Raw genomic sequence first — 111,702 nt, 5'->3', positions numbered from 1 at the left:
AGTCAGCATTATACTCATTTTGAAATAAAAATAACTACTCAAAAATTTTACCCACTTTATTCTGGTAGTAAGACACCAAACAGTTAGATTCCATTTCAAATTTGGAAGTTATTCTAACAAAGTGTAAAAAAAAGATACACAAATAATGATCAGAAAGATTTTATACAAGTACTGTAAAAGATGCTCAGAACATGCAAGTTTACTTCTGACCTTACATTGTAGTGTTGAAACAGCATAAACATTTTTTATTTTCCATAAAATTCCAAAAGTATCCTATTCACCGTTTCCACTTTGCACTGGAAATTAGAGAACACACTGAATTTTTTCTGGTTCTTTTCTTTTCTCATTTATGATGCAACTGCACCAATACCTCCTGATCATTAGAACCTCTGGTGGTACACTGCAAAGCATTCCTGATTTGCATTCAAGCTCAGAAAAACATTGCATTTCTGACATTTCCATCTTGACACACCCTTTGGACAATAACTGCATCGGACTCGCTTGTCACAGTGAAGTGGCCAATGCCCACAGCGGTCGTATCGCACATCTGGTTGTGGTTGTGAGGGTTTTGTGATGTGGCGTTTCTTCGATGGGGGTGGAGAGCTGGATGATGGTCGGCCAACTTTGCAGGGTTTCCCTTACATAGGCGTAGCCGTGGCGGGTCGCCACGGCTGAAATCCCACCGCCACGCCTACAAGATCCCAAGTTTTTTTGTTTTTGTTGGCGCTGTTTCTCGAAACAGCGGGAACTACTATGTTGTTGCTTGTGATCACAGCCGGCGGGCAGCAAGGAGCAGGCAGGGCAAGGTGAAGTTACAGCATAAGTTACTGAGTTTAAAATTAGAAAGGTAGCAGTGGATATAATGCCTTTTGGTTTACATGTTTCAATAGCATGAAGATAAACGAGTGTTGACGATCTTGACAGGTTTTCCTCCAGTGCTTACTAGGCCACATTTTACTCCCCCCACCAGGCTAAGCATCACTTATTCATATAAAATTTATTTTTTCATGTCTGACTTTAACCGCATCTAATACTGTATTACGGCATGAGCGCAACAGCGACAACTTAAGATCGATGCGTGAGCAGCCTGAGAGGTTGGGTGCTTTCATCTGAACCCTTAAAACCTCCAGCAGGCTACGTTGCACTATTGACGTGTTAGTGCGCGGCGCTAACAACTTAGCGACGTGACATGTCTCGGAGAAAGCGTAAAAACACGTTGGACGCTTCTTCTGAAGTGGGAAAATAACACCGCTTCTTAAGCAGAGCACGACGTCGCCTCTGCCGACTGCATGTACAGTCTATGGCCGAGCCGGACTGAGCTCGATAACATTGACCCAGCACAGCCACTAGGACGTTGGAGCTGCCCGTGACTGTCTGATAGAAAACCAGCAGGTTTCATCAGACTCGTAAAGTTTCTTGTTTTTGCTGGGGACCCCCTGTATTTTACCGCTCCCTCCTGCAGTCTTCCCCTATTAACATTTAAAATGATTCTGTAAACTCTGTGTATCAATAGAAAAAATCTCTGTCTCTGCCAGCTGCAGTAAATGTAGTCTCCAAATAATAAATAAGAGGTGCATTCATCTGTGTATGTCCCTTGATCCGCATTAGTGATATTCTCAGCACCAGAACAGTGAAGCAAAGAAAGATTCCTGAGTTTGTTAGTAATTTTATTTATTAGGTGCATCTATAACCTGTTATATTTTTCTCTGAAACGAGATCAAATCAGTGCTTCTATGGGTTGTCTCCTCTCTTGCACTAGAAAATTTTACTTTATTTAGAGACGTGTCATATCCTGGTACAGGGCTGTGCAGTGGCGCAGTGGTTAGAGCTGTTGCCTTGCAGCAAGAAGGTCTTGGGTTCACTCCCCAGCTTGGGATCTTTCTGCATGGAGTTTGCATGTTCTCCCTGTGCATGTGTGAGTTCTCTCTGGGTACTCCGGCTTCTTCCCACAGTCCAAAAACATGATTGTTAGGTTAATTGGTCTGTATAAAATGTCTGTGTGTGTGTGTGATCGTTTGTCTTGTGTGTCTCTGTGTTGCCCTGCGATGGACTGGCTCTCTGTCCAGTGTGTACCCCGCCTGATTGCCCATTGACCGCTGGAGATAGGCACCAGCCCCCCCGCAACCCTACGTGGGACAAAGCGGTTTCAGACAATGGATGGATGGATAAATTATCCTGGTACACAATAACATCAATGCAATTCTCCGTGTGTGTTCAATATTTGTGCAATACCAGATTAACATTGTATGTCTGTGTCCCGTACAGTATGATGCATAGTTCTGGAACCCAAGTTTTTTCTTTTTGTTTGTGGTTTTTTGTAGTTGAAGGTTACATTAGTAGATTACTCCTTATGCACCTGTTATTTTTCTTCAAAGTACTTTCATAAGTGTCTGTGCTGCTGTAACAAGTGAATTTTCCCACTGACATCAATAGTCTGTTCTATTTTTTGCATCACTGGATAGTAACGAGAAAATTCACTTATGTCTAAAATATTTAATAAAAATACAGATTTATTGTCTTTGAAAATTTTTGGTGAACACGTTCAGAAAGCAGGAAAGCCAAAAGGACAGATGAGATGAATGTAAATAAGTTAAAGTTTGGCCTTTTTAACATAAATTCGTGTGAATTTAAAAACCTTTTTGCTCACCGATAACAAAGAGTTTCTCTGTAACGGGAGAACAGCATCAGTCAGCTGGCTGAGCATTCATCACTATAAAACAGGTCAAGAAAAACTTATTGAACGTGAAAAAAATCACATATTTTATTCGTAATAATTTATGCACGGAAGTATTTTTCATTACAAAAAGGCATTTTTAAACACAAACATTTGTTCACACATACAGAACAGCTCTTACTTTTATTTCTCTTTTTACTTTAACACTTCAACAAACATTTAAAATGTGCAAAAGAACCAGAAAGTTCTGTTCAGGTTGTAAAACGGATGAGACCAGGAGGCGGTCCAGCTGGGAGCTGGGTTTTGGACTCTACTGGTCTCGGGTCCGGTTCAGGTCTTTGGGCTTTTAGACTCCTGTCTCAGGTTTGGTTCTGGTACCAGCTGCTCAGGTGGGACAATCGGCCACTACCACCAGAGAGCCGGCTGACGTGTGAGTATTCATCAGCTGAAAGCAGATCTCAGAGCACATGAGATCTCTCCTTAAAGAGGGTTAACACAACAAACTAGTAGGTTAAACCAAACAGAGGTTAGTTAAACTCGACTACCTGTTTATAAAAAACCTTAAACTGAAACCAACATTTGTTAAAAAGCAACCTGATGGAACCGAACAGCCTCTTCTGAACTCAACTGACTGAGTTCACTGACCGGGTCACCACTGAGGAAGCGGTTAGTGTGTCAGGCGCTAGCTAGGCTAGTCGTTCATAAATAGTGTGTGTAAACAACGAGCTGGAGGAATCAGCCCGTCAGAAACAACGCTGCCTCGTGTGTCTGGACCAGACCCCGTCCGGTTCTCTCTGAGGGCGTTTTCTGGGTTTTAACCTGGTTTGAATGATGTCCCAGCATGCCTCAGTAACCATAGTAAATAGGAGGTCAGGACCGCCTGTGTACCCGATGGCTGTGCTTAGCGTCTCCGTGGTGATGGATCCAAACATTCACCCTCGGTCTCTGATTGGCTGCTTCTGATCTGTCAGTGGTTCGCAGGACTCTGCCATGTTCCTTCCCATGATCCTCTTCTGTGCTGAACTTGCACAGGTGAATGTACCTCAGACCAGCGAGAGGATCCCATCAGGGGTCAGGAAGGTCGGACGTATCCACGGTGACCTGCCCATCACAGAAATAATCAATCAGCTGTTTAACAGACAGGTCCACTATACAGCTGTGTGTGTGTGTGTGTGTGTGTGTTTGTGTGTGTGTGTGTTGACCTTGATGAAGATGGTATCATCCTTGATGTAGCTGCCTGTGTCCAGGACGCTCTGAGACACGAAGAGGGGACAGCCAGAGGCGATGTTCATCTCAGCTAAGGGTCGCCTGAAGCTGCTGCTGTTTGGATCTGGTTTGAAGGCATCACCCAGGTGTTTCCTAGAGGGACCCTGGTCCATCAGCATCAGGGTCACCTGGTATAAACACACACAGGTAGGTCAGGTTTACTCCTTAAATCCTGGATAAAGGCAGTCGGTGTGCATTAGAAACCTACATTTATCGAATCTCCAAAAATTAGTAAATGTTTATTTTGCAGATATTTTCTTCTGATCTAAAGTTTTCAGAGCTTATTTGTGTTATGACATCACAAACAGCTACAACAGGAAACCAGCTGGTTCTGTAATCAGCTGCTCAGTTATGGAAAACACCTAATCATTTATGAAACACACTGATTTATTTCTGCTTTTCAGAATAAAGACCAATAAAACTGTGATGTAGTTCGCCATAATAAGAGACAGACCTATGTTCTTTTAATAAGTTAACATTCTCATAAACTTGGATATTTCTAATGAATTAATCATCTTTAATCACCAACAGGATTTTTAAATTTAAATAACAAAGAAGTATTTTGCTTTGTGTCATATGCTGTGGTGTCTTTAGGCCTTTAGGACGCACGAGTGTAGTCTTAAGGTAGGGAGGACGCGCTCGTCCTTTAGCACAGACACAGAGAGGAATGGGACCAAATCATCTGGCTTTGTTCGATTGTGTCGTCTTTCGAATTATTTTGAGTTAAAAATTAAGTAACAATAAGATTAAAAACACAGACATGAACTTTTTTAAACGTTTGGGACATTTCATTAAAATAATCTTTATACTAGCTAAGAATGAAAAATAAATATCTTAACTCATCCACATTTTGGACAATAATGAAATCGAGTCTGATTGCACACAGACAACAAACTCAGGAAACTCCTAATATTTAATGAAGTCACACCTGATGACATCACCAGCAAACATCTTGTTCTGAGTGTCTTCAGAAATTTCAGGTTTTTCATTAAATTAAAATCAAAGCAGAAGAGTCCCTTAGACGAGACCCTGTGGAACGCCATTTTAACTTTCTACCACTGCTTCTTATTTATCTAATAAACAATTGCAGGTTTTGTGGTTAAATTACCAAGTTGAGGTAATTAAGCATGTCTGAGATTATGACTCTACCTTCTGTTTAAAAGGCCAGGGCAGCAGGGCGTCATACTCCCCCCTCATCACCACGAAGAACAGGGACAGGTGCGTCCCCTTCCCCATTCCGTCTCCGTTTAAATAAACTCGAGCGCACATCTTGTACCCAAAGTATCCGGTGTAGAACGGCTGCGAGTACAGCGACAGCGTCTTGCCCGCCACCGCTTCCTGTTTCCTTCTCTTGTAATCTCGGATCTTCCAGATTAGAGTCCCATTGTAGCTCGATGTCTCCAGAACCTGAAAACGCAGGTCCATGTCAGCCAACCGGATCTCGTGAACGCTCAGCATGTCATCGTGGCGGCTCAGCTGGGTCTCCAGGGACGCTGCAGGGAGTCAAATACTCAGCTGTGATTTCCTGATAACCAGGTTTAAGTTCTTCCACCAGTTCTCGGTTTTAACTAACCCAAAGTATGAGTTGATCCAGCTCCACACCGGCCCCCTTGCTCCAGAGCACTGAGCCTGGTTCGAACATTTTCCAGCGTTCCTCGTAGGTTCTCCATCTCTTCTCTAAGCAGACGGAGAGAACGCAGCTCCAGCTCCAGCTCCAGCAGCTTCTCTGAGTGGGAGCTCATTAGTTTCTGTAAAAACACGCAGAGGTTCGGCTGTTAGTGAGAAACGGAGGAACCGATTCGCTAAAACAAGCAGGTCGCACCGCAGGTGGATGCTGGAGAATGTGCAGGACAAATCATGGAATCACATAGTGTCAGTGTGGTGAGACCTGGTGTCCTCGTCAGGACACGTCATGCCCGCGCGTGTGTGTGTGTGTGTGTGTGTGTGTGAACGCGGCCTCGCCTACGACACACACGCACCTCAGCAGCTGTCTTGCTGGGGAAGTTCTTATAAAGGATATTTTAAAGCTACAATACAAACTTTGCTAAAAATGATTTTTTCATGTCTCTTAAAACATTCTAACATAGTAACTATATTATTATTGTTTATTAAATATTTAAACAAAATAAAAAAATAAAGACTTGGTTCTCTGTGGGGACGGGAACCCGGGGCTCTTTTTTCGCTCTCAAACGGCTCCTCTCATTTTTTGTTTTCTAAATTAATTTATCACCAGAAATTATGCAAACAGTGTAAGCTGAATTATAATCTATCCATTTTACCAAATGTTTATAATTTAAATAACTTATTTTACTCAGCATGAAGTACAAAAGCAGATTTTAAATGACAGAAACAAACTAAGTAAAACATTTATCTGCTCTAAACCATTAAAGCCACATGCTGGATATTAGGGCTGGGCAACATGGCCTAAAATCAATATCACGATATATTGAGGATTTCGCCTCGATAACGGTAAATGGACGATAACTACAGGTATGCGCAAAAACAAAAGTTGACCACTAGATGGGGCTGTCACATGTATTACATGGACTCATATTTTGGAGAGGGTGCTTGCTGCAGAACCACAAAGGCGGAGCTGCACCAGAGTCAGCCCCGCCCATCAAGCAAACTCAGCCTAGCCCACTGACTTCCGTTTTTGTTTTTCTACTTTATCGCAAACTGACCTGACCCACATGAATTACGGCTGTTACTAGTTTACAGTCGTTAATGCTATGTTCTATGCTCCAATTAAACAAGATAAATATAACTTGCTACATGACAAAGTCTGAATATATCTCGAAATGAAAAGGTTTCTTTTAGCGAATATCTGCCCATAGCCGCTCCAACAAAAGTGGTATAACAGCATGTGAGACTATTGAATGGGTTCTGGTAGTCCAGTGGTAAGACCGTCTGAATTAAGTTTTGCTTTCCCCTCAGCTGATGTTGGTTCAATTCTCGGTGGGGTCTGCAACAATCTATTTAGCCAGCTGAAACATTTAATTTGTTTATATTTTAGTTGTAATGTTCATTTTCAGCAAAATATTTATGTCTCAAAAAGTTCTTTGAATTTGGTCGTTCCTAAACAGCATTTTAGTTGAAACTCTGCTCACAAATGGACTCACACTGGCTAAATAAATGAATAAATAAATAAATAAACACATTAGTTATTATATGTTAAACGGTATACCAGTAAATTGTTGTAAACTGGCAAGTGTAGCTAGAAATGAAGAAAATGGGTTGTAAACTACCTAATCCTTCTGCTACTGGGAGGCGAACCTGCGCAAAACTACATGTCAACCTGACTCCATAACCACTACACCACCACATCTGATAAACATAAAGTGGCGTTACATGTAATTGTGCTATTCAGTGTGTCTTTGTAGATGGGATGTATGATTTTTCTGGCGGTGTCTCAGTAGAAGTCATTTCAGAAATAATTTGTCAGAAAATTCACAGAATATCCAGATTTGAGAACCAAGACCAGACCCGCTTCGGGGGAGGAGACCAAATTGAAGCTGAGATGGGAGGACTATGCATGAATGAGGCCAAAAATGGCTTTGGTGTGTTTCTTATGAGGAAATGACAATATAACATGATTAAAAGTTCCAAAAGTTAGATTTTTAATTATATGGAACCTTTACAAAAACTGTTCAATTCACTTCTCAACTCCGTCCTCAATCTCGCATTTTTTATCTATAACACCCTCTTTGGTTCCAGAATGCTATCAAGTCTGACAACTGGAAGGAATTGGACTGACTCTGATGGAATGGGCGGGGCTGACTCTGGTGCAGCTCCGCCTTTGTGGTTCTGCAGCGAGCACCACTTGCATTTTGACGTGACTCAAACTGGTACAGCTTCTTAAAGGGACATGAAGTTGCCAACCCACACACATTTTTTTATTGTCAAATTTATTGACATGGGAAAAATTACCACGATAAGAGTCAGAAATTTCGATAACGATAAATTTTCGATTTAGCACCGAGCCCTACGGGATACCATGTTTTCCCTCTGCACATCCCTGTCCTGGTCTCATGCCTCCATCTTTCTGTAGCGCCGTTTGTTTTTCTTTCCGTCTCTTCTACAGATTTGTCCCCACCAGTATTCACAGGTCCCATCACGATGATGTAATAACTGTCCCAGGCATTTTGCACGTGCCACGCCCTCCCTGTCCTCACAGTGATCGGAGGTACGTGTTGTTTTGCAGATTTGCTATTGCAGCTTTAAAAAAAACGACACTTCACACACATAAATCAGACTTCGATAACACACGCGTGTCCAGTGGACGATGAAAACGTGTTATTGCTAAAGGCCGGAGGACACCATCAGCACTAGAACGCCCAATCAGAAAGGACAGCCTTTGATTGACTGACTTGGCATTGTGAAGTTTCTACAATCAGAAGAATCCTGCAGACACACTGATGCGAGGCACTGATGTTTAAAACTGAACGATTAAACCCGGTGATGTGGCGCCTTTTGGGCCTTCTCCGCCTAGCTGATAAAACTCATCATCCCACTCAGGAGCGTAGTTCGTAGGATTAGTACCTGCATGGTGGCTAGTTTCTGCTCCAGCTGCCGGTTCTTCTCACGGAGCTCTTCATTCTGGGTCTCTAGTTCAGACAGGCGGCTGCTGAGAGCAGGAAGCACCTTGTACCGCTCCATCAGCTCCTCTTTCACATCCTCCACCTACAAACAAACATCATTCAGATAAACTCTGAACCCTGCTGTTGGAACCTAATCCCATTCCCTAACATGGCCTGCTGGGACTATCATCCCTTTGCTTCAACAATCACTGGAAGGCTGCATCACAACCCTCTGAATCATAATCTAATCTAATCCAATCTAATGATAAAGAGCCCTGAAGACTACAACCCCTTCCTGGTCTGTTTGACATGGGTACCGCTGTCGGGTTTGTTGCCATGGTTACCTTGTTCTCAAACAAGCAGTTCCTTTTGACCATCATCCGTAGATGCTCTGCTGCAAAGGTGGAGTCGTGCTGTCTGACGTCCTGGTTCAAACCCTACAACACACGAGATAAACAGCCGTACGTCCTGTATTAGAGGAGCAACAGAAGATTCAGGGCCAGACGAATCAGGAATGAAGAGGTGATGAGGAGTGACCTTGAAGGTGCAGCCGTAGTGCTGAAACAAACAGCTGACCTGAGCCTTGGGGCAGTCGTGCTGGTGGCTGGTCAGCTGGAACAGAGCAAAAAAAAACCTGCTGGTGAACAGGGTCGGTTCAGACCGGATTACCGAAGGACGGATCTGGGGGGAAGGGAGGGGTGCAGTACCTCGCTTCGAGGCAGGGATGTGAAGGAGCAGTGGTTGGGACAGGACACCGGGAACGCTGGACACACAGTCTCCTTGTGTTTCTGAAGACAGGTTCAAACGTTAAAACTCATGATCAGGTCTCTCAGAGTCTGGGATCAGGTCTCTCAGAGTCTGGGATCAGGTCTCACAGAGTCTGGGATCGGGTCTCTCTGAGTCTATGATCAGGTCTCTGAGTCTATGATCAGGTCTCTGAGTCTATGATCAGGTCTCTGGGATCAGGTCTCTCAGAGTCTGGGATCAGGTCTCTCAGAGTCTGGGATCAGGTCTCACAGAGTCTGGGATCGGGTCTCTCTGAGTCTATGATCAGGTCTCTGAGTCTATGATCAGGTCTCAGAGTCTACGATCAGGTCTCTGGGATCGGGTCTCTCAGAGTCTATGATCAGGTCTCTGGGATCAGGTCTCTCAGAGTCTATGATCAGGTCTCTGAGTCTATGATCAGGTCTCTGGGATCAGGTCTCTCAGAGTCTGGGATCAGGTCTCTCAGAGTCTACGATCAGGTCTCTGAGTCTATGATCAGGTCTCTGGGATCAGGTCTCTCAGAGTCTGGGATCAGGTCTCTCAGAGTCTACGATCAGGTCTCTGGGATCAGGTCTCTCAGAGTCTATGATCAGGTCTCTCAGAGTCTATGATCAGGTCTCTGGGATCAGGTCTCTCAGAGTCTATGATCAGGTCTCTCAGAGTCTATGATCAGGTCTCTGGGATCAGGTCTCTCAAAGTCTATGATCAGGTCTCTGGGATCAGGTCTCTCAGAGTCTATGATCAGGTCTCTGGGATCAGGTCTCTCAGAGTCTATGATCAGGTCTCTCAGAGTCTATGATCAGGTCTCTGGGATCAGGTCTCTCAGAGTCTATGATCAGGTCTCTGGGATCAGGTCTCTCAGAGTCTATGATCAGGTCTCTGGGATCAGGTCTCTCAGAGTCTGGGATCAGGTCTCTCAGAGTCTACGATCAGGTCTCTGGGATCAGGTCTCTCAGAGTCTATGATCAGGTCTCTGGGATCAGGTCTCTCAGAGTCTATGATCAGGTCTCTGGGATCAGGTCTCTCAGAGTCTGGGATCAGGTCTCTCAGAGTCTACGATCAGGTCTCTGGGATCAGGTCTCTCAGAGTCTATGATCAGGTCTCTGGGATCAGGTCTCTCAGAGTCTATGATCAGGTCTCTGAGTCTATGATCAGGTCTCTGGGATCAGGTCTCTCAGAGTCTGGGATCAGGTCTCTCAGAGTCTACGATCAGGTCTCTGGGATCAGGTCTCTCAGAGTCTATGATCAGGTCTCTCAGAGTCTATGATCAGGTCTCTGGGATCAGGTCTCTCAGAGTCTATGATCAGGTCTCTCAGAGTCTATGATCAGGTCTCTGGGATCAGGTCTCTCAAAGTCTATGATCAGGTCTCTGGGATCAGGTCTCTCAGAGTCTATGATCAGGTCTCTGGGATCAGGTCTCTCAGAGTCTATGATCAGGTCTCTCAGAGTCTATGATCAGGTCTCTGGGATCAGGTCTCTCAGAGTCTATGATCAGGTCTCTGGGATCAGGTCTCTCAGAGTCTATGATCAGGTCTCTGGGATCAGGTCTCTCAGAGTCTGGGATCAGGTCTCTCAGAGTCTACGATCAGGTCTCTGGGATCAGGTCTCTCAGAGTCTATGATCAGGTCTCTGGGATCAGGTCTCTCAGAGTCTATGATCAGGTCTCTGGGATCAGGTCTCTCAGAGTCTGGGATCAGGTCTCTCAGAGTCTACGATCAGGTCTCTGGGATCAGGTCTCTCAGAGTCTATGATCAGGTCTCTGGGATCAGGTCTCTCAGAGTCTATGATCAGGTCTCTCAGAGTCTATGATCAGGTCTCTCAGAGTCTATGATCAGGTCTCTGGGATCAGGTCTCTCAGAGTCTAGGATCAAGTCTCTCAGAGTCTAGGATCAGGTCTCAAGAGTCTATGATCAGGTCTCTAGGATCAGGTCTCAAGAGTCTATGATAAGGTCTCTGGGATCGGGTCTCTCAGAGTCTTGGTAAGCAGCTCTCTCAGGGCGGCGTTTCCTACCTGCAGGTCGGTCAGAGGCATCTTGCTCATGCAGAATTCACAAGTGGACTCTCTGTGTTTACATTTCCAGGTCAGGTGATCGGGGATCTCCTTCCTCATCATTCGCTCTTTACATTTACCCAGAGGACAGGGAACCTCGAAGAACGGACAGACATTCAGGTGATCCTGAGGAGAGACAGAAGGTCACATCTATGGGTCAAACAGAACCTCAGATCCACCTGGGCAGTGGGTCTGAACCGTTTGCGCTCACAGGGATCTGCTGCAGACTCATCTGCTCCTGACAACCGTTAGCTTCGCTCCGACAGAACACCTTCAGCGCCATGATCTCCCGATGGCAGCAGACATCTTTGAAGATCTGACGTGAAAACAAACAGAGCTCAGTGACCGAGCCCTAGACGAGACGGAACAGGTTCTGGGGAACTCTGACCCACCTTGTCTTTGAACAAAGGCTCCATGTCTGCTGGACACACGGGGTTCTGAAGACTGCAGGAGACAGAAGACAGAAACGTTTCACATCACGATCAGGATCTGCTGAGGCCACAAGTGGTCGTGATCCTGTTACAGGACTCTGTTTAGGATGCATGGCTTCACCCTGGGCAACACAAGTGGGCGGAACCTAGTCTACCTGAGGATGTCGTTGATGCAGCTCTGACAGAAGCGGTGTCCACATTCAGTCTGGCGGGGCTGACACAGGACCAGCCTGCAGGCCTCGCAGCAGTATTTGGCTTCTGGCGTCTCTAAGAAGTGGTCTCTGAATCCTCCATGGAGGGGCAGGAACCCTGCAGCAGCACCAGAGCGGGACACCCGTTAGCCCGGGGACTGAGAGGCAGAAGCTGACAAGGCATTAGAGGAGGTTACCTTGTTGGGTGGAGAACTCACACAGAGTCCATGGGTTAACAGAGCGGTGGGAGGGCGGGGCGATGGCAAGGGCAGAGGACAGGGGGGGGACGAGGGAAGGCGCCGACTGCTGGAGGGGGATCTGGACTTCCCTCCCATCAGCACTTCTCCCCGATGACATGACCCGAGGAGGCTGGTGGGACAGCAGGAGTCATAACATTATGACCATTTAGAACAAAAGCTGATTAAGCTGCTAGGAAACCTCATCTGGTTATCTGCTCACTAGAGTAGAGACAGCACCCATGACCGGTGACCGCGCGCGCGCACACACACACACACACACACACACACACCTCACTTCCTGTAAGAACTGAACTCTGGGAATGCTAGGGGCTTTTCCATTGACTGCATTGTTCACTCACACACACACACACACACACACACACACACACACACACACACACACACACACACACACACACACACACACACACACACGCACACGCACACGCACACGCACACACACACACGTTAACAAACAAAAAGGAAGAAAAAACGCAGTAAAAGTGGGGATAACTGATATATTTCTATAAATAGCAGCAGCTTATTTAATAAGACCCAATAAATATAACCAGTTCTCTGAAGCCTACCATGAAACAACATTAACCTGTGGGTTTAATCCAATCACACCAGATGGGACAGAATCCTGTAATCTGTGACATGGGGGTTTGTCACTTCAAGGAAAGCAGGTGACTTAAATCGTGACTATGCAGTTTTAGAAAGAGAAACTGTCCTGGTTCCACACAGGGGTTTTCCTGCAGCCAGACCAGCTGCAGCAGCGCTCTGAACCAGAACCCCATAAGCAGGTTTTAAATGCATGAACACCGGCTGAGCGGGAACATCTCACCTCCGCAATATGAGAGTCTACAGGTGCTCTGAATAAGAAGAGGGTCTGATTCGGGTCTGTGTTTCTGTCTTCAGCGGCTCTTACTCGCAGCTTTGCTCCACATGTCTACAAAACATGCAGAAGTTTGCAGACGGAACCTGTGAGCAGCAGCATGACAGCTTACATCTGCTTAGTCGCTGAACGTCAGGCAGAGATGTTGGGAGTTTAGCTGGTCAGAGCCTGGTTCAACCCAAATTTGTTGTCTATAATAAAAAACATTTATTCTGAATATGAAATAAAATCATAAAATTAAACCAAAGATAAACGTTTGATTCCTGATGATCCTAAACACCTCTATGACGCCCCCAACACACACACACACACACACACACACACACACACACACACACGTATTTATGACCGGACCAGACTGCCTGATCTGAAGAGGCTCTATGGAACAGCTAGAGCGGTAGTTGGAACCCTATAGACTCAGTCCGGTGACCACACAGCAACAGCTTTACATAATCAGTCATAATACAACTATGACGACATAATGCGTAACTGTGACGTCCTCAGACTCTTATCTTTATTCAAAAATCTAAAGCAGTGAGTGGTAAAAGCACCCATCAGCTACTACCGACCGTCACCCTCCGGTTCCCGCCGGACGGCAGCTAGACGGGTTGGGTTCGTTCACGTTTATCAGGTTATCGATCATCAGATTATTGATCCGCTCGACTCTTTGATCAGGGAGCGGATGCAAACACACGCTATACAACCATGCTAGCAGACAGTTAGCTTGGGTTTTCTGCTTCGGTCATCTCTTCTAATGGTTTAAATATTTTTGTTGATATTTTCACACATGATAGAACAAGGAGTGTAGCAGTAGCACGCTCTTCAGCGCCTCCATTGATAAAAACAGTAAAGATTCCCCTGACCTGCTGGTGTAGCAGGCTAATGTGTGTGTTGAGAGTAAAGTGAGTGTTTAATGCATGTTGACTCACATGAGTATCCTCCGCAGGCCACAGCTCGACGGATCAGCAGCTCCTCACTCAGCTCGGTACGCTCTCTGCGGATTCAAATGGTTACGTGCTGCTAACGCAGCCGTGGAGCCTCCAGGTTTTTGGCGGACTCCTCATAGTCCGGTGTCGGTCAGGAGTTCTCCGGTCTCTGTCCCCACTGAAAGTTTAGGAGAGAGAAGCCACTGAGACCTAAGTCGGGGAGCCAGCGGGGAGGACTGGGCTTATTACACTGGAAACCCCCTCCTTTACTTCCGCTCAGGAAATCCCCCAGCTGCTATGATGATTCACCGTTAGGGGGCGCCAAATCCCGCAGACTTCGGAACACTGCCAAGCCACTAGGGGGCGCGAAGGTTAGCCTAAATTCACTTTGAAGGGTTAAACTTTATTGACAAACAAGTTTTGCAGTGGAGGCTTTTGTTCATGAATGTACAATTCAATATAAAAGCTTCATTTAATCCTGAGCAGATTGTTTTAGCACTAATATCCAGAAAGCTCTGAAAACGGCTATATTATGAAACAAAGGGAACTTTGTTACATTTTTATTTATCCTAATTTTTTACAGCACAAACGAGCATTACCAGTGACTGCTCATCTTGTTAACCATTCAGTTTAGCCATTAATGCTGCTGTTGAGCCTCTGACTCAGTGATATGGTTCTATCTTTATTTTTACATTTCTTGCAGTACTAGAAAAAAATTTAATAGATTTTAGGTCCTTCCAAAAGTCAAATTAAACAATTTTTATCAAGGAATAAGACTTTTCAATTATGAGTCCTAATATTTTCAGGTGAGATGCCACAAAGTTTGATACAAACATAAAAGATGAGTTGAGAGACACGTTGTTTTCTTATGAATTTACCAGGAATTAGTCATTTACAGTGTAGTAATAAATAAACCACTACATATACAGTATAACACAATATCACAGTAATAATTACATTAACAGACTTACTTCATGTGGTCACAGTAAAAATAAATGAAATGGAAAGAAGCATTTGTTTATGTTGAGTCTTTACATATTTTTACAGGGTGAACTTGATGCAAAAGCTTTAAAAACTTCCAAGCCAAACCGATGGAACAGCGAGCTCTTATCTGTGATCCAGTTAGAACTTTCCAACCAGACGTGTCATTCCTGAGACAGTCGTGTTTCGAAAATGATCCCAATCTCACCTCAAGTACAAAAACAGACACACACGTCAACAAAGAAAAACTGGAAAGATTTCTTCCGTCTGACCCGATCCACTCCTCCTAAGGTTCTGAAGGAGTTCTGGTCCATTGTCTCTGCTCAGCCTTTCATTCTGGACTTTGGACCACTGCAGCTCTTTGACTCTGTTTTAGATCTACTGCTGTGTTTAGGATTATTGTTCTGTTGCATGACTCGGTCCGGACCAAGTTTCAGACAGAAGACCCAGAACACTCTGGTACAAACTCGAGCTCATGGTGGACTCACCTAGTCTGTTCCTGTATGATAGTGTAGCCATGGCCTTGTTATGCTACAATAACCAACAACATGGGGAATCTACTGGGGGGTTTTCCACACCGGAGGTTAGATCAGAACCTTTTAGAACCTGGGGAAGACCAGATCAGATTTCTCAGTCTCTGCTGAGTAGAATCATGTAAATAAACAGTGTGTATTTTTTATCTCATGTTGGTAAGTTGGTGTTATAATTAGTAAATATGCAGAACAACATCATGAGGGGACCTTTAACCTTATTACTGAAAAAGCAAACACAAAACTACATTTTTGGCTGATGAGGGATCGTTTTATTTGGTAGTCTTACTACCTAGAGCAGAAATAATTCTATAACATATATATTTGTTTTGAGAAACAGAAATTATATGATACACAGGAGCAACGGGGAACCAAATCTGACAGCAGTTAGAAGGTGTTTGTAAAATCAGACGGTAATCCCAGAACTCTGAGCTAAAATTTAAAATGACCCTGATTCTGGTTCTGCAACACACAACAACAGTAACTTGTTGGTCAAACCCATCAGTTACCACAGAGAAACACCTGCAAGGGTTTCCATAGCAACTGTCACCTATGAGGAGGATGTAAACCCAGTTCAGACCGTCAGAACCCACCGCAGGGAATCAGGGAGATTAATCAGGTTTCAGGTGAAATTGATGAAAACTGCCAGAGACTACAGGATCAGCACCAACTTCCTGTACAACGTTCTGCTGTTCTGAGTCCAGTGGGTCAGACTGGCTGGACCAGAAAGTGCATTTCTGAGTCTGTGATCAACCGATTAGGTTTAAATGAGATGAAAGGTTTTCCTAAACCTTTACTCCAGATTAGAAACTAAACGATTCACTGTGAAACTAAAGGAACAAACCAAACCGGAGTCCTCGTATTAGTCTGGTGTAATGTCCCTTTATTATCCACAAACATAACCACAGTGGACTCAACAGAACCCCCTCAGGTCATGGTGTTAGCTCCCAACCACGATGGCGAACGTTCTACCATTTGGCCTAAAGTCCTGAAACCATTTAGACTCGATATAAACATTAGAATATTAATAATGGAGCTTCAGTCAGTGATTTAACTAAAAAGTGGACAGAACCACCAGCCTCTCTGGAGACCTCCTACAGAACCAGAACCAAAGTCTTAACCCAATTCAAACCAGTTTAAAAGGGTTGGAAAAAGATGAAAACATTAGCATAGTTTTACACACACACACACACACACACACACACACACACACACACACACACACACACACACACACACACACACACACACACACACACACACACACACACACACACACACACACACACACAATTTCAGGTTAAAGTGCTTCATGACAATACAAAATTAAAACCAACTTCCCTTCGTGTTTTACCAGCCCTACCACAGCCCTTTGTGCTCCTGCCCTCACAGGAAGTGACTTCATCATTCAGTGGTTTTGCTCATGACATCACACAGGTAAGTTCCTGTTTGTCCAGGAGGGAAGTTCAGTCTGTGAGACATGGCACTCCACTCCCATGGCAATCCAGACCAGAAAAACCAGCAACAGGGGTCAGATGAGCTCCCATTCATCATCGACATCATCTCCCCCAGCGGCAGGGCCACGGGGCATCTGTGGGAGGAGCTTTGTTAGCCGACGGCACAGTCCACCAATAGGAGTCACCGCCCACAGCTCTTCCTCTGGAGTGACTAAAAACAGAACACCTGAGAGGTGAGATGGGTCGCCCACAGAACAGAGTCTCAATTAAAATACTAAATAAATAAATGAAAAGACGTCAGGAAAAAACGTACCAGTGAACCAAATCACATTTCCAGGGATCTTCTTCCAGTAATCTCCGGCTGGATTTTTCTCAGAAATGCCGTAACGTCGAGCCACATCTCCGTTCACACACCGAACCCACACGGTCTGACAACTGACCACCAACTGACAAACAGCCAGCCCTTCACACACACACACACACAGACACACACACATACACACACGCACACACACACCAATATCAGCAGTGGACCGGAAAAAATAAATAAACATCTGACAAATAGAAAGAGACAGTACCTGGTACATTGTCCCAGTTTGTCCCCACAGGCATCTCATCACATAGTCCTGTCCTCACAAAGACACTCCCTTTGTTGTCCAGACCCCAGAGAAGTCGATCATTAGGACTGGTCTGGATGCTGACCAGCTGCTGTCCTATTGGCTGAAAGCAGACAGACGGGTCTGGATGTGTGACAGCTGAGGAGACACGATCATCCAAAGAGTCCGGGTCCTGTTTATGTGCTTGTACCAAATTCTCTGCTTTTATATAGAAATCAAGTTAAAATTGAATCACTGCCTCATCATTATTGTTGAAGTGCTGCTGTGTTAAAGTTAAAGTGAGATGCCGTAGTTGAAGTGCTCTCCGAGCGTCTCCCCTGTGAGGAACAGAACCAGGATGGTGTTGGCCGGTTCTGACCGAGCAGCAGCCAGCCGCGGACCACACCACAGACAGGTTTGAAGGGGGGGTCATTACTTTTTCACACAGGACTGGGTTGGTTTGGACAGATTTGTTCCCTCAATCATCAGAACTGTTTATATCGTCTCTGGTAACCGTTGTCTGACACTGGTAGTTTACAGATCTGAAACAGCAACACGGCCACCAGGGTCACGTCTACGCGAGAGTCCCGCAGACTGACAGCTATCCCGCTCATCTTTGACACCGTACCTGCACCGGAGGGTCTATATGGATCCAGGCCGGCAGCATCATACTGGTATTCAGCGGCTGGGTTCCAACTCTGAAGTAAACGAGTCCTCGACTGTCCACGGCCCAAACATTCTGACTGCCACAGCTCACGCTGACCAGACGAACACTTCCTGTAACACACACACACACACACACACACACACACACACACACACACACACACACACACACACACACACACACACACACACACACACACACACACACACACACACACTTTCCTAGGACTAGTTGTTAAAAGATCCCTTTCAGGTAAATGGCCTGTATTTGATATAGCTCCTTCTAGAGTCCTGGAACCCCCCCAAGGCGCTTTACAACACAATCAGTCATTCACCCATTCACACACTGGTGGGGATGAGCTACAATGTAGCCACAGCTGCCCTGGGGCGCACTGACAGAGGCGAGGCTGCCGAGCACTGGCGCCACCAGTCCCTCCGACCACCACCAGCAGGCAACGTGGGTTAAGTGTCTTGCCCAAGGACACAACGACAGCGACAGACTGAGCGGGACTCGAACCTGCAACCTTCCGATTACGGGGCGAGCACTTAACTCCTGTGCCACCATCGCAGGGTGTTGCTGCTTCCATTCCAAGGCCCCTTCTGCCATGCTGTACATGTTCCACGATGTACCGGTGTCTGAGAGCAGCCTTTGCCTCTGCAACTGCTGCCGATGGCTTCCATTTCCACCCCGTTGCTAGGGTTGGGGCAGCACCTCTGACGACTGGATCCCGGGAATCTGTGAGGGACATTTCCAGTCTTGACCTGACACATTTGTACTCCACCACCAGGCTTGATATTGGCAGGGAGATGGCTCCGTTACCATACAGGTAAGGCATCTCAGCAATCCAAGCCACTTCCTCACCTGCACATTCACTAGCCTCTCCAGCGGACTGGCATGGGATAGTGTGACCTCATAGATTGGCCACATGAGGCGTGGCAGCAGCCTAAACTCAAAGCACCATAGTTTTAGTTTCCCAGGGAGAGCTGTGTTATTGATCTTCTTCAGGCCGCTGATTGTATCCTGTCTGAGTTGTTCTACCTGCTTTGAGTCTTTGAGTTCTGCACTATACCAACGTCTAAGGCTTTTGATAGGTTTCTCCATAACAGTTGGTATTGGCTCATTGTTAACATGGAACCTCTCATTGGTCAGCTGGCCTTTGACGGAGATACTGTGGGATTTGCTGGGTTTGATCTCCATTCGTGCCCATTTGATGTTTTCCTGGACTTTATCCAACAAGCGCTGGGTGCATGCCTTTGTTGTTGTTACTGTCGTCATGTCGTCCACGTACGTCCTGATTGGAGGACTGCGCAACCCGCACTTCAATCGTTCTCCTCCAACCACCCATCTGGATGCTCGTATGATGATCTCCATGGCCATTGTAAACGCCAGTGGAGAGATGGTGCAGCCCTCCATTATGCCTATCTCAAGGTGCTGCCAGGCAGTTGTTTTAGTCTGTACTGTCACGCAGGATTGCGGGTCCTGAAAATAGGCTTTGACCAGTCTTGTGATTCCCTCTGGAACTTGGAAGAAATTGAACGCCGTCCACAAGATCTCATGTGGCACTGACCCAAAGGCGTTAGCTAGGTCTAGAAAAACCACATGTAGGTCTTTCTTTTCCTTCTCGGCTGTCTGTATCTGATGCCAGATGATATTTGTGTGTTCCAGGCATCCAGCAAACCCACTTATTCCTGCCTTCTGCACTGAGGTGTCGACAAAGTTGTTCCTCTGCAAGAAAACTGATAGCCTCTGGGCTACAACACTGAAAAATATCTTTCCTTCCACACATAGATTATTTAAGACTCAGGATCGTTAAGATGACCAAAAACCACAGGCAGGTGTAGGCCCCCTTAAAACCTAAATAACAGTTCCTTAAAAAGGCGTTTTCTCTGTCGACATTAGTTTAATCAAATCTAAAACCACCAGCACCAAAGCAGACATTTCTTTTCGCTTTATTTTCTTGTTTGAATGAGGCTGTTTGGGCGTTTCAGCTCTAACAAGCATCAGCCCTTCCTCCTGGGAACCCTACGAGAAAAATCTTCTCACAACGTTAGAAGTCACGATGGATCCACTGCTGAAACCAAAGAGCCACGCACACATGGTGGTAAAACCCTAAACTTTTTACCAGTTTGGCAAAACCAAAACCAGTTTCGTCAGGAGGTAATCTGAAGAAAGTAATCCCTGTTATCATTACATCCAGTCTGGATTACTGTTTGGTGTCAGAAGTGAAACGGTTTAAGTGGCAGGACTGTGTGAGGGTTAGTGTTAGACGTGTGATCTTTGGTGCATTCGTGTTTAAAACTGAAACCTACCCAGCTGACTGAGGTCCAAAGGGGTCCACTGAAGACCGATTGGACAGGCAGGGGACAGGGGACGAATGCTGACTCGGCCATAAATATCCAAACCCCACAATGCATCACGACAGGCAGACAGATGAGACAGCTCCACCTGAGTTCAACAAAAACATCAGAGGGGCTTCCCAGTAGGCCGTCAAAGTGACTGGAAACCAGTAGAAAAAGAGCAGAAACTATTTAAGTGCTTTTACCTCAGATGGTAGCGAGACAGAAGACGGACGAAGCTCTCCGTCTTGATCCCAAACGCAGAACAGATCCTTTCTGCTCTGAGCCAACCACAGGAACGTACCTGAGACACAGACGAGACTCAGAATGGCTCCTGATGTCTCCTACATGGAGCCGTTAATGTGGTCCAGGTGTGTTACCTTCTCTGTGAGGGACAGATGAAGATGTAATGAAGGTCCACCTGGTGGCTGAGACAGTTCCTCTAGGGACAACGTTCTGCCAGAATGTTCCTACAGGAACCGAACACAAAGCGACGGTGAGACTTTACGAAGCAAGACAAGACAAAACACGCTTGTTCTGGACTCTACTGACCCACAAGGCTGCTGCGGGCCAGGTGCACTTGGTTCCGCCCGGAGGCCACCCAGACCCCACTGGAATTAGCACTGACAAGGCTAGGCTGGCACTGGGAATACTGGGACAGAAAGGCTACCACCCGGTCTACCGGGGCCCTGGTTACCGTGGCAACTGTTTGTGTGGCCTGCAGCAGAGTGTGAAAAAAACTGCCCTCGTCGAAGACCACGTAGTCTGAAATATTAATCTGAGAGAGAGAGAGAGAGAGAGAGAGAGAGAGAGAGAGAGAGAGAGAGAGAGAGAGAGAGAGAGAGAGAGAGAGAGAGAGAGAGAGAGAGAGAGAGAGAGAGAGAGAGAGAGAGAGAGAGAGAGAGAGAGAGAGAGAGGGGGGGGGGGGGTGCTGATTGGTTGTTTATCCATAAGATGAAATAAACACAAACCAAACATCGGGTAGAAACCCTAAAAGGTTCTGTCCAAACGGACTCCCACTGTAAACCAAACCCTTCACACATTAAGGTGTACACATGAGTGAAGGCTGGAGCTCTACCTGCCACCAGTGGTCATCACTGCCCTGCGGCTTGGTAGCGCAGATGCCGGTTCGAAACCAGAGGCTGCCGCTGGCATCTAGAGCCCAGGCTGTGCCCCCGTATCCCAAAGCAATGCAGATCAGCTCCAGACCCTGAGCCTCGCTACACACACACACACACACACACACACACACACACACACACACCCCGATTAACCCTTAAACCAGAGGATCAGAAGGAGACCCAGACTGAGCAGGCTGCTGAATAGCTCCATATCTTTCAAACAGACTGACTTAGTCAGCTGTGGCAGCCATATTTAACCAGGCTGTAGACATATTGCTAATGAGTAAAACAGGCTTTTAGACTCACTGTTTCACTCTCTAAAGCAGGGCTGTTTAATTCTGGTCCAGGAGGGGCACTATCCAGCACTTTTTAGTGGTTTCTCTGCTCCAACGCACTAGATTCAGTGGTTGAATCACCTGTGCAGCAGCTCATCAGGATCTGCAGAAGCCTGTTAATCACCTGCTGATTGAAATCAGGTGTGTTGAAGCAGGGTTAAAACCAAAAGGTGCTGGACACTGGCCCTCCAGGCACAACATTGAACACCCCCGCTCTAATACTTTGGGATTAGACTGAAATCTTGTCGTTTTTTAAATAAGCCACCCTTCTGGTTATGTCGCTCTGGGTTAAGACAGCAGTGAGACGTCCTCCACCCTTTTCTGTTCATGCTTATCTCAAACCATTACCTGACTGTGTCATACTTCCATCCTTCTCCCTCGCTGCAGTAGCTGTTCAGTCCTTCTCTGTAGAACAAAGCCTTGTGTTCACTTAAAGCCCAGAGCACACCACCTCTCACACACACCTGGCTGAACACACAGGGGGAGTCCACCTTCACAGAGCGAGCACAGGGACGCTCCACGCTCAGACCTGAAACACAACAACATCTAACAGCTCCACCACCGCTGAGGCTCAGAGAGATGCATCCCATTAACAGATATTACCTGTTTGCAGGTAGAGGTCTCCGTTGGTCCGAATGATCCAGGCAGAGTCATCGCTCAGAGCAACGAAGGCTGTTTGCTCAACAGCTTTATACCAGTGGCGTTTTCCTTTAACCAAAGCTTTGGCACAAGCAAAAGCTGTCATGCTCTTCTGCTCCACCTTCCACAGCAAATTACCTGATGAAGACACACACAGTTACCACCCAGGTACTGCTGCAAACATACACAACACATAAAGAACGAGACACTCGGTGCCCCGTAACTCTAGAGCGGGGGTCGGCAACCCGCGGCTCTGGAGCCGCATGCGGCTCTTCCATCCATCTGATGCGGCTCTCTGTGCTTGTAAAATAATGAATGGATATTTAAATAAAAAACTTTATATTTTACTGAATTAATTTTACATCTGTAAGCTAATTCTAAATGTAAAGATTGTCTGCGTAAACCTGAACAGTTCCAACCCGGTCTTACTGTGAGACCGTGTTGACGCGTCATGCTTGTGCGTAATCATATCGGCGCTTTCTGAGCTGAAGACGATGTGAGATTCTGGGATTCTCCTCAGACGGCTCCTGGATGTGTCGCCACATTGGAGACAGGAACAAGCACTTTTCAGCCAAAGTTTCAAAATCAGGGAACATTTTCTAAGTGACAAGTCTCGCTTCAGTCGGAGGAATCTTCCTGCATGCGCTCTGGTTCTGCGACGTGCTCCAAGCCCCTCTGCACATCTTCAGCTCGCTGTGGACCTTACGTACACGCTGACAGCGAGCTGCGCTGAGCAGTGTCCAGCTCAGATGTTCAGATGGGAATCATTTCTTGAGTGATTTAGCTACATCTGCAATGTACGTAGAATAAAATGTCAGTTCGTCTGCATGCGTCGGGGTAATTCTTTCTATTCTTTCTCCGTCAAAATAAACGGTCAAATACGGGAACTATCCGGTCAACACAACACAAGCCCTGATTTTAACTGTTCTGTTTTCTTGTGAAAATTGTTGCAAAGAGATATAATTTAACTTGATTAACACCAGAGCCAGGCGCACTGCGCCTTTATCTCCGTCTCTGTAAATGAGGGAAAAACAAAATGATCGGATCCTTTTCTGACCTTCCCCACCTACAAAGTTTAATTACAACAATCAAACGTGACAGAGCCTGGATTTGTATTCTGAACAGTCTAAACATGTTTTAAAAAGAAACGTATGACAAAAGTGGCACCTGCTCAGTAAAACCACCAACAGGGTGAAAAATATCAAAATAATGTCGGCAGAGACGGGCTACAACTTCTGGATCCACTTTATATAAATCGTTTTATTGATTATCTTATGAAAGATAACTTTGACGTACACGAGCGACCGGTACTGGCTGCTGTCACCTGTTGTGATTGGTTAAAGCAGCTCTCTGCTGTCTGAGGGTAGGCCCCGCCCACAACGCCGCAGCTGCTGTGGCTCCCAGTGTTTTCTTTACTGTGGGAAACGGGTAATAATGGCTCTTTGATGGGAACAGGTTGCCGACCCCTGCTCTAGAGTTAAGATTTATCAGAAGTTGGTGGGCGTGTCCACAGCTCACCTGAAGGAGACAGGGCCACCTGGTGGACATTGTCTTCAAAGCGCTGCCAGCTAAGCCCAGTTTCAGGTAAAGTGCTGCAGTATAGTCTTCCTTTAAAGTCCAGACACCAGACATACCTGAGACCACAGGTTCATGTTAGACTGAGACTTCCTAAAGCCTCCAATCAGACACCTGAAAGACCCCAACCTACCCACCTGTCAGTCACCTGTAAGCTCAGTATTCCACATCCTGGTCCCGAGTATCCCATCCAACTTTCAGCCAACTACGAACAAACAACAGCGTAAGTAACACACCAGATGTGGGGTTAAGAGAACTCTGATGGCAGACCCAGGTGTGCAGGCTCACCTGGTAAGGCCTGTGCATGCCTCTGTGCTGGGTAACCTGGTTTGTCATCTTCTCTGCCTCTTTAGATGGATACGTGCTTCCTCCACTGCCTGCTGAGGGGTTGTGACAGTAGATATCTTCATCATCATCATCACTGGAAACACTAGGATTTCTCTCCCCACTGGACACAGTGGAGCAAATCATTGGGTCTGGTAGACCAGCCGAGGGAGGCCGGAGGTCCTCCTGCACACAGACAGCAGCATGACTCTCGTTTCCTCTGGCTGACGACTGGAACAGGTTTACATTTTTTGAAGTTTCAGGGTGAAACAGACTCTTCTAGTTGTCTTCTGCCTATCCAGGTCCAGGTCTTTTGAGCAGCTCTACCTGGAATGCCTAACTGTCCGCTCTCCAGCCACCTCCGCCAGCTTCTCTAGTGGGATCCCAAGGTGTTCCTTTACAGATATAAACCTAGGGATGTTCAGATCCCATCACATGGTTTCAAACTGGATCGGGATTGGGCATTACTTCCTGATCCGGACTTGGATAGAGGGTTCAAATTACAGGAGAGCTAAGAGGAACCCGGTTCTCCTCAGCTAGCACACCCAGAGGGAGTTTCTACCTAAATGACATTATTTATATGGACTCTAACGGGGGTTCTTCTGAGCAGAGAACGGCAGAGCGCTCCAGGCAGCTGTGTCCTCAGCACGGCAACAGTGACATTCTCAAAGTGGCGCTGCCTAAAAAATAAACCATTAACACACAATCGTTCATATTCTCTCTGGTAATTTCTGTCTTTTATTTGTGCCTGACGTACTCCGCTGCAGCAAAGCTCACCACCCGTGTTCTGGTGACTTCATGTCACTGGCGTGGCGGCACAGCGCCGTACACGCTCCGCTGTTTTAGCAGTCAGTAGACACCTTTGATCTGCTTACAGTGATCCCTCGTTTATCGCGGTTGATGCGTTCCAGACCTGGCCGCGATAGGTGAAAATCTGCGAAGTAGGGACACCATATTTACAGTACAGTACTATATTGAATTATTGTATGATCACATTCTCTTTTTGTGGGTAAAACTCAAGAAAAAAAATTTTTTACTTGGTTTTTTATAGTTTTATTACAAAAAGTGCATTTTATGATTAAATTGATGAAAAAAAACAGGAATTTCTTGATATTTTGCATAGAAAAATACCGCGAGTCGGTGAAAAATACCGCGAATCGGCGAATTTCCCTTGAATAAGGCTCCAAAGAAAAAATCCGCGAAGTCGTGAATCCGCCATAAACGAACCGCGAAGTAGCGAGGGATCACTGTACTTAAAAAGTAACTCATGAGGTGAAAAAGTAGGAAGCCAGGCAGCACTTTTTTCTGGAGGACTGAGAAGAGATGCAGGAAGAAAAGAGACAGACAGGACAGGAAAACAGTCCAATAATAACCAAGAAAACTAAACAAAATTAGCCTGATAACCCCTCTGATAACCACTGAACATTCAGACACAGTAACAGCAGGACAAGGAATGAGCTGGATTCGAACTGCCAACCCTGTGATTACTGCATGGCCCGCTCCACCCCCTGAGCCTCCACCACCCTAGATGTATATCAACACTATTGGATGTCAAACAGAACCGGAGTGGCCCACCTTCTCCTCTCTGGATCCAGTGGAGGTGCTGAGAAGCTCTTCATCCTTCTCGTCCATAAGCTGCTGCTCAAGCCCATCACAGTCTCCAGACTTCGTGTAGGAGAAGATGCATTCCAGCAGCTGGTCTACTGATGTATCTGGACTCATGGTGGAGAGTTCTGGTTCTGGAGCAGCAACAGGGGCCTGGTTTGGGTTCTGTTTATTCTCCAGACCCTGGAGGAGCAGGGAGCTGAAAACAAGTATTGGATATTCCATAAAGCAGGGATGGGTTAAAAAGGGCTAGACAACAAAATCAATCCTCGTCTACTCACCCAGACTGGTCAGAGGAACAGTCCACCTTCTCTCCTGTCTTCAAACCATTGTCTGAGCCTGGTTCCTGTGACGTGTGCGCGCTGAGCTTTTCTAGAGTATTCTGTTTCTGAACATCAAGACCCATCATGGAGGCATGGTCACTTAGAGGAGTCTGATCTTCCTCATCACTACCGTTACCATCCTGGACTCCAAACACTGAGTTCCTGTCAAAAAAGCCGTTCCTGCTGCTGCTGTCTGAGTACACAGGAGACAGAGACAGACATCAGACGACAGGTCGTCCTACCCACCAGTCCTGGTTTGTCTCGGTCTACTGGCCTTGCTGGAGTCTCCTCTTCTTCTTCTTCTTCACTCTGATGGCTTTCACCACCAGATCCTGCTGCATGTCCTCCTGATCAACGGGGGCACTATAGCGTCTGGAGCCCAACTCATAGGATGAGCTGGTTGAAGTGTTGCCATGGAGACTATCCCAGGAAGTGACGGAGCTGCTGCGACAACGAGAGCTGCTGAAAATACTCACGGATTGGCTCAACTCCATCACCTGGACAAACAAAAGGAACGCGGTCATTTGATTTGATCCTCTCACCAACTGAATCCCACACACTATAGACTGTCAGATCTCGGCCCGGACTTCCCGGCACCGCTCTTCTTTCCTGATGAACACATGGACCCGATCCTCCTGTTGTGGTTGGGTTCTGCGGCTTGTGTGAAGTGTTGCTCCGCTAAGCTGGGGGCAAAGGGGGCAGAAGTCCACCAAAAAGACGCCCAGTGGGCAAAGTCCAGAACCCACGCAATAACGGATAAATATATGGTGCTTTCACATCTGGGTCGGCCCTGGTAGGTTAATTATGTTCACATCTGGGTAATCTGTGGGTTTTTCATGCTCAGTCGACCCAACACACCCACTTGCTGGCTGACGTTCCTGCCTACCTACAAGCGGGAGCCTCTGATTGGCGAGTAGAATCAGCTAGCGGCAGCTTCCCACATGCGTGAGTCTGGATGCAGAAGGGTTCTGACTGTAGCTAGGAACCACTGCTCCAGCTGCAGGAGCAGGAGGACAGACTGAGGAGCACACAGCAGTCTAAGTGAGAGTAGGAAGCTGTGTGCTTCATGTCTGAGTCTCCAAAAGCAACGCTGCTCACAGAAGCCTCTGTTTACTAACTTAAGGAGGACACCACAAGCGTGTTTTGCCCCGCCCACATGCTCAGAGACATCTGGGTTCACGAAAAGGCTGTGTGAACCACAGACATCACTCTGTGACCCAACCAAGTCCGGACTAGGCCAGATGTGAAAATGCCAATAGAAAATGATCATTAATCTAGCATTTTTTAACCAGTTTCTGTTAAAGTAGGGTGACCATACGTCCTCTTTTCCCTGGACATGTCCACTTTTCACTCTCTGTCCGGGGCGCAGCATCGAAATGCACACTCCGCTTTGCGGTCAGGAGATCCCTTTGATCTGCGTAGTTCAAAAGTAACTCAAGAGGTTAAAAAGTAAGAAGCCAGGCAGCTGATTTTCTGGAGATTTTAGAGGAGATGCAGGAAGATGAGAGACAGACAGGACAGGAAAATAGTGAGAGTTATCTCCACCACACGTTTTTACCTGTATGAAGTAATAAGTTACGCACATGTCATATTTATATATTTGATACAATTCAGATCACCTTCAAAACTCAGTCACACACCCAGGGCCGTTTCAAGGCCAAACAGATTGGCATTGTCATAGTGTGACGTCATCGATAGGCACAGATCCCCGTCCTCTTTTTGGACAATGGAAATATGGTCACCCTATGTTAAAGTCCAGACTTTGCCCACCTGATGTAGTAACTACTTTGAAAGTTTCACCAATAGGTTGGTAATAATAAGCAAAAAGGTTTGACTCCTCCTGCTTCTCCAAACCAAGACCGATCTGCTGTCTGCTGCAGGTAAGATGATGATGCTTTAAACTCCCCCTCTCTGACATCAAAATCAACATCCTGAAGTTCTTCCACACGTCAACGGTAAATATTTCTTTTAGCTTTAGTCAGACAGTCGTACCTTCAGCTGGTCATGCTCCTCAGCTTCCTTCACCTCCTCTATTCGTCCCTCACCCTCCTCATCTGCTCCTCCCTCTGAGAACCTCTCACCACCTCTAGCTTCCTCTGTAGCTCCATCTTCCACAATGATGGCCATCGTTCTGATTGGCTGAGCTGTTTCCACTGATCCAGTTGGATGGAGGACAGGGGGTGTGGTCAGAGGGGAGGCTGGATGGACAAATAGGGCGGGAACTAAAAGACAGCATCATTGAGATTGTAAATAAAGACACTGAAGGACCATCAGGAGCATCAATAGTGATGTACTCATGGTGCTCACAGGTGGAGGTGATTCCCTCGTGGCTGTTGGAAAGACGAATAATGTCTCTGTCTCCCTTCAGGATGAAGATCTCATTGCCACATGATGACACAGACACAATGTCTCCAGTGCTTTCCAAGGCACCAACTACAACCTTTAGGCATCAAAACACACATTACGTTTGTAGCTTTAGAGGAGAAGTGTCAATGAGGTGACTTTAGACTGGATCTTTAGCTGGCCTACCTGGTTGATAACATCAAATACATAAAGGCAGTATTCGTTCCAGCTGAGGATCCAACCCTCTCTTAGGAAACAGCTAAGCAGACCCAGCTGCCGATCCGCAGGGCGGTACCCTCCACCCAGACCAGGACGAGGAAGCAACTCAAACTGAGGCACCTGCGTCAGTCAGGAGGACACAGAAGAACAGACCGGCTAGAGTAAATAAACTGATGTTCATGTTTACGTCCGCTGATCATTTTACAGTGGTGCTGAAATTCCTGCAAGAGCTTTAAGTTATGTTTGCAAACACATCTCCAAAAGTCCCAACGTGGAAAACCCGGCTGCTGGTCAGAGCCTCTTAGACAAACAAATGAAGATAATATTAAATGCTGAAATATTTGTAGGTAAAATGGATCAAAGGGTTATTCTTGGAGGTTTTTGAATTTGATGATTTTAAATCATCATCAGTTCAGCTCCTGCATGAAAGCAGTCAACAACATTCCTCAGGCTCTCTTGGTGCTTTACATGAGTCATTGATACATAAACTAGATAAATTGTATCTCTTGCAGAAATGCTGTTTGAATGCTGGATAGCTTAAACTGTTAGCTGAATCAGCTTAATAGCTGAACTGAAGCTGAAACTAATCAAAACTGTCAAAATGAGCAGAATATATTGAAAGATGTAGAAGCAAAAAGCACCAACCAAGTAAAGCACAGAAAGTAAGTGAATAATAGAGAAAAATTATCCTAAACAGCAGAAAACTGAAATCTGTGAACAATGTATAAAAATCTGGACAGCTAAAATGTCTAAACACTTGTTATTTCAGTAGGACAAGTTTAACAGTTTAATATTTACATTTAGCTGAACTGTGAAATTAGCAGCATATGCTACATTTGGAAACTGATTGCTGAAGTGAAGCTGAAACTAAGCTAAACTGTCAAAATGAGCTGAATGAATTAGAAGCAAAAATCACCAACAAGTGTAATAAAGCTCAGAATATAGGTGGAGAATGGACAAAAAAGGCTAAACAGCAGAAAACTTAAATCTTTGAACACTGATTAAAAACTCAAAAGTTGAAATGTTTAAACAGCTGGTATTTGAATGAGAATAGTTTAATAGGTACATTTTTACAATTGGCTGAACTGTGAATTTAGAAACATTTACTGATATCTGAAACTGATAGATTATAAAATATTTTTATACCAAAAGTCATTGCCGGCTTAAGCTGACTGAGCTGAACGTTTTGATACCAAACTTGTGTAAATAGTTGAAGAATTGTGGAAGTAGTTAAATGCCAAAAAACGTACGGAAGCAGAATAATAAACCGACTAATAACTAACTACAAAGAGAAACAGGATCACTAAACACACTGCCCTGTGAGTTGTCCACGGCTACAGAAAATCACAAACTGGGTATAAAATAACTTCCTACAGTTAAACTCTGAACAGACCCAATGTCTCATCGTTGCTCCAGAGGTCCTTTAAATGAAACATACCCACATGGCAGCACAAGAACCATGTCTTTGTTTTATAACAACATGCTTTCTTCTTCAATCATTTGGTCTAATTTACTTAACTAGACTTATTTTAAACAGACAGATTTTTATTTAAATCCTGCTTTTTTGAAAAATAAAAAAACTTAAAAGTATCAGAAACTTCACAGCAAACTTTGATAAAGGAGTGTTCTTGTTGCACCTGTTTGTCAAAGAGTGACTTCAGTCGTTGGGTGGTCTCCACCTGTCCTCTGACATCCGACTTCCACAGTTTGAGTCCAGGTCGTGCAGCATACACCTGCAGATCACTCTGTTTGCAAATCGCTGGCAGGAAGCAAGCTCCAAATTTACCGCTCCTGCAACAGAGACACGGTGAGCGCGGAGCACCACAGCCCAAGGATGAATTTGACGCTGTAGGTAGGTGGTGTGCTCCATAATCCAGTATGTTCATGGTACCTTCTGTGAGTCTTGGTACCCAGCTGGAGGACTTCCTGTTTCTGTGTGCAGTAAAGCAGAGATCTCTGCTGCGTTGAGACCAGCAGCACCAGGCGACTGTACTCCATCTGAACCACACCTGAGGACTCCTCCAGCAGCAGCACAGGTGTGCACACCCCCTGCACACACATTCACAGTCAGACAGCGAGTCTTAATCTGTTTAAACAATGTCGTGTCGCATTGGGTTTTGACCTGGTCTAGGTCCAGAGCAGAGAACACCACCCGACCTCTATCATCTCCGGAGAAAAGCTTCATCCCATTGGTGCTCCAGGTCAGAGACGTGATGGAGCCTTTATGGAGACCAACAACATCAAAGCGCCTGAGCTGGACCAAAACAAACAGGTGAGCTGACACTGCAGGAACACAGGTGACTTACTGACAGGTGTCTGGTTACCTGTTTGTTACGACCAGGAAGAGGAGACACCAGCTGGAAGACTGACACCTGACCTGAAGCTGTTCCAACCGCCACCAGATCATCAAAGCAGCTGAGCAGCTTTACAACCGTAATTGCATCACACTTTCCCTGTTACACACACACACACACACACACACACACACACACACAAAGGGAATCACTCAGTATACTGGAAATAGTTTGGTGGTGCAATCCAAGTGCTGCTGGGGTCTGACAAATGAATAAAAACAGCTCAAACCTCCACGCTGTACTTGTTCATGTGCGCAAGTCGACGGCAGTACAGGTAAAGCATCCCGATGCTGCTGCCTACAGCCAGGAAGTCAGAGTTGCTGTCCAGGGCAGTAAGGTAGACTAGGACAGACCTGAAGCCCCGCTGCACCTACACACACACACACACACACATCATGAAAATACACACTATAATAAACATCACCTACTACTTTCAGTCTGCTGTCAGGCGGGCTGTGAATGTACCTTGGCTGGGATGGCATTCAAAAGGTAGTAGAGCGGACTAAACTCCCTCAGGATGGACGGCGAGGTCGGTTGGGCTGTCATGATGCCTCTGAGACAGATTCAGCAAGTCCTAGATGGACAGGCCTTAGTTAAATATTGTGCTGACCGACAGGCGGGACACTGTTTTATAACATAATCAGAAACATAAAATAACTAGAAAAAATATCTAATCACAGAAATTGTTGCAACAAAATTAAAAAGGAAAGAAGGGTGATGATGATGATGATGTTTAGCAACAGTAAACTAAATCATTAGACTACCTGGAGACCTGGAGATAGAGCGAACAGACAGAATAAACATCATTTACTTGATTCTAGTAAATGTTCTGTACAACAACCTGCTATTGGAGAGTAGAATTAACCAGAAGCACGTTTTATGGATGAACCTGATGGAACGAGAGCTCCACTGCCTCTGTGGGCTGTCTTGAACGTGTTGGATGGATCCATGATGGATATTTCTGGGACCTCCTGTCCCTCACTGGTTCTGTCCAGTGATTTTTTTTCATCGTCACTGATGCATTGTAGTGTCTGATGTTGCTCTCCCAGCAGACCACCACAGGCTGGTAAAAGATCTCTTGCATCTCACATTAATGAGCCTGAGCTTCCTCAAATGGCAGTCTGCTCACCTCCTTTCTATAGATGCAATTAGTTGCTTGGCTGTTCAGATACACATCCATCATATGATGTGTTACTCAGTTTATGGAATGACTGACACTATTCAGGCTGCTTAGCTGAAGATCGGAGGTTGCAAACTGCATATAAACTCTGATCTTGCAGGTTTTGGATGCTTCTCTGCCTCGGCATACCTGATTTGAATCACTGATTAAGACCCTCTGCAGAACCGAGGACAAGTTGAAGCTGAGAAGGTAATGCAACATTTATGTACCGATTCTTCCCCATTCTTATGTGCTAATTTGAGATTGGTGTGTGTTATTTATGAGTGTAACTGCTTCCTGTGCAGCAAACTGCCCCTTCTGGGGCAAAAATGCACATTATGACTAGACACGAAGCCGTAAGATCCAGTTTACAGGAGTTGTCATGTTTTGTGTCTCTGGATGAGGAGCTGAAAGTGTGCCTATCAGGTGTTTTAACTGTTAAGAACTGACCCCAGCCAAGCGTGCTGTGAACATGAAGATCTGAACAAAGAGCTGCAAGGTCAGAGGCACATGCATCAATAGAAATTAACACCTCACCCTAACTTGTGGTGGATTTTTTTTATCAGGAGAACGTCCCATTGATTTAGGTGTGTGTGGTAATTTCAACATTATTTTTCACCTGCACATACCCCTACAGGCAGGAGGCGGTAACTGCGTCATGTTAAAAACATAAACAGATGTACAACGTTTGAACCAGAAATGAAAAGAAGCATATACAGTTAGCACAACCATTTACATGAATCCTGGTGAGCATAAAAGCCTTCGTGTGTTACAAAGCGAGCAGCACATCCAAGTTCAAGGAGGAAGGTGTCATATATTCAGAAGAAAACCCAGATTGATCCTGGCCTGCTGTTGTTTACAGTCATGCTAACCTAAACTAGCTAGCATCTGTGGCAGCTAACCTACTGTAAACAACAGAATATCGTTAGCAACAGGAGCACGAGCCTGCTACCTGCTGGCCGCTCCTGCTGATGAGGGATACCCGCAGGCGTTGATCCAGTTGATTCTGCAGAAACTGGATTTGAAGCTCGGACAGCTGACAGACATCGCTCAGCGGATCCAGAGCACAGGCTCTCCAAACCGGACTGTCAAACCGCGCCTCCTGCTGGACACATCCGGTAAGAACCGCTTCGTTTGATGGGTCTGTTTTTATTTTGTAATCCTTCATTAAAATATTTTTTATGTATTTGTTTTTTATTTACATGTTTATTTTTAGAATAAAATACAAGAAACGAATCTGTTCTGGATACATTTACTCAAACATTCACAAACAAATTACCAGAAAGGGTACCTATAAAAAACAAGCAAGTCTAATCAACCTAGTCTAATCGTGCTGCAGACACTTGTAGCTAATAATTTTGCATGTTAGTGCATCTTAGTAAAGATTTAAAGCGCAAGTCACCCCCAAATCAACTTTTTTTGCTCATTAACTACATAAATGAGTGTCTGATTGTGCTGTAGACACGTGTAGTCAATAATTTGGCACTTCAATGCAGCTTAGTTAAAATTTAAATATTCTGCCTAAAACTGTCGGTGTTGCGCCATCGTCAGGTAAAAACTCTGCACTGCATTTGAATTTAAATCTGCCACCGCTATTGGCTAAGAGGTACACTATGATGTTAGCTGATACATTATGATGTCACAATGTCATTGTGAGCCTGTGTGTGTGTATTTGTTAGTGGCTCTACCCTCTCTGTCTGCCAGGCAACAGCATTTGTTGAATTTTGCAAACGTGAAGTGGGAGTGGAATAATACTCTGATAGGGGTGTCTTGTTCTGCCTAAAACTGTCAGTGCTGCACCCTCTTCCTCATCCACAGTAAGTGGGAGTGGAATAAGACTCTTGATAGAAGAACAAGTCACTCTTAACAAAGTAAATCTTTAAAGCCTGATTCATTCTTACCTACGGCTAATTAAACAGTTTAAAACCACCCAGAACAGATTCAGCTGTGAAAATCCTTCAACTTTGAATATAAATAAATAAATAATCAAATATCATGTTGCAGCAGGTCTGAATAAAGACTAAAAAGTAAAATTCCTCAGATGGAAAAATACTACAAAAAATGGTAAAAACGCACAAACTACAAAAGAAAAAATCATGTAGATAGCTTAAAACATCTGCTGCTGTTTAAAATCAACCCTCTTTATCAGTCTGAATGTCTTTATTGTGACTGCCCTATTTTGAAACTCAACACGGAGGAGCAGCAGCTCTGGGAAAGATCATGATCCTCTCTGGTTCAAACTCACCTTCTGGTCCTCCTATTGCGGAACATGTTGTGTTTTTATTGAGATCATCCACACATTGTGTCACAGCTGCCAAGACACAACCTTTTCTGTCATGGACACATTTATTTCCAAGAGCTGCTGAAACAGAAATGTCTTTGTCATCTGTGAGAAAATACCAGCTCTTCTCAGATACAAAAGCTGAGGATGAAAATAATTGTAGCATCATGAACGGCCTCATATTTGTGACCCAAAGGTCACACTTTCCCAGCTGGATCAAGCTGGGTCGAGCTGTAACTTTGTCCCACAGATTACCCGTCAGGAGCCGTGAAGTCTGCAAAACACCATCTTTAGCCCCATTCCCACCTGTACCGGGTCGGCCCGGGCCGGGTAGCGTAGGTTGTTTACATATCTGGGTGGCCTGGTATTTTTCCGGGCCAACCAAGGCTCATTCTCAGCCCTCTTCTCGAGGGGGTCTGCTTCAGGCCGACCAGGGCCAACACACCCACTGCTGACAGCAAATTCACACCTTCCATTAGAGCAAGCCTCTGATTGGTGGGTAGAATCAGCCCACATGGGCTTAAGACAAGGATGTGTGGAATCAACCGGGCCAGGCTGGGGCCGACTGGGGCTATCCGGCCCGGGCCGACCCGGTACAGATGGGAATGGCCCAATAATCTGCTGCTGTTCCGTCCCAAGATGAAGGACACTTCAAGATTTTAAAATAATTTTTAAATAATAATTTTAATAAACTCTTTGACTGTTTATTACAATAATCATAAATAATCATCTTGGTTCAGTAAATGTATTTAAATACTGAAATGATTTATTATGCTTTGGGTAATAATAATTATTTATGATAATCAGTAATGTGTGTTCAGTAAACCAGAAGGTCATTTGCACATTAACCACCTCATGCAGAGGGTGTATCCAGGGTAAAGGTTAAATGATAAATGATAAATGACCCGCACTTGTATAGCGCCTCTCAGAGCAAGGACTCCAAAGCGCTTTACACTACAGTGTATCATTCATCCATTCACACACACATTCACACACTGATGGTGATGAGCTACAATGTAGCCACAGCTGCCCTGGGGCGCACTGACAGAGGCGAGGCTGCCGAGCACAGGCGCCACCGGTCCCTCCGACCACCACCAGCAGGAAAGGTGGGTTGAGTGTCTTGCCCGAGGACACAACAGCAGAATTTGCTGTCCGGAGCCAGGATCAAACCTGCAACCTTCCAATTACTGGACAACCCGCTCAACCTTTTGAGCTACTGCTCCCCCACTAACCACCTCACATGTCTTTACTTCATAACATCAAGCTGTCACGTTGAGAGCTGGAAGGAGGTTAGGACCCAAGATGCAGAAAACACCAGATGACACGATGCAGGAGCAGTTTAAAAGTAAAATCCTTTTTATTCGGATGAGGAACCAAAAAATCCAAAAGTGCAAAAAGCCAAAAACCAAAGTCCTGAACACCAGGAGAACGAAAGCTCACATAGAGCACAAAACCAAGAGACTACACAAAACATCGCTGACAAAAAAAACAATGGACCCTCAAGACAGAGATGCAGAACAGGGTTAAATACACTGGGGCATGATGGGAGGCAGATGGGCTGCAGGTGTGTGGGGAGAGAAACCAGATGAAAGCAATTAACTAATCAGGGAGGAAACTAACATGACTTAAGAGTAAAACCTAAAGACAAGAAGAGCAGCAAACATAACTAATATTCTAAGGGGAAGGAAAACTACAAACACCGGTGGGAAAACACACTAAAGAGACTAATAGAATGAAAAGCTGAAACTATAAAAACTGCGGAGGGGTGACTGGGGAATACTGAAGGAACACAGGACCTGGGAGAGACGATCTGGAGGGCTGCAGATCTGGGAACACAGTAAGAGAAACTACAGGGGCGTGACTAAGGAGGACCACGGGGAGCACAGGACCTGGAGGGAGATACCTGGGGGGGGGAAGGAAACCTAGAGGGGCTACAGCTCTGGGAACACATGAGGAAGACGTAGACAATGACACAAGAGGGCGCTAGGATACACAACAGGAGAGCCTAGAGACGAATGGAGAACACAAGGAGACACATGAGGGGAGACGCAGACGCAGACCATGACACAAGCTTTCTGATGCTGAGAGGGCGTGTTCTGAGGTTTTGTTAAAACCAAATCTCCGCAGCTCAAAGTCAGTTCTTGAACCATACCAGAGGACGAGGGTCGGCCACCCCAGGCTCACTAAGCATTCTGTCACGCCGATAGAATTGCTCTGAATAAACGCACCTGTAACCAGCTGACGCAAAAACTCCTTCAGAGTTAAGCCAGACGCAAGCTCAACACTGTGTACCCTGCGACAACTCTGGACCAGAGAGTCGGTTTCACTCGGGTCTTCTCTACCTGACCGAGTACCCTGAGGCTGACAACATCCTCCTTTGACCTCCGGATCCACACAGAGGATCGTCTAACTGGGTGAGGTAGCACACAGATTGTGTCCGATGCTGTTTTCTCTGAGAAACATCAGTTAGCTGCAAAACAACGTTTTCCACCCAGAACGCTTTCTCTCGCTGAAAGAAACCTTCTGAGATTCATTCACGCATCCAAACCTCGCATTCCACTTTAGCTTTTCATTCAGACACAGGTTTGTTTAATAACAAGTTTTAATATCAAGCTGTTACAAATTGTCAGTTACAAATTGGCATTTTTAAAAGTGTTAGTAATAAATTCTTTACTTTTGAAAACCTGATCTCTTCTTTGAAATGAAACACAGAATGGTGTATATTTTGGTTATTGAATAAGCAAAGATTCCTTTAACTTCTGATTCAATAAATAAACTTTTGCTATTAAATTTAATTATCTGAAAATTAAAAATTAATCTTTGGATTAAATATAGACCAAGCTCATTGGCGTATGAACTTCTATCGAATATATTAAGATATTCATATATGATAGAAACTTCATTTGTTAACTTGTTTGATCTCTTCAGAATCTAACAAAGCTGACAGCAAAACAGCGTTAATTCTAGTATGTAGTTTGACCACGCTGCATAATGAATACCTAAGGTCAGTTTTATATGGCTGAAAATAATGTAAGAGCTCAAATGAGGAAGTCAAAACTAATCAACATTTGATATGTTTTTTTTAATGAGCACTCGGTCTCTTTGAACAATGAATGGCTTTCATATCTGAACATCTCCTTAAAGTATCTTTCCGGAAATTTCCCCTTTCAGAAATGATGTATGATTTTCCAGAAATCCGTAAAAGCGATTGTCTCATCATGTACTGTGACAAAATGTAAGCAATATGTCTTTTTTTTTTTTGTTGTTGTTTGTTTTGGCTAAGCACGCCCCCTGCCCCGCAGAGCTACATTCAATAGGAAACTGAGCGCCGACCAGAACTAACCAATAGCGTTAGACTACCCCTTCAAATTTAAGGAATACCTCAGCTGATGCAGAGTTGATGAACTACAAGTAAGTCTCTAAAGTTTAAATTTATGAAAACACAACATGACATGAGAATAATACTCGTAAAACGAGTTTTAGCTGCATTTGTCGGCTACATAAGCACATTTATAAACAGAAACGTGTAGTCAATAGTTTTGCACTTTAGTGGATTTTAGTTACATTTTAATTTTCTGTCTAAAACTGTCAGTGTTCTGCCGTTGTCAGGTAAAAACTGCACTGCATTTGAATTTAAATCTGCCATCGCTATTGGCTAAGAGGTACCCTAGAACATTATCTGGCATCATCCCAAGTGCCGGTGCCCACTTCCAATTTTAAACTGCACTTAGACACTGAGGGCTGTGGGTGCAAGTGGGGTGGTGTGTTGGCATCAGCTGGCATAGGCCAGATGATGCCCGCACTGCCCGCTTACCACAGCCATGGAATACACCTCATTAACACTCACTAACACCATATTGGAGCAGGCAGAGGGAGACTAGGGGTCTTAGCACACCTCTGTTGTCGCTTGGCTTCCTGGGGCTGGAGGCTAGGAGGGAGATCCAGCCGTCTGGTTGGGCAGGGGAGCCTGCTCATCAGCACCCCAGCAGAAAGGGTCGAACTCTGGGAACCGGTAATGGTTGTACCCCATGTGCAGCAGTACAGGGACCAGAGTGAATAGGGTGTGTATGGGGAGCATGAGTGGGTGTCCGGCGCGCATTTTTGTAAGTCTTTGGTTGTATGTGTATGTGTGAGCATGAGGGAGGGAGTGTGTGACTGTGTTTGTGTATGACTGTATATGTCAGGTGGGGCCTTTGACTCCTCCCTTCTCCTGGGACTTCTTTTGATGATATAGATCTTCGTCTCCCCTCTCCCTGCCACACCTGGTGTGGAGTGCGGTACCTTGGTCTGCCTGGGTCGTGGCTCCCGGGTCAGGGAGTTTAAGATTTTTGGCGTCTGCCTGATCAATCCCGGTGGCTGTCTGGGTCCCAGGGCTCTGCTGGGTCCCCAGCGGGATTGGTCGCCCCTGGGTCCCGGGTCATTGGGTCCCGGGCTCGGCCGGCTAGGGGGTGGGGGGCTGCGGGCGGGCCTGGGGGCTTGCCGCCGATGTCTCCCGGGACTCTGCCGGCTGCTGGTTGTGGCCCCCTGGGGCGATCCTCTGCGCCTCTCGAGGGGGGCGGGGGCCTTTCTGGTCGCAGTCTCCCTGGGGTTCCTGTGCTCTGGGGCAGCTCCTGGATCTCTGGGACTTGGAGCTCCCTCCGTCTCCTGCACATCTTTAGGGGGCAGATCTGTGGCCCCTCACACTCTCTCTTGGACGCTCCTATAGAGAAATCTTACATAAACAAGCGCGTGTACACACACAGGTGCTCACATGGTGCTCTCAAAAGTATGGACTTGAGCACGTTCAACACATGTCTTAAGGCTATGGTGGGCACTTAATGCACTGTGATTCATTATCGTGTGATTGTTCAGTTAAACAATGTTGATTATATGTTTCTTCATCAAGTTGATGCAGTGATAGCTTGATCTTGTGGTATTGTTGTTGTGTCCCATTTTTTTGTTTTGTTTTTCTTCTCTCTTTCTGCAGGTCTAGAAGCAGACTCTTGTCCATTATTGTTCCCCCCCCCCCCCCCCCCCCCACACACACACACACACACACTTTTTGTCTCTTCCTTTCTCTTTCACCTCTGACTCCGTGTCTGGTCGGAATTAAAAAGCATTCAAAAATAACAATAAAGTTTTAAGCATCAGGCGTGACATTAGAAGCAGACACTTTGATGCTCCACCTGAGAGTAAATCTGTAAGGCTTGTCACCAGCATTCAGACATCAATTATGTTTGCTTCACAGCCAGACAGGACACACACACACACAAAAAAAAGATCATTAGCTGGTACCATGTGATGTCACAATGTCGTTGTGAGCGTGTGTGTGTGATGTCATTGTGAGCATTTGTGTGTGTGTGTGTGTGTGTGTGTGTGTGTGTGTGTGTGTGTAATTGCTAGCGGCTCCACCCTCTCGGTCTGCTAGGCAACAGCATTTGTTGCATTTTTGAAACAGGAAGTGAAAATTGAGTAAGAATCTGGAAGGGGGTGACTTGCTCTTTAAGTGGTGGAGTTTTAGGGAAAGTGCCAAAATGTCTTGATTCATTTATGACGTTTTTAATTAAGTAGTCTACTTATGCTGCATTGTAAACATCATTTTGGCTTTATGTCACCATTATAGTCCTTGTCTCTGTGGCCATACATAATGCTGTTATGATGACATTTGTGATGGGGTGGCTTCCTCCTCTTCTGTCAACATTAGTGAACTTTACAAACACAGCATCAGTGTTCCCGACTCTTATTGTGAAAGGTTGGAGGAAGTTGAAGCTGCTGCTGTTTGCAGAACCGTGGTTGAGGTATTTTGTACTTTAGTCTGTTTAAGCAGTATATATGTCGAAGGTTTAAGCGCATCCATAGCGGAACCTGCTGCCCCAGGCTTTACTTTAGTTTATAAAAACTACTTGAGCATTATTCTCTATGTAAATATATAAACGGAAGACACTGAGAAAACGTCAATTTACATTATAGTTGCCTTTCTGGACTTCCGGAGTAGTTACTCCTTCGTTATAAATTTTCGTACTTGTTTTTAAAACAACGTAGTAAGTCGCTATCGTTTATTTTACCGGTTTTTATTTAATTAATGTGAAATACCAGCACATTTCTGTCACATTTAAAACACGCTTATAAAAGAACCGCCGTCAAACGTTTTGATCCAGCTCGACGGTAAATCCGGTCCAGAAAATGTGAGCTCCCACGACCCACTCCCGCTCAGGGCTAAGCTAGGCTAGTTCAAAACTCCTCCCGCTAACATTTATCTGCTAGTGGTTTCCGCCAGTTCCGTTCATGTTGTCGTTAATTCCCGTTGAGTGTTTCGTCTACCAACAAGCGTCGATTTTGTTTGCAACTGTATATTTGCCGATAGCGACTGGCGACCAGGCGAACTACATCAAGCCCCCAGTCTGAGCTAACTGTTAACCTCGCAGCCAAAATGGCGGAAAACGGGGGTACCAACAGTGGAGCTACCAGGACAATAACCGACGTAGAACCACTGGAGGAACAAGTTCAGTGCCCCGTTTCCCTGAGTCAGTACGGGGACGCGGGAACGGGGGTTCTAGTGGCCCAGAGCGAACAGGCCGGGGATAGTTCCGAACCTGCGTCCTGTGCAGAGAACGCATCGCAAGGGTCTGGAGCACCGCTGGCGGGTGCCTTAGAAAGCTGCCCGATTGGACAGACCGTGGTGGTGGGCACAGAGCTCACCGACCTCGCCAACACTACCATCATCTACGTTCAGCCGGACGGAACCCTGGAGGGATCCGGACTGACGGCCGAGGAGCAGCAAGCGGTTCTGAGTCAGCTCTCCAAACAGCACCAAATCCTGCAGGTGTCTGAGACCGAAGCTGCTCAACTGCTCCAGCAAAGCCAGCTGGTCGAAACCGTTCCGGTACCAAAAAATGCTTTGGACCCTTGTCAGTTCCAGCAGGTCATTAACCAGGTCACCAAGTCCCAGATTCAGATCCAGATCCCTCAGCAGGTCCAGGCTCAGCAGTGTCTAAACCAACAGAAGCGGGTCGAAGGTCCACAGCAGAACCTAAAGTCCCCAACCCACAACAATGCCTCCCAGCAGCTGAAGAGTGTGGCCCAGCATATCGCCACGCAGTCCAAGAGCTCTGACCAGGTGAGTCCAGCATCAGGGCTCCACAAGACCAGTCTGGACATCAGCCACAGCTGGTCCAGACTGGTCTGGCCTGATCTGCCTCTAATCTGTGGTTAGCTTCAGTCTGCCCACATGTCCCATCATGACTAAATCAAACCTTCAGGGAGGGCAGGAACCCTCTGGTGGTCAGACAGACACAGGCTGTGTAGCTCTTGAAGTGGATTTCTGTGGAAATAACCCGAACAATTAAATCTCAGTTTGGAAAAATGGCCTAGTTCTGATTAGACAGAGTAGCAAACAGCTACCCTAAGTGGGGCCGGTTGCAAAGTGTCATTTGTAAAATAGCTCTGATATCAAATCATTCAGTTAATGAAAACATGTTAAACTTTTACATGAACATAATTCACAGAATTCTGTTGTTGTTATGAAGCTGAAGCGTTTCTTTGGGGAGGTTTGAGTTGTCACAGTATTTCCTCAGAGACGTTTAGTTTCATGCAGGTACTGACCGGAATGATCCACAATAGTTGCTGACTGACACAAGCGCTCCTTAATATTTTTGAATGTTTTCTCATAAGAAAGCTTGGATTTCCTATCGTGGTTTGAGGATGTGAGGTGATTTTATGTTAACGGTCAAGGCAGTCTTGGATCCCATTGTCTTAAAGTATTTATGTGTTCTGGATTAATTTCAGTCTGGTTTTTGTTTCTCTGCTCTTACAGCCAGAATCAGTCAAGATCCAGATTGGAATTCCTCCTAAGCAAGAGGGAGGAGTCACTCTCCAACAGAAAAGCGTAGGTGTTGGCCACCCACAGGTGAAGCTGTCCACTGGAGGAGGTTTGAGCAACACTCAGATCATCCACATCCAGCCTGTGGTTAGTCAAGGGCAGCAGATCCTCCTGCAGCAAAATCCAGGAGACCCACCCATCCAGCTACTACTGCAAAGCCCCACCCCAGTCGTTGGGTCTCTACACCCATTGGTCCACAAGCTGACTGGCCAGACAACCTTAACAGGTGCCACTTCCAGTCCAAGTCAGAAACCTGTCCCGTCTCCCATTAATGTTTCTACAGCACCAACTGTTAAAGACCCATTGTCCTCTGTCATCAAGGCTCCACTTTCTACCCCATCGAGAACCATCACCATTCCTCTGATTAAGCCCCTCCATAATGGCACTGAAACGTCTGCCACTAAAGGTTTGACTAAACCATCAGCTGCAGTTCCCATTCACACCACTACACTTGCTGTTGCACCCCAAACTGTCAAAGTGGCCACATCTTCTGTTGTCAAGGATGGAAACAAGGAAAAAGACAAGGAGAGGAAGGTAAAGAAGAGGGAGAAGAAGGGGGTGAAGATTCTAACAAGATCAGGTCGGGTTTCTAGACCACCAAAGTACAACGCCAAGGACTACAAGTTCATTAAGACCGAGGACCTGGCTGAAAGCCACCAGTCGGACTCTGATGACTATTCAGACATCAGTGAGGAAGAGGAAAGTGAGACTTCACGGAAAGATGGTGCTGACACCAAATCTTTTATTTACGGCCACAAGTCCCGGTCCCACCCCTGCCAGACATGTGATAAAACCTACATTGGTGCTGCAGGCCTCAATCGGCATTACAAGCTAAACCCAACGCATGGAGAACCCGATCCATCCATCAGCACGCCACACCTGCCCAGAGATGACGACCAGTTAGAGGAGATGAATGTTGTCAGGGAGGAGGAGTTTGATGACGAGGAGGATGATGATGACAAACTTCCTGTTTCTTCAGCAAACAAGGTGAGATCATCCATCAATCATGCTCATATCAGGATTGCAGCTGTTAGGTCAGCAGGTCATTATTATGTTTTGTTAACCTTAATCTAAAACCTCGGCAACAAAAAGATGAGATCAGAATCACTTGTCAAACAAACGGATCACATTCATTCAGTATGTAATCGCTCGACTCTTCGTTTGTCTTCAGTCAGAGGGTGTCCCAGCTGCATCAGGACTCCGAGGTCTCCATCGCAGACTCCCTGGCCGACCCAGAGGCAGAGGGAGGGGCAGAGGAAGGGGAAGGGGGAGAGGGAGGGGCCTGGGTCAAGGACAATCAATGGGACTTCCTCCTAAGGTTAGTTTGAACTTGGCACATTAAAGCACCAGACTGCAACAGTTAGGACAGGATTATTTAGGGGCCACTACCTGAATGTTTTCTGTTTCTCTTCACCAACACGACTGGTTTGAATCAATGAGTGATTAAATGGCTTCTGAAGAGCTTGACGACCTGCTGAGAGAGGTGATTAAACCATTAAACCAGGTGTGTTCGAGCAGGGGAACAGCTAACACAGGTTGGATAGTGGGCCCTGGAGGACCAGGGTTGAGTAGTTCTGGTCTAGGTGGTCAGAAGTCTCAGTGGTGCAAAGATTCACATTAAAAAATAAAAAGTTCAGAGACTCAATTTATTGATTTTTCAAAGTTCATGGAAACATCTGACAGAAGTCTCGAAATGAGCCAGTTCATATAAGGACCATGTTCTACACAGTTAAAAATATTTAATTTTGGTAGATGACATCAGTTTGGATGTTTATTATTTCAATATGCAGCGTTTGAGTTCAGGTTTCTGTTAGCTTTGTAATAATATCAATGATTATGTGGATTTTAATGCAACATTTTTGTGTAACACAGTATGTTTAGATGACATGCAACTCATTTCAACAGTGGATGTTTTTTAAACAACCAAGTGGAAAGACACATCTGGTGGTCGTGGAAAAGATGTTAGTCTGTGTGAGAAGCGTCACATCATTGGCATGTAGGGATGGGTACCGTATTCGGTACTTTTTAAGGTACCGACCGAATTCCATAGTACCGACTGAGCACCAATTCACGTCATTTCAAACGGTGCCTCGTTTCGGTACCCGTCCTTCATAACGGGAACTTGCCAAGACAGCTGCACATGCGCAAGAGCGTTATGTCTTTGCTCGCTGTGAGCGAGTTGTAAACATAGCAGCATGGTAGAAAGAATGCACACTAAAGCTTGGGTCCATTTCACTAAATGTGATGGGTAACTGGGTGATGATGAAACCAGCGACAACAATCTAAGTGAGACATCCTCATCTTAATCTGCTCCGGTAGGTAAATAAAATTAGCTTGATATGTTAGCTTCCGTTTCACTAATGGTGCGTTCGCTTTCTCCTCGGAATTCCGAATTCCCGACTAGAAGAACATGAACGCGCTCTAAAGTTTGGCTTTACTTTACTAAATGCGGCGGGTGAAGACGAAACCAGTGACAAGCGATCTAAGTGTGAGGCATCATCGTTTGAATCTGCTCCAGCAGTTAAATAAACTGTTTAAGATAACGTTAGCTTGGTATGTTAGCTTCCATTGCTACCATGCGTTAGCTTTCTCCTCGGAAATTCTAACTTCCCAGTAGGAAAAATCAAATGAAAAAAGACGGCAAAAGGAATGAAGATACACAGTAAATTTAGTTCACAGTAAAGATGTTTGCTTCAGTTTAATTATCAGCTTATAAAACTACAAGGACGATGTTAAAATACAAACAGTTGAATGTAATTTATCGTGATATATATCAAATATTGTTATATATTGAGAAAAATATATATTTAATTATAAAAGAGAATTAAAATAATAAACACTCAAAAGTATCGAAAATTGGTACCGTTAAGTACCGGTATCGATTCCTAGGTACCGGGAATTAGTACCGGATCGATTCAAATGTCAAAGGTACCCATCCCTATGCATCAAGCAGAGAAATCATTTATGGAGATGCAGAAATTACTAAAACTGTGTTCAGAACTGTCCAACGCATTATTCAAAACTGGTCTGATGAGTCCAGATGAACCCTGTGCCAGAGTGATGGTGCATCAGGGTAAGAAGAGGGGCAGATGAAGTGATGCACCCATCATGCCTAGTGCCGGCTGTACAAGCCTGTGGTGGCAGTGCTATGATCTGGGGTTGCTGCAGGTGGTCAGGTCTAGGTTCAGCAACAGGATATGCTCCAGGAATGAGGTCAGCTGACTACCTGAATGTACTGAATGACCAGGTTATTCCATCTTCCCTGATGGCATGACCATGTTCCAAGATGACAATGCCGGGATTCGTCGGGCTCAAACAGTGAAAGAGTGGTTCAAGGAACACGAGACATCATTTTCAAACATGGTTGTTGTAGGAGTGCAACAGATCATCATTAATTTGTGATCCATTCAGATCTCTCTTTACGGTTCAGCACGCACGTGGTTCACAGATCGGTCACATGGAAACGCTACCTGTTCAATCCAAAGGAGAAACGCACAGCAGTGGTCATGGCGGAGGAGCTTGGAAAAAACACCTGCATCGTTTAGGTTGCATGTAACGGGAGCGTTTTGGCTCCCCTGTAAAATATAGTGATGCACGATATGAATTTTTTGGGCCAATACCGACATCCAATATTAAGATCACTGTTATGGCTGATAACCAATATTTGTCTATACCGATATACTGACATTAATGCTTCCAAAATAAGCAGATTTTGTATAGAATGAAAATTATTAAAGGTGAATTTGTTATTATACACACACACACACACACACACACAAAATACTGATATTGATGCCGATATATTGTCCATCCCTACTAAAATACAATGATACAAATGTCAAAAATTAACATGCGCCTCCAGTCTGACAGCACAGAGCCACACACATACCTCCGATCTCTGTGAAAGGAGGGAGGTGGTGGTGCATGAAACATGCCTAGGACATAGCAAATATGGTAGGACCTGTAAATGTTGGGGACAAATCTGTAAAAAAGGACAAAATAAAAATAAACAACACGTCAGGAAGGTGAGGAGATAAGTGAAATCTGAACACAAAGGTAGAGCGTGTCTAGCTTGAGCAAGCCGTTTTAACATTTAATCAGCAATCGGGCCTCTCTGCAAGTCTTGCTTTTATAGCAAGTTGCAAATAGAGCAGAAAACGTTGCATTAAGTGTCAAATAAAGAGGGAGAGCAAAGCTGGTCTTTTCTTTACTTTTTCTTTCTGCTGATCCGAAAAACAATCCGATCCGTGACTAAAAACAGTGACATGATGATCCGAACCGTGAGATTTTTGATCCGTCGCACCACTACATGGATGGGTCCAGACCTTGACCCCATTGAGAATCTTTGGGATGTGCTGGAGAAGGCTTTGTGCAGTGGTCAGACTCTACCATCATCAATGCAAGACCTGGTTGACACATTAATGCAACACTGGATGGAAATAAATTGAGTGACGTTGCAGAAGCTTATTGAAACAACGCCACAATGAATGTGTGCCGTGATCAAAGCTAAAAGCAGTCCAACGAAATACAGGGAGTGCAGAATTATTAAGCCAATGAGTATTTTGTCCACATCATCCTCTTCATGCATGTTGTCTTACTCCAAGCTGTATAGGCTCGAAAGCCGACTACCAATTAAGCGTATTAGGTGATGTGCATCTCTGTAATGAGAAGGGGTGTGGTCTAATGACATCAACACCCTATATCAGGTGTGCATAATAATTAGGCAACTTCCTTTCCTTTGGCAAAATGGGTCTAAAGAAGGACTTGACAGGGTCAGAAAAGTCAAAAATAGTGAGATATCTTGCAGAGGGATGCAGCAGTCTTAAAATTGCAAAGCTTCTGAAGCGTGATCATCGAACAATCAAGCGTTTCATTCAAAATAGTCAACAGGGTCGCAAGAAGCGTGTGGACAAACCAAGGTGCAAAATAACTGCCCATGAACTGAGAAAAGTCAAGCGTGCAGCTGCCAAGATGCCACTTGTCTCCAGTTTGGCCATATTTCAGAGCTGCAACATCACTGGAGTGCCCAAAAGCACGAGGTGTGCAATACTCCGAGACATGGCCAAGGTAAGAAAGGCTGAAAGACGACCACCACTGAACAAGACACACAAGCTGAAACGTCAAGACTGGGCCAAGAAATATCTGAAGACTGAATTTTCTAAGGTTTTATGGACTGATGAAATGAGAGTGAGTCTTGATGGGCCAGATGGATGGGCCCGTGGCTGGATTGGTAAAGGGCAGAGAGCTCCAGTCCCACTCAGACGCCAGCAAGGTGGAGGTGGAGTACTGGTTTGGGCTGGTATCATCAAAGATGAGCTTGTGGGGCCTTTTTGGATTGAGGATGGAGTCAAGCTCAACTCCCAGTCCTACTGCCAGTTTCTGGAAGACACTTTCTTCAAGCAGTGGTACAGGAAGAAGTCTGCATCCTTCAAGAAAAACATGATTTTCATGCAGGACAATGCTCCATCACACGCGTCCAAGTACTTGGCTGGCAAGTAAGGGTATAAAAGAAGAAAAACGAATGACATGGCCTCCTTGTTCACCTGATCTGAACCCCATTGAGAACCTGTGGTCCATCATCAAATGTGGGATTTACAAAGAGGGAAAACAGTACACCTCTCTGAACAGTGTCTGGGAGGCTGTGGTTGCTTCTGCACGCAATGTTGATGGTGAACAGATCAAAACACTGACAGAATCCATGGATGGCAGGCTTTTGAGTGTCCTTGCAAAGAAAGGTGGCTATATTGGTCGCTGATTTGTTTTTGTATTGTTTTTGAATGTCAGAAATGTATATTTGGGAATGTGGAGATGTTACATTGGTTTCACTGGTGAAAACAAATAATTGAAATGGGTATATATTTGTTTTTTGTTAAGTTGCCTAATAATTATGCACAGTAATAGTCACCTGCACACACAGATATCCCCCTAAAATAGCTAAAACTAAAAACTACTTCCAAAAACATTCAGCTTTGATATTAATGAGTTTTTGGGTTCATTGAGAACATGGTTGTTGTTCAATAATAAAATTATTCCTCAAAAATACAACTTGCCTAATAATTCTGCACTCCCTGTATTATTGTGTGACCTTTTTATTGGTGGTACCTTTTTGTTTTGTTTTGGCCGGGCAGTGCATGACTGACATGGATAAAATCCACAATCACTATAAAGGAGTTAGTTCATGGTTGATGGTGGCCCCTGACACTAGGAAGTGTCTCCTCTTTACTCGTGACTATTTTCATCAATGTAGTTGAACAACCTGACCAAACATCTGGCTCTATATTTCCTCTTTGCTGTAGGGACTTTTCTGATTGGTTAACCTGTTGGGTCCGTGTTCTCAGGTGGCAGTTGGCCATGTGGGAAGACCAGGTCAGCGTGGTCGACCTCCAAAGATCGCCGTTATCCCAGTAACAGCTGAGCAGCAGGTGAAGAGGAGACGGGACCGACTGCAGGAGGTAGCTTTTAGGAAGTTTAGATCCTTTAAGTGAGCCGTTTTTATGAATGTCTGATGTGTTTGTGTTTGCTTGCAGCTGGTGGAGCAGTGTGAGGCTGAGGAGTTAATGGATGTTGTTCTCCCTCGTTTGACCAAAGTGTTGAGTCTGTGGGAGCTGCTGCTGGCGAAGGTAGAACCAGCATAGAGGGGGGTAGTGGGAGATGGTTTACGAATGCTATTTTAAATTTACAGGAGACGTTAGTGAACACCAGCCCAGATTGTCATCAATAAACACAGCAAACCATAATTTACCTGCAGTTATTCAGTAGTGAAGCAAAACGTAACTTTCATGAGCAAAAAAACCCATAAAAATGATTAAATGAATCAGGAAAGCGGCAAGAAATGTTATTTCTGTTGTGTTTTCATCCCATTTAGCTTGTATTCTATTAAAAATACCTTCAGCTTTAATAATTTTATGAGAAATTTTGTTTTGAATTGTTTGGAAAAATAATCATAATAAAACAATGATTTGAAAGATTTTGTATTAAATGCCTTTTAAAGAATATTAAATGTTCTTTAAAAGTCATTCAATAGTTTTGGGAAGTATTTTTACATTTATGACAAAATTGCTGAACTTTATGAAAACACATTACTGCTTAGGCTCCAGGCAGGGCACGGAGTCAGGGACTTTACAGGAACAGGTTTGCTGCTCCTGTGTGCTCAAAGAGTAATGTCTGATTAGTTAATGAACAAAATGTTTTTGTTTAGTTTTATTTTCAAAATTTCATTATTTCCCTTGTAATTTCAAACAAATATTGTTGTATTGAAATCATTGAAATACAGAGGAATCAGCTTGTGAATACAATGCATGTTAATATAGTAAAGCTTAGCATTTTTAACATAAGCATATTTACACATGGAAAGTATCAATGTGAATAAATCGTATGGCGGTAGCTCTTCTGTACTTTCATTGTGTAAAAGTAGCTCACAGGCCAACAAAGGTCTGAGACCCCTGAGTTAACGACTGACAGTGTTTCTAAACTCAACCAGTGTTTCCCTTACATAGGCGTAGCCGTGGCGGCCCGCCCCTCCCTACACACAAAACTGCAGCCGGGAGCTCAGTCCGTCCGGCCCATCCACGCACACGTTTCTTCAGTGCTCCCTAGGTTTTCTTCAGCTCGCCTCTTTTTCGGTTCAATATTTAAATTTACTTTTTTCGTAACGTACGCGGTGCATTTGACAAGACAGAGCTGAAAACGGCTCGTGCTGCGTCGGTCACTGCCTCCGCTCCGGTCGGGTATTTTTTTATTATCATTTAACTCTCTCACCACACAGACACAGACACAGACACACACACACAGACACACACAGACACACACAGACACACACACACACACACACACACACACACACACACACACGCACACACACACACACACACACACACCTCAATCAACATAGTTTTGTTTAACTGTGTGTGGGAAAAATACCAACAACGTTAGGAAAGAATCGGTTTACTCAAATTAAAATAAAATGGTTCTAGTATTTCATATTTACTAGTTCCTACTGCATGAGTTCAGATGCATTTATTCATGCATTTAAATATTAATGTTCTGATTTTACTGAAAAACTTGTTCTGTAATAGTTTCTTTACTATTGTGATCAAAAATATTTAATCTCAGTTCTGAGGCTGCTCTGTAAATAGTTTTCAAATAAGCAATACACATAGCAACTTCTGATCAATCCATATCAATTTCAGATTTAAAATAATGCGTTGATGTAAACCGCACCCACTAATTTCCAAATAATTAATAATAATAATAATAAGGTGCATTCATCTGTGTATCTCCTTTGATCCGCATTAGTGATATTTTCAGCACCAGAACAATGAAGCAAAGAAACGGATTCCTGAGTTTGTTAGTAATTTTATTTATTAGGTGCATCTGATCTGTTCTATTTTTCTCTGAAATGAGATCAAATCAGTGCTTCTATGGGTTGTCTCCTCTCTGCACTAGAAACATGTACTTTATTATAATGTTCACTGTAATGCATCTTGATGTTCTTAACACATAAATTAAATCAAAGATATTGGTCAGTAATGCCAAATATGTAAATTTGTGTTTCAGTCATTTTTATACCGGCTTAAAAATACTTCAGTAAGTCTACTAAGCAGGGGTGTAGAACGTGTTTAAAAGGGCCAGCCCAGTAATGATCTTGGACCAAAATAAAGGGGGCAGAAGGAGATGTTTTTCCAGACGCCAAGAGAAATTAAATGCCAAATCCCCCCTGCAAAGTGTGTCACTGAGAGTTTAAAACAAAAATTATTTTTGTGCAAATATTGGTGTATTCACCTTTAATACTAGTTATAAAAATACAGCAGTTGCTGGATTGGTGCAGTTCAAAGTGGAGTGCATCAAATAAAACAATATTAACATAAAGGTGAGACGTGTCATAATCCCCCCCACCCCCCCACCACAGCTGGAAAAATTCCTAGGGGAAACACTGGTTGTCAACTGTAAAAATGTTGATGCTTTTAGGTGAAAATTGCAACTAAATTCAGCTAAAGCCCTGAACGTGGTGGTTTGTTTAGGGACAGTCTACTAATCAAAAAGCCCCATTGACCCCAGACTAGGTAATTGTTGTAATTTTAAAATGCTGACTTTTGTCACATTTACTTGGCCTTGAGACGATTCGTCCATTTGTTAAAAAAATGTAGTGGTTTCTCTGTCGCACACACATCGGATCAGTCTCAGACACTTAGTAACAAACATGAGCTGGTATCCAGTTGGAGACACACCTGGGTCCTCTCAGAGCAATGCCACTTCCATCTCTGTTTATCCGTGACGCCACCAACATCGGCGTTGCTCTGAGGAATGCTACAGAGTTAGCATAAACTTGTCAGCAAAACGGTTGAAACAAATATTTATTACACTGTGCCAAAAAGAGCTAAATAATGCTAGGTGATAAACAACACAGCACAAACGTACCCGAGGTGTTTTGAATGATCATCACTAGGGATGAGCCGGATACTCGTTTCAGACGAGTATCCGGTACGGATAAAGCATTTTTGACGAATACGAGCATGAAACGAGTAAACCTCGTAAATATCTGTAATCGTGCTGAAGGAAAATCCTCATTGGGTAACTGACTGTCTTCAGGCTCTGTGATTGGCCAGTCACATAGAGCGCCCGCCCCTCCTTACACACAAAACTCTAGCCGTCCGGGAGCGCAGTCCGTCCGGCTCATCCACGCACACAAACAGACAGTAACAGATCTCGCTGTGATTGCTTCACTGTTGCTCACGTTTCTTCAGTTTTCCCTAGGTTTTCTTCAGCTCGCCTCTTTATTGGTTGAATATTTAAAGTTACTTTTTTCGTAACTTACATGGTGCATTTGACAAGACAGAGCTGACGTGCTGCGTCAGTCACTCACTACCTCCGCTCCGGTCGTTTTATATTATTTTTTTTAACTCCATTTCTCACCCTCTCTATCTCTCTCACACACACACACCTTAATCAACATTGTTTTGTTTAACTTTGTGTGGTAAAATGCCAAGAACGTTAAGAAAAAAATCAGTTTAATCAAATTAAAATAAAAAAAATACATAAAGTTGTGTCTGGTTCTAGCATTTCATATTTCCTAGTTCCTGCTGCATGAGTTCAGATGTATTAATCCATGCACTTAAATATTAATGTTCTGATTTTATTGAAACACTTGTTCTATAATAGTTTCTTTACTATTGTGATCAAAAATATTTAATCTCAAGTCTGAGGCTGCTCTGTAAATAGTTTTCAAATAAACAGTACACATATCAACTTCTGATCATTCCATATCAATTTCAGACTTAAAATAATATATTGATGTAAACCACACCCACTTCCGGGTTATGCCACACCCATTCCGAGGACAGATACAGATAATTTAGTTGGTTTGACGGATACAGATACAGATAGTGGTGTACTCGCTCATCCGTAATCGTCACTAGTGGGGGTTTCAAAGGTCCAGGCCTGTCTCTGTAATATTTCTCTGCTTTTTGTGACATAAAGTTCTGTGAAGAAACTGAATCATAATCATTATTGAAGTTTCAGGGCTGTACGTTCACATTTTTAGCTTCTACCACTGGTGCTACGACGGTCGTACGTTTCGTAGCACATAACAAAAGGTTGTAGCACTAGCATAAAAAATTTGTTACAATCTCTAAGACAACAGTAGTTCTTACAATTACTTAAACACACTGTCAAACACCAGTGCATATTTTTAAAACACAATAACAACCATTCCTGGTATTCCTGTTGAGTCTAACTCGCGTACTTGACAATAAAGCTGATTCTGAAATATCTTCAGACATTCTTGTCAGTGTAATTTCGAAAAGAACAAAAGCAAGTCGACGGGGCTAAAAAAGTTATTTTCTAATCTGCGTCACCACATAATCACCTCTCCTCTAGAGTAGCTGCTGCTTAACACATGATTTATGGTGGTTCTTTCCTCCTGGAGGAAGGATTTGAAGTTTGCTGAACTTACAGCCCTTTTCCCTGTTTTTTCCGTGTCCTAGACTTATTTTCACACAAAACCTAAAATAACGTTTCCCCCCATTCGAAAATAAGTGCTTTCTTGGTATCGAAATGCATATTTAAAATTCACGGACATCATACGTGAAACCCATGGCACATAACAAGTGGAAATAGAAAATAGCATTTTTAGTCCCATTGACTTGCATTAATTTTTCCGTTCCTCCGGGGACCCATGGTCCGGAAGTAGATGGGCGTGACTTAAGCTCCCTATCATATGTATTAAATTGTTCTTGTATAGTTTCCTCTTTTCCATCTGATATGTATAGTTAGGGTGTAACGGTACGCTAAAATAATATTCTGTTCGGTTCAGTGTTTTAAAGAATTTGGTTTGATACATTTTCAGTATATCATTATTTTATTTATTTATTTATTTAATAATATCTGAAGCGGCTTCGATTGAGAGCTGAACCACGTGTCATCACAGGCTGCTGATCTAGCATGATGTCTAATTATTTCACACTTAATTTGCGCAGCTATGAGTGTCACGTTCATACAGACAAGTGTTGTTTGACTGTTGATGCTCCGTGTTTTTATTTCTGCAGCGAGCCTTAAAAACTCCTCTCACACCGCCCAGAGTTTCTTCTTTAAAACTCGTATTAAATAACGAGCATCCTCCGCGCTGTATTTTTGTTGTAGGATGAAAACTTTACATCAATTGTCATGGGGAAAGTTCAGCAGACATGTGTGTTTACATTTTTGCCACTGTGTGCCTGCAGCGTCTCTACGGGCTCCAGCAGCAGTGACAGCCAGCTGGTTTGATCCGCTCTAAAAGGCGTTGATCAGAATTTGCAGATCACGTTTTTTAAACAGATCAGGCGCATGCAGCCATCATGCGTCACTCAATACAGCGTCCCTGCAGAAACTCTTCTAGGAACTTTTATGCGCTGCTCTTAAATCACACAAATAAAAATTCATTATTTAATGGAAAATTCATCGAAACAGTACGCAAGTGGACCGAACTGAAAATCCCCCCCCCCCCCCCGTGAACCGTTACACCCCTAATAGTTAGATATTTTATGAAAAAAATGTAACTACATTTCAGTAACATTTTAGGTTTGTATTAATGTCACTCTTTTTAGTCAAAAGAACATATATAAATACATTCACTATGATCAGTAGAGTTTAATGTACTTGGTACTGGAAATGCTAATGACAGTTAATTTCTAATACTAAAATGTAATGGTGACATATCTACAGGTTAGCAATAATCTGTTTTCTATTATGTTTGAAGATAGACACGTTTCTGAGTTAATTGCTACAGTGGCTTGCTGTATTTCTGCTGCAGCGTATGAAGCAGACTCAAATCAGCAGCCTGACAGCAGCATAGTGCTGCAGACAGCTAAGAATAAACAGGATGGTTGAGACTTTTTTTCCACTTGTAGAGTTTAGATTTTCTTAATTTCCCAGCCATTGTTTTTTTTTTTCTTCGGAACCGCCCTTGATCGTGAGCCGACTAGCATTAGCTAATCTGCCCGTAGTTGCACTTTTCATCCCCAACTTTTGTCTTCGCTGGTTTCTCAGTTTTCCTCCACAGCACCTATTAGCACACTGTGCGCCAGTAAAAGGCATCTTCCTTACACAATAACAAGCAACTTACCTTGGTTCAATAAGGTTCTGAGGAAAAAAGTAACTTGAAAAGGTCTCGCACGAGTGCCACATTTAAAAATAGTTTATCACACAGAGAGTATTTTTCATTGCACGTGCGACATTTCTGTCGGGGTCCCCTCGCTGGAGTATGTCCAACACAAAGGGGGTCTACACGGTCCAGAACTTACAACTACAAGATTTTAGATGTTACTGTTTGAGTTACTACACCTACAAACTAAATTCGGCCAAGAAGCGGTTAATAATCATCTCTAATTGACACGTCAGACCTTTTGAGGTCTCCACCAGTTTTAGTTTTTACTTCTGGATTCGTGGTTGTTGCTTTGGAAGCATAAAAGCACAGAACTGGTACCGATCACGTCCTTGGACTCATGAATTGGATCACATTAATTGTATTAGAAGTCCACTGTTCTTACACAACACCTTGTGTTCTCTGATTGTTGCAGGTGGAGTCCAAGAGTCCAGCTTGTACCAGTTTTCCAGACATTTACCACGAGTTTGAGTCCCTGCAGGCACAGGTCAGGCAGGCGGCCCAGGAGTACATCACAGGTCCACAGAGTGGAGCCAGACCTGTAGAGGTCCGGAACATCGAGGTAAGATCACATGCCCTGTCCCTGTTCTGCAGATTGAAAACAAACATCTGACTGGACTATCTTCTTCGCTGAATTCCTATCAGGTTGCTCGGTCCTTGGGGATCCTGGATGAAGTAAACAAGATGAAAGTGGTTCCTGGAGCGTCGCCCGTCCCCAGTCTGACCAACAAGAACGTCCGATACATGGAGGTAAACATGTCTCCAGTAAAGTTCTGCGTCTGGCACTGGATGTAGCAGAAACAGGAAATCAGAGCTGGAAGGTCATTCAGCTTTTAACATCTGTCAAACATCAGTGAAACAGATTAGGACCATATTTTATCATCACACAACCTAAAACAGAGGCAAAGCAGCTCAGATCAGTATTCTGCTACACCCAGTTAGTCTGTCTGTGTCTAAAAGCTGTTGGCTGACTGAGTTACTGTTGGATGGCAGCTAGAGTATAACATTGGGAGAAGATAACAGTTTACCAGGTAACCTGGAATAACTGAGCAACTTTCCCCAAATATCATTTTCACATTGGTTCAAATTAGGGCTGCAGCTATCGAATATTTTTGTAATCGAGTACTCTATCGAATCTTTTATCGATTAATCGAGTACTCTAATAAATTACACTTTTGCGTTTGTAAACCCTTATATCAAATAGCATGTTGTAAAATATGAAAGACCTCTTGAAATGAGCAAGCAATTGCTAGTTATTCTTCAAGTTTTATTCAGAATTAGTTTTCAAAACTTCAGCACTTCAACTTTACTTCACAGTAAACAAATGCGAGCGGCTGCGGCCCAAACAGCACCAGAACCGCTCACGGCGCATGCGCAAACATGGCTCGCCAGCTGTTTCCCTATTAACACACGTCCGTTTTAATTTCTACACTTTTTTTTCTCACACTAACAAGGATTGTCGAAAGCATGTTTGCCGTGGTTATGTCAAATTGTAAATGGTAAATGGCTGTATTTGATATAGCGCCTTCTAGAGTCCTAGAACCCCCCAAGGCGCTTTACAACACAATCAGTCATTCACACATTCACACACTGGTGGGGATGAGCTACGATGTAGCCACAGCTGCCCTGGGGCGCACTGACAGAGGCGAGGCTGCCGAGCACTGGCGCCACCGGTCCCTCCGACCACCACCAGCAGGCAAGGTGGGTTAAGTGTCTTGCCCAAGGACACAACGACAGCGACAGACTGAGCGGGGCTCGAACCTGCAACCTTCCGATTACGGGGCGAGCACTTAACTCCTGTGCCACCGTCGCCCCAAATTATACTGATCACAAAACATTTATTTACTTTCTTTCGTTTTCCTCCGCCACTCATAAATACCCGTGTCCTCCTGCAGCAATCCCGAGGGACAACAGACATCAATAACACAATAAAAAGTCAGACGTGTTGTAAAAACTGCTATTTTTAGCACATTTTAAGTCCGACGTGTTGCTACCAGATGTACGGTGGGAGCTGAAACTGAGAGCTACAAACGAAAAAGTCGCACAGTGTCCGCAGAATATATAGAAATACAGGCTAAAATGCATTATCTTGTAGAGACTCCGAGTCTGCTTGCAGAAGAGACGTTTACAGGTGCTGCAGCACGGAGGATGTGGTGTTGTGGTAGGCTAAATCCATTTTACAGTATTTACACTGGAGTACATTTTCCGCCTTACAACGTGAAAAATGGTCCCACACCTTTGACATTTTCTGTCTTTTTCGCACTCCACCGGGGTCCACGTTGTCCGCCATGGCTTAAAAGAAAGTTAAGTTGCGTTCGCTACTCGCGTGTGCATTCAGTGCAGTGCATGTGTGCGTCACTTATTTCGGTCCGGGTGAAACATGACCCCGGGCGATTGCAAAGCCATGAATTAATTAAACATGAAATAAACGAAGCCTCGAGGCAGAGAATTTGACTTCAGGATTTTTTGTACTCGAATTATTTGAGGTACTCGAGGAATCGTTTCAGCCCTAGTTCAAATAAAAACAACAAGGTAATAATCTTGAACAGAAGCACACTAATCCATTCAGCATTTATAGATGGAATGGGAGGACCTGGATGTAAACCATCATTTATTGTCTTTCTTCCTGTGCTGTTGTTGTTTTAGAACTCCAAGATGTTACCGCCATCAAAGCGATTTAAGATGGAAAACAGCATCACCGACGAACAGAAAGGCTCCGCGCCGCTAACAACAGGTACTGGTTGGATTAGGACGGATGCTTTGGTTGGTCGTGAGGCTCCTGCAAGCAGCTATAAATAGACCCAGGATTGTCAGCTGGGTGAAGAGTACAGCTGAGGGTGGTCTATTCAATTCAGTTCAATTCAAGTTTATTTATATAGCGCCAAATCACGACAAGAGTCGTCTCAAGGCACTTCACATAATAAACATTCCAATTCAGGTCAGTTCATTAAGCCAATCAGAAATAATGTTTCCTATATAAGGAACCCAGCAAATTGCATCAAGTCACTGACTAGTGTCAGTGACTCTACAGCAATCCTCATACTAAGCAAGCATAAAGCGACAGTGGAGAGGAAAACTCCCTTTTAACAGGAAGAAACCTCCAGAGAATCCTGGCTCAGTATAAGCAGCCATCCTCCACGACTCACTGGGGATCAAGAAGACAGAGCAGGCACACACACACACGCAGACAAAGACAAAGTAATGTGTCTATAGTTACAATGTTATTTCTTAGTAAATATTCTATTTGGTGAGAGATAAACTTTATTGTATTTATCCTAGTGAATCTATAATTAAACGGGTAAACTAGCAGGAGCACATCCAACGTCAATGAAAACAAAAAGTTATTATCAGGAGAGAGAGAATGTATTAGTGGTTAGCAGCAGTGTGCTAGACGATGGCCCCCTCCATGAGGCCACCACAGCTCAGCAGAACATCATTGTAGCTTCTTCTGGGGAGAAAAACACTTAGAGAGAAAATAAAGTTAACAGCTGAAATAGCACAAAATAGTACAGTTAAAGAGCAGATTGTAGAAGAAAGCAGTAGAGTGTGAAAAGTGGTCAGTGTATCCTCCAGCAGTCTAAGCCTATAGCAGCATAACTAAAGAGATAACTCTGGATAATCTATCCTATTTAGATGGAGACATGTTGGAGGCAGGGCAAGGGAGAGCCGTCTTTACCGACTGTACACTCCACCTCCCTCTACTCCCCCACTTGTCCAGATTTAGGCTAACATCAGATTTTAACCATAGGCCCTATCAAATAAAAATGTTTTAAGCCTAGTCTTAAAAGTAGACAAGGTGTCTGACTCACGGACTAAAGCTGGGAGCTGGTTCCACAGGAGAGGAGCCTGATAACTAAAAGATCTGCCTCCCATCCTAATTTTAGATATTCTGGGAACCACCAGTAAAGAGTCTAGAACAGGGGTTCTCAGTCCTGGTCCTGTAGGGCTGGTATTCAGCATGTTTTAGTTGTTTCTCTGCTTCAGCAATCCAGATATAATCCGCAGGTGATCAACGGGCTTCTGCAGAGCCTGACGGGCTGCTGAACAGGTGGTTTAACCAGTCAATTGTGTGTCTTGGAGCAGAGAAACCACTAAAATGTGCTGGATACCGGCCCTTTAGAACCCCTGGTCTAGGACTTCTGTTTAGTTTCTGGGTCAACTTCTCAGACCACCAAACTGCAGATAACACAAAGACTAACTGAGAACAGATGAAAACAGTTTGTGACTAAACTGTATCAAGGAAACAAAAGCTGTAATTTAGTCAGTTTTCTATCATTTGCTGCTTTTGTGTTTTAGTCTCTGTGACATCAGCCACTCCAGGAAATGCTCCTCTGAAGCCCTGCTTGGTCTCCGTGTCTCCTCTGGTGATTCCAGGTGGATCTAAACTACTCACCACCTCCGCTGACCTCTCCTCCAGGTGAGCTGGCCCTACCCTGTGTGTGTTTGGGTTGTTCAGACCTGCTGCTAACGTGAAGAGCTACATGTGGCGACCCGTGTTAGCAGCAGGTGAGAGCTCCTACGTCTCACTGACTGCATTACAGAACAGGTCCATTGATCGGTTTATCTTCTGATTTGGCTAAAGGGAGATTCCACTGAACTCTGGTGGATCAGGGCCAAGTCTGGGCCGCCTATTGGGTACCACTGGTCTAGAGATTGTTTTCTAGTGTAAAATAATCCAGTCTAGCTTTGATTAGATGGGGTTCTTCTATGTCACTGACCCAGACTTGGAGCTAGACTCTGCTAACCCTGGTTAGGGACCTGTATGCTGGTCTGGTCTGACATACTGGGACCTGAATCTGTTTCTTCTGGTTTCCAGCCTCTCTGGTGCTCCCTCTGCTCCAGCCACCTCCAACCCGGTTCCAGTTCCTGTCGTCCCAACAGAGGTGCATAAAGAAGAGTTTATGGATGCGGTTCATGACGTCCCAGTCCAGATGACAGGGCTAGAGACGTCTCCTTGTTCCAGTTCTAAGACAAACACAGCAGAGTCAAGTTTAGGCCAGACCACTGGTTCTGTTGAGCAACAGCAAAGTGACTCTCCAGAATCTGGATCCAACACAACAGAACCTTCTGAGGCCAAAGAGCTGCAGGAGGGCCAGGAGATCTACATTGAGACTGAGCAGCTAACAGTCCAGCTGGCTGAACCAGGATCAGATGGGATTGTTATCGTCAACGGACCAGACGGGACAACCATGCACATCCAGACACCAGAGGGCGTCCCACTGGAGGCAGTCCAGGCCATGCTGGGCATCGAGACTTCAAATGGAGACAGACCTCCCCAGTAAACCGGCTCTAGGGGATCAGAACTGGACCAGCAGCAGGGTGTGGCCACATACCCACCTGTCAGTTTGTCTCCTCCAATCAGAACTCTAGAAACATCAAAGGGGGGGGGCTTTCCACCTGGAACTGGTTCTGTCTTGTGAGTTTGGACCAACATGTATGATGGCTCCCAACAGGTGTGAGTTGGCCCTGCCCACATTAATGTTCACATCTTTGGCATTCTTCATTAAATCTGGGTTGAGATATTCTGTTCCGCTGTCACAATATAAATATAAAACTTTGTATTATTATTTTTATTCAATGTTTTTCTTCTGCAAGTGAGTACAAATGGGAAAGGATCCTCAGAATCCCCCAAGTGGACTCTTTAGGTTTACTTCAACAGGATAAAACGGGAACCTGGATCACCTCCAGAGGACAGAAGCTCTTCCTGCTGCCTGACGGGCTCCAGTGAAAAATAAAAACAGATTTTTATCAGAAAACAAACACACGCACTTGTTGAGTTTTTAACAAACTGTTTGGATTTCTATAATCTTTTCAAGGCCAAGTGTTTTCTATTGAATCTATTATTTATTCACCCTTTCATCTGGTGGTGAACTACATGGTAGCCACAGGTGTCCTGGGCCCGGCTGCTACTTTCTCACCACCAGCACTTACACACAAGCACGGCAAGTTAGGTGTCCTGCTCAAGGACACAACGGCAGAGTAAGCTAGGTTTGTTTCTGTAAACTGACTGGGTTCCAACTGGACTCAGAACCTCCAGAAACGCCCCAGAGAAGCGCCGCTGTACAGAACCCGATCACGTTCTGATACCTGGTTCCTTTGTGTAATCGGATCAGAACACTGGCCCGTTTCAGCCGTGACCAGTGAGAGAACGGGGCTGTGTGAAATCAAACTGTCACGTGGGCCCAGCTCGTGTGGTGTGTTTACCTGTCAGCTGTGATGATGTCATCAGCAGCCTCTGCTTGTTTTTAAACATTTAGCTGGTTGTTTGTAAACTAGTTTTCATTGTTTCTACATATTTGAAACAAGGGGATGTTTGGCTGAATGTTTAAACATAGATGGATATAAAGTGTGAAAGTTGGATTATTTTAGTATTTTTGTTATAAAACTTGACTCTGGACATTGTTGGACTGCAGTTGGGTGAGCTGAAACGTCTAGGAGAAACTTTTATTTTGATAGTTCAGGCGCAGAAGCTTATTTCCTGTTCCAATAAATCCTGTCACAGTCTCCGTTTCAGCAACAACTGAATTCTTCCAAAAGGCATGATGTGTAAAAATATTTGTGGGTAAGATTTGGTCATTTGGGGCGTCATCTAAATGTACCACCTTCTTACCACTTCCTGTTTGTAAGTTCATCTTAAAATCCGTCAGCTTGACGGTTTCCTACGCCTACCCTGCATTAGCTTTGGATAAAACAAAAAAAGATGGTGAAATGCTAGGATTTGAAAATCCTTACACTGTGATGTCACACTATGAATTTGCATATTTTTTGCAGCGAGGGGAGAGAGCAGAGTGTGATGGTGACTTTGCAACATGGCTGAACGTGTTCTCTTAGCCTATCAGAAGTGAGGTGTGTACATATCATTAATAATGAGCAATCCTGGTGTTTTCAGCCCACCTCTGCATCTCACAACAGGAGCATCATAGCTTTTTTAAATTACTCGTGAGCAGTGTTGGGAGTAACGCGGTACAAAAGTAATTACTGTAATGCATTGCTTTTTGCTGTAATGTGGTAATGTAAGGCATTACAGGGAAAGAAAAGGGTAATATTTACTCGGTACAATTGTCAGTAACGCGGTAATTACAATGCATTTTCAAACCCAGAATCAGGATGTGGGTTTCCTAAAAATTAAAATTGCGGGTAGCCTGAAAAAAGATCCAGTATCCACATATATGACATCATTTATGGACTCAGCTTTAGGGCATTCTATGAGCAGAGAGGACGCAGCGGTAATGCCTCAAATACTCCAGCTGTGCAGTGCGCACGGCCGTTGTTAAATTCACAAAACCACTCCACCAAAACAAGGTCATTCGCTTGCGATCATTTATCAGCCGATATTCTCTGGTACTTCATGTAATTTTCAGCTGAGTTCATAATCTGTACCCCGGTGATTTCAACTCATTGCTGCTGGAGCGCAGCGCATATTAAGCTTTTTATTTTTTTGCTTTCGGTAGATCCCTTTGGCTGATTAGTTAGAAAGTAGGAAGTCTAGGAAACAGTTTTTCTGGAAGACGGAGAAAACATGCAGCATGCAGGAAGGTCAGAGAGAGAAAGGGCAGGAAATGATTCACATAAAACCAAGAAAACAAAACAAAAGTGCTTGAAAAGAAAAAAATGGCACATTTATCCCCAATACACATTTTTACCAGTGAAAAGCAATAATATATAAGCATTTAATATTTATACATGTGATAGAATCAGATCACCCCAGAAGTCAGTCCCACATCCAGGGCCGTATCAAGGCATTTGAGGACCAAGGCAAACATAGGCTTGGAGCCCCCACCACCTCACTCCCTGCTCAGATGGCCCTATAAGATGGCAGCGTGCTGAGAGTACAGATTGTTGTTGCTTTTATTTAATAAACAATCATTTTAAAGCACTGTTATTATATCTGACTGTTTTTAACAGCAACCCTAGCTCAGACACCACATCACCTTCCACATATATGTCATGAGCTCGCTGAACGTCACATTACCAGACTCATATTGAAGTTGTTTTGGTGAAAGTAACTTAAAGTAATGCAAAAGTAGTGTAATGCCGTACATTTTTAAATCAGTAATATTGTAATATAATGAATTACTTTAAAATGAAGGTAACAAGTAATAAATAATGCATTACAGTTTTGAAGTAACTTGCCCAACACTGCTCGTGAGGCATTGACTTACAGTAGAGAACACTGCAAATGTAAACCACAACTTAAAAAGGTTAAATGAAGAAAGGAGCAAAGCTTCAGGATAACCGCGCTCGTCTCAGACCAGTTTATTAGCGATCATCTAATGTTTCAGAGCTGCTCAGACCTCCAGTTGTTGCCCAGCTCTGACCTGCTGATGGTGCGGAACAAGCACGATATCTGATCACTTCAGAACTATCAGCCTTTGGTGGTGGTGCGTTCACTGACCACGACATGCTTCTGCTGCTTAACCGTTGTGCATTCAGGAACCATAACTAATCAGGTATGAGGAGTTCCAGGATGACCGGACCTGAGTCATGGCATTGGTGAAGACAGAAGCATTTGTTATGAGATGTTTTGCTGAACATGTGCAGGATTTCATACCCAGTTTCTGATTCCTGCTGCTCTTCTGTAGGACAATCATAAAAACTTCTCTAATGCAGGTCTACACCCTAACCATCGCTCCCACGGACCACAGGAGGGTTCACTACAGCAGGCCAGTCTAGAGTGGGCGATGGCCCGTCTCCAGCAGCAGAGCCTCTAGTCCAAGTCTGGTTGCTGCTGGGATGAAAGGCTGGTGGAGCCAACAGGACAGATAGACCTTGGAGAGGTCAGAGGTCATGGTGTGGGCGACTTCCTGCAGAATCGTCTGCTTCAACTTCAGCTCCTGACTGAAGGCAGCCAGCAGGACACCAGACATCTCCTCTGAAACAGCAGACAGACCATATTAAACTTATTGGTTCAGTGGATTCATCAAAGGTTGGAAGACAATTGAAGTTATTTTCTAATGTGTGTCCAGACATCTGCATCTCCACCGCCAAAGGAACCTGCTGCTCTCATTCCAGAGGACCACCGGGAACACCAACTCCTCCACAAGGAGTGGAGACGTGGGTGATGACTGAACAGGAGGTCTTTGTTATCATCAGAGTTCTAGTTAGTGGATCACTCATCAGAACGTCTGAGGTCACAGCATGAAAGCATGCGTTTGTGATGGTAGCAGCATCAGATTGTTGCCATAGAGACAACTGGACCACCTCATAATCAGCATATACTCCTCCTGCTCAGTTTATGATGCCAGGTGTTGGTAGTTTTCCCCGTGGAAGCAGAACCCCGTCCAGGTGACGTCAGCGTGTTAGCTTCAGGTGGACCTACCAAACTCCCGGGTCTTCCAGCTGAGACACAGAGGGACACGTCTTCCTTCAGGACCAAACTGAAACTCCTCCAGCTGCAGAACGCCACGCTGTATCTCCACCAGGTGCTCCATCTTTTTCACCACAACAACCTGAGCAGAAGAAACACGTGGCTGGAGTGAACCAGGGTTACGTACTGAAAACTAAATGAGCAGAAGTCATTTATTTGACGTGAGATTGAATTAAACGGTCCCAGACCAACCGCAGCTTTCCACACACAGCAGCTGTTTATCAGGTTAGAAAAACTATTTTATTCTGAGACTCAACATATAAACTCCTGATTTATGGAACCGTGCCAGATGAAGGTTAAATGAAGCATCACCATTCTGTCAACGACATCCTGCAGTTTGAGGCATTCATCCTGCAGCTCCGCAGCTCCAGCCACCTGCTGCGCCTCAGCCGATGTGGACTGTGACGGTGGTGGACACGTGTCCAACACCAGCAGATCTCCCTGAGAACTGAAGACATAAACATCACCACAGCTGATGATCCCTCTGATTTATGAGTCTTTAAAAACCGACCGCTTAGAGCTTAATGTAGACAAACGAGTAAAGCTCCGTCTTATGATTGCTCTAAAGAAAACGAGTTATCTCCACCCTTACTCATCTGGATCCCAGAGGGTATCTAGTGTGTGTGTGTGGGGGGGGGGGGGCTAACTTAGAGAAAAATAACCTAAATAACAAACTCACTGCCTCATGTTGACGATACTTGCTGCCAAATTGAATCCTTCGTCGTTCAGCCTGTCCCACCTGAGCATCAGGTTGTGCCAGTCAGCGGCGTTGTCTCTGATCTTCCTTGCACTTCCTGTGATCCAGGTGCACCTCCTGTTTGATGGGGTCGCTGAGGTGTCACAAGAATCACCTAGAAACCGTGAATTTGTGTTATTTCTCCTTTCATGCAGTGAAACGGAGCACACACACACACACACAGAAATGATTTGTTTGTCATACAAAGATCTGCTAAACTAGCTTGGGTAGACAGGTTTGTCCCCCTTAAAGAGACATTTGTCCTTTTGGTTTAACTTCACTTCACATCAGCCATCATCTGACCCGTTTGAGGAGTCATGCTGCAGCTGGTTGGGCCAAACTGAACCTGGACCACAGAAACATTAGCTGTCAGATGAGCTCACAAAGGTCAGGGGTATTAAAGGCCACGGCTCATAGACCGTCTCCAGGCAGCTTCATGGTCCTGGGACCTCAGCTGACAATTTTAATAAAGTAGGAGGTTGATGGGAATGTGGGCAACCACTAAGAACGTGGATCCGAGATGAGATCCACTCTCAGGTTGATCAGAAGGAAGAATCAGACAAACAATGCATCCAGGACTGTTGAAGCCTTTCTGATCCCACCATGAGGGGTTGAAGACCCAGGAGGATTCCTGGTGACAGAAAAACCCAAAAGAACAGACTAGAGATCACCAAAAACCACACTGACGAGCTTCAGGGAGAGCATCATTTTGATTGATGAGATGGAAATCGGCTCTAGAAACACTGTAGAAGATGGAGGAAGATCAGTTCTGTTCTGGACTCACTGCACCTGGACCAAGGATTCCTGAAAAGGTTCAGGGTCCAATCCCAGGACCACCAAGACCCTCTGGAGCCAAATCTACTGTCCAGAGTCTATCATCAGAAAACACAGCTAGGAACACCGAGAATGGATCAGAACCAAGCACTGGACTGTTCTGAACTGATCTAGATGCTGTTGAACATCTGTGATAAGAGCAGAAACATCTGGAGAAAGAACACCTGGAGCAGTGTGGCCACGAGTAATGGGACAGAATACCTGCGGACAGGAACGATCTAAATAAGTTGTCCTAGTGAATGTTGATGAGGCAGCTGGGTTCTGCAGGGTTTCATTTACAACCCTGCAGTAAAACATCCACACGTCATCAGAATGTTTTAACCCGGAAGCTGCAGGTTATTCAGACCTGAACAAAAACTACTTCACTAATCAAGAAGATCCTCACCTTCCATCTGATCCTGAAGTTCTCGCATAAAATCCAGCTGAATTATGCTGAGTCTTCTTCTTCTTCGACGTTTGTGGGTGGTAGCAGTGCAGCATTACTGCCCCCACCTGGCCTGGAGTGGACACACGTTTATCAAACAATAAAAAAGGAAGTATTTTTATTGGATCTGCAGCTGTGGACACTCAAATTCCACTACGCGGAGATAGTGGGATTTTGGGGTTAACTGTAAACACTGATCCGTCCCGTCTGCCGTCCGGGTGGACACTGAGGTATTTATGTTCCTCCGCCACCTCCACCTTCTCTCCCAGGATGGAACAAGCATTTAGCATGTTCCCGTTTCTTCTAAAATCCGCAGTCATCTCATGTTTTTTCCGTTTTTTAACACACTATTGCACTAGAGGCCCACCAGTGATCTGTGTCTCACTACTTAATGACAGACTTATCTGACTCCAAATATCACTGGCCTTTTTTAGTGTTTATTTCCCCCCAGGATGCTAGTTAATTAAAGAAGAGCATTAGAACCACCGAAAGAAAAGTCAGAATTATTTTTCACATTTATTTTTTTCCATTTTATATTTAATTATGTAAAAATTGTATTTAAATAGCAAATTCATTTATTTATTTACCTCATTTGGTTTCATTTCTGCTCTGTGACCAGTTGGTGGCGGTAGTGCACCAAGTACTTTCGTGCCAGCCGCCATAAAACATCAAGCAGAAGAAGAATCTTTCATTAGAAGATGGCGGACGAAGCTGGTGAGTGTCGAGCACGTTTTGTAAGCGACAGTCTGTGTTTAATTTATTGCTAAGTTTGAACATAATTCTGCTGAGTCAGGGATTTTATTAACAACACGTCCACGTGCACGTACAAGCGTGTTTTACGCAGAAGGAATCGCAGTAAAAAAAATTCCTAAGTTGGTCTATGAGGAGGTTTGGCAGCGTCTGAGCCAGTTAAAACAAACAAATCCCTCCACGTGTCCAACATGCTTTAGTAGTTGGGTTTAATTCAATAACAGAACTAAGGGTTTGCTCTGTGGACTCGTGTTTTCTTCATAAGCTCCAGCAGCGTTTAGTGTAGTTAACTTTGAGAGAGCGGGTTCTCGGTCAGTGGCCTGTTAGCTCCGCTAGCAGCCACGTGCGCTCCACCACGTGCTGCAGCTGCAGGCCACGTGGGCTCTATATCATTCATTTACAGTTTTCCAAATTTACCAAACTGCAACAGGGATTTAAATTTCTGTTCCTTCAGATAAAATACTTTCTTTCGGTCGTACTTTTTCCACTGAAAGGCCCTTTTGGGCTCAGAGTTGCACTGGAGCAGGGCCCATCTCCAGGGCCACCATGCTGCACGTGCTGCAGGTTTGCTGCTCCTGCACACATGAAGGTAATCGCCTGGATAAACCTGTTGAACACTCTTTTAAAAAGCAGGTGTAGTATGGTCCCTGGAGTTAGTGACCTTTAACCTGAGGTTACCTGGGACCAGTAACCTGTTATAATGCAATGTTCAGTTCCCGGTGGGCATGAAGACTCGTCTAGAATATTGGTGAACACTTGAGCAGTCTGGCTAGTGACAAAACACCACTTAGGGCCCGGTAGATTGTTGTTCTCTGAGAAAATCCTGGAATTCTGATTTTAGGAAGGATTTATGCTACTTTAGTTTGGTTTTTATTTTGCAGCATCCACAAAGAAGAAGAAGAAGTCGAAGAGAGTGGCTGAAGATGTTGGGGTTGGTGTGAATTTATTCAACTTAAGATCTATTTGGAGATTCTCTTCCTGTTGAACAAACTGATGTTTTTATTCAACAGGAGATCCAAGAGAGTCAAGAGTTTTTAATCCAGCCAGACACCAAAGTCCCCACTTTGGACTCCTCCCAGTGGCCCTTGTTATTAAAGGTCAGGAACCCCTCCTCCTGTTTGTGCCTGCTGACATGTTTGACCCTGGTCATGTGATATGATGAACTGGTTTATCCATTCTCTGAGTGCTGTGGGCCTGTTGTGGTCTTTGCTTCTGCTCCGTTCTGGATCAGAGCTTCTCCTGCGGCTGCTAGAGGGGTCTCGGCGTTCTGCCTGACCACGACCAGTAGCCGTCTGGGGAATGACCCCACTTGACCACAGCCAAGACGACCTCCTATTCTGATCACATTGACTCTGTGCTATAAAGCATTTGTTATCTGCTCTGTTTAGTGACATGTTTGTGGTTTCATCTGGTGTAATGAGTTGACTCGACTAGAACCCTGTTGGAATCGGCTCTAGCTGTCAGACAAGCGTTTCCCCTGGGAATTTTTCCGGTGGTGGTGCTGGGGGGAGAATGATTGACAAGTCTCACCTTTATGTTAATATTAAAAACCCTTCTACACCCCTGCTTAGTAGACTTAATGAAGTATTTTTAAGCCAGTATAAAAATGACTGAAACAAAAATTTACATATTTGGCATTATTGACCCATATCTTTGATTTAATTTGTGTTAAGAACATCAAGATGCATTACAGTGAACATTATAATAAAGTAAATTTTTCTAGTGCAGAGAGGAGACAACCCATAGAAGCACTGATTTGATCTCATTTCAGAGAAAAATAGAACAGGTTAGATGCACCTAATAAATAAAATTACTAACAAACTCAGGAATCTGTTTCTTTGCTTCATTGTTCTGGTGCTGAAAATATCACTAATGCGGATCAAAGGAGATACACAGATGAATGCACCTCTTATTTATTATTTGTAAATTAGTGGGTGTGGTTTACATCAATGCATTATTTTAAATCTGAAATTGGATTGATCAGAAGTTGATATGTGTATTGTTTATCTGAAAACTATTTACAGAGCAGCCTCAGAACTGAGATTAAATATTTTTGATCACAATAGTAAAGAAACCATTACAGAACAAGTTTTTCAGTAAAATCAGAACATTAATGTTTAAGTGCATGAATAAATGCATCTGAACTCATGCAGTAGGAACTAGGAAATATGAAATACTAGAATTTATTTTAATTTGATTAAACTGATTTTTTCCTCACATTGTTGGCATTTTTCCCACACACGGTTAAACAAAACTATGTTGACTGAGGTGTGTGTGTGTGAGTGAGAGAGTTAAAATAAATACATTAAAAAAAAAACCTGAGCGGAGGCAGTGACCGACGCATGCACAAGCCGTTTTCAGCTCTGTCTTGTCTAGAGCTGAAACAACTAATCGATTATAATCGATTATTAAAATAGTTAACAACCTTTTTAGTCATCGATTAGTTGTTTAATAATCATATTTTACCGCATAAAGTCTATTTTTTACCACAATCTGACATCGGTTACAAGCTGTTAAATTTGCCGCCAGTGTGTGGCAGTAATGAGCCACTGATCTACCAGTGGAGCCGTAGAAGAAGAAATGAGCCAATGAGTGCCCTCGGTTTTCATGACGTATCACGTTACTGACGCTCATCTTGCTGTGAGAGATGGCGGAACAAGAGGAAATACGGAAGAAAATAGAAGCGACAAAACTTTAGAGAAACCCCGGACAAAAACCTCACGAGTATGGGAGCACTTCAGTCTAGATGCCTTGAAAAGGCAAAATATGCAAAAACCATCTAGCATGGCACGGAAGCACGACGTCCCTAAGTGAACATTTGAGACGAAAACGTGGGGGCTGAGGAAGAGCACCGCGGTCAAGTGAGCCGTCATTTGGAAGAGCCAGCCCGGTAAGTAACAGAAAATAAACAAGCTGGACTTAGTGTTTTAGCTGAGTTCGTTATAGTGGATGTTAAACATGTTTTTTTGTCGCGTCAGTCTACGGTGTTCTACTTCTGATTGACTAGATGCAATCGTGAATCTCCTCCGTGTTGTGAATCATGCGCTTGCCAAATTCAGCACGTCTGTTTATAAGAATGTTCTAGTTAAGAGAAAAACGGCACAAACCCATAACTATGTTCCTCATTCAAAAAAGGACAACTCTGCGGTGAAAAATATACAGACGAGCTGTGTCCAGGTGAATATAACGCGGCATAGTTGTACGCTTTCAATTTTTAAATACAGGAGAAATTCAGAAAAAGTCATTTTTTTACTATTAAAAGGCTGTTTTACTGTCTAACGCTGTAAAACGCCTCACAACACATTTTTATCATGTTTCTTAAACAGTATTACACAAAATAAACATTTTTCACATTTTTCTAGCTAATTTAAACACTCCCGACTCAAAGTAAAAACCTCATGAGCTTCTTACTTAGAGCTTTTTAATAGTAAAAAAATTAGACTTTTTTTCTTAATATCTCCTGTTGCGGCCTATTTTGTAGAACGTAACCCTCAAAATAAATGATCACTGTATATTGTTAATTAATACAAATAATTTAACATTGATTTAGTGTTGTAGTGTGTGTGCTGCTTTATTTTATATGTGTACTTATTTCAGTCTATTTGTGTTTCTTATGCAGAAAAAAACAAGCAACGATGGACAACTACATGGGGAACAAGACACTCACCCCCCAGCAATTCATACCACTTACAAACTCTATTCTAAACATGCTGGTAAAAGACATGAGGCCACTATCCATGGTGGAAGGAGCAGGCTTCCAGCTAATGCTAAAAAATTATTCTGGACTGATATTTTGCACTGTTTAGCTCATTTTATACTGCTGACTGTGTTCATGTGCAATAAAATAGATTGCAGTCAACTGCACAATTCTCTTATGTTTTTTTTTTCTTAACTGAAATGCATCCATCACTTGTATAGGTTAAATAGCTAAACAGTAACAAACCGATTAATCGAAAAAATAATCGACAGATTAATCGATTATGAAAATAATCGTTAGTTGCAGCCCTAGTCTTGTCAAATGCACCGCGTACGTTATGAAAAAAGTTACTTTAAATATTCAACCGAAAAAGAGGCGAGCTGAAGAAAACCTAGAGTGCACTGAAGAAAGGTGAGCAACAGTGAAGCAATCAGAGAGATCCGTTACTGTGTGTGGATGGGCCGGACGGACTGAGCTCCCTGCAGACTTATGTGTAGGGAGGGGCGGGCACTCTATGTGAATGGCCAATCACAGAGCATGAAGACAGTCAGTTACCCAATGAGGATTTTCCTTCAGCACACTTAGATATTTACGAGTTTAATGCTCGTATTCGTCAAAAATGCTTTATCCGTACCGGATACTCGTCTGAAATGAGTATCCGGCTCATCCCTAGCTGTAACCTCCCTGCCCTGCCACCTCCTCCTTGCTGCCTGTCGGCTGTGATCACAAGCAACGGAGTAGTTCCCGCTGCTTCTTCGGGAAACGGCGCAAAAAAAAAAAATTTAACTTGGGATCTTGTAGGCGTGGCGCTGGGATTTCAGCTGTGGCAAGCCGCCACAGCTACACCTATGTAAGGGAAACTCTGCAGACCCACTAGCTGAGGTGGTTTGTTTTGCTTCTTGCAGAATCTCCATAAGCTGAACATCCTTACATCTCATTACACCCCCATACCCAGTGGCAGCAACCCGCTGAAAAGAAACATCAGCGACTATGTCAGGTACTTTCACTAGATCACAGCTCTGACTGAGCTCTATCTACAGTGGTGACCATGCATCTCCTCTCATCAGGTCTGGATTCATCAACCTGGACAAACCAGCCAACCCTTCGTCTCATGAGGTGGTGGCGTGGATCCGGAGGATCCTGCGAGTGGAGAAGACGGGCCACAGCGGGACTCTAGACCCAAAGGTCACTGGCTGCCTCATCGTCTGCATTGACCGAGCCACCAGACTAGTGAAGTCCCAGCAGAGTGCTGGTGAGTGCCCAATGCATTAACCCCAAAAGCTTTAAGAAGTGGGCAAACATTTATTAGCTAATGTACATGCTGTGTGCATGTCAGTAGCCACTGGTGGACTCAAATCTTTTGAATATGTGGCCTACATCCAACAGGAAGTCATCCATTTAGGGTCAAAGATGCCATTTGCAACTTGTTGGTTGTATAAAAACAAAAAGCTTCTGTGTGTTACAGGTAAGGAGTATGTGGGAATCGTTCGGCTGCACAACGCAGTAGAGAGTGAACACGTGCTGGCCCGGGTAAGTCACACCCTGTATTTGCTGCCTTTCCTCTGACCTGACCAGCTGATGGTCCTGAATGTCCTCTGCAGGCCCTGGAGACCTTGACCGGAGCTCTATTCCAGCGTCCTCCCCTCATCGCTGCAGTGAAACGTCAGCTGAGAGTCCGAACCATCTACGAGAGCAAGCTGATCGAGTACGACCCAGAGCGGAGGCTGGGTGAGACACTCATTTTGACGCCGAGGTCATGAAGTTTGATGCTCTTCTGCTTTAAATCATGTTTTTCTTCTGAACAGGCATCTTCTGGGTCAGCTGTGAAGCAGGAACTTACATCAGGACTTTGTGTGTCCACCTGGGACTTTTACTTGGAGTTGGAGGACAGATGCAGGAATTGAGGAGGGTCCGGTCTGGAGTTCTGGGCGAGAAGGTCAGTGTGTGTCCACGTGCATCTTGCTGTTGTGATGGTTTATTGTATCACAGCTGGTTAAGTGATCGCAGTAGGAACCACGTTCAGTTCTCTAGTCCAAAGTGTTGAGTCCAGCTCTGCTGCTTAGTGCCGAGCTGTTAATTAGACTTTGGAAGAGTAAGCGCAGCGGAGCAACGATGGGCGTGCATGTCCGCCTGTTGAGACTCGGTGCTGCTAACATAACATCTGCTTTCAGGACAACTTGGTGACGATGCACGATGTTCTCGATGCTCAGTGGCAATTTGATCACAATAAAGATGAGACTTATCTGAGGAGAGTCATCTTCCCTCTAGAAAAGCTGCTGGTGTCATACAAACGGCTGATGATGAAGGACAGCGCGGTGAGTCTTCCTCTAGTCGGGGACAGCGTGTGACCGTCTGTGAACGGAGAACAATGCAGTGTGGGTTAAATCTGTCGGAGTGAACTCATGAGTGCCTCTACAGGTGAACGCCATCTGTTACGGTGCCAAGATCATGCTTCCTGGTGTCCTCCGGTACGAAGACGGCATAGAGGTTAACCAGGACATCGTTGTCATAACAACCAAAGGCGAGGCCATCTGTACAGGTGAGTCTGTTGTGGCGTGCTGATTTTGGTGTGAAGCCACATGATGAGTTGAGTAGATGCAGCAGCTTTCGGGCAGTGATGACCTGCTATCTATCACCCTTTTCTGATGGCCTCCAGAAGACCTCACTAAACTCTAGAAGGGGTTAAAATCACATTAACCACATCCTCCTCCTCCTCTAGCGGTAGCACTGATGACCACAGCAGTGATCTCCACCTGTGATCACGGCGTCGTGGCGAAGATCAAGAGGGTGATCATGGAGAGAGACACGTATCCACGGAAATGGGGTCTGGGTCCAAAGGTGGGTGTCGTGTTATGATAGTAAATGTACAAATCTGATTTTTTTTTTAATCTGCCAATAAACAAAAATAATTCCAATAACTTTGTAAATAAAATTTGAGTAGAAGAAACTGTTATTTATTTTTAATCAGGCATGTAAGAAGAAGATGATGATCAAACAAGGACTCCTAGACAAACACGGAAAGCCAAACGCCCAAACTCCTCAGGACTGGAAAGACGACTACGCAGACTACAGGTAGTGCTGCTGTGGGCGGGGCTTCGGCTGCAGACGGTTATCCCTTTTTGAGCTGGTGTGCCCTCTGAGGGAGTAAGTCTGCTAGAGAAACTCTCGTGTTGGAGCGCCTGTACTCAGCATGTACTGTCTGCTGACGGCGCCGCTCAACAGAGTACAGAGTCGTCATGAGCTGCGACGATGTCAATACATCAAACAGTGACTGACATTTTGTTTTATTTTTTGACAGTGTTACTGTTAAGGAAGAACCAAAAGACACCCCTGCTAAGGTAATACTGTCACATAGTGCTACCCCACTGGTGGTGATGGTGAAAACTGACCTACAGTGACCTCTGACTTGTAGAGAAAACGGGAGGCTACAGAGTGTGACAGTGAAACCCCGGAGACTCCTTCTGCAGAGGTAAAGAAAGAAAAGAAGAAAAAGAAAAAAGCAGAAATGGAGGAGGAGCCAGAAGTGAAGGAGGAGGAGCCAGAAGTGGCGGAGGAACCTGACACACAGGTGATTGAGCGTTTCCTGCATTCTCGTTCAACTTTTAGGTTCCTGGTGAATAATAAACTTAAGTGATGGCTTTTCTTCTGCAGGTTGAAAGAAAATCAAAAAAGAAAAAGAAAAAACTAAAGGAAGCCGATGCGTCGGAGTAAATCACTCGCTCCAAACACTTGTAACCATTTCCATCCTCTAAAGTTGACCTCAGCGAATCCCAGTGAAGAGCATCTTTGGCTAAATGGAACGTCCCCATCACTGCAAATCATCTGATCGATAAAAGCTGCAGCAGTAGAATGTGTTTGGGAAACCATGATAATGCAACTTTAAAAAAAAAATACCTTCTGAAGCAGCGTTGCCTCGTTTTAAAATGGCTTCTGATTCTGTAAGTGCTGCTAGACAGCAGGAGAAATGGGGTCGAAAGTAATAAGTTTGTAGATTTGGTTTTCAGCCTTCTGGTGTTTGGCATGGAGGCAGAAAGCATGCTCACTTGTAAATATCTAACTTTTTTATTTCAAAATAAATGTATTCTGTGTATAAAACGGGGATTAAAGTTCTCTCATTTCTAAGGTTTGGATGTCTGTGAACATTACAGAATATTCAGATTGGTGTAAAGAACATATTAACAGGTCATGATCTAAAGCTGTTCAAAGGTATAAAACTGCCCTGGGCCTAAAGCCCTGCAGATATATTTAGTTTCTATAAATACCAACAAATAAAAGCAGCTGGATTCTACTTTGTTCCTTAAATTGAGTCACGTTCCTGTAGCTCACACGTTCAACAGGGAGCTCTGCCAGCTGATTGGTTCTTTAACAGGGAGCTCTGCCAGCTGATTGGTTCTTTAACAGGGAGCTCTGCCAGCTGATTGGTTCTTTTGGTAACTACTGTAGTTCTGGTACTTACCTGCTGATGCATCCATCCTGCTATCGCTGTAGTCTGTTCACAATGGTTTAAACGTTAACACATGAACATGTTTAGATTATCATACATAGCTACGAGTCTGTTACTCTACTTCCCCCCCCCCAAAATGCACCAAATTGATGCGTTAAAATATAAAATGTCCAGTAATTTTTTTCGTGGGGGGCATGACACCCCTGGAGTAATATTTATCTTTTTTACCTCAGAGAAATCTCAACACCCAACACTGTGTATGTGACTGGTTATCAAAACCCGAATAGTGGCTGCGTGTAAACAATGTGAGTGAGCCCCCCCCCCAAATTTTCAGTCATGAGAATTCTTTGCTTCAATCTCTGGTATAAAATCCAATGGCATTTTTTCCTGCAATCGATGTCAGGTTTTTAGTCTGGAAACAAAACAAAACATGATGGCAAGAAATTCTGTTGGCCTAAACTGTCCTTAAAAGAAAAATAATTCTTTTACGAAACAGTTTGGTAGAGAAAACTGCACCCCTACACTTTGGCCTTCTGGGTTTGAGAGATGATTCATTAGTGAGTACAGCCTTGTGTGTGTGTGTGATAAGTTATTTGGTAATTGATAAATTTCCATATTTAATCTTATTAGAAATCAATTAACCCAAACATTTCACCAGCATTTGAATAAACATCCCTCGCTTTAATTTGAAAACCAAAGCTGCCGGCGGGGCATTCTGGGGCAGTCTGAAATGACAACTCTCCAGGTTTTATATGAACAAATGCAAATCAATCTGTTCTAAAATCCTTCCATTTGGAGCAAAATTGGTTTCATAAGACATTTAGTGTTCTTTGTTTTAATGTTTAAGAAATCTGCCTAGATAGTAGTTGTAGTGCCACTAAACGTACACCAGGGGGCAACATTTGCCCATCAATGTTAACATTCACCTGCATCTGCTAATTTAGTCTTCTGGAAAACATAATCCTATCAAGTTTGGTCAAGTCTCAACTTTTCCTAGATTCAGAGGTCAGTTCGCACTCATTGTCTCAAAACACCTGCGAAAGCCTTTAAAGAGCAAGACCCAATCCCAATACTCTGTGGTCTTCAGCAAAATGCACTTGGAGAAAGTGTGCAGTAAGGCTTCGAATGTGTGGTACACAAGCGTGCAAATAATTGCCTAAATGAGACCAGAAGCATTGCGCAATCGATCGCAACGCATTCCTGGATGCTGTGATACTTTTTTGGAAAATTCAAACAAGCCAGTTATTTGAAATACATTTAAATTAATTGCTGCTTTGTCCAAAACTGTCACTATCAACTAATCATCCTAAAACTAATTTAATTAGAAAATACATATTTTCAGAAAAAGGACTGGATACTTTTCTCCTGCAGCAATGGATTGCGGGTAATGCACTTCACCCAAGTCTGCATCGATGTGGACTTGGGTGTAGAGTGGATCAAGGGTGCAAAAGGGGTGTGATCAACTTTCGCACTTGAGAATCAGGACACCCTACGCACTCGCACCCCTGATTGGGATCACACAATTGAAGGGCACGAGTCTTACTCTACTCTCATTTCGTGTTCAAAAATGCTATTGCCTGGCAGAGCCACTAACAAATACACACACACACACATAGGCTCTTAATGACATTGTGACATACCAGCTACTGTCTGCAGGGCCGACTCTGGGTAATTTGGTGCCCAAGGCGAGAGTGCCCATTTGCGCGCCCCCCCCCCCCCCCCCCCCCCCCCGTGCCTGCACGCCTCTCACCCAAACCCAAGTCCACCCACCCACCACACATTGGAAAAAGTAACTCCACAGTGATTCCTTAGTTACTAATTTTTTATTTTAAATATTCACACAGCAACTCTTTAAAGTCAACAGCCTGAACAATAAATACAAGCTTGGAAGATAAGTAACCTGAGAATATTACAATAACCAACAACTCAAAATGTTGTGCAAATGTCATTGGGGAGGATGCAAAATCAAAAGCAGCATTAAACTGTGCAATCAAAAGCAAAACTCAAACATCAGTGTCATCATAAAGAAAGTTCTACTTTCCATTTTGTTCTACTGCTGTGGCCAGTCAGCAGGATCCATGGGGCCAGCAGCTCATACATGTTCACAGACATCTGTTGAAGCTGATGATGATGTCTCTTCAGGCTGTTGGATTGGAGCACTGAGTCTGCTGGTGTGGTGTTCTTCTTCTGTGAGAAAATTAACACACACACACACACACACACACACACACACACACACACACACACACACACACACACACACACACACACACACACACACACACACACACACACACAAAGCAACTTAACCCTCTGATGCATGAATTACTTTTTTTTTTTCCCCGTGTCCTGTCTGGCTGTGAAGCAAACAGAATTGATGTCTGAATGCTGGTGACAAGCCTTACAGATTTACTCTCAGGTGGAGCATCAAAGCGTCTGCTTTTAATGTCACGCCTGATACTTAAAACTTTATTGTTATTGTTTTTGAATGCTTTGTAATTCTGACCAGACACGGAGACAGAGGTGAAAGAGAAAGGAAAAGACAAAAGGTGTGGAGAGAGGGGGGACAGGGGTGGGGGGTCCACAAAAATGAACAAGAGTCTGCTTCTAGACCTGCAGAAAGAGACAAGAAAAAAAGCAACAACAAAAAAATGGGCCACACAACAATACAGCAAGATCAAGCTATCACTGCGTCAACTTGATGAATATAAAATCAACAATGTTTAACTGAACAATCACAATAATAAATCACAGTGCATTAAGTGCCCACCAAAGTCTTAAGACCTGTGTTGAACGTGCCCAAGCCCATACTTTTGAGAGCACCATGTGAGCACCTGTGTGTGTACACGCGCTTGTTTATGTAAGATTTCTCTATAGGAGCGTCTAACAGAGAGTGTGAGGGACCACAGATCCCCCCCCCAAAGATGCGCAGGAGACGGGGGGAGCTCCAAGTGCCAGAGATCCAGGCGCTGCCCCAGAACACAGGAACCCCAAGGAGACTGCAACCAGAAAGGCCCCCGCCCCCCTCGAGAGGCACAGAGGATCGCCCCGGGGGGCCACAACCAGCAGCCGGCAGAGTCCCGGGAGATATCAGTGGCAAGCCCGCAGGCCCGCCCGCAGCCTCCCACCCCCTAGCCGGCCGAGCCCGGGACCCAGCAACCCGGGACCCAGCAGAGCCCAGGGACCCAGACCCCACCAGGCCGCCACCGGGATTGATCAGGCAGACGCCAAAAATCTTAAACCCCCTGACCCGGGAGCCACGAACACTCAGGCAGACCAAGGCACCGCACTCCACACCAGGTGTGGCAGGGGGAGGGGAGACGAAGATCTATATCATCAAAAGAAATCCCCGGAGAGGGGAGGCATGGATGCATGAATTACTTAAGAACAGTGCCACTTTCACATTCAGTATTCCTCAGCCATGTGCAGTGATGCTTTTCATTATTTTTAATGTTACTGGACTTTTTTTTTATTGATCTTTTTTTAATCTGTTCTATGAAAACATGAATAAAATTATGAAAAACAGGTGGAAGTGAGTACATCCATGGGGAATATTTGAAAAAATGTATGTCTCACTCTCAGGTGCTCTTCAGCATCAAATAAATATGAGGAAGAAGATCTGGTGATCTGAGGCACTCTGAGGTTTTCATTTATTAAACAAGGAAACGCCGACGCGTTTCGGTACCACCTTCTTCAGGGCATAAAACTTTATGCCTTGAAGATGACTCACTAATGTCACAAAAACTAATGTCCATCTTTTTTTTTTTTTTTTTTTTTACTAATTTACAGCCTAATTGACAATAACATCTTAAGGAGACAATTTCAGATGTGCATGTTCTCATTATTTAATATTCTCAATGCTAAATCAATGCTGCACTGACTGTGCCAAAAACACGTGTCTGGATTTAAATAAATTAATTTTGAATATCGATATATGTGATAAGCCGTTTAATTTGAAAAAGTCCGTTTCTACTGCTGATTACAAATAGCCTAACAAGTAACTTACTCACCTGGTTCTAGATGCTGAGACTGTAGCTCAGTAAATGTGCTGCGTGATGCCTGGATAGAAGACGCTGCAGCGTAACCAAGAAAGAGACGGCATAAGATGTCATGCTTTGTTTAGGCAGTGCTCACTCCCCGCCGGGCCCGGTGGCAGCGGGGGAGTCCCTGCCACGGCTGCGGCGGTGCCGCCCGCCCGATGTGTCGGACAACGTTGAAATTTTGCTACACACACACACCTAACGTTCTTCTGATAAACATTGTATGTGTACTTAAAACTTGAAACAAAGTTCATAAAAAGGCTGCAATCATACTCCAAAAAACGGTAAAAAAAAATCTTACATTCTTCATCATCACAGTGAGACTCAACAGGTGTAGAAGACAGTCCCGCCCCCCGTGGTGTTAACAGGTGCCTGTCGTGGCTGCAGATATTGTCTCACTGCATCTGGACACGACGATTCAAAAGTAAAATTATTTGGTTAAAGTTACAGATACTGTATTGTGTATTTAAACAGCTAGCGAGGGTATTGTGTATGTAAACAGCTAGCGAGGGTATTGTGTATGTAAACAGCTAGCGAGGGTCCGTCCGTGGACCGTGCGTGGCAGGAGAGGCAGTTAGCTACAATGCTAACGCAAAAAGTTCCTTTGCCAAATTTGTAGTCTACATACCTCTGCTTTGGGCCCGTTTTTTTCTTCCTCCTTCCTTCGCTTTCGGAATGCTGATCCCGATGGCTTAGGTGTTCTTTTCATCGTAAAAGATATCAAAAGTTTAAACGCGACAACAGGATGTCCTTCTACAGTGCTACCCACGCACGTGATCTACGGCACCCTTAACAGTTAAATGCTTCGGAGCGGTGGCCCAAGCGGGAGCTCGTCATGCAGCATTAGAATTTAAACATTGATGTTTTAATTTCATGTCATTTCAGAGGGGAATTTTGAGTATGTAGAGAGTGCATTTCATATTACAAACATAAATGTAATAAACTTTTTATTTTATTTATTTATTATTTTGCGCCCGATCCATCAGATGGCGCCCCAGGTGGCCGCCTCTGTTGCCTGTCGGCAAAGCCGGCCCTGAAAATCGCCTCTCCTCCATTCATTTTCAATGAGAAATGCGCGACAAAGCGATATGGGCTGTATGGTTTCTGATTTATTAAACAAAAATAAGAATTGTGTGATTACACAACAGGAGCCAGTGAAAGCCTCATCCACATTTGGGATTAGTCATAATTAGTCCAGTTTCACTGAGTAAATGTGGTTCAGATAGATTATATTCTGTGAAATGCTTCAAGTTTGAATACGCTCAGTAAGAGACCAAATCCGTTTAGTTTCTGGGTGCCGTGTGATGGGAAGGAAAGCTGCTTTCCTTTAATCTAGATGACTTGTAGGTTCTCGACTTTATGCACACAAGGCCTCGCTAATCTTGTTCTCCATCAGCCCGTGTGCATAATGAAAACGGGCTTATCGCAATGCTGGCCTCGGGGTGACGTCGACTTTCTCTGTAACCTCTGAGAATAAGGCAAAAGCCACTAAAACGCACAAGAGTGGGGGAAATCTCCCCAAACCCACAGGAGCCATCACAAGCTGGGATAACTCCGAGAGAAGAAAATGAAGAGTTCAATTGGGGAAGCGATTAAAATGAATAGAAGCTTTGACTAGATAAGACACAGACCATTTCCTCATCTATTTAACATTCATTGAATTGAATAATCCGGTCTTATTATCGTAAATAGTCTGCATATTTACCCTGAATATGCTAATTTATGTTTGCTGCAAGCGCTCTGTGACTTAATAATTTTTTCATCAGTAAATGCACATCTCCAACTTTCTCCTATAGCTCACTCTGAAGGGGAGGTGGAGAGAGAGGCGCAGACCTGCAGACACAGCCATATAGTGCTCTTTGCATCTGTGGCTCTTTGTTTTTATTATTTTGCTCTTTGCCCAGGGCCAACCCAGTTACATTTCAATCAAAAGATTCATTGTAAAGTCATTATCCCAAACTAGGCTCTGATAATTGGCTGTCATTTTGCATAGTGGCGGCTCTCTGCCTTCAGGGGAAATGACTGCAGTCTTATCGTTCACTTTTAAGGAAAAATAATAGACAATTTATCATTAATCTCTTCCAGGAAATAATAACAAGTTAAATGTCATTCCCCATGTCATGCCTTACAAATAAAGGTGTGTAGCTGTGGGGCTGAGCCGATCACTGGCTGACCTATCCTCTTCACCGTAAAGGTGCAGCTCCAGCTCGTGGAAGACATTACCATAAGTTCTCTGTACTGCCTAAATGTACGTGTAATAGTTCATATAACCAGGTTTTCTTTGTAACCTGCTTCTGTTAAGCTGTTACTGATTGGGTGGGTTTTTGTACCTTTAAACCTGCTTCATGTTCTTGACTAAAAGAGGACAAGAATAAGTTAAACCTGCAGCTTGTTTCTATGTGAGGTGCCGCTCAGCTGACTGATTCATATCAGATATTATCATCTTTACCATCTATTACCATCAGTAAGTCAGGCTCGTTCTTGGTGAGAGCTGGGCTCCGCCAAGGCTGCCCTTTGTCACCGATTCTGGGTTTCTAGGCGCAGCCAAAGTGTTGAGGGGATCTGTTTGGGTGCCTATGAGTCTCTTTGGAGATGATGAGGTCCTGTTGGCTTCATCAGAACGTGATCTCTGACTCTCACTGTAGCTGTTCGCAGCCAAATGTGAAGCAGCTGGGATGAGAATCAGCTCTTCTGAATCTGAGACCATGGTCTTGAGTTAGAGGATGAGGTCAGGGATAAGGTCCTGCCTCAAGTGGAGGAGGTTAAGGATCTTTTGGTCTTGTTCACAAGTGAGGGAAAGATGGAACGTGAGATCGATAGGTGGATTGGTGCTGCGTCTGCAGTGATGCGGGCGTTGTACCGGTCTGTTCTGGTGAAAAGAGCCAATCTGGAAGGTAAAGCTCTGGTCGATCTACATTCCTACCCTCACCTATGGTCATGAGCTTTGGGTAGTGACCCAAAGAATGAGACCGCAGATACAGGTGAAGGTGACACAGGAGTTAAGTGCTCGCCCCGTAATTGGAAGGGTGCAGGTTCGAGCCCCGCTCAGTTTGTCGTTGTCATTGTGTCCTTGGGCAAGACATTTAACCCCCATTGCCTGCTGGTGGTGGTCAGAGGGACCGGTTCAACACTTTATTGTCTGACCACATCCCAAACCCAAACACCTGACCCTCTGTTGTGTTAACAGAGGCATGGGCGTTGCACCCGTGGGGGATTCAACACCCACACTTTTCCAGCTGTTTTGCTCACCTCCACACCAGTCTGGTTTCTCTACGTCGCACTCACTCTGTTTACCTCATCTCCTTCTTCCCCTCCCTCTTCTGTTTCTCTGACAGCCGATGTCGGGTTTCAAGGAGAAACAGGAGAGGGAGGAAAGTGCTCGACTGAATTCATAATTTTACATCTTGACATTAGCTGTACAAACTCTGAGTTTGATAACGTGAAGAACAACAATTTGCAGAGGTTTATAACAGGCGCGGCGCCAGGTTTTCATTTTTGGGTGGGCCACGGTAATATTGGACAGACATAATAAGCAGTGACTTAAGTGAAGCAGGCAGGTCGCGCTAGAAAATTTAGTTTAAAAAGACGTCATAAATTTTCCCCCCGTCATTTTCATTTCTAAAATATGAAGTAAAAACTCCCAATTTTATTTTCATTCATTTTTCATTTATAGGCACCAGAATGCATAACCTGCATTTCTAATATTTACATCTCAACGTAGGACTCTTTCATAAGGGTACATGCACACCGGTGGTTTTTACGGTTATTCATGGGGCAAAATCTCCGACATTTTTGAAAAAAAAAATCCATCTTCCAGTAAAAGCAAAGCATCCAGCCCACCTCTCCAAATGCGTAAAATGTGCATCACAGCCGCTAGGCGCGCCGCGCGCACTAGGGATGAGCCGGATACTTGTTTCAGATGAGTATCCGGTACGGATAAAGCATTTTTGACGAATACGAGCATGAAACGAGTAAACCTTGTAAATATCTGTAATCGTGCTGAAGGAAAATCCTCATTGGGTAACTGACTATCTTCACGCTCTGTGATTGGCCAGTCACATAGTGTCACGATCTGCCCCTGCCTTCCTGACTGTGTTCCTCTCCTGCCTTGATTAGCCCTTATTGTTCTCACCTGCCCCTCGTTAACCTGCCCATGTGTTCCTGATTTCCCTGTGTATTTATACCTCCCTCCTTGTGCCAGTCTTTGTCAGATCATTGTTGTTTGTCGTGTTGTTCTCGTTGTTCCTGCCGTGTCCTGTCATTAAACCCATTTTTACTTTATCCGTGCCTGCATTCCTGCCTGCTGGTCAGCTCCACCACACTTGGTCCATCATCTCCACCATCACAACATGACAGAATGATCTGACCAACCTGGACCTGTGGTGAGCTCTGCAACATCTGTTCTGGAGGATTATTTTTTTCTTTTTTCTCCGTTTAGCAGAGGGAGATTCTGACTCAAGGGTTTTTGGCGCATCCTACCTGTTTCCGGGCTGGTCGAACCATTGAGGGGTTTCGGCGCATCCTACTCGTTCCCGGGGTGGTCGAACCCCTTCTCCTCTCCTGCTTTCTGCCCCGTCCTGTTTTTTCCGATGGAAGCCGAGGATCCTGGAGTTTTGATGGAGGTAAAACCCCCTACGCACGCCAACATTCTCCGGGGTGGTAGGGCTGGTCTTCCTGCTCCATGTTCTGCTTCCCTTCACCCGAGCCTCTGCCTGTTGGATCCAGTCGAGTCACGGTGTGCACCTGCTCAGGATTGTTGCCGAGTACCTGCTACCGCTCCTGGTTTCCTCGCGTCACTCCTGCTGTTTTGTCCCACTTCCTGGTCCACGCCTGCAGGGTCTATGCCTGCAGGTCCTTCATGCTGCAGTCTCTGCTGGGTCCCACGCCTGCTGCTGCAGTTCTCTGCTGGGTCCCACACCTGCTGCTGCAGTTCCCTGCTGGGTCCCACGCCTGCTGCTGCAGTTCTCTGCTGGGTTCCACGCCTGCTGCTGCAATTCTCTGCTGGGTCCCACGCCGGCTGCTGCAGTTTAAGTGTTCCTGTCCCAAGTCAAGTGTTCCTGTCCCAAGTCAAGTGTTCCTGTCCCAAGTCAAGTGTTCCTAGTCCCAAGTCAAGTGTTCCTAGTCCCAAGTCCTAGTCCCAAGTCAAGTGTTCCTAGTCCCAAGTCAAGTGTTCCCAGTCCCAAGTCAAGTGTTCCCAGTCCCCTGTGTTGTGTGGCCTTGTGGGCGTCTGGTATCCGCCCCTTAAGGGCGGGGGGGGGGGGGGGGGTACTGTCACGATCTGCCCCTGCCTTCCTGACTGTGTTCCTCTCCTGCCCTGATTAGCCCTTATTGTTCTCACCTGCCCCTCGTTAACCTGCCCATGTGTTCCTGATTTCCCTGTGTATTTATGCCTCCCTCCTTGTGCCAGTCTTTGTCAGATCATTGTTGTTTGTCGTTTTGTTCTCATTGTTCCTGCCGTGTCCTGTCATTAAACCCATTTTTACTTTATCCGTGCCTGCATTCCTGCCTCCTGGTCAGCTCCACCACACTTGGTCCATCATCTCCACCATCACAACATGACACATAGAGCGCCCGCCCCTCCCTACACACAAAACTCTCTAGCCGGCCAGGCAGTGTTGCCAACTTAGCGACTTTATTGCCATTTCTAACGACTTTTCAGACCCCCTTAACGACTTTTTTCAAAAAAAAAAAAAAAAAAAAGAGCACCTAGCGACAAATCTGGCGACATTTCTGACCCCCCTCAGCTACTTTTGGGCCATTCCCATCTGTACCGGGTCGGCCCGGGCCGGGTAGACCCAGTCGGCCCCAGCCTGGCCCGATTGATTCCACACATCCTTGCCTTAAGCCCATGTGGGCTGATTCTACCCACCAATCAGAGGCTTGCTCTAATATAAGGTGTGAATTTGCTGTCAGCAGTGGGTGTGTTGGCCCTGGTTGGCCTGAAGCAGACCCCCTCGAAAAGAGGGCTGAGAATGAGCCTTGGTTGGCCCGGAAAAATACCAGGCCACCCAGATATGTAAACAACCTACGCTACCCGGCCCGGGCCGACCCGGTACAGATGGGAATGGCCCATATGACTACAACTTTGTAGGCAACTTTACCTGCAGATTAGCGATGCATCTGAAGTGACAGGACCGTCCTTCCTTCCAGAGGATCAGAAAGAAAATGATCTGCGCATGTGCGTGCAGCATGATCACACTACCCCCGTTGGCCAATCAAACCTTTCGTGGGTTTTCACAAGTCCATTATTTGAGATAGCCACCGGAGTTAGATAAAGGGCGACCGCTCCTTCAGCCATCCTGCCGCATTTCGGCAGCTCGGCTGGCACTGACAGGCAGCGTCGCACTCACAAATGGCTTCTTCCACCACTTGTGGTGCATTCAAGGAACATTGGAACTCTATGATGAGTTCAAAAATGTAGCACATTTAAATCTTTTATAAACAGAATAATACTGTAAGACAAACACCTCAGGTCATTGGCAGTTTGCATGCAACGTTTCTTAATACTAAATACGGCCTGCTTCTTTTCACACAAAAGTACTAAAAACAACAAAACCAAACAAAAACTCAATATATATATATATATATATATATATATCACAACAGAAGAATACATCTCAAGGCACTTGAAAAGTACAAGAGAAAATTCATTTTAATTCAATCATACATACATTCCTATCAATTTAATATTTTTATGTTCAAGAGTTCCATTCTCTTCAGACAAAATAGAAATATTCCTTCCATTTATTTGTGCCATCTTTCCTTGATGTTTTAAAGGCTGCTGTTTTGTATTCTATGTGGTTTTTTATTTTAATAAAATATGAAAAAAAAATTAGATATATTTTTTAATAAAATCACGCTGGTTTTATTTGATTTACTCTACAAGACCGGCGACGTCATCACGCAAACCAGATGGCGTCGAATGCAAATTAGCACGCGACGTTTTCTGGCGACATCTAGCGACATTTGGGGGGAACTTCATCTTCTTTCAGTCAAAAACAGTTGGCAACACTGCGGCCGGGAGCGCGGTCCGTCCGGCTCATCCACACACACACAGACAGTAACGGATCTCGCTGTGCTTGCTTCACTGTTGCTCACATTTCTTCAGTTTTCCCTAGGTTTTCTTCAGCTCGCCTCTTTATCGGTTGAATATTTAAAGTTACTTTTTTCGTAACTTACATGGTGCATTTGACAAGACAGAGCTGGCGTGCTCGTGCTGCATCAGTCACTCATTACCTCCACTCCAATCGGTTTTTTTTAACTCCATCTCTCTCCCTCTCACCCTCTCTATCTCTCTCAGACACACACACCTTAATCAACATTGTTTTGTTTAACTTTGTGTGGGGTAAAATGCCAAGAACGTTAAGAAAAAAATCAGTTTAATCAAATTAAAATAAAAAATATACATAAAGTTGTGTCTGGTTCTAGCATTTCATATTTCCTAGTTCCTACTGCATGAGTTCAGATGTATTAATTCATGCACTTAAATATTAATGTTCTGATTTTATTGAAACACTTGTGCTGTAATAGTTTATTGTGATCAAAAATATTTAATCTCTATTCTGAAGCTGCTCTGTAAATAGTTTTCAAATAAACAATACACACATCAACTTCTGATCAATCCATACCAATTTTAGATTTAAAATAATATATTGATGTAAACCACATCCACTTCCGTTTAAACCACGCCCACTTCCGGGTTATGCCACACCCATTCCGAGTACAGATATAGATACAGATAATTTAGCTGGTTGAACAGATACAGATACAGATAGTGGTGTACTCGCTCATCCCTAGCACGCACCATTAGCTACGTCAGCCCAGACAAAATGTGGATGGAGATTACATTTTACAGCAGCCTGATCATCATTTAAATACATAAACCATCACCTGTCTTCTAGTCCACGCTATCAGCATTATTTTAATTGGTGTGTGAGCATTTGTGTTTGCGTGTGTGTGTGTGTGTGTGTGTGTGTGTGTGTGTGTGTGTGTGTGTGTTCCACATCAAACACTGGTCTAACCAACCAGACCAGCGTGTCCAGTAACATATTAATGTTACAATTAAACAATTTCACTTCATGTAGGCTAGGAACATTTCACCTGCCGTGGCCCGACCGCTTCTGCTCCAAATAAACTTTGTGCGTGATCAAATGTCTCGAGGTGCTTTCTGAGCTGAAGAGGCTATTCTGCCTCAGACTGGATGCGTCACGCGTCTCGATATTAGACGGGAACAAGCGCTATTCAGCCAAAGTTTCATAATCAGCGAACATTTTTCCAAGTGACAAATCCCTCAGAGAGACCGGGTTTCCAGACTGCTTCAGTGGGAGGAAATCTTACCGTATCGCCGTGGTTCTGCGCTGCGAACCCCTCTAGATCTTCAGCCCACTGTCCACCCGTGTGCGCTCCGAGCCGCGCTGAGCAGTGTCCAGTATAAAGCTCTGATGTTCTGATGGGAATCATTTCTTGATTGATTTAGTTACCTCCGCGATGTGCGTAACGATTAAAATGTCAGCTCATCTGTGTGTGCATCAGTGTGCGTCGGGGTAATTCTTTCAAAACAACCAACATCCTTGAGTTTATCCGTCAAAATAAATAGTCAAATGGAAATATCTGTAACCTGCCATTTAACTGTTTTGCCTTCTTGTGAAGATTGTTGCAAAGAGAAACAATAAACCTGATTAACCCCAGAGCCATGAACACTGTGCTGTACTCCGTGACTGTAAATGAGGGGGAAACAATTTCATCGGATCCTTTTCTTTTCAACATGGTTTAATGTAAAGTTTCATTCAGTACAAACTTTAGTTACACCAATCTAACGAGACAGAGCCTGGATTTGTATTCTGAACAGTTTAAACATGTTTAAAACGGAGACATGCGTGACGCGTCTAAAATTCGCACCTGCTCCGCTATTATGGAAATTAAACTAACAAGATGAATAACATGAAATTATTTTAGGCACAGACAACATCTCCCACACTTTTGAAAATCTTGCAACGCGCTTGACCAGAGGAAACTTGAAACCATCTCTAAGTCTGTGTCAGTGATTCTGTGTAAATTGTGTTCAATAAAGAAAAATGAGTTTACTTTTCTGTTGTTACTGGTGATGAACAGAGAAACCGATAGTGAATACTTTGGAGTTTAAACATCCAATGGCTCTGCAGAGCAGAGATCGGTGTGAGAAAGAGGTACGAAGCCAAATGTCTGCATGTGGACTTGCATCTGTTACTCTCTCTGTGTGTGTGCGTGTGTGCGTGCGTGCTGTTTTTTTTAACAGAAGCTGTGCAGCTCAATAAGTGACCCTATCCACCGAGGGCCTCATCAGTAAACAATCAGGGATAAACAGCAGAGAAAAGCTTGACATCACCAGAGGATGACACTCGTTCCCATTGGCTGCTGGGATTAGGCTGCTGTGAGATCAGGCACAATGACTCGTTTGGCATTCAGAAGCAACTGTTTGAACAAGGATCAATTATCAATGAGTCTATAGGCGAGGAGATTACCGAAGCAATTTGAGTCATGTTGGCAAATCACCTCAAAGATCCAGTCAATGAATGCAAACGGACAAGCGCCTTTGGCTTTGACACTGGCTGCAGCTGGAATGAAGAACCAGAGTCCACCTCAGCAGCTGATTGATGCTGTTTAAGTCTGCAGGGTCCAAACTCAGGGTTCATGACAATTAACCACTGGATTCTGGTTCTGTCCTCGCAGATTTTAATATCACTTTGACCTTGTCAGTGACTTCTACATGATCTTTAAACACAAATGTAAATGAAGACCATTGTCCATTAGAGACATAAATGTCCTAACGTTTGAAGAAAATGAAACAATAAACTCATTAAAAGAATCAAATTGAGAAATTATTTATCTATACGCAAGGTGGTGGCCCCGCCCACTGAGGAACAGGCAGTAGTCAGTAGATTTGTACTATTTGGGTGTGTTTTAAGGTTTTGTTGCCAAGGTTGTGTGGGTGGTTTTAGTCTTTTGTTTACTGTTCTGACTCTGCTCTTTTTGGTTGGTGTCTTTTTTGCACCATGTGTAGGAGTTCCATTCAAAGGAATGGGTTCATGGTACCATTTGGCTGTTGAATAAAGTAGTTTACTGTAATCTCTGGCTGGGTACCAACTGTCAGCAGACTGCTCTGCCCATCACCGTGGCATGCAAGCTGCCACAATGAAAACAAGACCACCTGTATCAGCCCCATTGGGCCCTGGTTCATCTGTATTGGCTTCATGGAGGCTTGGGTCCCCTGAGGCTGCTACGTTGGGCCCTGGTCCCCTTGCAGAAGGATCTTTGACAGTTTGACATGTTTCACCAGCTCTCCCTGATTCTTTTTTCATTCCATTCCTCTTCAGTGAACTTCTCTGGTCAACCCTCACATATTTTCTCATACACTGTATTCCATTTTATCACAGCCTGGACTTTGTGGAGCCACTTGTGCTTCTTGATGATCCTCTAGGGTTAGTTAGGCTCTGCAGCTTGTGTGAGACATTGCTTTATCCTGCTTGCATAAATGAGTCACTTAGGTGAAATTAGGTCCTGATTTTCTGTTCAGGTGTTATTTGTGGAAGACTGTTCTACATCATCCACACGTTGTCTGCTTGCCTCCCTTCTGTCAGACATTTGGCTGATGTTATACATCAATCATAAATAATATCATGTTTCAAAAAGCATCTCAGTTTACGTTCAAATCAGCTTCCTGGAAGTTATTCCTTTCATTGCAGACTATAAAACACATTCAGGTCCGATTTAATACGTGTGTAAAAAACATGAAATATTTAGATACCAGAGTTTTAAAGCTGCAGAATAACATTTAGTTTGATCTTTCTTTTTTTTTTTTTCCATTTAAGGCATCAATATAATTTTATTGAACCAACAATGAATGTTGCTGTTTTCTGGTGATAACTTCACAGATTAACATTTGGAGCAAGATATTTGCTTCCCTTTGTATAAATGATGACCGAATTGGGAGTTTTTCCAGACCCTGGTGTGTTTTTGTGCCTGTGGCAGTGCTCAGAGTGTCTGTTTGGGGGGCAGGTTGAAGGTTACCCACAGCAAACAGTCCAGACTAATCCTGACCTTCCTTTTCTCCTGCAGAAGGTCGGAGAGTTGACCGTGACTGTTAAGAACCACAGCGTATCTCTGGACACGTCTGGATGCCCTGCAGGTCTCAGGGGGACGCAGAAGGACAGATTCAGGCTCAGGGGAGTCTGAGCAGAACGAGGGATGTTCTTTATAAGATGATGGGAGGTTTTAAGGCAGACTGATAGTTTAGGATTCTGGGCCCCAAGGAGCCTCAGTTATACCCAAAACGTCTTTCTCGAAAATGAACCCAAGTGGATTCATAGTTTATTTAAAGGTGTACACTCTCTTCATACTAAATGCAAATCAGGCTGTGTTTGTCAGGCAGTCCTTGAGAAAATAGTGGCCATCCAAGTATGTGAGCATTTAAACACTAATGGTCTGTTTGAAGAATTTCAGTCTGGTTTTAGAGAGTATCACAGCACTGAAACTGAATTAGTGAGAGTTACAAATGATATTCTCATGGCCTCGGATAAGAATCTTGTGTCTGTTCTAGTCTTGTTAGATCTCAGTGCTGCCTTTGACACAGTAGATCACAATGTTCCTTTCGAAAGGCTTGAACATGTTGTAGGGATCAAAGGAACAGCGCTAGGCTGGTTTAAATCCTACCTGTCTGATAGATTTCATTTTGTAAATGTGCATGACAAATCTTTATTATCCAGGGTTACTTGTGGAGTACCACAGGGTTCAGTGTAGAGCTGAAACAACTAATCGATTTAATCGATTATAATCGATTATTAAAATAGTTAACAACTTTTTTAGTCATCGATTAGTTGTTTAATAATCATATTTTACCGCATAAAGTCTATTTTTTACCACAATCTGACATCGGTTACAATCTGTTAAATTTGCCGTCAGTGTGTGGCAGTAATGAGCCACTGATCTACCAGTGGAGCCGTAGAAGAAGAAATGAGCCAATAAGTGGCCTCGGTTTTCATGACGAATCACGTTACTGACGCTCGTCTTGCTGTGAGAGATGGCGGATCAACAAGAAATACGGAAGAAAAATAGAAGCGACAAAACAAGAGAAACCCTGGACAAAAACCTCACGAGTATGGGAGCACTTCACTAGATGCCTTGAAAAGACCGGTGGCCTGCAAAATATGCAAAAACCATGGCACGACGGAAGCACGACGTCCCTAAGTGAACATTTGAGATGAAAACATGTGGGGGCTGATGCAGCAGAGGAATGTCCGGTAAGTAACAGAAAATAAACAAGCTAACGCAGATCAAATTTGGGACTTAGTGTTAGCTGAGTTCGTTATAGTGGATGTTAAACATGTTTTTTTGCCGCGTCAGTTTACGGTGTTCTACTTCTGATTGACTAGATGCAATCGTGAATCTCCTCTGTGTTGTGAATCATGCGCTTGCCAAATTTAGCACGTCTGTTCATAAGAATGTTCTCGTTAAGAGAAAAACGGCACAAACCCATAACTATGTTCCTCATTCAAAAAAGGACAACTCCGCGGAGAAAAATATACAGACGAGCTGTGTCCAGGTGAATATAAGGCGGAATAGTTGTACGCTTTCAATTTTTAAAAACAGGAGAAATTCAGAAAGTCCTTTTTTTTACTATTAAAAGGCTGTTTTACCGTCTAACGCTGTAAAACGCCTCACAACACATTTTTGTCAAAATAAATAATCACTGTATATTGTTAATTAATTCAAATAATGTAATATTGATTTAGTGTTGTAGTGTGTGTGCTGCTTTATTTTATATGTGTACTTAATTCAGTTTATTTGTGTTTCTTATGCAGAAAAAAACAAGCAAAGATGGACAACTACATGGGGAACAAGACACTCACCCCCCAGCAATGCATACCACTTACAAACTCTATTCTAGATTCTACATTATTTTTTTATGGAATTTACCTCTTATATTTTGATGCCAAAAAATTATTCTGGACTGATATTTTGCACTGTTTAGCTCATTTTACACCACTGACTGTGTTCATGTGCAATAAAATAGATTGCAGTCAACTGCACAATTCTCTTATGTTTTTCTTTTTCCTAACTGAAATGTATTCATCACTTGTATAGGTTAAATAGCGAAACAATAACAAACCGATTAATCGATTAATCGAAAAAAATAACCGACAGATTAATCGATTATGAAAATAATCGTTAGTTGCAGCCCTAGTTCAGTGCTTGGACCAATTCTTTTTACTATATATATGCTTCCAATTGGTAAAATCATTAGACAGCATGGGATAAACTTCCACTGTTATGATGATGATACTCAGTTATATTTATCCATGAACCCTGATGAACCTTATTGGTTAGGTAGATTACAGGCTTGTCTTGAAGACAAAAAATTGAATGACTCAAAACTTTCTGCTTTTAAATCAAGACAAGACCGAAGTTCTCATCTTTGGACCTGAAAATCAGAAAAGGAAATTGCTTAGCCAATCACCTGACCTGAATGGCATTAAATTAGTATCTGAGAACAAAGTAAGGAGCCTTGGTGTTATCTTTGACCAGGATATGTCATTCAAATCCCACGTTAAACAGGTTTGTAGGATTTTCTTTTTCCACCTTCGGAATGTTGCTAAGACTAGAAGCATCCTTTCCAGGAGTGATGCTGAAAAACTAGTTCATGCATTTATTACATCAAGACTGGATTACTGTAATTCATTACTCTCAGGAAGTCCACAGAATGTAGTTAAAAGTCTTCAGCTTGTCCAAAATGCTGCAGCTAGAGTTCTGATGAGAATTAAAAAGAGAGATCATATCTCTCCTGTCTTAGCTTCCCTACACTGACTATCTGTTAAATTCAGAATAGATTTTAAGATCCTTCTTCTCGCATATAAAGCTCTTAATAATCAAGCTCCATCAGACATCAGTGACCTGATTGTTCCATATGTTCCTAACTGAGCACTTCGCTCTCAGACTGCAGGTTTACTGGTGGTTCCCAGAATATCTAAAAATAGGGTGGGAGGCAGATCTTTTAGCTATCAGGCTCCTCTCTCTCTGACACCAGTCAGTGACTTGGTGCAACTTGCTGAGTTCCTTATATAGGAAACGTTTTACTGATTGGCCTAATGAGCTGGGGCCTCATTTATCAAACTTGCTTACGCACAAAACAGTGTCGGAAAACTGCGTAAGCAAGTTTTCAAGCAAACTTTGGGATTTATGAAAGAAAACTTAGCGGAAAAATGTGCGCAACTTTAAGTTAACTAAGGACCTTTCTTACGCACATTTTGGACATGGAGAGCACCTGCAGTGCTGCTGCTGAGAAGGATAAAATTATGAAATCCTGCAGCATTATCACTTGTACTGCTTCATTTTCACACAGAACAAGACCCCCCACACGCACACATGTGCGCACCTCACACACACGCACGCGCGCAAACACACACAGCCTGAAGAGCAGAATACGGAATGCAGAATAACAGCAGGGGGGCAGATTGAGACAGAATGTCATGCGTCTGTGACAGTGTGTGTCCTGTCACTGTGACCCGATTGATTATCTGCCCTGGCTACTTATTCAAGGGATATCTCTGTTTGGGTGACTGATTAGCGTGCGTGACTTACACTTCGGAGTCCGGCAATCGAATCCCAATCGGACTATTTTTTATATCCTTCACAGATCTCTCTGAAGAACTCACTACATTAACGGCTTCAGCAATGCTGGGCCACTCCGTGGATTTTCTCTTATTTACTTTGCAAAAGCACTTCCTTTCAGTTTTCCACTTCACCCACAAGTACCTCAATTTCGACTTCTGTGAAATTGTGCTTCCTTGATCTTCCTTGATCTGCCTTGATCTACGGTCACCATCATCATTGGCGGAGTGCTGCAACAGCCGGCTTACGTATATGCATGAGATCCACAAGGCACATTGCATTGACTATTTATGGCAGTAAGTGGGCATGGTGAGGGCGAGATGTGACTAAAATGCAGCTGAGAAACATTCTCGTTAGTCTCCGATTTATGAAGTGAAGATTGCGTGCAGCTGTGCGTGCAGCTGTGCGTACTCTGTGCGTTTGATAGATCACAAACCTACTTGGCATAAGTACATTTTTTTGCTGAGCTTAAGTACGGTTTTAGTAAGGATTCTATGCAATGTTTGATGAATGAGACCCATTGTCACGAACTCCTCCTCCTGACCACCCCCTACGGACCTTACTGGCGGAGCATTACACTACCCAGCATCCCCAGCATCTATTTTCTGAAGTGCCGCCACTGAGTTATCACTCAGTCATCGTCCATGCCAGACATCTACCCGAGTTCTCAGGCTCACCAGCCCTTAAACCAGGAAAGAGATCTTTCCTCGCTGTCTACCACCAGTAAGTCAGCTTCCTTGTTTATCCGGAACTGCCGCTCAGTCTCGGCTATTTCCGAGCGCTGCGTCGCCGTTCCCAGATTAAAGCCGCATGCTCTGTTCAACCCAATGCCAGCCACTCCGCGTCTGGGTCACACAGCCACACTACAAGCAACCTCAGCTACACATCAGCTCAGCCAATCCAACCTGACAGGATGACTGAGTCCAAGGTTGCCCCAGCGGAGTTCGCTCATCTGCGTGCAGAAGTTGCTCAACTGCACACCCTCGTAGATCGACAGACGGCAGACATTACCCAGCTTCGTGCCGTAGTAGATCGCCAGGCATCTAAGCTTGAGTCTCTCACCAAGCTAGTCATCCAGCTCTCCACTGCCCTCCAACGACAGGCTTCAGCCACCAGTGACAACATGGAGCCTTGTCTCAGTCTCCCAGACAAGTGGGATGGGACCAGGGGATCCCCGGAAGGCATGCTGGCCACCCTGGCAATGACGTTTGAGTGCCAGCCGGTGCGTTACCCCACGTCCTGCTGACCTGGAACGCCGCTGCCCTGAAGGCCGTTTACCTGGAGGGGTTGTCCCCCCGTATCCTTGAGCCATGTTGGCTCCCGTTCACACCAGACTGTCTCCCTGTCGACAGGGCAGCCAACCGACGGAGGAACCCATGCAGCTGGGACATCTGCCCCCCGGGGAACGAGCGTGACGTTACCAGGAAGGACGATGCACCTACTGTGGGGATTTGGGTCACCACAGTGCCACATGCTCGATACGACTGGGAAACAGTCCCTCCGGGTCGGAGTAGGGGCTGTCCCGCCCGGAGTCTCCACTCTTCCAGTCCCACATCGCACCACCCTCCCGGTCTCCCTCCAACTGGACCAAGGTCCAGTCCCACTGGAAGCCCTTCTCGACACTGGCGCCGCTGAATGTTTCATTAACCAGGGGCTGGTCACCCAGCTCAAGATACCCCTTACAGCTTTAGACTGACCCATTCCTGTCACCTCAGGTCTTTGCCAAGGAACCCACCACCAGATTACCCCCTCACCTGCCTTATGACCTGGAGATCAGGCTCCAGCCTGGAACCACCCCGTCCCAGGGTCATCTATTCTCACTCCTTCTGGCGGAGACCCGGGCGATGGACTCCTACATTAACGAGGCCCTCCAGAAGGGGTTCATCCGCCACTCCACATCCCCCGGTGCCGCAGGCTTTTTTTTTTGTTAAGAAGAAGGAAGGGGATCTCCGGCCCTGTATTGACTACCGGGGGATGAACAAGTTAACCATCCGCGATCGTCACCCTCTTCCTCTCATGGGTACCGCTCTGGACGCCATCTCTCAAGCTGCTCCATTCACCAAACTGGACCTGCGCAGTGCCTATAACCTGATCCGCATCAAAGAAGGAGAGGAGTGGAAAACCGCCTTCATCACACCGACCGGCCACTACGAGTACCTAGTTATGCCTTTTGGCCTCTGCAATAGCCCCGCGGTTTTCCAACGATTCATCGCCGATGTACTGAGAGACATGCTAGGCCGCTGGGTCTTCGTACATCTGGATGACATACTCATATACTCTCGCACTGCCGAAGAACACACCCGGCACGTTTGGGCCATCCTGTCCCGTCTCCTGGACCACAACCTAAAACTGGAGAAGTGTGCCTTTCACCAGTAGTCCACCTCCTTCCTGGATTTCACCATCTCCTTTCGGGGTCTGAGTATGCATCCTCAAAAGGTTCAGGCTGTAGCACAGTGGCCACTACCCACGACCCTGAAACACGTGCAGAGCTTTTTGGGCTTCTCAAACTTCTACCACAGGTTCATACGCAACTTCAGTTCCCTCGCAGCACCTCTAACCTCCCTCACCAAAGCGACCAACCAGCCTCGCCCTTTCCGTCTTACCCCGGAGACTACCCGAGCCTTCCACGATCTGGTCCGTCACTTTGTGAGTGAACCCATCCTCCTCCACCTGGATCTGGCCTGGCCCTTCATCGTGGAGGTGGACGCCTCCGAGGTGGAGCGGGAGCTGTCCTATCGCAATGAAGCCCGGAGTCCAAACTCCACCCCTGCGCGTACTTTTCCCGGAAGTTCTCCCCTACGCAGCAGAACAATGGGGTCGGCGACTGAGAGCTGTTGGCAATAAAATGGGCTCTGGAGGAGTGGCGACAATGGCTCTTAGGAACCACCGACCATTTACACATCTGGACCGACCATCATAACCTGATACATCTTCAGACTGCCCACCAACCTAACCCTCGCAAGGCTCGGTGGGCCCTCTTTTTCGAGCCCTACAACTTCCACATCGCCTACCGACCCAGCTCCAAGAACCTCAAGGCGGACGCCCTCTCTCGGTGTTACACACAAGATTCAAGCCCTCCGGAGCCTTTGACCATCCTGCCGGCCCAACGGTTCTTGGCCTCCCTCCAATGGTCTCTGGAACAATCCATCAGGGCTGCCCTCCCAGCTGATCCGCCACCCCCAGAGACTCCACTGAACCGCCTCTACGTTCCGGCCATCTGCTGACGGGGAGGCCCTGATGTGAGGGCATTGTTCACAGCTCGCTGGACATCAATGCCAGGCTCACACCCTCTAGTTTCTCCGTCGGGCTCTATGGTGGCCTTCTATGAGGAAGGATGTACGCAAGTTCACTGCCGCATGTGATGTATGCGCCCGGTCCAAGTCGTCCACCCAACCTGGCGTCGGGGACTTGCAACCGCTCCCCGTGCCCAAGCGGCCATGGTCACATATCGGCCTGGATTTTATCACGGGACTACCCGCCGTCGATCACCCGGACCAACATGGAGTACTCCTGTCACATCGCCTCCGCCACCGGCCAGGCCCCGTCTTCCAGCCTGGTGACCAGGCGTGGCTCTCCTCCGCTAATCTGAATATGCCGGCGGGCTCCCGGAAGCTCGCCCCCCGCTTCCTGGGCCCCTTCCCTGTCCATAGGGTCATCAATCTGGTCACTTACCAGCTGCGCCTTCCGGCCACTCTCAGGATACACCTGGTCTTCCATGTCTCCCAGCTCAAGCTGGTGGTCTCCTCTCCTCTCCACCCTCCTCTGGCCCGGGTGCATCCGCCGCGCTGTGTTGATGAGTATCGTGTGTACACTAGGGGTTGCATGAACTAGTCGACTAGTCGAATTCACGGCTCTGTAGTGACTTTTTATGCCTGTCATCGACTAGTCGCTGTCACGTGATAATGACTGACAAGATGCAGTCCTCAAGCAGGTGATGAGCCCCTGCGTCGGGAGGCGGAGGCGACGCGCTGTGCCAGAGCGTCAGTACTGACACCGGCGGTAAAACGGACATTTAACCAAACTGTGACCTTTTCCCTCTTGCAATTTTACTTTCCCCTCACCCCCATCCTAATCTTAACCAGTTTGCGCATGCAAAGCTCTGATCATTGACGCACTCCATCTGCTTCCTGAGCACCGCCAAATCAGGTGTCACCACCTCAAAAACAAATTAAACACGCGATCGTTCATGTCGGCTCATTTCCTTTAATGTTTTCTGTCTGTTATTTGTGCCTGATGCTTTTCGCTGCTGCGGAGCGAGGCTCTTCACCTGTTTTGTTCTCCGGTGACGCACCCCCAAGATTCCACTATCTCCGCTCCGGCACGATCTCCGCAGCAAAAACGGTCCCGTTATAGTCGGCCGGCGAGCAGCGGCACTCCGCTGTTTTTGCGGTCGGTAGATCTTTTAGAACTGCAGTTCAACGGTAACTCATAAGCTGTGTAGGGAACGTTACTTTAAAAAAGTAATTAGTTATAGTTACTGATTACTTTGTCAAAAAAGTAACTCAGTTACTAACTGAGTTACAAGATCATAAAAGTAACTAATTACCAACAAAAATAACTACTTAGTTACTTTTTTCATTAAAGAATGCAAAAATTACTACAATAGTGAAATATAAACAACTAATGACTGGAACATAATAAAATGTATGTCCAAATATTTTTTATAAACCTGAATAATTTAAATAAATAAGCACTTAACAGGAGGAACTACTAACAGGGACATTACACTAATCTAGACCATTAAAAGGTCACTGTGTGATATTTAACAAGACCCCAATCAGCAAAAATTTAAAATTGCAAATAGAAACACCTGTAAAGGTTCCCGAGCCTTTAAATGGTCTCTCAGTCTAGTTAAATTACAGAAATGAATGTAATTTTGCACAGTATTCTAATTTTTCCAGCTTCACATAATTGTGTGTTTTTAGCAGCATTTCTGTTGCTGGAAATCTAGTAACGGTTAAATAAATAAATAAATATCCTTTAAAATGACACTAGAAGAGGCACAAGCCTGATGGAGGACTCACATTTACTAACTTGGGTCAGACCCAACCACAGAAGAGCTGAAGCTGGGTGGTAAACACACACAGGTAGTTCTAATAACACCTGAGCTCCATGACGTCTGAGACTGATGCATCAGTGTTACAGCGGGACTAAAGACATGATCAGGAACAGGTTACAGCTGGATGATCTAGGAAGGTAGAAGATCAGGACGTCTGAGCGGTGAACAGGTGAGCGGACCTTCGGGACGTCCCGCTGTCACGCTAAGAGGGCACGGCTGCAGACCCACAGATTCGCTGCTGCAGATTCCCACCTGCATCAGCGAATCTGCGGCGGGTCTGCAGCCGTAGACTATTCATCATGTCTTTCTCGTTCTTCACGGCCGTGATGCTCTTGGATGAAAACATCTGCCTCTTTAGCTCCTGATCAGCTGATGACAGCTTCAACACACCGCGCTGCTTAATGAACGCTTTTTCTTATCAGTAACAGAAACAACGTTTTGATAAAAGAAGACGTAATTAATTAGTTTGCTCGTTACTGAAAGAAATATTTTTTATTAACGCGGTTATTTTAAACGGCATTATTCCCATCAGCGCTTTGTTGTGTCTACAGCAGGCAGCGACTAAGACCATGAGGGTCTCCGCCCACCCGGCCAGTCATCGTCGTGTTTGTATGTGCGTTACCGACACCTCTCTCTCCCTGGCTGCAGCTGAAGTGTGGCGGTCAGAAAGCCTCACACTGTTGCTCAACGTTCGACAAGCACATAGTAACGCACAACCTTCCGTGCCAGTAACGGTAACGGCGTTGCAACGGCGGGAAACGTAATTAATTAGATTATTCCGTTACCTATAAAAGAACGCCGTTAGAAACGCCGTTATACTTAAACGGCGTTACTCCCAACACTGCTCATAAGGTGAATATATATGAACCCAGGTAGCAGTTTTTCTTTAGGATTGAGAGGAGATGCAGGAAGATCATAAACAGACGGGACAGAAAAATAGTCAAATAAAAACAAGTTAGTTTTTGTACCTGGTGTTGCAACAAACAGACACCATTGAAGGTATCTAGAAGTGAGGAACAAAAAATGAAATAATTATTTTAATGTTTAGAGCAGCAGGAACTCCGAGAGGCTGCAGGCGCATCAGTTTGCTGCTGCTGCGCAGGGGGAAGTGGGAGAGGGCTGAAGTAGGATGCAGAAACTACCGTTGTTAAAAGAGATGTGTTAACTTAGAAAATGTGGGCGCAATTTTAATTGTCAAATCTCCAGCGAACCTACCGACCCCCCCCCCGGCCGCCTCAGGTGTATGACGTCATCAACGACTAGTCGAAGTTTACTCGACTTTCAGTACTTGACTGTCGACTTTAAAAAAAATTAAGTCATGCAACCCCTAGTGTACACTGTCCGCAGGATTCTGGATGCCCGCCACCGGGGACGTGGTTGGCAGTACCTGGTGGACTGGGCGGGTTACGGTCCGGAGGAGCGCTCTTGGGAACCCGCTCGCTCATTTCTGAACCCGGCCCTGTTGACTGATTTCTGGGCCCGCCGTCCTGGGACTTCAGGGGCCGTCCCTCGGGGGGGCATTACCCAACACCGTTTAAATATAACGGCGTCACTAACAGCGTTCTTTTTTAGGTAACGGAATAATCTAATTAATTACTTTTCCCACTGCTGCAACGCCATTACCGTTACTGGGGACGGATGGTTGTGCGTTACTATGTGCTTTTCGAACGTTGAGCAACAGTGTGAGGCTTTCTGACCGCCACAATTCAGCTGCAGCCAGGGAGAGAGAGGTGTCTGTAACGCACTTACAACGATGATGATTGGCCGGGTGGGCGGAGACCCTCACGGACTCAGTCGCTGCCTGCTGTAGTCCCAACAGAGCTGTGATGGGAATAACGCTGTTTAAAATAACCACGTTAATAAAAAAAATATTTCTTTCTGTAACGAGCAAACAAATTAATTACCGTCTTCTTTTAACAAAATGATCGTTTCTGTTACTGATAAAGAAATGCGTGCGTTAAGCAGCGCGGTGTGTTGAAGCTGTTATCAGCTGATCAGGAGCTAAAGAGGTAGATGTTTTCACCCAAGCGCATCAGGGCCCGTGAAGAACGAGGAAGACGTGAGGAATATCTACGGCTGCAGACCCCCCGCAGGTCTGCAGCCGTGCTCTTAGCGTTCATGAGATGAGGAAAAAAAAAAACCCAAAAAACTCATAAATGATAAATTTAAGGGTTTTATTTGGCTAAACTGAACCATTTTATCTACTTAATGGTGACATCAAAAGTTCCTTTTATTGTGCTAGAGTCAACTCTGTGTTTATGGATTGAATTCCTGTTTATCCAGCTATCCATGTCAGAGGCACTCTGTTCTTATTGGGGTGGGAGGTCGTGCTGCTCGTCTGCCCTCATGACCTCTGTGGGTCAACAAGAGCAGATTTACAAATCCCAACTTTATAAAAAACACTAGAAGGTCCTCGTGGGAATTAACCCCCCTCAGCCAAGGCTTTTTTGGAGGGGGTTTATTCTGCCTCAGGGCCCTCAGATAGGCCCACTTCTCCCTGGTTGCTGTTTTGATTCCCGTTTATGTTCAGAAACATGGCTCTAATTTCACCTTTGACCTGATGACACACCTGAGTTTTATGAGCTGTGCTGTTGCGTTGATGGCCGCTGGGATGCTGCAGACAGAACATAAACTGTTGCACTGTCTAAAGAGCTGATAGTAAGCAGTTGTGTATTTAAGGTCATTTTTATTTGCATTTTACTTATTTATTTAACATTTATATTTGCAATTATCAGTCAGCATTAACATTTTTGTATATTTCTAGACGAAGAGTTTCTGCTCTCGATGAGAGAACCTAAACTCATGTTCAGGTTCATGAAATAAATAAATGAAACAAATTCAATATATGTCCAGATTTGGAAATTTACGTCAAATTTAACGTCTTTTTATTTTTTCATTTTTCTCTGAAACATGAACGATTAGGAACTAGATTCTGCAGCTCCACATTCCACCTACATGTCTTTTATAATCTAGGGCTGATTCACCACTGTCTCCTGGCACTGGTGTGGTTAAGGCTCAAGCTTTAAATGCTGAAATGTTTTATGTGCAGCCGTCCTTAAGAAAACACCTGATCAGTTACTGATGATACAGTGAAGTATGTGACCCTGTCCAACACAGCTCTACATGCATGATGCACATGTATGTGACATCATATCTGCTCCAATGAGATTAAGAGTCTCATTGACATGCTTTAGCAGATCAAAATAACATATAGAAAATCACAAGTTTTCAGTAAGACATTGTAAAACGCTAGGCACCATAGGAAATGGAGCTCACAAATACATTTTACATCTGGGGACGACTCCATTATTTAGTCAAAAACAGGGACAATAGCTGGTGTGTGTTTTATTAGAAAGAGAATGTCCACCGGGGACAGCCAAAGCTCTTCATGGGGACACAAATGCCTGGGCAAAAGTCTCAGGAGGACAACTGCAAGGACAAATCACACTCAATACACAGCAGTGAGAACAGGTAGCAGTGTGTGTGTGTGTGTGTGTGTGTGTGTGTGTGTGTGTGTGTACATTCACCACATAACGTGTTTCATCTACCTAGCAGCAAGAGGATGACAAAAGTGACCCACTTTTACAACCGAATCAGTAAAGAATTTGAATTCAAACAAATTGAATTACAGATTTTGTTTGTTTGACACAAAAATAAATCTTTTTACATGTTTATACATTAAATACATAAAAACACATTGACAACCCAAGATTATTTCTAAATGATTCAACATTTAATTGTTTGTGAAAATCTATATATTTCAAACAACATCAAATGTATAATTTATAATCCCCCTTAAATCATTTTACAATTTTGATTACACGACAATTTGAGAATTTGTTGATTTAACAAGCTTCATTCTATTTAGTCATTCAGGGAATTTCACCACTAACAGAGGGTGCTAAAGCACAGGATTACTCTCATTACCCTTTAACTACATCACAGCAGATTATAGTCCTTTATCAATACTGAAGCTTACATGATGATGATGATGATGAAGATGAAAATGATGATAATGATGGTGGTGATGATGATAGTGGAATAGAATAGAATAGAATAGAATAGAATAGACTTTATTGATCCCACAGTGGGGAAATTCGCTTGTTACAGCAGCACCAACACTTAAGCAGTAGCTCAACAGGTTGAGCGGGTTGTCCAGTAATCGAAATGTTGCAGGTTTGATCCCGTCTCCTGTCAGAGAATTCTGCTGTTGTGTCCTTGGACAAGACACTTAACCCACCTTGCCTGCTGGTGGTGGTCGGAAGGACCGGTGGCGCCTGTGCTCGGCAGCCTTGCCTCTGTCGGTGCGTCCCAGGGCAGCTGTGGCTACATCGTAGCTCATTACCATCAGTGTGTGAATGTGTGTGTGAATGGATGAATGATACACTGTAGTGTAAAGCGCTTTGGAGTCCTTACTCTGAGAGGCACCATACAAGTGCGAGTAATTTAAGAGAATGATTTGAAGAAAAATTATAACAAGGTACATGTATTTACACATAGGCAGTAGTCTAGAATTTTAACCTTCAACTACTAAAAACCACAAATAAAATATGAAGTACTTGTGTTCCAACACTATGCAGCATACTACAATGGACACAGACATACTGTGTAAATCCAGTATTGTGCAAGTATTGAACACATACTGAGTATTGCATCGATGTTATTGTGTACCAGGATAATGCCAGTACAAATTAAACTGAGGACATCTACACTCTTACTGCAGAGGGGATGAATGACCTAAGGTAACGTTCACTTTTACGTCTGGGATGTCTCAGTCTGCCTCTGAAGGAGCTGTCCATGGTCTCCACAGTGGAATGCAGTGGGTGGGAGAATTTTAAGATGGAGGTCATCTTCCCCAACATCCTCCTTTCACATGTCTCCTCAGCTGTATCCAGTGGGCGAATCAGAACCAAGCTAGCTGTTTTAAACCAGCTTGTTCAGCCTCTTCCTGTCTCGGTCAGACCTGCCTGCACCCCAACAGACCATGGAGTGGATAACAGAGCCAACATCAGAGTGATAAAGGATTTTAGCAGCTGGGAATTAACTCAGAAGGACCTCAGCCTCCTCAGGAGGTGGAGGTGGCTTTGGCCCTTCTTATACAGAGCATCTATGTTGTTGGACCAGTTAAGTTTACTGTTGAGGTGAACAACCAAGTACTTAAAGGTATCCACCACCTCAGTGTTTACCAGTGAGTGAGGAGGAGTGTTTTCCTGGAAGTCAATCATCATTTCCTTCGTCTTACTGGTGTTCAAGCAAAGGTGGTTACGCTCACCCCAGTCCACACAGTCCATGATGTATTCCTGGTCATTCCCCTCAGACACACAGCCGACAATGGCCGAGTCATTAAAGAACTTCTGGAGTTGACAGCTGCTGGTGTTGTAGGTAAAGTCAGAGATGTAGAAAATGAAGAGAAAGGGTGAGAGCATCCTACCTTGTGGAGCTCCAGCAATGCACACAACCACCTCAGACGTACAATTGTGCAGCCTCACATACTGGGCCTGTTGGCGATGTAGCTGATGCTGCAGTAGACACAGCTTGATGGTGTTGAATGGTTTCAAATTTGGAGGTGGGGGGATTGGCTGGCTGGGTGGAAGTGGTTGGGGGGTGTTGGTGTTGGTGGTACCTGTTGCTGCTGTGGGGGTGATGGAGTCAAATCTGTTAAAAAACAGGTTTAGCTCATTGGCCCAGTTCTGGTCCCCTTTTTTTCTTTTCCTAGGAGGCTCCCTAACCACCCTGGGTATTTGGGGATCAGATAAACGAGGTTGTGGTCTGAGCAGCTGAGACTCGATGTTTTTTTGTACAAAGTTGTTGGTCGCATGCGCCGGGTTGTACCATCTCTCATTAATAAACACAGCCAGACCTCTACCTTTGGGCTTACCGCTTTCCTCCACGCTCCTGTCAGCCCGTGTGAGATTAAAGCCTTCCAGGGAAACCTCAGAGTCAGCTATGAGCACCTCCTTAGTCACAATGTGGTATGCTGGAACTACCACCAGGGACCAGAAGAGGCTGAAGCTCCCCTCCATACAGGACCTGTACACCTTCAGGACATTGAGGTGTGCAGGTCGGATCACAGCTGACCCGTGTCACCCTGGACACAGTCTTATGACTCTCTTCCATCTGGCAGGAGGCTCAGATCCATTTGGATCAGAACCTCTTGCCACAAGAACAGTTTCTTCCCCTCTGTGGTCGGACTCAAGAATGAACAATCCTAGGGCTCCCCACTCTAGTCGCTTGGTTCCAGTCACATGACCCTGTTTTGTATTTGTACCTGAGCTGATAGTAACCACCTCTCTAATTATTGCCACTTTATGTTAATTTGTCATGAGTATATTCTTACTTCCTATATTTGCTCATCTCTTATTTTTATCTTCTTTTGCACCAAGTATTGCAGCAATTTCCTAATGTTGTAGTTTTCCACACATATGGCAATAAAACCTTCTGATTCTGATTCATCCACATTTCCATAAAAAACATCAGGCTACATTGTCTGTTGTCCCACTGCATCCTGGTCATCGCTGTCAGCTCATCTATCTTGTTTGGCAGAGAATGGACATTTCCCATAATCAATGATGGTGATGATGCTGGTGATGATGATGTGACAATGATGATGATAATGATGGTGATAATGATGTTGATGACGATGGCGATGATGATAATGATGTTGATGATGATGGCGATGATGATAATGATGTTGATGATGATGGTGATGATGATGATGATGATGGTGACAATGATGTTGATGATGATGATGATGGTGATTGTAAACTAACTAAACTAATATTGAATTTATTGAACATGTAAATCAACAAATTAAAGTAAACAAGAAGAAATCCATACATACACTCAACAAAAATATAAACGCAACACCTTTGTTTCTGCTCCGATTTTTCATGAGATGGACTTAAAGATCTAAAATTCATTCCAGATACACAATGTTACCATTTCTCTCAAACGTTGTTCACAATCAGTCTAAATGTGTGATAGTGAGCACCTGTGCTTTGCTGAGATAATCCATCCCACCTCACAGGTGTGCCACATAAAGATGCTGATCTGACATCATGAGTAGTGCACAGGTGTACCTTATACTGCCCACAATAAAAGGCCACCCTAGTATATAAATATATATAAATATATATATGTATGTATGTATGTATGTATGCATATGTATATGTACATATGTATATATATGTGTGTATGTATATATATATATATATATATATATATATATATATATATATATATATATATATATGTACATATGTATATATATATGTGTGTATATATATATATATATATATATATATATATATAGGTATGTATGTAGAACATGTTCAATAAGAAGGGAAAGACACTCTGGTAGCTTAAATAATCCCCCCAAGTCAAATTTCAAAGGAAGACAAAAAAATTCCTTTCCTTACACTGTGTTTCATAGCAAGTTTCTTAAACATTTTTGTATCCTCAGTCACACAAACATAATTTACACTTTTTATATATCACCCCCCCCCCCTTTCCAATATTCACACCTCCCAGTTCACCAACAATAAACATTTACAATCAAATGCAACACCCTTACAACTTTTCTTCCTCCTCCATATAATTCATTAGTATACTTTGTTATACTTATCTTTAAACTTATGCAATGAGGGACTTTGCTTTAGATCCCCACTTAGCTTATTCCAAACTTTTACGCCCGTAACAGAAATACAATATGACTTTAATGTTGTTCTAAAATATGTATGCCTAAAGTTAAGTTTGTATCTGAAATTATATATGTTATCTGGTTTTATAAATAACATTAATAGTTTATTTGGTAATAATTTCCTACGCACTTTATACAGAAGCATCGCTGTAAATAGTTGAATTTAATCTTTAATTTTTAGTATTTTTGAATATATAAATAACGGATTGGTGTGTTCTCTAAATCCAACGTTGTGAATGACTATCAAAGCTCTTTTTTGTATGATAGACAAAGGTACAATTGATGTTGTCATGGTCTGTGTCTGTGTCCTTCCCCATGTGTCTTCTGATGTTCTCATCCCTCTCTAGATTCCCCTTTTGTGTCTCATAGCGCCCTCATGTGTCCTTTGTCTGCGTCTCATTTATGTGTCTTCTGTTTGTAGCCCTTCAGATCATTCCCCTCAGTTCCGGTGTTCATTCAGTCATCCCCAGCCCCTCCAGTTGTAGCTCCAGCCTCTTTGTCCCCCAGCTCGGTGTGTGTGTGTCATTCCCCAGCTCAGTGTATGTGTGTGTGAGTGTAGGTGTGTGTTAGTGTGTGTGTGTGTGTGTGTGTGTGTGTGTGTGTGTGAGTCCTTCCCTCAGTCTTTAGGTTTAGTTTTGTGTTTTATAGTTTTAGGTTTATCTGCCCTCCACTGATTCTCTTCCCCATTCAGATAATTGTTGTCACCTGCCTTCCCTCCAGCCTCACTCCACACACCTGCTTCCTGTTCTCCAATTGCTCCTCCTAGTCTATATAAGCCCTGTCTTGTCTCTGTGTTGTGTCGGTCCATTGTTGTTTTGTCAGCGCTATTTTGGTGCTCTGTATGAGCTTCGTGTTTTGTCTCCAGGTTTTGGTGCTCTAGGTGAGCTTTTGGTGTCCTGAGTTCCAGGACTTTTTGGATTTTTGGCTCGCTGCCTTTTTGGATTTATTTTTGTTTCATCCTGCAAATAAAAGGATTTTTTTTACTTTGTATCAACTCCTGCCTCTTGTCGTCTGGGTGATCTGCATTTTGGGTCCTACCATCCCCTTAACGTGACGGATGTTTTATAAGTGTTACCCCATACCTCTACACAGTAAATAAGATAGGGATAAATCAATGAATAATAAAGGACATGGAGTGATTTATAATCCAAATATTGTCGAGCTTTATTCATAATGTAGAATCTTCTCGCAACCTTATTATATACATGTTTAATTTGTGGTTTCCAACTTAATTTAGAATCTATTATTCCAAGTTCTGTTACTTGCTCAATTTCACATCCATCTATTTGCAGCTTAAAATCAGTTTAATTAGCCATACAAAACAGCATACATTTTGTAGAGTTAGGCCTAGTCCACACATAGCCGGGTTTTTAAAAAAACGAATATCCGCCCCTCCAAAAACTTGCATCCACACCACCGCGTTTTAAAAACAAACTCTGTCCACACGTACCCGGATAAATACGTTGTTATGGACATGCCAGACCTTTAGGCGGCAGTACTTCCCCCGTTCTTAACCTCGTCCTTCGTCTGTGGTCTTCCGCAAGGAGCAGTAATTCCGCTTGCAAAAATAAACAAGCAGAAAGCGCTTGGACAATTGAAGGCTCGGGTAGTGACAGAGTGCAGCTCTGAGGGCTTCCATGCTGTCGGCTAGTGTAAACACAGGTCGCACACGTGATGTCAGCATTTTTTTTGTCGCGGAAAGTGACGTTGCGGACCTTAAAACTCCGGTTTTGTCCGTCCACACGCAGACACCCAAAACGGAGAAAACGCAGATCTTCACTTTGGCCGGAGTTTTTAAAAAGATCCGTTTTCGTGTGAAAAAACTCCGTTTTCGTGTGGATGACAGGCCAAAACGTAGAAAAATATCTACGTTTTGGCAGATCCCCGGCTACGTGTGGACAGGGCCTTAATCTACACACTGAAATCACCTCTGTTGTTATGCAGTGGAGATTTTGAAAAATGACCAATCAGAATAACCTATGAAGCTTATCATATATATAAATATCCCGGATACTTATATATCGATCTAAGTTTATACATCAACCTGTTTGATCTCATTTTAATCCAAAGATTAACGTTTAATTTAGATAATTAAATGTAATAGCAAAAGTAATTTCAAATCAGAAGCTAGGATCTTTGCTTTCAAATAACCAGAAATATTACCTTATCTGTGTTTCGTTTCAATAATGAGGCAAGTTTAAAAATCAGAATAAATGATACATGGAACTGGTTTCCTTCTCCTGGGTGACTGACAGCTGCTGAGGTCACTCTGCGATCATTCCCACGTGACCGTCAGCCACAGTTTAGCAGATAATTAAAATCTAAACTGGACAAAGACCAGTAAGGCCCGTTACAAAGGAAGAACCCACATCTCAGAGCTGCTGAATCAACACCTGATTATTGAGTTCACAAAGGAAAACACTCCGCTCTCAGCCAGCTGTTCATTAAATCACTGCCTCGCGGTCTGACGGGGAGGTGGTGCTACATTCAGGTGTAAGAGGAAATTTGAGCATTCCTGACTTTGTCACAGCAGCTCACGGGTCATGCTGTTTTTCAAAATTGGTTCCACTTCTAAGTGAATGATTTGCTCTTCATTGTGAGCTGTCACTGTTTACTCTTTCTTCCTTATTCTGCTCTTTCTGCTAATTCTGCCTTTCTCGGGATCTGCTGATTTCCCTCTTTCCTATTCATTTTCTCTCTGTACCTTTCCTTAATTTTATCACAAATTTATATTTTTTCACATTTTGAACATATTTTTATCCATAAAAAATATTTTTATATTTTAATCTTTTGTTTTTGTGAAGCGCCTCAAGATTTTTATCTTGAGAGGCACTATTTAAAAGATCGTTTTCTTTCTGTCTTTCTATTGTAAAAAAGTTTAAAGCTACATTTTGGCTCACGCTTATTTCGCATTGAGATAAACACATTTTTAAAAGTCAGGTGGAAAAATAAATTGTCGGTTACTGTTGCAATTTTATGAAGATACTCCGAAGAAGGCTTTAAAAATATTCTTAACTAAAACATCCACATCAGAAAACAGGTGAAGATGCAGACATGCCTGACTACCTTCACGATTTATGTTCTGGTCCCCACCAACGCCCTGTCTGAGCTGCGTGTGAGGAGAGGCTGCAGCAGCTGTCAGAGCTCTGTGGTCTTCACCAGCAGTGGTGTCACTTAGGAGGACAGGAGCACACACATTTCATTATGTTCATCAGGGGTGAGACAGCAAGGCTTGGTTGGGTTTCTAATTACTGCGTTTAAACTCTAAAGAGGCCATTTGCACTCTGGTGCTTGAACTGGATCCTTCTCTAGGCTCGCCTGTCTGTTTCTCTTGGCTCGCAGGAACCTGTGTGTGTGTGTGTGTGTGTGTGTGTGTGTGTGTGTGTGTGTGTGTGTGTGTGTGTGTGTGGCAGCTGATGGCTCCTGCCATAATGTGTGGATTATGTGCAGTTGTGTGACAGCTGTCGGCGTGGGGATGTGAGCTGAACCTGAGAGCCTGATGAGGGAATGATTGACAGCACAGATCCCAGAATAGATGAGGAATCTCTCTTTGATGAAGCCCTGAGATCAAAGTTGATCTCTTTTAGGAATCTCTGCATCGTTTTCATGATTGGCGGAGATACTATCTTAATTAGACAGATTACTTTGCCAAAAAGTATCACTAAGTATTCCAACCCCTCATTTACAGCTGGTTGGGCGCCTTGGTGGCATTCAAATTGGGTTTTGTCTTTTAGAGGGAGTTTTATTAAAACAGAACACTTCTGATTTTGACAGAATAAATATTGACATCTTCAACCATGTTCTGCAGGAACAACTCCAAAGACACATTTTTGTTTTTTGCATTTTTTAAATAAAGGCTCAATAAGGGTATTATATAAATAAAGATCTTGTCAGCACACTGAGACACCTGCACTCTCTCATGGCCTTGTGTTGTCAGAACAGACACTAAATAACACCTTTTTTTAGCTACCAAATGCTTCTGCCACATACATATTATCATTATAATATTTGTTCATCTTATGCATGCTCAGCAGACGTCTGCATGGAGATGCAGGTAGAGGCCAAGAGAGGGCGCTATAGACTTTAGCTCCAGACCGGTGTCTCCAGAATTGTTCAGTTTATCATCAGTATCAGAATTAATATTTTCATTGTTATGTTAATAAGGTGAAAATAACCATAAGCATTTAAAGCAAAAGTGTTTATGGTGCAGACATGATCTGTAAGTTGTCAAAATGTTAAATAATTAGTCATTTTACACAAGTTTTGAGTTTCAAATCTTAAAAGCAGATGAATGAACATCTATTAGTTCAGTAAAAAAAAAACAAAAAAACAAACGCAGGCTTCTGTTGACCCAGTCCAATAACCAACCCTGCTTCACTCCTCAGTTTTCTTTCTTGGCAAAATATCTTAGCTGCTTTGCCAAGAAAAAGAAGAGCTACTAGTTGGAGATGTTTTCACTTCATAATTAAAAGAGAAAAAGATTTATTTCTGACTCCAAACCTTGATTTCTAGCTCATTTCAAACACATTTACTCCCAAACCTCATTACTGCAACACTATTGAGTTCATATAAATATTTCAGACACATGCCTGGTATCTGAAATGAGTTGACCACAAAGGAGAAATTGAATTTTTGGCTGCAGCGATAAGCTGGAA

General features: G+C 44.2%; 5 protein-coding genes, 1 long non-coding RNA gene and 1 other non-coding gene across 9 annotated transcripts; 4 read left to right on the top strand and 3 right to left on the bottom strand.

Annotated features, from left to right (window-relative positions):
- Positions 1–3,645: 3,645 nt before the first annotated feature.
- traf3 (TNF receptor-associated factor 3) lies at positions 3,646–14,171 on the bottom strand. The gene is made up of 14 exons (XM_015969292.3): positions 14,018–14,171; positions 12,152–12,323; positions 11,919–12,072; positions 11,725–11,776; positions 11,544–11,648; positions 11,294–11,458; positions 9,225–9,305; positions 9,055–9,129; positions 8,862–8,954; positions 8,480–8,620; positions 5,514–5,688; positions 5,090–5,433; positions 3,877–4,068; positions 3,646–3,775 (listed from the first exon to the last, which is right to left on the bottom strand). Exons 2-14 carry the CDS (start codon positions 12,309–12,311, stop codon positions 3,740–3,742), a joined length of 1,773 nt encoding a protein of 590 aa, XP_015824778.1. The 5' UTR covers positions 12,312–12,323; positions 14,018–14,171; the 3' UTR covers positions 3,646–3,739.
- A 2,563-nt stretch (positions 14,172–16,734) lies between these two features.
- Positions 16,735–33,665, bottom strand: tecpr2 (tectonin beta-propeller repeat containing 2). Its single transcript, XM_015969291.3, has 27 exons — positions 33,531–33,665; positions 31,885–31,993; positions 31,649–31,789; positions 31,390–31,518; positions 31,188–31,319; positions 30,957–31,114; positions 30,703–30,856; positions 29,033–29,185; positions 28,811–28,943; positions 28,496–28,725; positions 26,778–27,000; positions 26,462–26,696; positions 26,151–26,379; positions 24,540–24,761; positions 24,389–24,456; positions 24,195–24,310; positions 22,641–22,814; positions 22,386–22,566; positions 21,660–21,801; positions 21,134–21,359; positions 20,962–21,051; positions 20,788–20,885; positions 20,555–20,690; positions 18,207–18,355; positions 17,561–17,702; positions 17,296–17,445; positions 16,735–17,193 (listed from the first exon to the last, which is right to left on the bottom strand). Exons 2-27 carry the CDS (start codon positions 31,963–31,965, stop codon positions 17,057–17,059), a joined length of 4,029 nt encoding a protein of 1,342 aa, XP_015824777.3. The 5' UTR covers positions 31,966–31,993; positions 33,531–33,665; the 3' UTR covers positions 16,735–17,056.
- Positions 33,666–41,037: 7,372 nt separating this feature from the next.
- znf839 (zinc finger protein 839) lies at positions 41,038–61,114 on the top strand. Its single transcript, XM_015969287.3, has 10 exons — positions 41,038–41,955; positions 42,652–43,704; positions 43,889–44,035; positions 49,056–49,169; positions 49,245–49,337; positions 55,770–55,916; positions 56,000–56,104; positions 58,001–58,088; positions 59,651–59,771; positions 60,171–61,114. Exons 1-10 carry the CDS (start codon positions 41,269–41,271, stop codon positions 60,634–60,636), a joined length of 3,021 nt encoding a protein of 1,006 aa, XP_015824773.3. The 5' UTR covers positions 41,038–41,268; the 3' UTR covers positions 60,637–61,114.
- A 2,416-nt stretch (positions 61,115–63,530) lies between these two features.
- On the bottom strand, positions 63,531–66,832 carry cinp (cyclin dependent kinase 2 interacting protein). Of its 2 annotated transcripts, none has more exons than XM_015969288.3 (5): positions 66,677–66,832; positions 65,401–65,572; positions 65,034–65,169; positions 64,674–64,803; positions 63,531–64,226 (listed from the first exon to the last, which is right to left on the bottom strand). In XM_015969288.3, exons 1-5 carry the CDS (start codon positions 66,702–66,704, stop codon positions 64,024–64,026), a joined length of 669 nt encoding a protein of 222 aa, XP_015824774.1. In that variant the 5' UTR covers positions 66,705–66,832; the 3' UTR covers positions 63,531–64,023. The 2 variants fall into 2 exon arrangements, with proteins under 2 accessions (XP_015824774.1, XP_015824776.1); XM_015969290.3 differs by having other exon boundaries at positions 65,461–65,572.
- Positions 66,833–67,334: 502 nt separating this feature from the next.
- dkc1 (dyskeratosis congenita 1, dyskerin) lies at positions 67,335–75,284 on the top strand. 2 transcript variants are annotated; one of them, XM_015969285.3, is made up of 15 exons: positions 67,335–67,429; positions 68,347–68,396; positions 68,476–68,562; positions 72,068–72,159; positions 72,230–72,414; positions 72,628–72,692; positions 72,764–72,890; positions 72,968–73,098; positions 73,334–73,477; positions 73,581–73,701; positions 73,882–74,000; positions 74,131–74,234; positions 74,461–74,500; positions 74,575–74,730; positions 74,814–75,284. In XM_015969285.3, exons 1-15 carry the CDS (start codon positions 67,414–67,416, stop codon positions 74,871–74,873), a joined length of 1,497 nt encoding a protein of 498 aa, XP_015824771.3. In that variant the 5' UTR covers positions 67,335–67,413; the 3' UTR covers positions 74,874–75,284. The 2 variants fall into 2 exon arrangements, with proteins under 2 accessions (XP_015824771.3, XP_015824772.1); XM_015969286.3 differs by lacking the exons at positions 74,461–74,500; positions 74,575–74,730; positions 74,814–75,284 and having other exon boundaries at positions 74,131–74,238.
- On the top strand, positions 70,124–71,336 carry LOC139063888 (uncharacterized). Its single transcript, XR_011517189.1, has 2 exons — positions 70,124–70,355; positions 71,085–71,336. It is a non-coding gene; the product is annotated as an uncharacterized lncRNA (long non-coding RNA).
- LOC129163748 (small nucleolar RNA SNORD83) lies at positions 73,737–73,813 on the top strand. Its single transcript, XR_008563547.1, has one exon. It is a non-coding gene; the product is annotated as a small nucleolar RNA SNORD83 (small nucleolar RNA).
- Positions 75,285–111,702: the final 36,418 nt, after the last annotated feature.

This window comes from Nothobranchius furzeri, chromosome 18, assembly GCF_043380555.1.
Source record: "Nothobranchius furzeri strain GRZ-AD chromosome 18, NfurGRZ-RIMD1, whole genome shotgun sequence".
Taxonomy (NCBI): Eukaryota; Metazoa; Chordata; class Actinopteri; order Cyprinodontiformes; family Nothobranchiidae; genus Nothobranchius; species Nothobranchius furzeri.
The sequence above is the reverse complement of the archived record's forward strand: the minus strand, read 5'-3'. Positions and strand labels throughout refer to the sequence as shown.

Coding starts and splice junctions, on each gene's coding strand:
- traf3 (XM_015969292.3), bottom strand. CDS start 12,311: ATGTCATCGGGGAGAAGTGCTGATGGGAGGGAAGTCCAGATCCCCCTC. Junction 11,649..11,724: donor AGCCTTTGTTCAAAGACAAG/GTGGGTCAGAGT, acceptor TTTTCACGTCAG/ATCTTCAAAGATGTCTGCTG. Junction 9,306..11,293: donor TGCCTCTGACCGACCTGCAG/GTAGGAAACGCC, acceptor ACCTGTCTTCAG/AAACACAAGGAGACTGTGTG.
- tecpr2 (XM_015969291.3), bottom strand. CDS start 31,965: ATGACAGCCCAACCGACCTCGCCGTCCATCCTGAGGGAGTTTAGTCCG. Junction 24,762..26,150: donor CTGGATCCAGAGAGGAGAAG/GTGGGCCACTCC, acceptor GTCTGTGTGCAG/GAGGACCTCCGGCCTCCCTC. Junction 17,446..17,560: donor AAACTGGGACAATGTACCAG/GTACTGTCTCTT, acceptor GTGTGTGTGAAG/GGCTGGCTGTTTGTCAGTTG.
- znf839 (XM_015969287.3), top strand. CDS start 41,269: ATGGCGGAAAACGGGGGTACCAACAGTGGAGCTACCAGGACAATAACC. Junction 49,338..55,769: donor GGGAGCTGCTGCTGGCGAAG/GTAGAACCAGCA, acceptor TGATTGTTGCAG/GTGGAGTCCAAGAGTCCAGC. Junction 59,772..60,170: donor TCCGCTGACCTCTCCTCCAG/GTGAGCTGGCCC, acceptor TCTGGTTTCCAG/CCTCTCTGGTGCTCCCTCTG.
- cinp (XM_015969288.3), bottom strand. CDS start 66,704: ATGCGAGAACTTCAGGATCAGATGGAAG. Junction 64,804..65,033: donor AGGATGTCGTTGACAGAATG/GTGATGCTTCAT, acceptor TCTTCTGCTCAG/GTTGTTGTGGTGAAAAAGAT. Junction 64,227..64,673: donor CTGGAAGACCCGGGAGTTTG/GTAGGTCCACCT, acceptor CTGCTGTTTCAG/AGGAGATGTCTGGTGTCCTG.
- dkc1 (XM_015969285.3), top strand. Junction 72,891..72,967: donor CGACCCAGAGCGGAGGCTGG/GTGAGACACTCA, acceptor TCTTCTGAACAG/GCATCTTCTGGGTCAGCTGT. Junction 74,235..74,460: donor GACGACTACGCAGACTACAG/GTAGTGCTGCTG, acceptor ATTTTTTGACAG/TGTTACTGTTAAGGAAGAAC.